A 119,092-nucleotide genomic window follows, 5' to 3' on the forward strand; every position below is an offset into this window, starting at 1 on the left:
AAGTTGTTGGCAATCCGCCAAAAAACCGAGAGAAGAAGAAGAAGAAGAAGACGAAACCGACTCCGAGCTGTCCGACTTCGGCCCAATCCCAAACCGCCCCCGGGTCCGCCACATTAAGTGCTGTTCCAAACCAACGAGTGTGGAGGGGGAGTGGGCTATCAAGCCCTCAACAGCGAGTCTGCAGCGGTGCTGACTATGAAAAATACGCAACTAGAAAGACTACAAATCCCAGAATCCCGGTCCCGCATGCTGGCTCTTACGGAACCGACTAACTCCCCTTTTGTGTATGTACAGCTCTCAACATGCCCAGACTTAGTGATTTTCAACTCTTTTAATTCTTTTCGCCTCATTCTGAAAGAAAGAAGTGAAATGTGCCAACGTGACGGCCGTCTTGGTGTGTGGTGCGAGACGGGAGATGTAGGTCATTGAGCGGTTCACAAAAAAAAAAAGGGCATAGGTATAAAAGTCACTGCTCGCCACTGTTGAAACCAGATGCAATACGCATGAATAATATGATTTATTTTTGTGGGAATACAAATGTTTTAGAGTGGGCTGAAGTAGTGCTGGGCGGGATACCGGTTCATACCGAATACCGGGAACTTTATACTGTATGATATACATTTTTCATATAGGCCTACCGCAAAACCGTTGAAAAAGTGGCGAAGGGCGCTCGAGTGGTGCAGCAGTGAAAGGAATCATCCCCTTCGCAGTAGCATAAAATGTGAAGCTGAATTTAAAAATGGACACTGAAGAAAATGAGACTGCAGATGGAGATATAGGACACACAAGAATAACTTGTGTCGAGGAAAGGAGCTGTGTCTGTTGTTTTTTGGATTTGCAAAATCTGACGTGGACCACACAAACATTTATTGCAAATGTTGTCAAACAAAACATTTTGCCAGAGGAGTAAACACAAGTCATTTACTCCACCACCTCAACAGAAAGCACCTATTGGAGTACAAAGAATGAATGAAAATACGATCTGCTTCAACAAGCAACGCTGGTGAAATGTCTAAAGTAAAGTCGAGTGTCGCTTGAAAACGCATTTGTTCCAGGGACTGCCTATGATAGGAAAAAAATATTAATGTAAATACATGTTCAATGATAAATAAATAAAAAATAAATAAATACCGTGATACCGTTATAGTTTGGAAAATACCGTGATATGAGTTTTTTGTCATACCAGCCAGCCCTAGGTTGAAGGCTGAAACACAGTATAGCTCACGACACACAGGACAGACACATTCTTTATTACATATTTCTATTCAGGAAGCCATCACATGACAATCCATTCATTTGCAACCAAAACAAAATGTTAAACAAATGCCACATTCCTTCACACAGCTCTACATAGCCGCTTGTGCAGTCTACATCATTTAACTCACTAATGGGGTGAACTCACTGCTCCCTGGGTGATACAGATGATACATTTGCTTCATCAGTGCAGTTTAGACATTCAAACCATGTTAATGATGGAATGGTGTCAGGGACATGTGCTGTGTGAGTGAGGCAGAGGCCGATCAGTCGAGGAACACAGAGTTGTTATCAGTCCCAGGCCTTTTCCCACAACTCTGTGTTAGGGACGTCCACCTGAGGGCGCTGTAACAGAGGACAATTGAACACAGCACACAGTTAAAGCTTGTGAGTTTAGCCGGGAACACAGTCACACTTCTATGCAGGGATAGATTATCTGCATGCAAAGAATGAGTGAAGGCAAAAAAAAACACTGCAACATCAAGAACGTGTTAGAATTACAACTGTTACGTTTTCAAATTGGTTTTCAACTGTTCAAGATAAGAGAGTTGTTGGCAGAAAACACACAAGATTATGATTACATCTCACAACCCATTTTACAGATTACAATTGTGTATTTTCAGATGTCTGCTTTAAACCAGTTTAAAAAGCAGGATTATGGTCAGGTCTGTTCAGATTTCCAAAGTCCTATGATGGTGGTGGCTGACTTGTCTCTCACTCAGTCAGGAGACAGAGTATTTAAATCCTCTTCACCTGCATAGTCTGTTTCTTTTTGACGAACAAATGCACACTGTCCATGATCTTTAAAACCATTATTAAACTGGGATTGATTTAGACATTTTATTATGTAGTCCATGAGTTATTAAGGGACTCATTATCTAATAATTGAATAAAGGCATGCATACTGGCTTTGGAGCAACTGTTCTTAGGGAACTTTTTATACCATTTTCTACCAGTTTATCATCTTCTACGGAAGCCCTTAGAGCAGGGGTGTCAAACTCAAGGCCCGGGGGCCAAATCCGGCCCATGACTTTATTTTCTGTGGCCCCACAAGAGTTGCAAAGAATATAATATGTTTATTATACGGTTACATGCCGATTTACAGAAGCACGTTGCCCATGAACTACATGTCCCACAATGCATCTCAAATTATCTTTTTTTCCAGAATTTGGCTTTTCTTTTCAAACCATTTTGTGAAGAGACTTGCAATTATTTGCCCTAGACTTCTTCTTTCAAACGTAGTTAATTATGTAGTTATTACCCTATCCCATAATAATCCAATGCAGAGGCAAACATTTAATATAATACATTATTTTATATATATATTAAATATTTATATATGTATTTTTATATAGTCTTAAAGTTACAACCGGCCCTTTGAGTGCAGCCATAATGCTAATGTGGCCCGCGATGACATTTAGTTTGACCCCCCTGCCTTAGAGGAAAGTAAGGAAAACTATTCTGGTGTTCCATTTTTCAAGTCTGATGTAATACGTTTGCTCTCCTGCGTTTATAACATGTAGGAAAAAGGTTTGGCCAGGATATTCTTTCAAATTCTTTCCACATGAACGTTTTTATTTTTCAGTACCAACATTAGCTGTTGTAATACTCGTTTTAGCCACAAGAGGCTGCAGTGCACCACTTCCTAATGATTTTTTAAAGTTGTTTTCTAACATTTTTACACCTGGAAGAAAACATGAATGGTTTTAGTCCTATTTAGAACATGGGGTAGTGGTGTACATTAGCCTCTTGTGGCCGAAGTCAGGACCGGCCCTGACCAATTTGCTGCCCTAGGCAAGATTTTAGCTGTGTTGTTATGAAACTTTTTTTTTTTTTTTTTTTCTCCCCAATTTTCAGCGCCCCCGATGGGTTGATGCGCCTATACTGCCTATGCCAAGGGCCGGCCCTGGCCGAAGTGAGCATAACATCAACAAATGATGGATAAAACTCACTTGCCAAAAGCTTATTTTCACTTTTTCCCTATGTTACAGATTAAAAAAGAAAAAATAGGGAGATCATCCTAGCTATACATTTCCTATACATAATTGGAAACACAGGAAGGAAAAAAATATGGCCATTTAGATCAGACTTATTTCTTTATCAGGCTTATTCTCATTTCCCTCAATGGCATCTCAGGGCTTCCGTACATGACAATATATAAGACAACCTGATTGCAACAGAATGTCGTTTATCACTATATCACAGTATTCATCACTCTAGGGTTTGAGTTTCCCCCGGCTCCCAAGTTGCAGCCTTAAGTCTTCTCTTAACTAGAAGAACACATCATGCAAGGTACAAAACCAAACACAGCTCCTGAAGCCTCCCACCTCCTCACTGGTAGAACTTGATCTCTGTGTCCACAGAGTCGAAAAACAAGTCCCCCAGTTCTTCTCCTGGGATCTCTCCGTTCAGCATGGCAGAGATATCGGTCAGACACTGCGACTCCAGGTCCCTCAGAATCTCATAGACAGCTAAACCCTCGTCCTGACACGGAGAGAAGAAGACAGAGTGGTGTCACAACACCAGTAACACCAGAATTTGCATATGCTTGAACCCGGAGTAATTGTACTTAATCCTAAACTATGGCAAAGCCCCTGTTTGTAACATCACATGTATAATGCAGATCTCACTCTTGGATTTTCCAAAGCAACCAGGCATCTGAGACACAGATTTAATGATAGCATTTATAGCTCTCCAGTTATCACACACCTTCATTTCCTCTAAAGGCTAATCTGCATATCTACATTCTTAAATTGCTCTCCTAACAACAGGCAATAGTTGTGTTTCCATTCCATACTACGTGAACAAATGAATTCCCGGAGTATACTGTTATGACAGTTAGTTTAAAAAAATCTCTGTACAAACAGGGAACGATTAAGTACTACAAATGTTGAAAAGCCACAGCCAATCAATCTTAATTTAAAGAGAGCAAATAATTACTTTTACATTTATTTTTGGAATTCTTGGAATAAAAGTGTATCTTGATTTGCGATTGTTTTCTTAGACTACTGTTTCCAAGGTAAATAACCAACATTTATTTGAACTTTGAAGTACAGAGATACTGTACCAAGTTCCAATAAGTGCTTTGGAGGTAATCAGTACAGCTACTAAGTTTGCATGTCAATAAATCCTAACCAAAGAAAGTAGAAAGAAAGAAACGCTGATGAATACTGTGTGATTAAATGTACAATCCCCAATAAAAGCTAGAAAATCGACTTTAAATTGGGAAACTGCTTTTGTTTACGGTCAACAACCGCATTTATATGTAAGATCACTTGATAATTAAAAATAATTAACATAGGAAATCTTGAGAAAAGGCCAAAACTTTTTGTTAAGTCGCAGTTAGGATAAGTCGTTCGGCTTATTCGAACTAATGAACACATGCTATCAAATCCTGATAATAATCTTTTTCTACAAGCTCAGCACAGGAAAGATGGGCCCCAGTATGAAGCTCTGTAGCAACACCTTTCTCCACTCGCCTTTAATTTATCAGCAACGACTGACCAAATGTATCCCCCAATACATGCTTTTGAACTAAAATAATAATAATGTGATCTTCCAGCTGTGCCCTGATCTGCACAGGACTATCATTGACCTAGGTCGTCCATCAGTGCCCACCGGGTTGGTCTCCATGGTGCTGAGCGCCACCTGGTGGGCCTTGTACAGCTCGTGTCTGCGGTCCACCTGGCTCTGAAAGCGGGGCTGCTTCCTGACAGGGTCGTCTGGGCCAAACTGCGGGGAGACCACCCCCAGCACTGAGGTGGAACAGTCCGAGAAGACAAAAGGCTTGAATATAGACCTACCAGGGTTAGGGTTGGGGTGGGGGGGGATTCATAGAGAGAAAGACAGGAAAGAAAGAAAGGCAGACTCAGAAACTCCCATCAGCCCAAAGTGGAGACAGAATGGAAGAAGGGCAAAGATGAGGAGAGAAAGAGCCATTCTGTCCCAACACCTTCATCTGTCAGCTTTTTTTTTTAATTCAAATGACATTCCAATGACATCAAATGAAATTTGAATACTTTTTGCTACAACAGGTTAATCATTTTAATTAAAGGTGGGGTAGGTAAGTTTGAGAAACCGGCTCGAGATACACTTTTTGTTATATTCCATGGAATGCTCTTAACATGACCGATAGCAATGAATATCTTGATGAAGTGAATGAAGTGCTTGACAAAAAATCCATAAAAAAATGTCATCTGTGGAAGCCGTAATACTGTAAAAAGTACGACCAATCATTTTAGCCGGCCCGGCTAAAATAACTGGATGACCTGCCTGCCTGTCAGCCTTCCATCGGGGCACAAACTTATCTCGTGCCCTCATTGGTCATGTGCGCGTTCGTGTGTGTTGGAGGAGGGGCTCTGTAAGGAAGTGGCAGATTTTTTCCGGTTGTGTATTTTCAAATTCTAGCGCACTCGAGCTGGTTTCTCCGAAATTAACTACCCCACCTTTAAGGTCAACCTTTTTTTCTTGACCTTTCACTCTCTTTTTAATTTGACTTGTTCTAATACTATTTCATTTCATTGCATTTTTGTTCAATTTTTGTGGAAACAAGCCAAGTCACAACTCTTTTTAATTTCCTTGAAAAAACTGAACCTGATTAAGTGCTAATTACATTGATTTTGATATTTAAGTTTGTTTCAATGATTGTGTTGAGTTTTTCCTATTAATCTTAGTATTTCTCTAAAAGAACTGCCCCCATTTGAATCCAAAAAGTATTAATTCAATATTTATTTATTATTAGAAATTCTCTTCTTCAATTATGTTGAATTGCATGTTTTTCTGAAGACAGTTCTTCACCTTTTTTCATGTTCATCCGACCAAAAGTAACAGAGCTTGAGTAGTTACTCTGACTGCCAGAGGGAGGAGACAAAAGTTCCATACCTCAGATTGAAGGATAGAAAGATCCATGGAAATTAATATTAATTCACGGACTCATAAAATAATGCATTTATTTAAAACTTTTGTATTAATGATTACTTAGTATTTCTAAGGTGACCGCACACAATAGCAGAAATACAGATTAAAATCAGTGCTAACAATTGCAACAGGAACAGCTTGTTTGTTTACAGCCTCATTTTAAATGTTTACTTCTGGAAATTACATTTAAGATACAAAAATGGAGATTATCCTGCTGAACAAAACGTGTTAGCATCATAAACATGTGTTTTCTATAGATCTATTTTCTGCATTATTTAGAAATCCGATGCAGAAATCCGATTGCTTTTAGTCGAGGCAACCCCTGCAATGTTAACAATCATCTCGTAAAAATACATCATCATTGCACCTCCCCTTTTATAGTTCTAAGAAATGTCTAATCTAGAGGAATTCTTAGTTAAACTAGTGACATACCTTGAGGGGTCTGGGGTGGCAGTGAAGAAGTGGATGCAGGGCAGGCTGCTGTCTCTGGGCAGGACAGACACCATGCTGCCTGTGGTGCAGAAACCCCCAGAGTCCATGCAGATCCCACTGGGCTTGTCCCTCAGAATGGACATCATCACCTCAGCCGTCACTGAGCCTGCAGAGAGTGGATGAATGTTACAGTAGATTGACATTTAAAAAAAGACAAGACTCATGTTCTAAGGGGGACGTCCACAGGCATTCTGGAAAAAGAAGAACTTGAGCCCTCTCACCGTCATGTTGCTGGAGTAGCTCTGTGCCGCCCCTGTAGCGCTGTTTGGCCAGCTCCATCCTGGCAGGTGGGTTCTCGGGACTAAACACCTGAGAGAAATTGAACTCTCCCTCTCCGTCCCACCAGCCCTGGGCCTGGGCCACGCTGCGCAGCTCTGGGTGCTCTGCGGACCCCTCAGCACCGATGGTCAGCTGGTTGGAGATGTTCTTCACACCCTCTTGAGAAAAGGAAGGGGATGTTATCTTGTAGAGATGCTTGATTTCTTTAATCTTAGCTGTTGCCTCACCTGTATTCCCCTCGCAGAGCGCAGGCATTCGACCTTGAGGTGATACTCTCTTTAATAGTGGCTTTGTCTCCATATTATTGACTGTAATGAGTCAGGCATAAGTTGATACAGGATGTTTTCCTGGCTTTAGGGACATCTGGTAGTCCATCTGATTGGGTACGTGTCTCCCCTTAGGCAAATATATTCTTAGCAAAGGGACAGGAGTTAAAGTGCTTTGCTTGTTATGTCTTGTCATACAGAATGTTGATTATTCTCTCAGAACAAGTTAGAACTCTGCTGCTAGGGTCCACACCCGCACCAAGCCCTGGCAGCATATCACCCCTACCCTCCGTTACCTCCACTGGCTCCAGGTCTCGCATCACCTATAAACTCCTCCTCATCACCTACTTGTCCCTCCATGCCCTTTCCCCTAATATGCCTTCTGTCTCCCGTTTGTTTTCTTTGTAGTTCCAGTGTTTTCATTCCCACAGAGTGTGTTTTGTGTTTGTCCCTCGAGACCTTGGTTTATGAAAGGCGCTATGTAAATGTAAGTTATTATTATGAAATACTTTGGACTGGGCTAGAGAGCTTCAGAATTGGTTGAGCAGGAGCTTTTTCACTTCGTTGCTGCAGCAAATGTCTATGTCAATTCTCCGGCTGAACTTCTAAAAAATTATCAGTGTCTGACATCAGTTCAAGCTCTCCAGTGTTCTCCCAGTCTTCCGAGTCCTTGCTCCAAATGCTATGCTCCAATGCTAATCTCCTTTTTAAGAGGGCAACATATTCAAAATGTGTTCAGCAAGAATCATGCTGTTTATGTACACTAATGCATCTTTGTGCTGTATTTGCATACACTTGCAGGTTAATCTCCACTTGACAGAGTGATTCAACCCTGATGCATGAAGGTCTGACTCTTCACCAAAGTCATAGGATCCCCTGAATTATTTGACTTTTTTCTATAAGCTTTGGTCTCACGTTAAAGAATAAAGAATAAACAAAGAGATTTGTTGAAGTACAGAAATATTTCGTATAGATTTGATGTGGTTTAGTGTTGATATGCTTTTTAAGGCTGATTAAACTCACTCATAACTTAAGTCTTTTTTAGTCCCATAAATCCTTTTAGCCTTGCTAGTGGTATCGCTTTATGGATCCCTGACTCCACCGGGTCACATTTTAATGCGTCTTTGGTTCATGTTAAAAGGCCATTATGTCTAAATGACTATTATTGGCCCTTTAGTGAGTCTACATTGTTGCACTGGGGTGCAAAAGTCCTTACATTTTAAAGTCAGGAAAAAAGAGCAAAAGATGTCTATGCAAATGTGAGATTTGGTGATTTTTCAATTAACTTTACAGAAAGAATTTATGCTGCATAAACAGTGCAAATATCAAGCCACACAGCCTACAAAAATACTGTATTTGGCCCCTTACTTAAAATATATCCTATTTTGGATCATGTTATCTTCATGGTGAATTAGAAAATGGTAGGTGTTCCACCAGGCACCCTATCTGGCCCACTGACTGAATGTTCATTTTCACTCACTACTCATGCACCTCCCACTCAGCACCCCTTAACTTTTAACCCTTTACCTGTAACCTTCTGCGCCACCCAAAGCCTGCCTGCTGTTTCCAGGACCCAGGCCTCGTTGCGGTCCACCAGCAGGAAGGTGTTGTGGTAGCTGAACGGCTCAGGGTCCTCCCTGCACGGCCCCCCCTGGCCATGCTGCTCCAGGAGGCTGGTGATGACCGTCAGCGCCCCCCAGGCACTGTCCCCTCGCTCCAAGCCCAGTCTGATGAGAACATGCTGGATTACTTTCTTTTTACAAGACATCAGTAATGTAGTTAACAGTTAATACATTTCAGTGGTGTAAAGCAACTAAGGATATCTACTTAGTGTTTCAATGTTATGCTACTTTGTACTTCTACTCCACTACAATTCAGAGGTAAATGGTGTACTTTTACTCCACTACATGTATTTAATCCCTTTAGTTACTTTACAGATGTGGATGAATGATGTGAAATATAATCAAGTCTTAAATCAGACTTTAGTTCCACCTGGAGTAAATTCACAAGCTACCCTGCAGTATACAAAGTCATTCAAACTAGCTGCACCTTTACCAGCTTTGAGAACACTTTCATGATCAATCATTATAAAACATATCATATATATTATTCTGAAATGGACCAATCTGCACAATGACTACTTTTACTTTTGGTACTTGAAGTTTATTTTGATGCTAATACTTTTCTACTTTTACTTGAATAACATTTTGAATGCAGGACTTTTACTTGGAACAGAGTATTCGTACACTGGTACTTTGTTTTACTTAAGTACACGATCTGAGTACTTCTCCCACCTCTGATAAGTTCTAAATAAATGGTAACAATTCTTTCATTTTATCTAATTGTACTTTTTTATGTATTCAGTCTTTTTAACTAACCATGAGGACCGGTTGAGCTTGTTTCTGCTGTTCAGACGATCCTCTGCATATTTTTTCGAGGAAACGGTATCTGAGAATCACTTGGCAACATTCCCTATTGGTTAACTATTTTTATACACAGAGATGAATAGATTAGAACTCCTTCATGTCCTTACCACACCTGTCATAACAGGCTCCTGACAATCTACACACGCTTCTGATCAAAGCGTCAGAGGATCAAGTTAAAAGGTCTAATGAATGTCCAATATTTAAACTGTATATAATTAGAACACAGTTAATAGTTGCTTTAATCAGCTTTGAAAATGTATATTTCTTTATTGCCTTCATGAAGTCTTCAAAGTATTTCCTTCAATACAATAATTCATTTAGTTTCGAAACCAGTATACGGTGAAGAAAAGAAAAGCATGCTCAGTATTTTGGCCCCACAAAAAACCCATTAAGGTTGTATTTTAGTTTATGTAATTGCAATATTCAATCCATCCAGCCCTACAGCATCAAACGGGTTCTCACCTGACGAGGTCCATGCCCAGTAGAGCCTCTCCGGGGCTGACGGCCTCTCGGGTCCAGACAGCCTCGTTCCCGATACACACTCCCTGGTCATTGGCTCCCATCTCTGCACCCCACATCCAGGCAGGTTTACTGAGGACGACAGCGTGGGTCTGCTCCACCTGAGGGATCTGGATGTATGTGCACTGAGGAAAAAAAGAGTGAGTGAATGAATTGAAAACCAGAAAAAATAATGGTGTTGTATAAATCAAGGTATGTAGGTATACATTGCACAAACAATTACACCAACACTAATTAAATCAAACTTTATTTTTATAGCACTTTCGACACACAAAGTTAGCTCTAAGTGCTTCACAAAACAAACACATAGACCAGTGTTTCCCCTACCATTGTCTTGGCGGGGCGCTGCGCCCTGCCAACGGAGCCCCGCCTGAAATTCAAGGTGTTTTTTTTATTTTATTTTTTTTATTTAAATTATTTTTTTTTATTAAAAAAAAATATATAGCACCAAATTGCAACTGAAGTAATCTATCTACGGTCACTTTTCACATTGAACATGTGCTCTTTTATTAAATAAACTAAACGCCTATGTTATTTATCCAATGTATGTGCATGTTTCAGTGTCCACTGCTTTGCGTATTCACATTCTCCCTCTGCTCTGTTTCTGAAGGGCGGGGCCACACACACACACACACACACACACACACACACACACACACACACACACACACACACACACACACACACACACACACACACACACACACACACACACACACACACACACACACACACACACACACACACACACACACACACACACACACACACACACACACACACACACACACACACACACACACACACACACACACACACACACACACACACACACACACACACACACACACACACACACACTATTTGCTCTTTTCCAGCCCTGTTTTTGCAAGGGCTGATTCTGTGGCAAATGAGCTGCAGCTGACCACGTCCCCCTGCAAAGGAGGGGGGTGAGGCACGAGCGTCATGTTACCATGCTGTTACCATGCTGTTACCATGCTGTTACCATGCTGTTACCATGCTGTTACCATGCCACGGCAACCTCTCATTCCCCTGATAGGTGGAGAGTTGCCCATAGCTCCTTGTTTCTGACGTCAGAGATATTTCAAATCTGTAGCCCCGTTTTTAGAGATTTGGGTATGGAGGAAAAGAGAGAGGGTTGTGTTTTCTGACACTTGGTGAGTTCCCTGACACAACGGGGACACATATTCATGTATAAAAGACGTACACAAGTGCATTTTGCATGATAGGTCCCCTTTAAGGTTAACTTCGACCTCCGAGTGGCCTTACTATGGAGGAGTGGATTGAGCAGTGCCTATCTCCAGAAAAAGAAAAAAAACTAAACGACGACATGCAGAGCTACGTGAAGAGCAGGTAGACCAACTGGAAAAGTACCACCATTCAAAAGCTTTCTGATGCGGGTCTTGAAACAAAGCAGAGAAATGATGACCGTTGGTGGCCACAAGTGCGAAAGCTCTCTCCAGAGCTACTGGAAGCCGAATCTCGGGGACCGGAGAAAGTGGAGCAATATTCTCGCCACGCCAAGCAACAGCCTAGTACAACCTCAACCTATACAAGTGACCACGTAAGCCATGCTACTGATGCTGGACAGTTTTTCAGTGACTGCACAATAAACGGCAACATACAAATTAATGTAAATAAATAGCCAAATAATCGATCAACGCTCTCTGTCTAATATGTTCGCTAGCTGTTAAGGCCCGGACACACCAGTCCGATTTTGGGAGTCAGAGGCCGTCAGAGGCAGTCAGAGGCAGTCGGGCATTCGCGGCGCCCTACTCAGGTTTGTGTGTCCCGCACCGTCGTCTCTTTACGGCACCTTTTCACACCTCCGGACGCCTCCCACGGCCGATTCAACATGTTGAATCGGCCACGGGAGGCGTCGGGAAAGTCATGTAAATTTTGCAAGAAGTGGCCATTATTCAGATAGTGTTTCTGTCTGCCCCTCTATTCTTTCTCCCATTATCCTCCACAATCTGCCGAGAAGTATTTTAACGTTGTAGCTGTTCAAGATGGTCATTTTAAAATGTGTTAAAAATATACTGTTAGTAGTTAAACCAATAATAATGTGCGGCTGCTACTGGCAGTTATGTCGGCACATTTTTTATGTTTTATTATCGCTGTGTGATTAAAAGAATAAACACAAATAGCAGGATAGGCAATACAAAACTTTATTTCGTACCTTGATACTACAGCCATCGATAACACAGCATTAGACATATTTGGCAAACTCTTTTTTTTTATTGTATTACACACTATCTTTATCGTATTGTAGTCAATTGTTGACATTGTACAGTTCTTTAGACATATTTGCTATATCTTATCCCACTGAAAAGGCACTGCACCGACACCGTTAAAATATTGGATTAGTTCATCCCTGTGCTGCTTGGCTCGAGCTGGATTATTGGCGGCGTAGCGGGCGGCGTAGCGGGCGGCGTAGCGGGCGGCGTAGCCGACGCAGCCGACGCAGGCGACGAAGCTGACGTAAAAGTCGGGACGCCTTCGGTACGCGTTCTTTGGTCTCAGGTGGGTGTGTAGCGGCCTTTAGTGTTGTTGCATAGCAACCACCTCGCACTATGATTTGTGCAGAAGGCAACGGAGGGACTATTTTATTTTGAACATCATTATTTACTAATAAAAACTATTTAAATTAGAGTGTGTATTTTTCTTTCATATTGCCACACTTGGTAACCGTTTCATAAAAGCAATAGCTCACTTCAATTATTCTTATTCTTAAAATCAATGTGGTGTACGTCTTTGATGTGCCTTTAAAAACGGTGGCGGTCTTCAGGTGCTCCTCCAGTGTGCAGGGAGGAAACAAAATCCACCAATCCCCTGAAAATGCCAGGGTTGACTGAAGAGTCAGTCTCGTCATGCCCACACAAAACCAACTCAAAAGCCGCACAAAACGTCATTATTTTGGATAAAATATGCCTGTTTTTATCCACCTCCTCATTGTGTTTCCTCACCGCAATCCTGTGGGCGTCGTCCAGCTGCGTAGCAGTTGCTTACTTGGGGCGATAAAACAATCGCCCCTCTGGTATTAGTTTTGAGGATGCTGATTGGCTCAGGCTACATTTTATGACATACGTTCATATCTTTAATCAGCAATTGGCTAACCTGCTACAGATACCCGCCTCCGTGGGGCGATTTCTCCATCGCCCCAGCACTGAACTTCAGTCATACAGTGTACTAGGAAAAGCGTATATATTGCGCAAATTATTTTTAAATCATGTTTTACACATATTTCTGGGTGCATTTCATATTTTAAACACAAAAATATTGACAATTTATATAATTAATTAGTATTAATAATAATGTTTTTGTGTGTGGTTTAGGGAGGGCGGCGCCCTATCGCCCCCTATGGGCCAGCCGCCACTGTGTGATTCACACGCTTGGGAAGTAACGGATTACATGTAATGGGGTTACAGTATGTAATCAGGATAGTTGACTATATTCCCTTACAGTTACATTAAATAAAGAATAATAACGTTACAGATTTAAAAAATTGGGTTTACTAGCAGGATTACAGTGTTACAACATATTTTAAAATAAAGAACGAAATATTATAGGTAGACCGTAGACGTAACTATAAACTGCCTGAATTTTCTTTATGGTTTAAATCTAGGCTATTTTCATTCTTCTTTATTTAAATGCAGTAGGAAAACACTTGATTTATTAAAGTGGACCTATCATGCTATATTTGAATAATATAGTGTAGGACCATACCTATATAAGGCATATTTATACTTTTTCTTTTTCAAAATACCAAACAGATCATGCATTTTAGCCATGCCTCATTTCGCTCAATTAGCACTTTTTTACCCCTGTTTTTGCAAGGGCTGATTCTGTGAGAACAGCACCACCTACAGGCCTGGCATATGTACTAAAGCGTCTCCAGCGCTTTCGAACGGCAATGGCCGTGGCTGTCTCCTCCTGATTGGTGGAGTTGGCCCAATAGCCGTAGCACCACTGTCCTGATGTCAGTACAGTGTTCAAATCTGGATCAGTTTTTATCAGATCCGTTGCAGCCCCTTTTTTAGAGATTTGGGTATGGAGGAAAATAGAGAGGGTTGTGTTTTCTGACACTTGGTGAGTTCCCTGGAACACCGGGGACACATATTATATATAGCCACGGCCATTGCCGTTCGAAAGCGCTGGAGACGCTGTAGTACATATGCCAGGCCTGTAGATGGTGCTGTTCTGCCCTTATCTGCCCTTACAAACACAGAGCTAAAAAATGTCAAATTGAGCAAAATGAGGCATGGCTAAAATGCATGATCTGTTTGGTATTTTGAAAAAAAAAAAGTATAAATATGCCTTATATAGGTATGGTCCTACACTATATTATTCAAATATAGCATGATAGGTCCACTTTAATTAACACATTTTAAAAGTAACCCTCCCAACCCATGGTGATTCCCCTGGTGATATAGGAAACATAAAGGGTTGGTTTACCAAAACAAGAAGTACACTTTTTTTCTTCTCACTTACCCCTGGTGGTTTTTGATTATCTTTCATTTGGGTTCGTAAGTACAACACATCTTTTATTCTTGGCAACAGGCTTAGCAATAAACCATTAAGTTTAACCAACATAACATCCTTTAACTACCTAGGCGGAGACAGTAATCCCTGAGAAAGATAGGTCAATACTTGGACAAAGAAAACCAAAACTTCAAGACTAGATAGCAATAAAGATATGATTAATGCCACTGCCTCTCTTGCATCAATATCAGTACCAAGTCTGTATTTCTTCCACTAACACTGTAACACACACATTTGGTAAAAGTGAGAAAGGAATAAATTAGTTGGTTAAAGTGTTCGGTTCCTTTCCCTTAAACATTCACAGAGGAAAATGTTTCTCTTCAAGTCTCCTGTAAATATTTGAACAGCCTTTGACAGTGTATTTGTGAATAGTAATGCATTTATAGAAAATATATGATTCAAATCTATGATTTTTCATTCATATTTATTTTCTGCTATACAACAGACCATGGATGATGCAGTTTATAAACCAAGGTGTGTCATTTCCAAGTGAAAAACAGCAAAACAAAACAGTGTAGAAATACTCAGTTACAAGTTAAGGCTGTGCAATCAAAATTGGACTGAAGTAAAAAAGTATTAGTATTCAAAAATACTAAAAGGACCAAAAGTACTCGTTATATAAAATAGTAATGTTTAGTAAAATATTTTGTAATTATTGTGTAAAAAAACATTTTTGCAATTATGTGTATACATCACAGTTGCAGCTTTACAAATTATAGCAGTAGTGTGTGTGTGTGTGTGTGTGTGTGTGTGTGTGTGTGTGTGTGTGTGTGTGTGTGTGTGTGTGTGTGTGTGTGTGTGTGTGTGTGTGTGTGTGTGTGTGTGTGTGTGTGTGTGTGTGTGTGTGTGCTTGCAGGAGACTGTACCTCCAGCATGGAGCCTGGAGGGTGGGGGGCTGCAGGGTGGTAGCCCACCTCCTGCACCTCATCCCGGGGACGGTCTGAGTTCTTCCCAAAAATAACATGGTCATCGCGAGAGCCAGGAGGCAAGGAGACAAAACAATCACATGACCTGGGTGGTTCTGCCATCCTGTGATGAAAAGAGAAAGAACAACATAATGACATACAAATAATGTGTGCTGAACTACCTCATGTAAACAACATGACTTCCTTATCACAAGGCTCTGAAAACGCATCCACACAACAGTAAAGGAAGAGACCCCCTACACCCCCACCCAGCTTTTTGCAGAAAGTCAGATCCAGCCGGTGCACTGCCCATCCCTTTCACACAGGGATTAGGAGCAGCACTTTATTGACTGTAATCTTCACAAATCCCTCCGCCACATTGCTCTATTATCGCTCTTGTCTCGCATTTGCGACCATGAATCGCTTAACAAACCGGAAATACTGTCGCCGAAAAGTGCGATGCTCGCAGATGTAGCTGTGTTTGTTGTGAACAGTGTTTAATGCAGATTAGGCCTAACTGTCCACACTGTCACTGTCCGTGTCACTCCGCGGAGAGCAGCCTGACGCTTCGTGTCATTCCGCCTGTCTCTGGGGGTCGGGTAAACAGGGTGGACTTTAATGTATCTGTGAGATAGAGCTAGTGTATGAATGCTGCTGTTGTAAATGTTTACCTTTTCAATGGTGCGAGCGGCCGGCCGGCTGAGAGAAGGCAGGCTGGAGATAGTGGTCACGTGACCAAGAAATCCAAAGGTGTGTACTTAAAGGTCTCGTCTCGTCTGGCCACAAGTAGACTGTTCATCTGACACTATGCAGATCACTGTCTGCCTCTCACAGAGCTGGAGGAGTACTCATATCTTGTACTTTAGTAAAAGTAGAAGTACCAGAGGGTAGGAATACTCTGTTACATGTAAAAATCCTGCATTCAAAATGTTACTCGATTAAAAGCACAAAAGTATTAGCATCAAAATATACTTAAAGTACCAAAAGTAAAATCAGTGGTGTACAGGAACTAAGTATATTTATTAAAGTACTGTACTTAAGTACAATGTTGGGGTACTTGTACTTTACTTGATTATTATTATATTATTATTGTGTTTAAATTGTTTGCTACTTTGTACTTCTACCCCACTATATAATTCAGAGGTAAATGGTGTACTTTTACTCCACTACATTTATTTAATACCTTTAGTTACTGTGAAGATTTGAATTAATGATGTGAAATATAATCAATATTTAAATAAGACACTCTGGTACTTCTACTTTTACTTATGTACAAGTTCTGAGTACTTCTCCCACCTCTGAGTAAAAGTAGGCCTACTCGTTGTGCAGATTGGTCCATTTCAGAATAATATATATGATATGTTTTATAATGATTGATCATTAAAGTGTTATCAAAGCTGGTAAAGGTGCAGCTAGTTTGAATGACTTTGTATACTGCAGGGTAGCTTGTGAATTTACTCCAGGTGGAACTAAAGTCTGATTTAAGACTTGATTATATTTCACATCATTCATCCAAATCTGTGAAGTAACTAAAGGTATTAAATAAATGTAGTGGAGTAGAAGTACACCATTTACATCTGAATTGTAGTGGGTAGAAGTACAAAGTAGTAAGAAATTGAAATAATAATATAATAATAATCAAATAAAGTACAATTTCCTCAAAATTCTACTTAAGTACAGTACTTGAGTAAATCTACTTAGTTACTTTTCACCACTGCTTACAGGAGTTCAGTCACAGCCTGCGACACGGTGCAGCTGTTCTTCAGGAGTCTGCCCCCCCCCAGAGCTCACACTGCTTATAATGCTTAAAAAAAAACGGTTTAACATGTACATATTTGACTTCTTCCTGACTTTTAGTAGCCCATATTGTATGCTGCACCGTTGGAGGAGATTTTCATTGTCAACAATTTAGCTGTAGCTATTGTGCATATGACAACAAAACCTTTGAATAACGTTGCACTTGCAATCTATTCCAGTTGGGATACAGTTGGCTGAAGAAGTAGATTTTGCTCAGTTTCTGCTCTTACACCACACCACCACCACATGAATGACATAAATAAGATTAACGAGAACTCAAATATGAAACTATAACTATATAATCTGTTTCATGAGGTGGATATGATTTTTCATATTCTGGGGCCACTGTCCCGATCACAGTCTCCCTCTTACAGGAGTTCAGTCACAGCCTGCGACGTGGTGCAGCTATTCCTCAGGAATCTGCTAATTCATAGCCTATACTGCTCTTAATGCTTATCATCTATTTAAAATGTCCATAGTGTATTTATTCCTGCATTTTATTTGCACCATTGTGCACTATTGTATGTCTTTAGTACGTTCCACTGTTGTAGGAGATTATTTTTGCCAACAATAATGTTGTAGCTATTGTGCATATGGCAATAAAACTATATATCTTTGAATAATGTTGCAATCCACTGAAGTTCATGGGAAACAGTTGGCTAAAGAAGTTTATTGGGATTAGCTTCTGCTCTTAAATCATGCACTCCACCACCACATTTAATATATAAAATAAGATTTAAAAAAAGAGAAGTAAAATATATAATAAGTGTCAGAAGGAGGATAAATACCAACCAAAGGGATTGTTTATAACCTAGCATCTTATTAACGGCTTTTAAGTGATCAATTAAAGGCATTACTAAAATGTGTTTGTCATTAATAAAGCTATTGTTTAAACCTTTGAACTTAAAGGTAGGGTAGGTAATTCACTTCAGAAACACTTTTTGTTATATTCCATGGAATGCTCTTAACATCCCGATAGCAATGAATACATTAAATGCTTTGACAATAAATATATACAAATATTTCATCTGTGGAAGCCGTGGCGCTGTAAAAAGCACGACCAATTATCTGAGCCGGCCCGCGGCAGATAATTGTATGGCTTACCTGCCTGTCAGCCTTCCATCTCGTGCACAAACTTATCTCGTGCCCTCATTGCGTTCGTGTGTGTTGGAGGAGGGGCTCTGTAAGGAAGTCTGAAGGAAGGGGCAGATTTTTTTCGGTTGTGTACTTTCAAATTCTAGCGCACTCGAGCTGGTTTCTCCATTCTTACCTATCTACCTTTAACATGGTTCCTATATGAGTATTGGATTCTATCATTTTCGTTTTTTTAAGGATTTTCATCAACTATGCTATAATATAATCTATATATGATATAATTAGTTTTACAGGGGCCTTAGCAACATCTTTCCAGGGACTTAACATAAAAATAGCCTCTTGGCTTACTCTGGTGCATTTAAATAAATAAATAATGCTGCATTTTAGGAATATAAGATTTCATCAAATATAAATAATCAATGAATTACCACAACATGTGTTATTCAGTATAGTAACTTAGTAAATGTATTTACTATACATCTACTGATCATGGGTCTTTAAAACAACTCTTTAACATATAATGACACAGACTGAAAACGGTCAAAGAAACATGGATCTGCAGATATAACTTGATCATTTTGTTGAATTAACCTTGTAAAATTCTGCAGAATGGCTAGACATTTACTGCAAATGACCCTATTCAATAAATCGAATTGTGTTACTTTTGAGGTATTAATGAAACTTTCAACTAGCTATTTAGTAGGACTACTTGTTTGCAGCAATTTGCAAAATGAAGATGATGTGTCTTTTTTTTTCCTTTTTAAGAAGTCACAGTTTTTGTACTATGAAACTACACCAGGATCACATGTTGGCTAATCAGTGTAATTAAAGTTGGGCGAATTCCTGTTTGTCAGTGGGTTTATGGAGTGGGTGTGTCCTATCGCCGGTGTTTCATTGAATTACTGTATGTTGTTGACACTTCCTGTCTGTGGGCTCAGTCTTTCCAGACACTTCCCAAAACGGTTCACCTGCTCTTTGCATTGATCAAATCTAAACTCCACTTAATCCTGCAGAGCTTTGAAAAGGTCAAACCACCCAAACTACGATCAGACACTTTTTCTACTTTAGATCTGGTGGTTTCTGGAAATGCATTATATTTTCTCAAATCAAATCCAGTGAAGGCGAATACGTTTTCTTCAAGCTGCTAACATTATTGAACATGTTCTCATGTCTTCCATGACCGGAGTCCCTGCTTCTTTCGATGGTCATATTTGTCTTAGAATGTAATGTATCTTCAGTATAAAGAAAGTCCAGTCAAAACGGTGCGTGTGGACACAGTTTCTGTATTGACACATTAAATCATTTTAATGCCATTTAGTGTTTTTTGAACTTTTTCAACCAACTTTCTTTCAAATTCATTTTCAGCTACAGTATACAAAGCCCATTGTTTCTAAACAGGCTGAAAAAACAACTAATCTAATCAAAGCTTCAAAGTCAATCACCAAAAGTTAGCTACTAGCTAGTAGTCATTGTAAAGCATTTAGCTGCTAAAGAGCTAGCATTTCAGTCAGGAGTTGGTGGAGACCACAGAACAGCTTCGGAGAATTTCCACGTTATGAATGTATTCCTTTGGCAAGAAGTCAAGTTGCACTTTGAACCCATGTCTGTCCAACATGTCATCACTTCATCCTCGTTGTTTAGAATTGCCGAACATAGCTTATACATTCATGAGGTGTGGCCAGAAACGTGTTACGATGTCAGAGTGACCTTGACATTGGGCCACCAAATTCTAGCAGTTCAAGTCCAAGTAGCTGTTTGAAGCTAAGGTGCTCCCGAGATATTGCGTTCACAAGAACAGGACGGAGGTGAGGTCAAAGTGACCTTGACCTTTGACCCCACAATTTAATCAGACCATCCAAGTACACATTTCCAATTTTAATACATTTCTGGCCACTGCTAATTCCAGCATAGATTTTTGAAAGTTTGCGAAAAATCTTGTGACACTTACTGCCTCACAAGATGACTGCCGACGACTCATCTCAAACACAACTACAAAATGCCTTTCCCTAAATATCTTGCAAGAGTTTTGCAAATTGGGGGTTACCATTTAGACATCTGTGGTTTAGGTGTGCATAACAACAAAGAGAGGCAACTGTGCGACCACAAAACATTGTTGGCTCATTAGGAGGTTAGCGTAGATGGTGTAGCATCATTTATATCAGAACTGGAGAGTATTATTTCCCTGAAAGAAGAGAAAAGAACGGCATTCATGGCTGTTCTAGATAGAAAATATGTTTTTAATCTTCCCCCGACCGGCTTCATCCTGTTTATCTAATTGGTTGATGTGAGCCTGTTATTGACAGGTTGGTTCGTTGGTTTCGTCCAATCACCTGCCAAATATTGTTTCGTTTCCAATGACGGCTTCTCAAATGCTTTTATGTAACACATAACAATCTAGTGTTTCAGGTTAGGTAAATAGACAACATAGTCAAACTAATGACTTCCCCCGCGTTAACAAGAGGAGACAACCAGGAATGTCAAGGATTCGGTACCTGTAACTACTTCTAGTAATAGAAACCCGCCCAACTGCATTTCAGAGACCGACAACATTCTTAGTAAGTCTGCGACCAAACCAGACTGCTGTCGTGTCCGTAACTATTGCTCATCAATATGCATGTCGTAGGCACCATTCTTAAAACTGACTCATGTTGTTTCTTTTGGTGATGCAATCAGTTTTATGGCAGTAGTGTAATAACAGCTCACACGCACACTTGAGCGTAAAGGGAACAAGAGGCGCCAACTGAGACGCTCCAAAGGTTTGACTAGTGTTTGTGTTTCGAGAGTGAGCACCTGGACCCTATTGGCTTTCAGTTATGGCCAGATTTGTGGGAGGTGTTGAGATATATTCTGAAGCAGCTTGGTGGTGAGTGCTGCTCACTGGTGGCTCACTAGGAATGCTGAAGGCAACAGGACAGAATTCTTGAGAGATTTCTGAGAAGACAACCTGTTACCTGAACAGCACTCGGCTACTTCCACACCCTCTCCGGCCTTTCATCTCCTGGAGCATGCTGACAAGCACTGCACATCCTGTCTGCCCTTGCACACAAACAGTAAAAACACCATGAGAAGTAAACACCCACCTGAGCCAAAGGCAGACACACCCAAACGAGACCTCGCACACATTTACAGTATGCACACACACACACACACACACTCGGGCACTGAAACAAGCACAGACAGAGTGAAATTAAACAGACAAAACTTGTAAATACACCAATACATCATATCACGTTGACAACCAACAGTTGTGTTGAATAATTAATTGATGAAAAATGATTATGGCCATGGGTTTATTGTCCTTTGCTTATCTTGTTAAAACACCATCATCTAAAAGCCTTAACAGATAAAGTAATATAAGATAAAGTTGGTCCATCCTTCTTCAAGCGGCCGCTTACTTTTGTGTGGACAAGATCCGGCATTCAGCTGGCTGAGTGAACTCACATATCGACACACACACAAACACACACACACACAAACCTACAAAGTGTTAAGCCAAAAATCACTCCTAGAGACACGCAGGCAAAGTGGCCCAGTTTGTAAGCCCATGTGAAGCAGAGGGCCGGCCGGGGGAAGATGAGGGGTGTTATGGGACGGAAACAGCTGGTGAGAAGCCCAGAGGATATTAATCTGAGGGGGAGACAGGATGGCAGAAGAGGCCGTCTAATAAAGCATGGTATTACTGCTGCAAAGGTGTGTGTGTGTTTGTGTGTGAGTGTGTAAGTGTATGTCTGTCTGTTTGTCTTCCTGAAGGATTACTAAAGTACTGAGGTGAGTTAGAAAAACCTTTGCAGTCTGTGTGTCCATCTGGCTACGACTAACTATATGTTCTAAATTTAAAAAATAAGTTCTCACTTCTTATTACAAATCTGGGGACATTTTGGATTCAGTGTTAACTGTTACGAAATCTGTGATCATCATCCGATAAATCCAGCAAGGCACATTAAAGTTTTACAACCCTTCAAAAACAAAAAAGGGTTTTTGAAAATTAGATAAAATAAAGCAATCCAAATTTTCACTGAGCAATTAAAGTTCTGGTTGAAAGGAGTTGGAAGATGGGAGGGGAAGATGGGAGGGGAAGCTGGGCGGCATCAGTCGCACAGACACAGTAATGACGGCGCCACTGCTGTTTAACAATCAAAGATGGGAGGCGGGGGCTCGCAAGGAAGTCTCTCCTCGAAAAATACAGGTGTTTGGTACAATCAAAGCGCAGCTTGCAGAAATGACTGGGTTTGAAGTTGAAAGGGGAGGCAGGAGAAGGGGGGGCTTTGTGGTGAGTGAGTGCTTGTATGAGAAAAAAAAAAGTGACTCAGAAGACAACTGTGGGCCGGTCTCTCCCCCGGGATTTTGAATAATTAACAAGGATAAGGAAGTTGACTACTAGGTGCTTACTGTTTACTTTGTTTGGATTTTTTTTGCCTCTGGAGGGGAAGTAGGGCTTAAGCTGGCCTAGCTCTCTGGAGGCTGGCGTGTTGGCAGGAGGATTTGTCTGGGACAGCAGCGTGGTTCCCGTGGGACTAGAGACGAGTCAAACCAGCCACAAGCCAGTGAATCAGAATCAGAACCAATTTTTTAGGGTGGGAATATTGTATACAAAGCACATGTCCTTTAAGGGAACACATTGTACTCAGAGAAATACAATCACACACAAACGGAAAGCTTAAGAATTACGAATGATGTGTCACGTAAACTATTTTAACCTTCAGGGGAACCAAGCAAAGGCTCCAAAAACGTGTTCCTGACTAATTACTGCAATTACAAATACAATACATACTTACAAGCAATAATAGAGTGTGTCTAGGGTGTGTAATCCATTGGAGAATAGTTCCAGTAATAAAACAATTATTTGAATGGCTGGTTCTTTATAGCCATTACATTAATTGTTTGATTTGTATAGAAAGACTCTTATGTGCTTTATTCCTAAAGATTGATAGCACTCTTATGGCGCGTTTCCACTACAGCCCGCAGCCCGGTTTAAGAGGGCTGTGACGTCAGCGGCCCGTCTTTGGTTGCGTTTCCACTTGGCCTAGTACCGGCCGGCGGGTCCTAATTCACAGTTTTTCTGGCCTCATAAAATCGTGGGTCCAGGGCCAGAGACAACGAGGCTGAGTCGGGCTGAGTATGCTAAACTAGAGAGAGCGTCGCTGGCAAGGGGGCAACAACTACAACAAGATGGACATATTTGACCGTGATTTAATTGTAATACACGTTTCAAAATGATGCCGAAGTAACAACATACTGATACCGGTTAGTAAAAACCATGAATTAATGCTTTGTCAAGTCTGCAGACAGACGGCAGGCGAAAAACCTTTTAAAATGCTTGTTTTCTAAATGGAGATTGGCTAAGCTAACGCAGTATATGCTCCAACCGTCCACACTCACAACAACGGCCTATACAGACATAAATAAAGCAGCGACTGTATTCACCATGACACAGGCAGTCTGTGGTTTGTACTTGTTTAACTTTTGTCTAGTTTCTGAACATATATGAGGAGCTGTGAGCTCTGAGTGCTGACAGCTAACGGCTGTGTTGTTTTTCTGGGGTCCTCTGAAGATCACGTCACGGCTCCGCCTACACTGCGTTACTATAGATACTGCCCCAGTTCCTAAACTGTAATGGAAATGCGCCATAAAGTGAGCCAGTCCTAACGAGGCCCAGCCATACCGAGCGGGGCCGAGCGAGGCCGTGTAGTGGAAACGCGACAATATGTCTGTAAATTAAAGCTACCACCAGGAGACAGGCACATGCATGGGGAAACAGCTAGCTTGGTTTTCAACTTACTTCAGAAGATACCAAAGCCTCTTCTTTAGGACAAAAGTATAATTTAGCTAGCTAGCACAGCTACTTCGCAACTCAAGGAAGAAGTCGTGAAGTGGAGACAGCATAAGATAAGCGCTTGGATTGGGCAGCAGCAGCTCACAGAGGCCCAAAAAGAAAGTAGCAATCTGGATTTTCCAAACTGCATCTATAGCCACACGCCCTGTTACTCTTAGTTCCAAAACATATTTAAGTCAAACATTGACTTTGTGTTTGCTTTCTTGTATGATTGGCGAGATGTAACATGTGTAGGTGGAAGGGTTTGTCATAAGAAAGCAGCACATGGAGGTCAGCAGTGCTGCAGTCATATAAATAGATGCTACTTTACCACATTGACATTCAAAGGGAGTTTTGCTGGATTGATGACAAGAGTAAATGCCAGTACTTCAGGAAAAGCCTCCTTGCAAGCAAGTTTAAAGAACCACAAACATTTTCATGTACACAGCATAAACTCTTATACAGAAAAAGATGTGAGCAGTGACAGACATACAAAAAAACGAGCTATCTAAACACATCTAAATCATTAGGAGAATTTGTAAGCCCCTACACGGATTTGCACTGTAATTAAATGTTATTAAGTCTCTTTCTGATTGTGCTACATTGTATTCACGAGGAAATATGCTTGACTATTTAAAGATGTGTGTAAACACCATTTAGTCGTGGTGTGTGGTCTTCAATTCAGTGGCCTGATCTTCCTACAAGTGAAATATGCTGAAAGATATGAGACATTATTATACCAATGTCAGTCTGACAAGCACCAGCGACATATTTAAAATTAAAACTTTCCAGTGGTGGAAAAAGTATTTTTGATCTTTTAATAAGGTAAACATCGTAACACAAGTTATGTATGTTTTACTCACCTTATCATTCTTAAGTATAAATCTAAAAAGAAATTGCACTTCAAATATCAAAAACAAATACTCAATATGCAAAATGGTTCATTTTACAATAATATATGTTTAATTACTGTGTTAGTATTACTGATGCATAAATATCTACAGTACTTTGAGAAAAAAGCTTATTATAATTACTATACATATGCTGGGTAGCTAAATCTATAATATTACATCATCATTTATTTTGAAATGTTATATTAATAAACTGAATACTGAAGCAACTAAAGTTTTTAGATAAATGTACTAGAAAATTGCAATATTCTTTTAAGATGTAGCAGAGTATAAGTTTAAAGTAACAGAACATGGAAATACTTAAGTAAAGTTCCTCAAAATTGTACCTATACATACAGTGCTTGAGCTTTTAGTTAGTGTCCACCATGGTGTTTGTAAAGTGCTGTTCCAGAGACGGAGGAGCAGAGAGGAAGTGACTCCCGCCGGCCTGTCTGTGGTCTGTGTTTGTCAGTTGATTTGAAGCTGCACCCCCAACATGCTGTGACAGGAAAGGAATTAACTCAGTGAGGAGACAAAATAAAATAAAAAGCCCTCAAAGGAAGATGATGTTAAAAACTATTAAATGCGTGATGCACATTGAAAGCCACAGCAGTCACTTGAACTCTGACATATACCGAGGATTACAAGCTGGGAACTATATTTATTTGGCACTTGTACTAGAAGCCATTTGTAGCAGTTCAATTGTCACGTAAAACACTTTTTTTTTTCTAATGTGAGATGCTGTTCCTCTGAATGGTTCAGGTCGCTCAATAACTGGTACCCTGTTTTCTGCAGAGTAAGAACTCCAGATTTGTGTGTTTTGGCCCGAGCCAAACCACCTCAGGAGTGTCCTCAATCAAAGGATTTCCAGGTCTTAACTCCCTGATCCACAGACTGCACTTCACTGGGCAGGTTACTGCACCGATGCTACAGTAAAGAAAAGTTGATTTGCAACATCACTGCTGTAGCTAACAGTGTCTCATGAGAATAAGATGTATCACATCTTTAGAGTTTGTGTTTATTTAAGGTATTAGCTATAGCTTTAATAATAAAGTCAATCATTTTATTTTATTTTGCATTTTTATTTAAGTGATAGTGTTGAAAGGGGAGAAAGAGGGGAAGACATGCGGCAAAAGGTCCCAGGCTGGATTCGAACCTGGGTCCACCATATGGAGACCTAACACCAATGGGCGTCCAGCTCTACTAACTGAACTACTGCAGCCCAATGACAACTATTGTAATAAATGAAATGAAATAAAACGTAGAAACATTTTCTTAAATATATGTCTATATGTATGTAACGTATGCATTATGCTCTCTACCTCTGAGATTATATATAATATGCTATTATATATATCACATTTTACAAGAGAGACCAGGCCAAGGTCCATACAAAATCACAATACAATAAAACACACAAACAACCACATGCCTTTATTGCAACATTTTATATGATGACATTAAATCCATCAATGGACATCAATGTTTGTTAATTTTAATTTTAGTATTAATTATTCCATACCCTTGATGCAAAGAAGGAAAATGCAGTCTTCCCAAAGTCTTGGATATATTAAACAAATAAAAGAGTGGAATGAAACTTGTGTGAAAGAATAATAATCATGTCGCTGTTAAAACAGAAAACCACAATTTTTCAACAAAATGTCATGGTTTTAGCAGATTGAGCTAGCTCAGTTGTGTGGAGCTACTTACAAAATGCAAAAAGGTGTACTATTGTTTATTGACAAAAATGATTGCCCACAGTATACTAAAGCCAAAACTATTTTGTACGGCACTTACAACAAAAAAGTGTTTATGTTGCTCACAAAACCCTAAATATAAAGTAAAAATTGATAATTGTCAAAACATGTACACTAGAATGTAAGACTTTTTAAAATTGCATATAACCACACGCCTAGGCTACTCTTAGTTCAGACAAGCATTTTCAATAAAAGACCAAAATTAAACTTATATCAATTTAAAAAATGTCACTTGCATTAAAACAGAAAACAAATATTAAGCTATCTTTTTATAGGATTAGACGTAATGGAAGAAGTACTTGTGCAGTGTAAAAGTACTCAATTACTTTATTTTGTATAAGTAAGTAAAAGTACTGCATTCAAAATTGTACTTATGTAAAAGTAAAAAAGTAGTGTAAAAAAATACTTTGAGTACAAAAAGTAAAAGTACACGTTATACAAAAGGGCCCTTTTAAACACCAGATATATTAAGTATTTTAATTACTCTATTAAAATTATAAGTGCATTAATAATGTGTGTTGATTTACATTTTGTATAAATAACCTAAATATTCAAGTAACTTAATATGTCAATGTGTGAAGTAAAAAGAACAATATGTGTTAAAAAAACAGACTGTAGTAAAAGTATAAAGTAGCACAAAATAAAAATAAAATAAAGTACAAGTATGTTTTACTCAAGTACAGTATACTTGAGTAAATGTGCTTAGTTACATTACACCACTGGACTTTACTTCACTATAAGTATATTTTCTGAAGGTCTGAAGACCGTCTCATTGATCCCGGGTTTTAAAGCGAGCCGTGTCCTCACCTCCAGCCGGGGAGGGCGCATCTCCAGGGGGGAGCGGGCCGAGCGGGGGGCGGGGCCTGGAGGCACTGAAGACGCGCAGCCTATCATGAAGTTTCTCACTACTCACCATACTGCTTACCTGTGCGCCAAAACGATCATACTGCCTCACTTCGACCGTCAGCGATGGAGATAATCAGATGAAATATGATGAGGATATTATTCTGTGCACGTTTGTCGACGACGGGAAGAAGAAGAAGCAGAGCTGAGACCACGAGCTGCATTTATTCAGAATAACTCAGCAGCTCCAGCACTAACAGGTAACCTCTCTCTCCCTGCGAGATAAGCGTCTGTTACTGCACTATAAATGAATATATCTCAACATTACATTGCTTTATTAACCATGCTTTGGTTTGACTTGGAGATATAATTAACATATATTTTCCACGAAACCTGCAGTTAAATAAACAGTGGTTTAATGTATTGAAGTACATTTACTCAAGTATTGTACTTAAGTACGATATGAGGTATAGTGCTTTACTTGAGTATTTGTAGTTTATGCTTCTTTATACACCAATGGGCACTACAGTTTGGAAGCCAATATTGTACTTTTTACTCTATGACAAAATGAGTTACAAATTACTTTACAGATTCTGATTTTAAGCTAAAACAAAATATAAATACACTATGATATATCATAACAGTTAAAGATATCCAGCAATAATATATAAAGTCATTGAAAGAAGAAGAAAAAAACTTTTACTTGTAACAAAGTATTTTAACACTGTAGTATTTCTACTTTTACATAAGTAAAATATCTGATTTATCTTACCCCACTGTAAATATATGAAATAACAATATATTGTCAATTGTTTTTTACAACTGAAGTTTAAGATTGCTGGCTGTGGGGTTTGAAGAATGAAGTCAAAGCATTTATTTTGATACAAAAGTTGAAAACATTCATTTGTGTAGATTATAGTAATATAAAGTCGAGGTTTAATATTATAGTTAATATTATATTGACTTGACCTGTAGGTGTGGAGGGTTAGCTCAATGGGATGTAGCCTGGTGTGCCATTTACTCACGTACAAATTATTATGCGGTCTTAAAATCTTAAAAAATATTTCACTTTAAAGCAAATACCACATTATAGGACTCACATTCATATTTATTTTGAAAGAAAGGAAGGAAATCTGTCCATGGTGCTGTTTTTAGAAATTTGCCGTGACTTGTTGATGCTGTTTATTTTAAATTCTGGTTGAATGTAATTGTTTCTCCCATTTGTCACTGTAAAGTATACGGCCATATCATGTGTATATGTTCCCTGTAGGAATAACCCCAAGGGACCCAGTGAAGATTTTGAATTCAAATTATTATTTAAAGTGCACAGGATACGATTTATGGGATTTATTGTTAATAATCAATAGTTTGAATTATTTATCTTTGTATAGAAAAAGGTTTTATTGAAAACGATTCCATGGCGTGACAGTGACGATTGACCAAGTGCAAGACTTAATAAGACATGTGTATATATAGTGGTGGAAGAGTTCAAATAATTTACTGTAGGGAAAGTAGCAATACCACAAAGTCAAATACAAGTCATATTTTAAAAGTTTGACTGAGTTCAATCATAGAACTAACTATATGGGATGAGAGGACAACACATTCAAGTACAGATATGTAGAATGGGATGTCGGTGTTATATTGTCATAGTATTGGATTATTATTATTGATAATTCAATCTGTAAATGGATTCTAAAGGTTGTCATTTGTCAAGGTAAAGCACATTTTGACTAATGTTGGGTAGTTTAACCTAAAACAGTTCACGTTTTTATCAACCGATTGGATGTTTGTATGTGAAATGTTATTCTACAATGAAAAGTATTATAATACACATAATGTTTAAAATAGAATACAGATTAAAATGGACATTTTTAAACTAAAGGTAAGTACATATACATTAAAACTGCACAGAAAAAGTAATATTCTTAGTAACCATTGTATATACTGTACATATCACATTATGTCACATTTTGTACATCTTATTCAACATAACATTCTGTCTTTGTGTTTGTTTTTTAATCTTTGTCTCCATTTAAACATAAATACTTAAACAAGCACATCAAATAGTATTGTGAAAAAATCCTGTTGAAACACGACAGTGTGTGTTTGTACGCTTTTGAATTTTTAAGTGGAAATTAGGTGCAAACTTGATCAAAAATACACTTGTACTTGATTTATGTTGGTTTACAAATGAAGGCTCTGAAAATGTCAGTTCTCTCTTGCAGTTTGTTTACTCAGAAAAGAGACAAGGAAACAAAGAGGCTCCTTAAAGATGTCCCAACAACTGCAGTACATATTTCAGTGAGATGCAGTAAAATGCATTCTACGCAATTATGTTCAGTGATTTATAGTGTCACACAGACACTCTAAATCACTGAACATGTCAAACTGTCATCCATATCTAAGCTATCTTGGAACCAATTAGACCAGATCAGCCTTCCACTTCCAGCTCTGTGTCTCACTAACCTTACCTCCACCCAGGTGTGCAGATTACCTTTTCAAATCAAGCATAGCGTTCTAATAGAAACTCTGTTTAAAGGCCCCTAACTATTGCACTCACCAGGTTTTGAATAACTGTTGTGCAAGCTGACTTTGATCTTTACACAAGTTCTTCAAGTTTAACATTTTGTTGTGATGTCAAGCATTTCCAGGCTCAACATTTTTTTTTCCATCGTGGTACACTCTGACAACTGACCTGACCCCGGTCGAATTGATCTGCTCCACTCCCTTTATCTGTTTCTTCTAGCAGGTTCAAACAAACTACTTGTAAAAGCCACTTGACCCTAAATGCTTTGTTTGGAACGTCCCGAGACAGTCAGTGATACTTTTGTAACTGTTAGTCTACGTCTGGGATGATAAAGGATGGCATTTTTTGAATGGCAGAATAAATTAAAAAAAGTAATCCCGAAACTATTCTGGAAATAAGGCCTCAAAATTCAAACGAGCAGATTATCAGTCTTGAAAATCCCAATTATTAGCTTTCAAATCAGAAGAAAAAAGTCTGGAAGTTTATTAAAACTCAGGAAAAGATAGATAGATCGATAGGTACTTTATTTATCCCAAGTTGAGAAATTGTTATGTCACAGCATTGACAATCTACAAGAATTACAAAAAGACTTAAAGGTGGGGTAGGTAATTTTGGAGAAACCAGCTCGAGTGCGCTAGAATTTGAAAATACACAGCCGGAAAAAATCTGCCACTTCCTTACAGAGCCCCTCCTCCAACACACACGAACGCGCACATGACCAATGAGGGCACGAGATAAGTCTGTGCACAGATGGAAGGCTGACAGGCAGGTAGGCCATCCAGTTATTTTAGCCGGGCCGGCTAAAATGATTGGTCGTGCTTTTTACAGTACCACGGCTTCCACAGATGACATTTCTTTATGGATTTTTTGTCAAAGCACTTAATATATTCATTGCTATCGGGATGTTAAGAGCATTCCATGGAATATAACAAAAAGTGTATCTCAAGCCGGTTTCTCAAACTTACCTACCCCACCTTTAAGAATAGAATAAAATACAAATAAAACATTCAGAGTCGTATCCAAACACTATCTTATATACCAATCTATTTAACATAGAAAGTGTACAGTGGCTTGAAATTCAAAGTAAAATATATCCTGTGAGGTAGTGTTAGGCTGCGATGTGTATGTGCCTCACTTGTTGAAGTGTTTTAAGAAATCTAGAGAAGAGTTTGTTCCCTGTCTGCGCCTCTTCCCTATGGCAGACCTATAAAGCGGGGCCGTGCTGGGTCTTGGTCGGGCAGGTTTTATGACCAGAGCTCTGTCATTGCTCTGTACCATCCTCCTCCTCAAGGGCTGCCCTCCCCCTGGGGCCCCCTCTATGCCAGCTGTTTCCCTCAGGAGCTCCTGGCGCTCCCAGCACTTTGGCGAGCGGAGGCGGATGCTGGTGTCTTGGTTTGTTTACGGTTGTGTCAGTAAGAGTGGAGTTGTGGGGACCATTCCGCTGTGCATCCCAGTCACATTCCCAAAAGATTACAGAGCAGCGACTCTGGCTCCAGGCCGGCATGAAATAAATCAGCTTGACCTTTAACACCAGACCTTTCATTAGGGAATTCCAAACTAATTGCTTTACGATTTCATTGCGACCAGAAAGCATCTCTGAGTTGCTTTGACTGAACCTTTGAGAAGGCCGTGTAATGGTCTTGGTTTGGCTGTATTGACTCAACAAATTGGGATTTACTGAGGGGTTCCTTCACTGTCAGTCAGAGTTACACCGCCTGTGTCTACGCTCCACCTGATCAACATATCAGAGAGGATGCATGTCTTCCAATGGAGTTGACCTATTGTCTTTTGGCAACCTTTTGCAGCTTGCTCCATCAGATATGGTTTCACAGCAAGTGATCAAGATTAAGACAGCATAGCTTCAGCCTTCTTTACTGTTTCCTGCTGTAAAGATAATTGTAGATGTTGGAGGATGGGGGTGTGGTGGAAGTCAACAAGATTGTTTGGGGGAGGGACATGTTTGAAACCGAGCACAGGTCTTGTAGGCCGGTAGCTTCTTGTCATGAATTTCCACAGACTTGTCCAACATTACCAAGTTTTATGTCACCTTTGAAATCAGAGCCCCTCCTCATTCTGACTGACGCTGCAGTGGCGTGTACAAACGAACATACCTGGAGCGTGTCGGGGACAGGATGCTGTTTTAGAGCGTGTGCCCATAATTACGTAAATAAAGTATTGTTCTCATGTCATTGTTTCCCTCCCATTCTCAGGCTCCTGAATGCCGTCAGTCTGCAACTGTTGATGCTTTCTGCCGCCAGTGTGTTCGAGGCAGGCCGTTTTACGGGGCTCCTATTGTATCTTGCCTGGAGGCCTGTTGTAAATCATGTGTGATTCATAAAAAACAGGTTCTCCTGTCTGCCAGGTTTCATCTCCACAAACCTCAGAGACGTACAAATAGACTTTGGCCCGCAGCCATACCTCCCTGGAACTTCTTCCTTTACCAAACTGTTCTCCTGTCAACACTCCCCTTCACTCTTGTCCCTGCCCCCCCCCCCCCTCACTGCCTTTGCCTTGCACTGGGCCAATGATGTTGTTTTCTTTGCGCTTGTCTTTGACTGTCCTCCATGGGAAGTACCTGGCAGCGGATGCATGTGGCAGGCTTCTGCCTGGACACGTCTGTCTCCCCCTCTCTCCTGCCTCCTCGGCCACGCAGCGTGAGAACGGCAGTATCCTTGGCAATGAAGGAGGTGTGCTTAGGGTTTAAATGTTGTAGACAGAAGGATTTAGGCCTGAATGTCTGCACTTCTGAAGTTCAGAAACGTTAGATCAGCAAAGGCTGAGTATTTCAAAGTATTTCAGAGTGGGGGAAAATGACCTCAAGGCTTTGAAGTCATTGCATGTAGTTCAGTGAAGCCATTGAGAAAATGCAACACAGTGAGAAGTTGATACCAGATTTGAAGATATAACAGTTTGTCTGTTCTTTCTTTCTGCAGGTTTTTGGACACACCGCCATCTCAACATGTGCTAATCTTCTAAGCATTATCCAAAATATAGTGAACAAGATTTTGAGCCGCCAACCCCATCAACAGTCTAGCACCTTGCCCAGCTTCCCTCATGGCCCACCCTTACGAGCCTTGGTTGCGGACAGCACCCCCAAGTGGCAGCTCAGAAGACATGAACATCCCCTCCTGGTGGGAACTCCACAGGGACGTCCAAACAGGGAGCTGGATTGACCTGCAGACGGGGCAGAATGTCGGCTTGCCTTCAGTAAATCCTGGGAGCTCCATGGGGTTGCAGCACTCTTTAGGGCCCTACGGATCCGACCCACAGCTGTGCAACCTGCCTCCATCTCAACTCGCTCCAGCCTCGCACTCATCCCACCTCTTCTCTCAGGATGGCTTCAAGATGGAGCCAATGGCCCCTGAAATGCTGCAACAAGAAGCGTACTCCCTGGAGGAACCGCAGGAGAACGCTGTCTCCGCCCGGCCCAAGCCTCAGCGCCGCTCCTCCTCCAGAGGCGGGGGCCAGACTGCGTGTCGCTGCCCTAACTGCGTGCATGCTGAACAGCTGGGCCAGAGCACGGATGACAGCAGGAGGAAGCACATGCACAACTGCCACATCCCCGGCTGCGGCAAAGCCTACGCCAAGACCTCGCATCTGAAGGCTCACCTGCGATGGCACAGTGGGGACCGGCCCTTCGTCTGCAACTGGCTCTTCTGCGGCAAGAGATTCACACGCTCTGATGAACTGCAGCGCCACCTTCAGACGCACACCGGTGCTAAGAAGTTCAGCTGCGCATTATGCCCCAGAGTGTTCATGCGCAATGACCACCTGGCCAAACACATGCGCACACACGAGTCCCCGCCAGGACACGGGGAGGAGAGGGTGAATGGAGACGGGAGGATGGATAAAGGCTTCGATACACCCACCCCTCCTCAGTCTTCCTCAAACGTGTCCGACAACACAGAGCCACCACTGAAGCTGAAATGTGAGACGGACCCCTCAGTCTCCAGCGTGACAGGGCAGTCTGGGTAATTTCATCACTTTCTGAGGCATTTTTTGCAGTTAAGGGTTAACATTTTTTTCCCTCTTTATCATAGAGTTGTCTTGGTTTTACAATAGAATAGAAAGTAGAAAAAAGGTTTGGACAAACTTTCACTGATGGAAGTCTGATGGGAGAGAAAGTGTTTCTTGTGTATCTATCAACTAGGCAAACTCTGATAGTATAAATGTTTTAGCACACAGAAAAACTGTAATTTATTCATAGTATAATTGACTGATTCTGTGGATTCAAGTGAAAGGTGGCTAAGGAGGCGATCAAGCTGAAGCTGCAGCTTGTTGCTGGACTTCTGTTGCTGCTAGAGCTTCTGCTACCAGTAGACCAAAGATTAACTGAAGGTAGCAACTTGTTTACAATGAAATTAATCAAATGTATTGCTGGAGGTGTTGGAGAAATGTTTGTCTCCAACACAGTTTAATACACTAATGTCAAAGGTAGCATGCTTTTGAACGGAGAAAAGAGACAGTTTTTTGTTTAAGTGGTGTGTATCCTTCTGCGCAAGTTGTGATAAGCCACTGGAACATAATACAGCATGTCGTTTTTAAACGGTCAGTTGCCATTTGGATGGTGAAAGTTCATGCGACAGAACTGTGTGTGTGGATGTTGGTATGTAAGTGATTAAATGGTACTTTTACTAAAGTACAACAGACAATAATGCTGTACTATGGCAGCATGCTATAATGTTGGTGAATATATAATATAATATAAAAATGGGAATTGAATGCACTACAAAGGCGTATTTACCAAAAATGTGTGTTTCTGTTGCCACTTCTGGCATAACACTTAATGATGAGAATGTGAACACTGGTCCAGGTTACCAGATGAGAACAACAAGATGTGACAATGATATCAAAAAAGAAAAAAATGTTAAGGAGTCAGACCCACTCAAAGAGCTTAGCGTCATGATCACAAAAAATGGACGTGGAGAGAAATCGATCATATTTGGCATCAACTGGACTCCACAGGGCGGTATGCCAACAGTGCTGTTGCTGAGTTACACTAAGCAGGGTAGTTTACCACACAGTGCCCTGTGCAGGCACAAGATTTAAAGCTGCACCAAACAATGTTTTTATATAACCAATAGATTCAATTACTTGCCCATAGAAAAACATTGTTCCCATTCAACTAAATTACATTGTCATTTTTCTTTTGTGTCCCTGATCACATTTGTTTTAAACGGGCAAATCCAAAGAAACACAGGTCTTTCACCGAGGTATTGTTCGGTTTTCCATCTCCAAACTATACTGTATTCTCACAGCTCTCATCCACGTCAACGTCTTTAAACGGTAAAAATATGTCAATTTTGCATCTACGGTTTTTTCTGCTGCCCCCAAGTGGCCAAAAAAAGATACTGCTTCACAGGTCACAAAGGGTGTAACAGAAAATCCCAAAAGAACTTACCGTGAATTCATGCCTCAAGAGGTTCAGACGTCGTGGAAGGTGGCAGAAGGATTTCCTACTGATCCAGGTGTACCTCATTATGTGGGTTGATACATTTCTTCAAAATACCATCAGCTCGATACCTATTTGCATGTGGGATCAAGCTATAGTCGCAATTATCGACAAACAGTCTGTAAAGGGCTTATCTCTCAACACATTAGATTAAGATCTCTTCATGTGTCTGCAGTTTTTCCATGTTCCACAACTCATTTAACAATCCATTTTTGTAACACGACACCCATTGGATTCTGGATAAGCATGCAGAAAAAGGTTGCTAGCAATCTAGCTAATGAAACAAAATGCAAGAAAACAACAGGCAGAATAATTTGTTAAGGTTAACTTTCATAATCTATATGAATTGATCACTAGTTCTGTAGCGGGCAGTGTGAGCAGCACTATTAGGATGTATGTAACCCATCACAGACATTAGGCTGAGATTTCTTTATATTAGGGGCTTGCATTATTGGAGGCTCAATATTGCTGTATTTATGTATAGAATATACTAAATGGAAGACCATGTTAAACATTAGTCAATTGCTGTGTTTTGACTATTAATAATATGATATTTTGTTGATGTTATTGATAGTCTTTTCTATGTTGGTCAGTAGAGCAAGATGGACACATTTTTTAATTGGTTGCTATAGTAAATGTTTTAGTTGGCTGCAATAAAATAGATTTTAAAACGTTTAATAAGTTAAGTATCATGGTGTAATAACTTGTATTTAATCTATTGTTGTCTTTTAAATAAAAAAAATTATATTCTGTGTCCATGTTGAACTTTTATTTATGGAAGATGTGCTAACTGTCAGTTATTATTTGCTGTTAAATGTTTTATTAATTATGACAACATACAAAACTATTATATTATTATTAGTAGAATTATTAAGAGTAAAGATGAAAGTAGTTTTAGTCAAAGTACTTATAGTCTGGGCTGGATCTACCATATGGGCAACCTGGGCAGGTGCAAAAGGGGCCCTCAGTGACAGTGATTTTGTATTAATCTTTTCTCGATAAGATAATATGGGCTTACAGTTACAGTAAGTCCTATATTAAAAGTGTGATGCTCTCGAAATGTAATAAATTCTTATGACGGAAAACATCTTCTTGCTTTACTACCATATAGTTGATTTTCTTCTTTTGTACTTTTATAGAGTAACCTATGTCCATGTGTGTCTGTTTGGGTGGTAGATTGGTCTATTACAGAGAGTTTTCATTCATTATTTACATTTCATATTGTGTATTCTTGTATACTCTATTGATATACATATATATTTTCGAAAGTACAATTGTCAAACTTGGCTAAGCCCCCAATGTTGCTAGATCCAAGCAACACCCCTGGTTCAGCTGGAGGGAATTAATGAAGTGATCAGTGAAGAAGTATTGATACTGTAAAGCTGTGTGCAGCATTTACTGTAAGAATCACACACAATTATTCTTGGGGACCCATGAGCTGTAAGTATTTATAAAAAGGTTTTTACGTTTCAAACTCATGATTCAGTTGAATCATGTCAACGGTTATCAAGAGAAATGGGAGACCTTTACATTTGAAAAGTTATACAATCCTGTTTCCTCTTTATTATTGTTGTGTATTAAGTGTCAATTGATGGCTGCAACAAAATACGGAGGTAAGAAAGGGAAGAGGTCTGAATACTCTCTGAATTCACTATATTCTTCTGGGACCCGAGGAAAAAAAGTGTCTTCCAATTTCCTTTTTTTTTTGTGATTTCCTATTTAGGGTTAAAAAAATCTTACAATTTAGACTTTTTTAATTTAATTTAATTTTGAATGTCCACTGTAGAGGACATTGGGACCATTTTAGTTTGAAAAGTCGGCCAAAATTAACAGATAGACTATGTAACGTATTATGGTTATAGAGTGATATTAATACAAGAATAATACACCTTTATTTAAAACATAAATAAGTAATTGATCTGAACATTGCTGTTTATTTGGTCACTAAAAAACTAGTTTGGTTTTTGGTGAATCTTTCCAGATCTTCAAAGACTTTGTAGTCAATGTAGTGGGAAAAGTACCTTATTGACTCCAGTCGACTCGGCACGGGTTGTAGGGTCATCTTGACTAGTTTTATGGATGTGGTCTCCATTTGACCATGCTCATAGAAACAAACTTGGCCTTCCTGAGGCAATTCTCATTTTTCATGGCTCCACTTAAAATAAAAAAAACAATAAGACATACGTGCTACTCTTGGCCCACAGAGGGCCATGTCTTTCCAGCTCGTCCCTATCTGTCTCTATGTCTGTATCTGTGCGCTCATGGAGCCTCCTGCATCTTTCCCACCCTTCTTCTTGACCCTATTCTATCCCAGGTGTGAAATCCTCATCTCTCTCATCATCCGAGAGCTCCAAATCTGAATCTCCCTTAACTATCTGGTACAGAAAATGTCTGCTTCAGTTCCGTCTCCTGCAACAATATTGAGTCATTAAGTCCATGAAGACGGTCCTGACGTCCACTAGAATGGACATTTATAAAAGAGCTGTTATTTCAAAACTTGAATTATTTAATTGCTTTCAGAACTAATTATATAGTTCCTCACATGTTAATAAACAAGAACATATATGATTTTCATGGTAAAAATTACAATTATTCAACAATATTTGACTTCTCCTCCTGCTTCTATAAAATGTTGTTTTTGGTATGCCAGCCATTTTGGATGAAAAGAAAGAGGAACTTCCCAGCATGCAATTTTAACCAATGACATATCACTGGAAAGACCAGGATGTCCTCTGTACAGTACATCAGAGATTGATAGAGTAGCTCAAAAGAGTAAAAGGAGATGCATGTAAACAAAATGTCCACTACAGTGGACATTTTCAATGGGCTGGGTCCCAGGAGGATATATCAAAGCATTTATCTTACTTGTTTATTACTGAATGTATTTCACAAGTGGGGCATTGTGTTGGGGGAAAGGCAATAGCTTTTTTTTTATGATATACGTTTTTTTTATTGAAATATTGAATATGTTCACATATTTCATACATCCCACAAAAATTAACTAGAAGGTTAGGTAAGAATTACTCCTTTTAAGCAATTTTCATTCTGAGTTGCGTAACTTGTGTTCATCGTCGAGATGCCGGCTTGAGGTGCTGTTAGAAATTAAAAGTTGCACTAAAACATAAGGATGATGCATACTGAAACCATCTGTTCAATACATTCATGGTAAAAATGATAGGTTTAATACCACAATGTAACAGCTTGTGGTAGTAACAGCTGCTAAATCATCTACACACGTTATATTAACGGAGGTTAAAACTACTTCAAGGGAACGTTATGTCATGGCGTCAATAGTTTATTCAAGACGCCAGAGCTGTAATGCCCGGAGTTTATGCCGGGTACGTAAAAGCACCGCTTGCTGTAACCGGAAAGAGAATGATCCACAACAGGAAATGTACAAAACACATCACACACAAGCCGTGGTGGCTCCATTTTCTAGCTAGCGTTGAACTTGTTTTCTCCAGTTTTGTGGGACAGAATTGTCTATTTCATTTTACTGTTGGATTGAAACGAAGCATTTTTCAAGATGGGGGGAGGCGATTTGGTAAGTATGAGCTATCTAAGCCGCTTTTCTGTTATTAGACCATTAGTACACAATTCCATTGACAATATGGTCATTAAAAGACGGTATACATATTTTACAACATGAGCTAATGTCTACTGGGAATGGGAAAGCGCTTCCTCAGTTCGGCACACTTTCGTTTTAGACAATTCCTGTATTTTAATAGTTTGAAAGTAACGGCTTGTTTTCGTTAGCTTAAGGTCAACTAGCTGGCCGTTAGCTAGATGTAGAGCTGGGAGAAGTACTCAGGTCTTGTACTTGAGTAAAAGTTGAAGTACCAGAGTGTGGAAATACCCTGTAACATGTAAAAGTCCTGCATTCAAAATGTTACTGAAGTAAAAGTACAAAAGTATTAACATCTAAATATACTTAAAGTAGCAAAAGTAAAAGTAGTCATTGTGCAGATTGGTCTATTTCAGAATAATATATATGATATGTTTTATAATGATTGATCATTAAAGTGTTCTCAAAGCTGGTAAAGGTGCAGCTAGTTTGAATGACTTTGTATACTGCAGGGTAGCTTGTGAATTTACTCCAGGTGGAACTAAAGTCTGATTTTAAGACGATCACATCATTCATCCAGATCTGCAAAGTAACTACATTTATTAAATAAATGTAGAGGAGTAAAAGAACACAATGTACCTCTGAACTGTAGTGGGGTAGAAGTACAAAGTAACATACAATTTAAATACTCAAATAAAGTATAAGTCTCTCAAAATTGTACATCATTACAGTACTTGAGTAAATGTAATCAGTTACTTGACACCACTGGCTAGATGTGAGTGTCAACTGTTAAAGTTGAGATTTTCGTTGAAATATTCTGGCACACATTAAATTGATGTGCATACACCCGAAACTGTTATTTTGTAGATTGTATGTTAGCCGTCAGATTTGTATACACATACTGGGTATGTGGAAAGTTTTGGTTAAAAGAGTAAAGTTAAAAATGTTATTAACAAAATCAAGTTTACGCTAAAGCTGGTACATGATCGTTTTTAAAGTAAGAGCTACTAAATGTTGTCCATCTTGTCTTCTGCCAGAACTTGAAAAAGAGCTGGCATCCCCAGACTATGAAAAACATTGAACGTGTTTGGAAAGCTGAACAGAAACATGAGGCCGAGTGCAAGAAGATTGAGGAACTCCAGAAGGAACTGAAAGATGAACGAGCCCGAGAAGAAATAACAAGATTTGCAGAGACAGCCGGATCCATCAAGTGAGTTCTCTGATATTGTAATGAAAGTTATTTTGTGGTTCTCAGAAAATGAGTTTCTGATTAATATATTATTCATTTTCTGATGACAGGAAGAAGGATGATCGGCTGGACTGGATGTACCAGGGCCCCGCCGGCCAGGTGTCCAGAGACGAGTACCTGATGGGACGTGCCATCGACAAGCAGATCACCGACCAATACGAGGAGCCCGAGAGCGGCCCGTCAGCTGAGACCGGCCTCCTGCCCGGCTCCATCTTCAACCCCTCCACTCCCGCCTCTAACCTCGACCTGGCTGCTAAGATCAGGGAAGACCCCCTGTTTGAAATCAGGTAAGTGGGGCCCTTATCTCTGGTCATTTGTTCTGAAAACATGCTACCAGGTGCAAATGTTTCATATAATCATGTTTTGTTGGTTTTCTAAAGGAAACGTGAAGAAGAAAAGAAGAGAGAAGTCTTGAGTAATCCAGTGAAGATGAAGAGAATTAAGGAAATGGTAAAAAAAAAAAGAAAATTGTAATGTATACATATTTTAAGATCTCTTACTGTGATATTTTGACATTTTTCTAACATGCTAACTTTGACAAAATGTTAATAAATAAAAAACTCACTCATATCTGACAAGTTGTTCCTTCCTCTGCAACTTCCAGTAATGATTCTACTAACTTCATTAACAGAAGACAACTTCAGTTTGTATTTTTATATTTTGTAAATGATTGGTTGGTTCTCTCACAGCTGCGCCAGAATCTCGACAAGAAAGACAAGAAGAAGAAGAGGAAGAAGGACAAAAAGGAGAAGAAAGACAAAGAGAGAAAAAAAGAGAAGAAGCATAAGAGAAGGAGTTCTAGTTCAAGCTCAGAGGAGGAGGAGAAAAAACACAGGTATGTGAGGCAGAGGTTGCACTAGACTTTTTCGCTGCCCGTCATTTTGACGGACAGGATCGTAAAATCTCCGTAAAAATCCAGTATTACCCGTCGGTGAACTGTTAGCGCCGTGTTATGCATGCCCACTGCACCTCGCGGGATCGCGCACAGCGTAAAGCAAAAACTCGCAGACATTTCAATGATTTGTACGGCAAAGTTAGGTTTGGAAACGGTATCATTTCCTTTTTGGCGGGCATGCATAACACGGCATAACACCGGAGCCTCGCTGCGGGGAAGCTTTGGCGCTGTTCTGAGTTTGTTCTAATCTGTCAAAGTGACGGACTGCTTTCAGATTTTTCCGTCATTGTTATAAAAAAAAATCGTCATAGACGGAAAATATTCGGTTAACGCGACCTCTGATGTGAGAGGACTGTTGAAAGCTGAAATGAGGGACTTTCACTTTTTTATCAATCAATTAGTGCATAGTGCTTTATTATTTATTATAGTCTTTGATCTGTTTTCAGGTCACATTCCAGAGATGAATCTTCAACAGACACCAAGTCTCGTTCCCATCATGTCCCGGGCTACGGCCTGCAGGTCAGTTAGCAGCAAAGCACTATTTCATATACTACTTTTTACCATGCATTTACAACTCCAGTCATTAATCTGGCTCTTCCCTCTCAGTTGCCGGCTGGCAGACATCACCAGTCCTCCGCTCCCTCCCATCACTCCGGGCGCCGTGAGAGGAGCCGCTCCCGGTCGCCTCACAGGAACAGACAGGAGGGCCACGTCCACTCCTCTTCCTCACACAGAGGCGACAGGAAGGACGAGCCCAAAGCCTCCAGCCAACAGAGAGACCGTTACCAGAGACCGAGGCACCCTGTGGCCAAGTAAGACTTCACAGAGGCTATAGTCCAAATACTGACATCAGAATCAGAATCGGTTTTATTAAGTTTTATTAAGTATTACACGAGAGGAATTTCCTTTGGTAAAAATGGTGCATACAAAGACCTAGAAAGAAGAATACTTCGCAAAAAACAGTACTATTATAAAAACTATTGTAATAAACTAAATATGTGAGAAACTGAGTACAGTAAAATATGACGAATACTGTATTCAAAGTGGAGAGCTGTGCAGATTTAAAACGATGCTCACTATTCTCAGATGAAAGTTTTGAATTGATAATGATAAGGATCAACATCTAATACTGGAGTTTCCGTCCATTATTAGATCTCAAATCTTCTGTCTTTTTACTGCCATGGTATATATCAGCATCTCTATCTTTTTAGATAATATGCAGAATAACTGCTTTGAGTCATTATTCTCAAGTATATTATAAAAATCAGAATATTAGCAATCAGTCTGCACAGCTTTTTGTTTGGTTTTGCAAAGCTACACTACAATATTATAAGTATTAGTATTTGCTCACTTACATTCCAGTGGTGCCTGCGCAAGAATGTTTGTCCCAAAAGAAATCCAAAAGTTAAAATGTATTTAAAGAAATTAATAGATATAATTAAAATGTCACAAAAATATGTATCCAAGCAATTATTCTGCTTCAATCCATATTTGTTGGCATTAAGTGTTTAAATTAACAGTTTTACTTCCAGGTTGCTGCGAACAAAGAGAGTTTATTCTTTAAAAAAAGTAAATCTGATGAAAAAACACTAACTGATTAATCTTTTCCTTTTTTAAATCAGCTGATGCGTCAGACATTCCAATATTTATTTGAAAGCGTCCTTTTATAATGCTAATTCTGACTATGGGTTAGTCAGAGTAACTTTAATAAGGTCTTCAGAAAACATATTTAAATGATCACCTGTTTACAGAGCATTGCCTTATCCCCACCCACACTGAATGCACTCCAGTAATTCCCCCATGTTTCGTTGTGTCTGACGTAGGAAGCTCTCTGCAGAAGAGCTGGAGCACAAGAGGCAGGAGATGATGGACCAGGCCAAGCAGAGGGATGAGGACAGGGAGAATAATGTGAGGAGATACAAGAAGCAAGACGAGCAGGAAAAGCAGCGGGAAAAAAATGTCAAGCGTGACCGGCACGCTGGCTTCATTCAGTAAGTTTCTGAGCAACATTGACACGGAAAATAATCATAGGCTGTGGAAACCTTATCATCTGTCTGTCTTAATCCACATATAATGTCCTGCAGGTGTCTCTTCATTATTTTGCATGCTTGTTTTTTAACTCCAGTAACACTCACCTTTCCTTCTTGCAGTGATATGAAGCTGGAGAGTGCAGCCAGCTCCTCCTTAGAGGACAGAGTGAGGAGGAATATCCACTCCATTCAGAGGACAGCAGCCTCCCTGGACAACTTCATGAGGAGATGAAAACACAATTATTATATGAACTGATTTTTAAGGCTTGGAATATGCCACCCACTCCTTTATCTGTCTCTTCAATGTATTGAACAGGTTTGCTTGTTTTAATGCATTCAGGATTGTGTGATGGGAGTCTGTCAGATACGGGACCATATGGCTCCAGGCTTACTTGGGGCTTTTATTTTGAAAAGTTGTTTCCACAATGGTAACATCATTTATATTTCAGGCTATCATGGCTGATCTGTTCTAGATAGTTTTGTAAAAGCCATTTAGTTAATGTGATCACAACTTTGTGCAGGATATGGTTTTAGATTTTACAGTTTCACAGACCCTGCTTTTATTTTTGAAATATATGGTCATTACTTGGTGTACACCTGTAATAGGCAATTGGAATAAAACATTTCGAAATCTAAATGTTTTTGTTTTTTTTAAGGTAAATTTGCTAAATGAAACATGCCAGGTTCAAATATAAACCTGGCATGCATATTTAAATCAACACCCACTTTATTAATGCACCAGCTCCATATCACAAAACCAAAAATGCCCCTTTTTGGTCGGTGCAAATACAAGATGAGATACAATCTTATTGGGGCCCGAGCACGAGAGCGCGAGGACCCAACGGCGTCCTAGCACGAAGTGCGGGGGGGAACCTATTGTTAGTATTCTGCGCTTTAGACCTGTTTTTGAGGGCTTTAGGACGCTTCAAAAGTTGTGGTTCTCAAAAGAAAATCTTCCTGGGGGAGTATGGACCCCCTAGAGGAGGTGAGGACCCCCCTAGAGGAGGTTAGGTCCGCCCCCCACTTGTAAAAAATAGCACTTTACCCCTGCTTACACCTATATGCCGTGAGCTGATTATCGAGCCTTCATTGTAACGCAGGTGTACTGTGTATGTGCGTGTGGGGAGTGTTGCAGTAGAAATTTCCACTGTAGCGCCCGGTACCTTAATGTACCTTAAAGGGGACCTATCATGCAAAATGCACTTTTGGACGTCTTTTATACATGAATATGTGTCCCCGGTGTTCCAGGGAACTCACCAAGTGTCAGAAAACACAACCCTCTCTATTTTCCTCCATACCCAAATCTCTAAAAACGGGGCTGCAACGGATCTGATAAAAACTGATCCAGATTTGAACACTGTCCTGACGTCAGGACGGTGGCGCTACGGCTATTGGGCCAACTCTCCACCTATCAGGGGAATGTGGGGTTGGGCCACGGCCGGCCATTGCCGCTCGAAAGTGCTGGAGACGCTGTAGTACATATGCCAGGCCTGTAAGTGGCGCTGTAGTGTGCCACAAAAGCAGCGAAGAAGACTTCCCGCCCATAGTTACCATGGTTACCCTTCTGTTTATTCTCCGCTGTGGCTTTTTTTCTCCCTCCCCGAGGCAAGCGTTTGCTCCCGCTGCTTTAATTCAATGCAATCCCTCCCCGTCGAGGCAAGCACTGTAATTCTCTCCGGTTAGTCCACCAGCAGATGACACACACCCACCTCTCCGCCTCTTCCAAGGAACGAGGGGACCGTGCGGCAGAGTTTCAGTTTCAGTTTCTTTCGCCGGTCAAGATGTCCGTTAAAGTTTAAATCTTCCGGACAAAATTAGAAAAGTGCCGGTCAAAGGTCTTCTTTGTTATTTATTGAGCTTTAAAACAAATGAATAACGACTCTATATAATAAAACACGGAGATCTCTTTTTCTCCCCCTCTTTTGACAGCCCAGCAGCTGATCAGAGCACGTCTCCCCTCTCCTGCAGGGGGGCGTGGTCAGCAGAATCAGACCCGTAGACAGCACATAGAGCGAAATGAGGCATGGCTAAAATGCATGATCTGTTAATAATATACCTTATATAGGTATGGCCCTACAATATACCATTTAAATATAGCATGATAGGTCCACTTTAATGAACTGTGGGCTAAGCCCCGAATGATTCCAGGTCCAGGAAACGCCCCTGGGCGGGACTAAGACACGAGGATAGGAGTCGAGGAGGGGAATTAGTGAAATGAGAAAGGGCCCGGGACGACCGGCAGCCCTCCCCAACAGGCGCACAGACGCGAGGGCCCGCTCATCACTGCACGCACGTTTGTGACCGCAGTTTTAATTTAGTGGGAATGCTGACACAGCATTCCAACTATCTGTTATGCTACGCACGAAATTCTTTATTATTCCGCCGGGTTATTTTGCACCACTTCTCCTCCCGCATTGAACATCGCAGAAACTCTGTTCAAACATCAAAACGTTCAGCTCGGTCGGGAATCGATGGCTATTACTTTTATCATTCATAACTTTCATAATTCCAGAGATACATCCCATAATACATCACATTTTTAACATGGAAGTCAATGGAGAAATCTTCAGACTTCAACAATCTTCATGCAACTTCAACTGCTAACTGCTCCTTCAACTGCTAACTGCTCCTTCATACTTTCACTCAGAAACCTCATTCCAACTTTAAAATGTTACACATCTTTCTGACATTATTCGTGTAACACAACTTTTAAATCTGATTCTTACTTTTAGAGATATTAAACATTGTTCAGACCTTGGTAAAGAGGCCTTCTTCAGATTTTAGAGTGTGTGATGTCACAGCTAGAGTGGAGGACAGATTTAATTTTGCCTTCATACTTTCTTTTAAACCTGCCATAATTCCCAAACCCTACATTCCTGAGACAAAATCTTTCATGACAAACGTAGGAAAACATCTCGTAGCTTGAAAGATTAAAAAAAATTAAGCAAAAAAATGCCTCTTGAGGGCATGAAGTGACAAAAACTTTCAACATGTCTCCATTAAACTCCATTGTAAGTTCAGCCTCACCTTTCCCCACCACAGCAGCCGCACACCTTTTGTTAATCTGCCAAAAAGGCCACATTATTAACCCGAAAGTATACAAAAAGTACACTTCAGATGCTCAAGTTCCTTGACATGCTTCACACTTTGAAATGTCACCGATATCTGTTACGGTTCTTCAACAAAACATTCACATGTAACAGGTTTATCTCTCATTCAGAACAATGAAAATGCTCTCCTCTCACTGATCACCATGGAAACCTTTGATCTCTGGACACGTCGTTAGCTCAAATATAAACACCTGTGTCATGGAACACGATGATGTCATAACTCCAATTGACATAATTAGAGCAGCAGACTAATGACGTGGTCATTGGAGTTTAACAGACTGTCTCAGCCTATTATTTTCCGTCTGATGGAGACTTCATACTGACTTCAACATGTTCCACATATTTTAGACATAATTGGTGACGCATGCTTTTAGTTCTAAAGTTTTCTGTTAAAATATTCTGCTGCTTTTTCATGCATTTAGACTTTTATTTTCTTGTTCTTATTTCACATTCAAGTCCCCTCTATTCATGAACCCTTTGAAGTACTCAGCCACACCACTTATGGCGCATTTCCACTACACGGTCGGCCTCGGCCACACTCGGTACGGCTCGGTACGGCTTGGCCGCGTTGGGCCTTAACAGGGCCGACTCACTTCATGCTGCGCTTCCATTACAGTTTAGGAACTGGGGTAGTTACTATAGTAACGCAGTGTAGGCGGAGCCGTGACGTCATCTTCAATGAGAAATCCAGAAACACAACACAGCCGTTAGCTGTGAGCACTCAGAGCTCACAGCTCCTTATATATGTTCAGAAACTCGACAAAAGTTAAACAAGTACACACCACAGACTGCCTGTGTCATGGTGAATACAGTCGCTGCTTTATTTATGTCTGTATAGGCCGTTGTTGTGAGTGTGGACGGTCGGGGCATATACTGCGTTAGCTTAGCCAATCTCCATCTAGAAAAACACGAATTTTAAAAGGTTTTTCGCCTGCCGTCTGTCTGCAGACTTGACAAAGCATTAATTCATGGTTTTTACTAACCGGTATCAGTATGTTGTTACTTCGGCATCATTTTGAAACGTGTATTACAATTAAATCACGGTCAAATATGTCCATCTTGTTGTAGTTCTAGCCCTCTTGCCAGCGCTCCTCTCTCTAGTTTAGCATACTCAGCCCGACTCAGCCCTGTTTGTTGGCCCCGATAGAACCACAATTTTCTAGGGCCAGAAAAGAGGGGAAAAAGTGGCCCCGCGCCGTGCCGCGCCGGAACGAGGCCTAGTGGAAGCACAACCAAAAAAGGGGACGGCACGACACGGCACGCTTAAAGCGAGCTACGCGCTGCAATGGAAATGCGCCATATATACCAGGTGCGACTGTTGCTATGTGAGTTAATCTTTCAAATACAAGGTTGCTTGTTTGATTCAAGCTCTTGTAGTCAATATGTCAAGGTATTTATCCCTAACATTTTATCAGCTAACTAATGACACACACTCAGAGGATCTTTATAAACGTTTTAAGTATTGCACATCTTTAAACATGACTCTTATAAATCACTTTTAAAACCAGCAATGCACTACAATGTCAGCTTTTCTAAAATAGAAACTTCAATGTTCACATCTTTCTAAATGATTCTACTTTTCAATGACCTACAAATAATCCTAATAATAATCCCATTTTCTTCCATCTTCCAACTGTTCATATTTTTTGGTCAATTAACAAACCTGTTACAAATGTGTTGTTCAACAAATTTGAGCCTTTGCCACATTTATTTGATCACCATGGAAACCTTTGATCTCTGGACACGTCGTTAGCTCAAATATAAACACCTGTGTCATGGAACACGATGATGTCATAACTCCAACTGACATGTTCAGAGCAGCAGACTTCAGATAATGGTTAATGGTCCTGCCCTCAACAGCTCTACGTCAAGTATGGGGTGTCATCATATGCAGTGTCGTAACAAGGTTGTGATTGGCCCCGGTGCAAATATTGTTTTGGGCCCCCCCCCCCATCGCCCCAAACATAAGCGCACACTGATGCGCTCACACACGCACGGACATACACAACCACTCAGAAGCGCCACATGTTTTTTTTGCATGGGCCCCTGGCCGGCTCTAGTTACGCCACTGATCATATGCCGTTTCCATGGAAATGCATCCCTCGCCATAAAACACGATGTCGCTGTAACTCCAATGGACACGGTCCGATCGTCCCCCAAACTTCGCTTGTATATCACCGGTCCATGCCTCAACAGCTTTACGTCAAATCTGAGATCTCACCATAGGCTGTTGCCATGGAAACGCATCCCTCGCCATAAAACACGATGTCGCTGTAGCTCCAATGGACACGGTCCGGTCGTCCCACAATCTTCACCTGTATATCACCTCTCCATGCCTCAACAGCATACGTCAAATCTGACATTTCACAATATGCCGTTTCCATGGAAACGCATCCCTCACCATAAAAGACGATGTCGCTATAACTCCTATGAAAATGTTCAAAAAGTGCTCAAACTTCACATGTGTGCTAACAGTCCAGCCGTGAAGACATCTACGGGACAGTTTTGAGATTTCTTCAAATGCCGTTGCCATGGCAACACAATGCTCGCCATGAAACACGGTTTTCTCATAACTTCAGTGAAAATGCTCCAAATGGCCCAAAACTTCACAGGTTTGGTAACGATGCAGCCATCAACGCATCTAAGCGTATTATGGGATGTCATCAAATGCCGTTGGCATGGCGACAGATCATTCACCATCAAGTTAGTTCAAAGGTTTGCAGTTCAAATATTCTGCTGCTTTTCCAAGCCTTTTTACTTTCTTTTCTTCTCTCATCACACATTCAAGCCCCCAGTGTTCATGTATGATTTCAATCTAAATTCTTCACTTTCTTCTTACACATTACATTTCAGCATAGCAGTTTAGCGTCAGCTTTTCAGCATAAAGCATTCCCACTAGCAATTTCTTCAGGAATTGCATTCTCTAGTTTACTTTTATTGTTTTAAAAGTCCTGAGAAGTAGTATTTGTATTACTCAAAACATTAAACAGTGGTTCATTGGCAATGTATTCATCAATTAAAATGTTGTGTTGAAATGTTGTTCTAATTCCTTGTTTCACCAGTGGCTGCCCCTTTAATCTTACATTTGGTACAAAGCCTGGCCTTTTTAAACTTGTCCTCAAGGTGATTCATCAACATTCAGTTAATGTTAGGAGAAAGAAATAATAGTTTGTTGCATACTTAATCCGGTGACGGTTACACTAAATTCAGTTTTTAAATGCATCTAAAAAAAACTGACAGAAACCTCCCGGTTTTAATTTCACTTTAACACGCCTCAAACAAACTATACAAGCACATTTCGCCCAGTGCCCATATCCTCCAATGATAGCAGCGTTTAGCACAGAGTGACGTTCAACCAGCCAATGATCGTTGCGCAAGTGATGGCGTATTAGAATCATGTAAGGCTGATCCCTCTGTTTCTAAATCGTGTAGTCACTGTGGGAAACTGAAGAGCAGTAATTCACAATAGCCAAGAAAAAGTGGAGTTTGCAAGTTCTAGCTACTAGGAATAAACCACAACACACTCACAATGGTAAGAGTACCAAACATGTCAATGTGTTTTTAGGTAAATGGTCAAATGTAACTAGTATTTAAGGGTAACAGTTACAAGAGATGGCTAAGCTAATGTTGGTAGCCAGCTAGCTTATAGACTTCTACATCCTTCTTAAAGTTAGCAAATATTCTATGAAAACATATTTTAAGTTTGTGATTGCAAGTAACTTCAATCTCACAACTCTAAACGTTTCAATATATTCAATGTTGTTGTTAATTATACAAAACATTTCATTGTGATGGTAGCCGGGGCATATCTGCAATGCTAAATACTTAGCTTACCTAGCTGCACACGAGCTAACGTTGTGTCTTGTAGGCTAACTTAACTGTTACAATCATTCCCCGAATTCACTTTAATGGCATTATGATTCAATAACTCCGGTTAACTTAAAGGGCTGATGTTGCGTTTGGGTCAACATCAGCTAACGTTTGGTTAATTAGACATTGCTAGTTTGGTTAGCTAAAGCTTCAACCTACTAAGCTAGTCAGCAATTTGTTAATGTGAGTCCACTGACAGCAGAAAACTGCAACAACTTCAACAACCCAGCAACGAGGTTTCACTATACATCATTACATTTAAACATGTATAACGCGGGATAATAAAGACTTTGGTTCAATAATAATGTTCTACAACTACACTTTTTATTTTATCTTACTTTTATTTCTTTTGATCGTTGAAATTATTTTAGATTAACGTTATGCTCCATGTTTACACATTTGGGTGGTTGGAAATAACCCCGAGTCATGTTTTTGGTCCTTAAATGAAATACATAGATTTCAGTCATTTATTTTGAGGCCAACATTATTCAGTATCTTATTTGCATGTTGAAAATAATACATATTCTTAGGATATTCTTTACATATTATGCTGTATAAAAGGGCCTCAACTTAAACTTAATTTTAATTTCAATGAATGTGCTTAAAAATTAGCTTTATGTTTAAATAGTTTGATTTGTCTCTTTAATCAGTTGTTTGATCTATCAATGGTTTAAGCTCTGACTAACTTAACTCTTCTTACGTTTCTCCTTCTTCATCCAGTCTATTATGTCCTATAACGGAGGGGCCGTCATGGCCATGCGAGGGAAGAACTGTGTGGCGATAGCAGCGGACCGGAGGTTTGGCATCCAGGCTCAGATGGTCACCACAGACTTCCAGAAGATCTTCCCCATGGGAGATAAGCTGTACATCGGGCTGGCAGGACTGGCCACTGATGTTCAGACAGTGTGAGTGTGTAGACCTCCACCTTGTTCTCTCAAAGTGGCTAAACAGTTGTGAACACCAGGGTACTATGATGACAGGATTGATTTCAAACTCTATAAAGCTACAACTCTCAGATCTAGACTAAGTGTCAAGTACAATACTACACCTATAATGTTTATACCAATAACAAAAGTGTTGTAGTTGAATAGTATTACTATTCATTCTAATAAATAGGGGAGAACATTTTATTAGAAATTCTGCTATCCATAGCTTTGAAATAAGTTCAGTGTTTCCCCTAGGATGGAGTTATAGCAGCGGTGCAAAGGCACGTGGGCCAAGCATAATGTGAGCGCGGAGCGCGTGGAATTTTTTAGTGTGTGCACGTGCGAAGTGCGCCCCGCCAATTTGTTTCTATGTGTCTGCCAGCACAAGAAAGGCTCTTGAGGCCTAGTACCAGGGCCGGTTCTAGCCAATTTGCTGCCCTAGGCGAGATTTTATATATAAAGAATAAATGAAAAATCTCTACAAAAGACAAATACACTACAAAAACAGAAACTTATTGACATAGGTAATAGACGTCAAAATGGCTTCAAATGTATTCAGTATTGTATGAACATGTTTGAATTGGGGGGTGGACGTCACATCCTCTAGGGCAGTGGTTCCCAACCTGGGGGGCGTCAGGCCTCAGATGATTTGAGGCCAAATTTCATATTTACACTTTTTCTTTTACATATAATTGTAACGCAATACATGATTGTCACTAAAAGCCTTGTCTCTACATTACAATAAAATATAAAAAATAATTGATTAATTAATTTGAATAAAAATTCAAGTTAGTAGCTATTACAGACATAAAAAGACAGAAATGTATAATTCTTTCTTTAATAGAAATGTTTCTTCTGCCCGTAAAGTGTCCAAACCAGGCTTTTCTGGATAAGCGCATTTTTAAAACATAGTCATTGTCCATGCCGGTTTCAGATTATTTGTCACAGTTGCTCCGATCAGATCGGTCTCCTCCATTTTGTAGATTATTTACGACTTTTGAATCCACATAAACACATCGGCAAAATCCGGCTTCCTTTGAGCATGTGTTTTAAACAGTTTAATCCCTTTGTGAATTGTTTCCACTTGCGCCGTCCTTTAATTTCTTCATACAGCGGGAATCCAAATGAATTAATCCTGAGTCCAATAACCATCAAAGTCACTCCAATAGTGCTCCTTAATTACGCTTTCATCCTCCTTTAACAACATACTTCACATTCATCCAGTTTGTGACAGTAGTTGTAGCATTTTTGAGACTTTTAAACTTTAAAAGTTTAAAAGTCTCTCCCCCCCCCCCCCCCCCCTTGTGTGTGTATGTGGGGGGCGCAACTTCCAACAGGAGTCATTTGGGGGGGCTCTTGGTTGAAAAAAGCTTGGGAACCCCTGCTCTAGGGGGGTCCGGGGGTATGCCCCCCCCGGGAAGTTTTTTTTTCACATAAAGTAAAATGCTTCAATCTGGTGCACTTTGAGCACACAATTACTAGAGACCTGATCTAGGGGGTACAACTCTAAAACACCCATATGAAAAAGATCGGTTTACATTTTAATAATCAAATAAGTATATGAACATAACCAATAGCCTACCATAGCCAATAACAAATAAATGTAACTATTTTATTTTTGTTGTTCATTCATATCTTATTTTACCTAGTTAACATTTATTTATGCATATTTTTGTATCTCTCCAACTTTAAACGATATGTTTGGTTTACTGTCCTATAGTATACATTGGAATGATTTCAAACCTGTTTTTATTTATCCTAATAATTATAAAGGAGTGCCTTGGAAATATGTGTATACATAATTTGTGGTCAAAACGTTTGAGACCCACTGAGATAACTTAGACTAAAATGAACTATCTAAACACTCAGAGAGTCCTTTACGTCACTGAGCCTCTCAGTCTGAGAGGAGAGCTCTCCTCCACCCTGGTTGTAGAAACATCTACTTCTTATATCCGTTAGCGCAGCTAGCACCAGATTCTAATAACAACAGCGCCGGTACCGGTGCGCTCTCTCCCTCTCTCGCTCCCACGCTCGCACTTTGACTGTGAGCTGCGGGTGCCTGATTAGCCAATATCCCCCACTTTCATCACTTACAGCGCCCATCGTACAGGGCAAATGAAAAGTGTAACCGGGGTGAAAAGGGTGTTACATTTACTTAATTATGAATGTTGTTACATCAAGGCCGAAAATTAGGATGAGCGCCAACGGTCAAAAATGTTTTTTCCCCTCCCAGGGCTACCAGCGCAGCGCCCCCCAGATCTGGCGCCCCCCAGATCTGGCGCCCTAGGCGACAGCCAGATCTGGCGCCCCCCAGATCTGGCGCCCTAGGCGACCGCCTATGTCGCCTATGCCAAAAATCGGCCCTGCCTAGTACATACAGTGCCAATGTCTCAAGATTGAGCAAAAATACACCTTTATTGAACATACAGTAACACAAATACTACAAATCCACATAACAAACAATCAAAAATGGAAAAGGGTCGCCTATTATTATTTTTAATAAAAAAATAAAAAGTAAAAATAAATTATTTTTATTTTTTTTGGGTACCTGGCTGGCGCCCCCTAGCAGCGGCACGCATATTTCAGCAGCGACGCTGCACCGCCACTATTTGTATATAGGGGAAACACTGAAGTTAGATTTGTGATTACTGAATTCAATGTAAATATCTGAGGATTGATGGACGTCGTTGCCTTGTGTGTAGATCCCAGAGGCTTAAATTCAGACTGAACCTGTACGAGCTGAAGGAGGGTCGCCAGATCAAGCCCAAGACCTTCATGAGCATGGTGTCCAACCTGTTGTACGAGAAGAGGTGAGTGCACTGAACTTAATATAGACCCATGTCCACATTTAAGCTGCATACAGTAGGCACAAATACCTGCATAAATGGTAAATATGTCATGCTCTCATCAGGTTTGGGCCATACTACATCGAGCCTGTGATCGCCGGAATAGATCCAAAAACCTCCGAACCATTCATCTGCTCCTTGGATCTGATTGGCTGCCCCATGGTGACAGAAGACTTTGTTGTGAGCGGCACCTGCTCCGAGCAGATGTACGGCATGTGTGAATCTTTGTGGGAGCCAGACATGGTGAGTAGTGTGTGAAGTCACCTTAAGTGTAGGTTCAGGGTGCGTACGGGTGCTGGAAATCCTTGAAAATGCTTGAAATTGTACAAGGTGTTTTCAAGGTTTGAAAAGTGCTTGAAATGGAATTTGGGATAAAGTGCTTGAAATTGTAAATGCTTTACTTCGCTTTTTAGATTAAAAGAAAATAAAGAAGTCGGAGCGCGCTTAATTGCTTCGCTTTTACATAAAACAGCTCCGCTCCGGCCTTCCCGCGCAATGCGCGTGACCGGCAAGTGTTTTTGTTACGTGTGTGACCTGGGCATTCTGATGAGAGTGATAGATGACAGTATGCCAGGAGGTTGCCGTTTCAACGAGCGTTGGCTAGCAGAAGACAAATACAAGCCATGGCTAAGACGAGGGTCAAGCGAAGCCCAAGAGTAGCCTCCTATAACGATGCGAGAGTCTGCGCTGACGAGCCACACACCACACGAAAGGTACGCTGTCGTAGAACATTTTAGATTAGGCTATCGTTGCATGTAAAATACATGACACTTTTCTCTGTGCGCGGCAAAACAAGCTCGCCAAAATGGCTTCACTAGTCTGGCAGTATTTTAAGTGTCCGAAAATGACAATAAAATAGCGGTATGCAACGTGTGTGTGAAGCAGAAATCCTGCAGCTCCACCCGCTGTGACGGACCGGTGAGCGGAGCAGAACACACATTAAGAGTTAGACCTAACACACTTAGCTATTTGATCTACCTCTGGAACAAGCTAAACTAGTTATAAATATATTTATTCTTCACTGTCGGGTCGCTCATTACTGGATCAGTGAGCTGCAGGAGATACTGACGGGCTGTCAGGAGAGAGAGAGAGGGGGAGAGAGGAAAAGAGAGCGGTATCGGCTGATACTGATTCCGGCGATCGGCCCCAAAATTGGCGATCGGAGCATCCCTAATAATTGTATATATGTTTTATAATGATTGATCATGAAAGTGTTATCAAAGCTGGTAAAGGTGCAGCTAGTTTGAATGACTTTGTATACTACAGAGTAGCTTGTGAATTTACTCCAGGTGGAACTAAAGTCTGATTTAACACTTGATTATATTTCACATCATTCATCCACATCTGTAAAGTAACTAAAGGGATTAAATACATGTAGTAGAGTCAAAGTACACCATTTACCTCTGACTTGTGTTTACTGCCAACCTAAAAGTACCTCAAAAATAGTAATCAATAATATATTGAAAAGTTATTTGGCTGATTGTTTTATATTGGCTCAGCCAGGTTATATGGGATGCCCAGTCTACGTACAGATGGGTCTCATTTTGAAATATTAAACTTAGTTTTCTTTTCTAACATTTTTAATTTTTCATCCTCATGTAGAATGCTATTATGAAACACACATTTGGTTGTTTATAGCATAAAGAACATCTGATTTAATGTGAGGTAGGGAAATAATCATTTGAGTATAAGTATGTGTATATAAATATGTAATTTACAACAGCTGTAAGATGCTTGAAAAGCTTGAAAATGCACCTTGAAAATGCTTGAAAAGTGCTTGAATTTGACTTTGGAAAAGGTGTAAGAACCCTGTAGGTTACTTGGAAGTCATTTATGTTTCCTTCATGATCAATGTATATATTGTAGAGAAGTACAATGTACACATATTACTGTAACTGCCTATGGTTATGTTAATATTCTTATTTTATTGGACATTTTACTCTTAACATCATTTTTACATAAATATCTTAATTTTATTGCATATTGATTATTATTTTTTACTTTAACTTGTGTTTATATTACTATAAAATATAATAACTTTATAAACATTACATTAAATTATTATATATAATTCAATTTCTATTGTTTCTATTATTTACCTTTATTTGTTTCCTTCTGATTATGGTAATTAGGAACTTTAGCGTGGGCATTTTTATGCATTCAAATGTTTCCATTACCTTCCACATGTGGTATGAGTGGAGCAGAGATTAAAATATCACAGAAATATATTGCACATTTGACAGCTGACGGACTCAATACAGTGTTCAACTTTTGAGAAATATTCATTTACCACTTTTGTTAACTGGGATATAAATCTATTTTCTGTTCATGCCATTTGTAACATAGTAATTTGAAGAGCCTTCCTATTGTTCAGGACTCGGTCTGCCTGGTGTTCAATCCTTGCCACACATTTGTTTTGAATTTAAATATCTTGAGTAGGGATGGGTACCGAGCCCCGGTATTAAACGGGCCCCTGGGCTGAATTATTAAAGACCGTGGTACCGTTAAGGTCCGACGTTATCTGTCTTTTTATCGGTAGGCCTACTGGAGACATGTAAAAAATATGTCATATCTTATGCTACACAAACATTATATTGCAGTTTTAGTGTCGCCAACTCCGTTTCTAATATGCAAAAAGACTGCAAAATGCGTCTATGATTATTTTTAGTATTTTCGATCTTTCCAATCCAGACGAGAGATCTCTCTCCCCCGCCTGTGTGCGAGGGGACGGGGCAGTTTACACACACGCAGCTGCTACATGCAGCAACACACACACGGAGGAGATGGCGGAGAGAACGCGCTCCGAGGTGTGGTTAAACTTTACCCGTCTCCATGTGGACAATGCTCGTTACCAAAAGTGCAATAAGAGTTTAGCATGTAAGGGCGCTAACACGAGCAATTTGTCGAAACATTTAGCAAAAGTGCTCCACATTCAGACGGAGAAATGCACCGGGTTCGAATGTCTTTCTAGTAGCTCTGTAGCCCCATCCACGAGTAACTTTTCCACGTCAGGTTTTATGTATGCTAGCAGCAACACACGGAGTTAACTCAATGATACAAACATGGGTTAATGATTAGAGGGAACTGAGTTAGTTATTTTGTTAAAGTTTCAGCTATTCTGTTTACAGTTCTGTCATCAGATTATTTAATACCATTTGTTAAAACATTGTTGTTTCTTTTGATGTGAAATATTAAGCAATGTTAATTTTGTTCACAATTAGTTTACCTTGTTTTTTTCTCCAAAAGAACCGATAAGAGTACCGTTAAAAGACCGGACCGATAAGCGGTATCGATAAAAGTAGTAGTACCGTTAAAACCTTAACGATACCCATCCCTAATCTTGAGTGCTTTATTTGAGAAATGAGTTGTGTGTGCAGGAACCAGAGGATCTGTTTGAGACCATCTCCCAGGCCATGCTGAACGCGGTGGACAGAGATGCCGTGTCTGGAATGGGAGTGGTCGTCCATGTCATGTAAGTACAGAGACGGTTCAGAGATGGTTTGATGTTGATTGACAGGTTTGCAGTGATTGACAGCCTTTTCTTTTCTCTGGCAGTGAGAAGGACAAGATCACCACACGAACCCTGAAAGCCAGGATGGACTAGAGTTTCTGTTTCTCCCCACACTTCACCAACACACACGTTTTGTATAAAAATAATAAACAATGCTTGTTCTGTCTTTTTCTTTTCTTCAAAAAATAAACATGTTTAAACTACTGACATGACTGAAGTTATTGGTGGAAGAACTTTCACTACGTCGGCAATACTTAATTTTTGTTGCATTTTTGTATAACCAGGATTAACAAGTTCACATTAAAGACACAGGCAGGGTTGACCATGGAAAATATAGTTATAACCTTTCGTTATTGTCTATACGGCTGCTTTTTTCCAGCATGTCTCAAACCGGCCAAGACTGATGACACTTAAGAAACATTACCGTGTAGAAAAAATGTAATACACTATGATCTGCCATTTTATTTGTTGTCCAAATTTGTATTCTGAACACCCACCAACCATGCAGAGGCTTAAAATGATTTGGTTTTTCAAAAATAAGCTACCAAGTTGCCAGTGGTGTAATTTAATGAACTACATTTACTTCAGTAATGTACTTATGTATAATTTAGGGGGTACTTGTAGTTAAGTATTTCCGGTCCCTGCTACTTTATGCTTCTACTCCACTACATTTCAGACAGAAAAAGTGTACTTTTATTCCACTATTTCTTGGACACTTTTTATACTTTTGACATGTTTATAATATTTACTGTGTTTTCCAAAAATTGCTCCACATTGACAAATTTCAACATTAAAAAACACAAGAACCATGCTCTTGCTTATGTTAAAAATTGAGCAGTTTGTTTATATGTATGCATTTGTGTATAGATGTTGCCTCTATAGATTTAGCAATAATGTATGGTCATGCTAATAAAGCTATTTAATTGAAAAAAAATGTTTCTAATGAAAAAAACAGACATTATGGAATACAACACATGAGGCATTCTGCACAATTGATACTTAACTGGGGAGGCGTGTGGTGCAGTGGGTTGTGCCTTGGTGTTCGGTCACAGGTTCAAACCCCACTGCAGTCAGCATGTCGTGGTGTCCCTGGGCAAGACACTTCACCCCAAATTGCTCCTGTGGGGATTGCCCACAGTATTGAGTATGTAAGTCGCTTTGGATAAAAGCGACTAACAAGTGTCATGTAATGTATCTTTAGTAACATTTTGAACTCAGGACTTTGACTTGTGATGGAGTATGTCTTCACTCTTGTATTAGTACTTTTTGTGGTATTCGTTATGTTGAGGATCTGAGTACTTTTCCACCACTACATGTTGCGGTGTGTGAAGTGTAGGAATACGGATTTTTTTTGTTTGACCCCCATGCCTGGATAAAAGTCAGCATTTTTTTTTGGTCTCTGCTGGTTCGGTTATTTAAAAACAAAAAATGTTTGCGAAGTCTCAGTGCAATATATAATTTAGGTGATTCTCACCTGCCACAATTACCCTATTCTCCGTTTAGTGGAATATTATTGATTCATGACATGATAGCACTGTTATTTGACAAAATCAAGTACTAGCTTTGTCTGAAGTTTTCCTCAGCATCCTTAATCTTCCTTTGTAGATGTAATATGGTGGTTGCCATGGAGATAGTAAGCACTGTGGGAAAGTCTCTGAAGAAGAAAAAAGAATAGCCCAACAACACAAACAAGATAAAACTCCCTTTAATATGCAATGATCATTTTCAAGTAACTTTTTTTTCAAATGTCTGTTGGTAACAAAACAATACTGTATACAAACACAAAATTGCTACATTAATGTAAACAAGATATAAAAATGATCCTTATGGTAATAAAACAAGTATGTGCTGCAGAACTCCCCTTTTTATGTGAGATTTTTTTCTTAGACCAACCTCCACCAAGCTCACGGTTCAAATTTCAAAATATTCAAAAACAATATGGCAACGTAACATTCAAACACCAATGTTTTTTTTTCAGGTTTTTTGTTATTTTCGTCATAACACTCAGATGCTAAGTTCAGTGGTTTGATGTTTCAACTTACTGGTGGAGACTCATGTACACATCAGCCATGCATTTTTGATATTGCATTAATTTACTTAATACACCATTATATATTAATGTGTTTATCTCCTGTTGTCAGCAGTCATTTCAGTTACTTTGTTGTTACTGAGAGAGAAGCCTCATGGCGACTGTCAAAAGAGTCATGCAATCTGACCATTCAGCTCTGTGCAAGTTCTTTACATCTGTGTGTGTTTGTGTGTCTAAAAGAAATCATAAGAACAACAACAACAACAACAACATGAAATCAAAGAGACTGTACTAACGGACTGTGTTACTGAACTGCTGAAGCTGACACACTCGTTCAAGGCATTAGTGAGACAGTTTCCGTGCTGGCGTGAGGAGTAACGAGGAGCAGACATTTTTTTAAAAGAACAGGGAGATTATCGGGAAGTTGTTTCCGAATTCAGCGAGCGGTTTCACGAGTTTTCCTTGCAGAGGACGAGGGAGGTGTGTGTGAAAATGTAACAGGCTCAGTGCATCCTTTCCTTCCAGACTGCTGCTGGCTGTGGGAGGATGCTGGTAGTTTTTTTCTCTGTTATGGGGCGTAGAGAGGCAGAGGGGAGAAGGATCCTACACTGAGGTGAAGGAGAAGGGAAATAGTGCGTGGCTTTTGACAGATCTATGACAGGAAGTGACTGGCTGGACTGGGAGATGAGTCTATGATAAGATGTTGGACATGAACTCGTAGAATCGTTTGGAGTACTGCTCCGGGTTCACCGTCGAGATCTCTGCCCCCGCCTGACAGACAGACATAGATAAATAAGGCAGAAAATCAGATAGATGGAGCAATACTAAATAAAAAAATAATAGTATGGACGTTGGGTGGGGGTTCTATGAGGTTATATATTTATGCTCTTTTCCATACCAAACTCCATTGACAAAAATAGTCATTCTAACTCGAAGAAGGCAGGAGTTGCTCTTCTTCAGCTGCGGTTTGAGTTATTGTGGGGCCGATAACACATACTTTCTGCAACGATAGACTAAACAACTCTCTTTTGCGTTGAAGTAAAAATGTGTGTTTTTGGCAATGTGGTCTGGTGGCATTACAGAGAGCATAGACTTTAGTTCCACGTTAGAAAGAAATGTCTGACAGCAAAGTGAAGTGATGAAAATATTCTGAACACAACATTCACTAAAATGTATTTTTTACAGGTGGATAGAATATGTGTGTTGCTTCACATGTCCACAGTGGTAATTAGCTTCTGTGCTAGGTGTATGCCATCTACTGTATTCACTGCTAGGATAAGCTCATACAGCCCCACTAACCCAACATCCAAACTATCCCTTTAATACATTTCATTCGTTTTTGTGGCATGGAGAACATTTCCATGGGCCTTGTGACATGATAATACAAATATTAAATAATACAACTTGATTATTTTTTATTAAATTTAGATTATTTTTTAATGTAATTTTTGCCTCACATTTCAGTCAATCACATGCTCCCCGTCTATTTGAGCAAGCTCAGTAAAGCATCAATTATATTAAGGTTATTCTAAATTAACCAACTAGCTCCTGCTGCTGTAAATAACTACAATTAGGTACAATACATTAGGTAGCTTCCTCTTTTAATAAGCTTAACAATGATAACCTCACTCCCAAGCTAACTAGCTAGCTAGCTAGCTAGCTAGCTAGGATGTGAGCTGGGATGTATTACTCAGCATTAAAGTGAGTAGCCAGTGTTAGCATTAGCGACTAGCTGAAGTTAAGGCTTACTTCTGTAGCATTATGCTTTTAAAGATGTCCTTTAGAGAAACTAACCACTGGGTTAATTGTCTCTGTTTGGTTGCTGTAGCTACCTGTATGTAGCTCACATGCTAACTGGGAGCACATGTGATTGGCTAAAAGTTCATTAAAAGTGAATTAATGAAATAAAAAAACATACTTATGAAAACATATATATAAATACTCCAATTAAACACTTTTGTTATGTAATAAAATAGAAAAGAATGATGAAAACATTTTAAAATATTTCAAATTGAGTTATAATAATGATTTAAAAGAGTTATTCTAATTGATACTTCATTTAAATGTTATGTTCAAACAAATAATAAAGTAATCATAATGTCCTATTGATTTGTTTGAATTGTATAACAACATTTTGGGGAGCAACTGAAGTCGCATGTGAATGGCTACAAGTTGTTGTAGCAGTCAGGTGAAAATGTATAATGTAATTAAAAGTGAGAAAAAAAACAGACTATACATAAAACAGAATTATGGTAATACTGTATTATTGAATTGAGTGATAATAATGATTAAATAAAGATAAAATTACTCAAAACTTAATTTCCATACTGCTGGATGGTGATGGAGTCTCTGTACTCACCCCGTGTTTCACAGTTTTGGCAGCATGTGCAGCTTTTTTCTTAGCGTCATAGTGCGTGAGGATGTCGATGATAGCCATGAAGTATACTTCCTTCTTCACAGCACCTACAACAACACATCACAGGGTTTTACTCTCACCTGAGAATAACAAAAGCCCAGGCTTTATTTCACACATTTTCTAACACTATTGTATGAGGACCGCAGCTTCATCTGTTAATCTGCTCGATAGACATAGACTGGAGTTATTCTTCCTACTTCTATCATTGTTTCTTCCTTCTTAACGAGATAAATGTCAAACATGATCCTCACAGTCGTGGCTCTTGATTGCGTAAACGTCCACAGAGGGGTCGAACTCCCCGGGGCCGAAGAACCCCCCGCAGTTCAGAGGGTTCCCGGGGCTGTCGGGGGGCGTGCCGAAGGAGCCGGTGAGCACGCCTCCGCCCATCCCGTCGTTCTCGTACTCCTCCTCCTCCCCCACGCCCTCCACGTCCATCTCCTCCTGCTCGGCCCGGTCCACGTCATGGATCCCCACCAGGAGACTGTAGTCCATGATCTTTAGGGTGGCCAGGAACTGAGACACACATACACAGAAAACACTCCATGTAATGCCTCGTTTACACATCTGCCCTCCGTGGTCATACAGGTCTGAATTATTTTTTGGGGACATATTATGCTTATTTTTAGGTTCATATTTGTATTTTTTGCCTCTACTGTGACATGTCTCCATGCTTTAATGTTCAAAAAGCTCTTTATTTCTCTCATACTGCCTGTGCTGCAGCACCTCTTTTCACCCTCTGTCTGAAACCAGAGCCCAGTCTGCTCTGATTGGTTAGCTGGCTGGCTCTGTTGTGATTGGTCAACCGCTTACAAATGTGTTGGAAATGTCTCGCCCCTTAACCGTGCAAAAGCTCCCTCTGGAGGGAACTCTGGGATTTAGCCTTTGCAGACCATTTACATGCACAGAAACCTATAGAACACACTACAGGAAAGGGAAACCCCCAAATAGCAGAATAAATTAGGGCTGAACCGAATAGTTTGAAGCTCAATTCAAAAATTGACTTTCAAATGCAGCATGTTTTTTTCTTTCTTGCACGTCTATTCAATTTGTTTAAAGCCTGTAAAAACTTTGGCTACACTTATTGTAGGAGCCACATGTAAGTTCTCTGTATTTTCTCTGTTTAATATGACATCTTTTTTCACTCTTTTTCACTGGAGCTCAGGCGGTGATGTTAGTGGTTTTACCTGTTCACTTTTTCTTGGCATTGGGGAGAGATATTTCCCATGACGGCACTCACACTCAAAAGCAATCATTTATAATAGGTTACTGCTACAATTGTATTTTTGCATGTATGTATATTATTCTTGAGCGTCACAGTGTTTCTTTTTTTGGACTGCCTACAGCTGCTTTAATCATATGAATTCTATCATACTATTTTGCAGATGACAGCGGTGGCTGCTTAGGATTTTTTCCTACAATTTTGATACTAACATTTCCAAAAACTCCAGAGTAGGGCGATGAAGTCCAAATGTCAACATTTATTGAAAAAAAGAGAGATGTAATAATTTCCAAACTCACAACATTTTTTTATTTAACCAAATATTTTGGTTAGCTGGATGTGTAAACCAGCAACTGCTTGCCAACAGTTAGCCACGCAAACTTATAAAAAGGTGATAATATATCAATGTTGTGTTTGTAGCTTTTTTAGCCCTAAGTGCTTAAATATATAATTCATCGGGCTTTAAAGTGTGAAACCTCATAGGTCTGCACAATTCATTTAAATGTGATCAAAACCACAATATGGGTTAATGCATTATTTAAACAGTAGGAGGTGCAATTTTTCCTAAAGGCAAAATATGTTTTATATTGTTATTATTCTGAATGTAATGCTGCATAGATGCCCTGGCCTACGAATATTTTCCTATGGATTTAATAATATATCTTTGTTTGGTACAGAAAATCACACAATGATCATTTTCAATTTATCCTCAATGATAAAGGGAATAATAATGCAACATGATCAATCCCTTCAATATTGTATCGGGCAAATAATCACAAGTAGTTATTTCTTCCAAATGGTCAAACCCCAATATAGTCAGATTTTTTAAACAGAGCTTTTAAAAATGTATAACAGAACTATGTATAACTGCAGTATGATTTCACTGAAATAAAAATAATCACACTGTCAATCAGATTCTGAGTTGCTGTGAAGCGGATCAGTTCTACAGCAGACTAGATAAAACACTTTTGTGATGTTTCTTACCTCCACGTCCCGTTTTAGCTTCTCCAAAAAGTACTTCTTGTTGTCGTCGTCTCCTATCTGCAGCTTCTGGCCTTCATTCAGGAAGTCGTTGTCTTTAAAAGTGGGGAGTTCTTTAGCCTGGAGAGAGGGGAGGTGTTTGGGTATTAAACAGTAGCAGTACAGAGGATGATTAGAGGTCCCACTTTTCCTTAATATAGTGCAGCCATAATTGGTATGTTAGCAGAACTTTCACATTGATGTGAAAGCAGGGCTCTGTGTATTTAAATGTGAAAGTGCAATACAAATATTTTGTCACCTATAGCCATGAAACATTTTCATTACACGCTCAATATTCATCAAAAATAATGATGATTTTCATCTTGGTTTTAATCGTGCATTTATTGAGTTTATTTGTAATTTTACTGCAGCTAGATTGGAAGCAAATTATAATGGAAAATGGCACTTCTAAAAGTGATGGACATTTTTTTTGTGTGTGTATATAGAAATATTGTAAGATGTTAATAAATTAAGTTTTTATGTTTTATAAAATAAAATGGATCAGTTTTACCAGTGGTGCAATGTAACAGTACATTTACTCAAGTATTTACTGAAGTACTTTGTTGACACACTTGTACTATACTCAAGTATTTCAATTGCATGCTAAATATACATTGAGTCGACTACACTTTGGAGTTAAATGTACTTTTTTCTCCTCTACATATACAGTGCATCTGGAATATTTTTTTTCCACATTTTGTTATGTTACAGCCATATTTCAAAATTGATTAAATGTATTTGTTTTCTCAACATTCTAGACACAATACCCCATAATGACAAAGTGAAAAAAGTTTAAAAATAATTTTTGCAAATGAATTAAAAATAAAACACTCAAATATCACATGTACATAAGTATTCATACCCTTTACTCAATACTTTGTTGAAGCACCTTTGGCAGCAATTACAGCCTCAAGTCTTCTTGAGTATGATGCTACAAGCTTGGCACACCTATATTTGGGCAGTTTCTCCCATCATTCTTTGCAGATCGTCTCAAGCTCCATCAGGTTGGATGGGGAGCGTCGGGTGCACAGCCATTTTCAGATCTCTCCAGAGATGTTCAATCGGGATCAAGTCTGGGCTCTGGCTGGGCCAATCAAGGACATTGTACAACTGTACGGAGGCTCAGTCATTGGTACACGTTTATTTATAAAGCTTTGTTGGGTAAACTCCCGTATTATATCTGCTCTCTGATAACACAGAGAGTTGCAAGCAGCTATTGTCTGAGATCGCATGATGTAGTATTGTTAGATGTGCCAAGAGCAAGGACTGTCTTAGGTAAGACAGCTTTTATGTGCGCAGCTCCACTTGCTTGGAACAATCTTCAGCAAGAATTGAAACTGAGCAATCTCATTCCTCTGCATGTTTTTAAAGCTAGGCTAAATGAAATGCTCGTTGATACTATGGGTACTTGTAAATGTCTATAACTATGTAAATGTATCCTGTAAATATAATGTATGATGTCCTTTATTGTTTTATGTTTCATGTGGAACCTATATGCTGCAGGTCTCCCTTGAAAAAGAGATCTATGATCTCAATGGGACCAATCTGGTTAAATAAAGGTTTGAAATGAAATGAAATGAAATTCACAGACTTGTCCCAAAGCCACTCCTTTGTTATCGTGGCTGTGTGCTTAGGGTCGTTGTCCTGTTGAAAGGTGAACCTTTGCCCCAGTCTGAGGTCCAGAGCGCTCTGGAGCAGGTTTTCATCAAGGATCTCTCTGTACATTGCTGCATTGATCTTTCCCTTGATCCTGACTGGTCTCCCAGTTCCTGCCGCTGAAAAACATCCCCACAGCATGAAGCTACCACCACCATGCTTCATTGTAGGGATGGTATTGGCCAGGTGATGAGCGGTGCCTGGTTTCCTCCAGACATGATGCTTGGCATTAAGGCCAAAAGAGATCCATTTTGGTTTCATCAGACCAGACAATTTGTTTTTCTCATGGTCTGAGAGTCCTCTAGGTGCTCCATGGGGGCTTTCATGTGCCTTTTGCTGAAGAGTGGCTTCCTTCTGGCCATTCTACCATAAGGTGCGTTCACACCGGAGTACTTTGGTGTACTTTTCCCACAATAGTTCATCAGAACTACGATATATTTGCGTTCACACCAAAAAGCCCCAGGAACTAAAGTAGTTCAAATTAGTTCATCTGACCCGCTTTTCAGTCCCTGCTAGAGAGCAGGGACTGTCGTGGGAGAAAATAGTTTGTACGTCTGATTGGCTGTGCGGAATGCAAACCACACCCGTTTGACTCTGAATTTTTTTTTGTAAGCGGCCATTGTATTTGCTCGCTTCGGCCAGCGCACCCGAAGAGATTACTTTTGTGAAAGCAGTTATTATAGCAACACTAAATAAATCATCGGAGCGGTGGAGTGATGAGGATGTGTCGGCCGCATTCAGAAGCTTCTACTGAATGCAGTTTCCGTGGCTCAGCAAAGTTAGCAGACCTGGCAAAGTGAGCAGACCTTGCAAAGTCATGTCGGGACGACTACGAAGGTAAAATAAAATACATGCACTGCACTGTTTTAATCTGCACAATACTGGTCTTAGATGTACTTTTATTTGCTCAGTATATCGAGCTAGCCATGCTAGAACTTGCTATCATAGGTCCAAGCTGGCTAACAACATCTAGCTAGCTAGCTATTCTCAGCCGTGCCCGCTATGAACACGTTTTGACTTGTGAATAAGTGTGCAATGTTCTGTAATTTGCTTCACTAACTCATGGCACTAATCGTGTGTTTCAGGCGAGGTGTTTCTCTCTGGATTAGAAACTAGTTTTCCCCTCCGGGATAAAACGATAATATAACGTTAGCAATTAGCATGCTAGCTGGACATAATGCTACCTCTAACAATACATTGTAGTTGCTATAATTTCAAGTCATTTGCAACATTCATTCTACATGTTAATAGTAAAAGCTTAAATAGTTGATTACCTGCATGCCACAAAGACTGATGTTCTAATATTTTTGCACATTTAAGTAGAAATGTAATTGAAATTCTATTTATTTTTCCTTTTTTTTTATTGATTGTTATAATTGTACTCAGCCATGTTATGTTAGATGTCAATCCACTTACACTGTAACTACTAAAACAAAGTTCAAGCATACATTAAGCACAAAACAATAAATAAGGGCACTTTGATATTTATTTTTTATTTGATATTATTTGATCCTATCTTATCTTCTACTTTACACCTGCATGTTGTACACTGTCCCTGCCTGCACCATGTCCAATGTTGAACAATGTTGCCTCGTTGTTGCGATTAAACTGATCTTGTATCTTGCTTATTGCACCTTAGGAAAGCGGGCACGCGATGACAGCTTCCTTGACACCATCATGGCGATGGACTGCCGTGCCATGGTGTTCTTTGAAATTGAAAAGGATATCGCATTGTGTTTGTTACTTTCGTTGCAGTTGTATATGTCTTAAGTGTAATTTGGCTTGGCTTCCTATTTATGGACATGCTTTTATTTTGAAGGAGAGTTAGCGCAGTTGACAGGAAGTTGTTGTTGCTTTGGAAACAACGTGACGGAGATAGAGTGACGAAGTCCCTCCCCTTCCGGTGGACCTCCATGGGACCTTATTTCGGAAAAATTATGTATTGAAGTCAATGGAGAGAGAAAGATTATCTTTCGATCCCGTTTGAATTGTGCCACGAATTACACATATGATGTTTGTCAATTTAAAAGATAATTTTGCAAGTTAAAAAAAAAAAAAAGTGTCGTAAAACTGTGAAGTAACACATTTGTTTGTGTGAAACGCTCAATGAACTACATCTCTGGTCTCGCAGACTCGCACAACAACACACGTCACCAAGATGGCCGTCACTACTGTCTTGTCAACAAAACGATTGACTATCCTCACTATCACCACAATGAAACACGTCCTGAAGAATGTCATGCAAAGCTGCCTGCCTGCCTTCCTTTGATTCTCTCTGAACTGCCTGGTCTTTTTCATTTCAACCATTTGTGCAGATAGCATGAAGTGCAAAAGATCGCAGATGCTAGCGTTAGCATTTCTCCCCCGGTCTTAAAGTGTATATTATAGAATGATCACACCGGTGACAGTACTCTTCAAAGGGTTCACGAAATATGACTACTACTCTTACTGTTTAACATTTTGGGTTACTTAATGTTACTTCATGTTAAGGCTAATAAAAATGACAAGGCTGTAATGCTAACTAACGTGCTAGCTACTAGCTAGGTAGCTAACTTGATCAAGACACTCCTGGTCCTTTCATCAGACGGGAAGCGAAAGAACGAGCAAGACCCATTGCTGGTGTGATAACAACCTGGTACTAAGCACACAGGCATCTTGTTAAAGTTATCTTATCTTAGCCAGCGCCATATAGATAGATTCTATCTATATGGCGCTGATCTTAGCTATCTCTTAGTGGAGGAAAACAATTGTGACATCACTTACGCGACTCTGGGATTTGTAGTCTTTCTAGTTACGTATTTTTCATAGTCTTATATTTCAACAGTTTTACGACAAACTGTGACTTTTTTGACATGGAAATGATTTTTTAAGATTGACAAACATCATATGTGTAATTCATGGCACAATTCAAACGGGATCGAAAGATACGTTTTCTCTCTCCATTGACTTCAATACATTATTTTTCCTAAATAAGGTCCCATGGGGCGGAAGTAGATGGGCGTGACTTCGCCACTCTATTAACGGAGAAAAGTAATATCTACATATAAAGACGGAGAAAGTAAACTATAACGTTTATGGTTAAGTGTTAACACCCCCCGAAGAGGCACAAGCTCTTACGTTGATATTGGAGATTTCAATAAATTCAATTTGAAAGAAAAACGGGGAAAAAACGAATATCCGAATAACGAAATTGAAACCCGAATAGAACACCAACGAACGAATATTCGGATATTCGGGTACAGCCCTAGTGTGAACACTTATGTACATGTGATATTTCATTTTATTATTTTTAACACGTTTGCAAAAGATTCTTTAAAAACGTTTTCACTTTGTCATTATGGGGTATCATGTGTGGAATATTCAGAAACAAAATGAATTTAATCCATTTAGAAATAAGGCTGTAACATAACAAAATGTGAAAAAAGTTAAGGGGTATGAATACTTTCCGGATGCACTGTATTTAACACTCATAGTAACTATAGCTACTTTTTCATGTATGAAAACATGTGATGTGGTGCAGGAGTGTAATCTTTAATGAACACAAAAAAGGTAACTAAAATTGGCTCCACATTTACAAACTCCAGCATAAAAAATATGACATGTATAATTTAGTGATGATTACAAAATATTCATATTCAATAACACTTTAAAAAATAGCCATTGTGCATACGGAGTACTTTTGACAGAAAATACTTCTGTACGTGACACTTTCAACTCAGGACTTTTACTTGTAAGTGAGTATTTTAATACCATATTAATTCTACTTCTACTTCTACTTCTACTTCTACTTAAGTAAAGGATCTAAGTACTTCTTCCTCCACTGAGTAGTACACACTGATCATATGAGGCCAGTGCAAAAGCTGCTACTAGAATCCATCTGCATACTTAAACATGCTTAATTTAGCCGTCATTTGGCAGGTTTGCCTCTGGGGTAAGCTAAGGGCGTTTATTTTTGTCCCATCAGCTGCTGTCACTGCACAGAAATAAAACGTACCTTCTCCTTGTCGCTCGCTTCCCTTGAGACCGTAGAACCCTGAAAAATGAGGGAAAATAAGAATGAAAATAGAATAAATTCAAAGCAGCTAAAGATAGATCAAAGGCATAGTTAGCATATTACACACAGCGGCTCTCTCACTGTCAATATTTAAAAGGTAAGGTGGTTTTCTCCAGAGGATACAGGAGAGGAGGCTTAGGCTTTGAAGGAGCTTTTTAACCAGTTAAGCCCCAAGCCTGTTTTTAAGGTCTCGGGCTCGAAAATGACATTCCCAGAACAAATGACTATTTCTTCACTTCTAAAAGGGGTAAATTAATAATCTTTTTTCTCAAATTAATGATAAACCTGTGAGTTGGATGTAGAAAAGTCAGAATCAATATAGATTTTTTTAATTTTAAAGTAAATTCAGATTGAACATAGTAAAAACATTTTAAATTATAGTGTCCGTCCAAAAAAAACATTACTTATAGTGAAAACCACCCTTGAATGATGGGATAGTAGACTAAAAGCTTTAGGAATCCAAACTATAACATATAATAAGTACCCTGTATCAGGATTGATGCAAAACAAGTGACATTTGACCTTTATAGAGAGATTTAGAAAAAAGAAACCACTTCTGGGGTCATTTGGGTGGATTTTCCATATCTCTGGCCCCCCTCGGTCGATTTTGATGATTGACACCTCTCTTTAACCGTTAGAGCCAATAGAATCGAGGGGAAGTTCCTAAAATCCATCTAAACATTACCCATTGGTGAATAGAGTGATGCGAAGCCAGAATGCCCAAAACCGGAAGCTGTCATACACTCTCGTAGCTATCATAGCAGCTATATATGAAAACTCAGTTTTTTTCAGTAATCATTTCAAAGTGACACAGACACATTGGATTAACCTTCAGCAGCGTTTTATGCGTTTTAATGCCATTGAACACAACTTTTGATCAGAAAACAGCAACGGTAAGACTTATTTTCCGTTTTGGTCCCGTAAAGCTACGTTGTGTGTTGTGTGGGTTTGCTTCCCCTGCCACGAGTTTTGATCGCTCAGTGATGATACTAATACTTCTAGAATCTGTGTAAACTGATATCTTGTTTGTGCAGATCCGTAAGTAAGTAATAAAGTATTTCTACCGTGAGTTCTGTTGCTTAGTGCGTTAGCATCTTTTCGCTCAGGGCTAATTCAGAGGCTTGTTATTACCCTTGTGTTTCGTTTAGCTAAAAATGGTTAATATTGTCTGATAGTTGAGTTTCTTCCCGTTAAGTGGGTATGACACATACATAGTTTGTTAAATGTTAAGAAGCCCTCAGACGCTGTTTCTTCCAAGATGTTGCGTTTTGCCCCCGGTACCGGGGGCATGGGGCTTAACTGGTTGTACTGGTGAGGAACTGAGAGGTAACAAACACCGAATTAATGAGCTGGATTTACATTCTTTTGCAAACTTTTGAATTAAGGATGCGACTGGCAATAAATCTGGTCAATTGAAAAAAATTAATCTGAAAAGAGCGTATATCAGGCCGTTCAGAGCAAGTTTAGATTTGTATTGTGATAGGATTCGATCTGTAGCTGGAAACCGCTTTACTGAAACACCTGTCAGTCATGTTGGAGTGACAGCAGGTGTTCTGATATATATTTAAGTTTTAATTAAATAAAAGACAGAAAAAGTTGTGATGGAAACTTCTGAAGCAATGGACACAGGACTCAGAGAGACACGGGGAGAGCTGGAACTTTGATGGCAAACACTGACGGTTTATTTGGAGCTTCGGCCGGAGAATTCACAAGACGCGTCGTGTGCCAGGAGGTGACACAGCGGATGCCAAACCAATTCAAGAACTCTTCTGTAGTTCGAGGTTTTACCTAGTTCGGAGTGTTTTAATCAACATTCCTCATCAGCGAGACTAAACGAATATGGACCCTGAATCTAACTGGAGCTTTCGTCCATAGAAAAGAATGTACGCCAGGGAACCTACGTTCCTGAACAATAATAAATATAAAAATATGTGATAGAGCTCTGTGCTAATAGTGTTCAGTAGCTGTAGTGTGTGTGTGTGTGTGTGTGTGTGTGTGTGTGTGTGTGTGTGTGTGTGTGTGTGTGTGTGTGTGTGTGTGTGTGTGTGTGAGACCTACCTTAAGGTCGTATTTGCGGTGTACGGTGAGGCGGTGGCTGAAAACATTCCGGGTCACCACCATGTAGTTCTCCACCCCGTCCACCGTCAGCCGGTACATGCCCAGGAACTGAGGGAGCAGCGTGTTGCCATGACACTCCACGATAAACTGCACACAATCAGGGGAGGGGGGCAGAGAGTGGAGAGGAAAGTGTGGGAGTGAGGAATATGAAAACTGATTCAAACTGGACACTGCTCTACAGTCACATTCAACACTTTTGCATCATTTACATGGATTCGTGACTTTCAAATGAATAATGAGGAATACTTTTCACAGTCTGATGCTCTTAGATCTCTTTCCTGTGTTCCTGCAATAAGAATACATATATTCAACCACATCACAGATACTTTGTGGTGAGAGGGGCTGCTACCTGGTGATATTTCTTTAGGATGTTGTGCATCTCGGCGATGTCCTCACTGGACACGGTCTTGATGACAAAGCGGTGGTCGTAGCTGGACAGGAAGCGGTTGCCGAAGCGACCCTGGGAGTCGCTGTTGAGCGGGGCGCTCCTCGTCAAAGAGTTCTGCCAAAAAAAAGACATCTAGTTATATATAATTCTTTTTTACACTTTTTTATTTAAATAGAACAGGTGAGGACTGGGACAATAAAGCATACAAATAACAAATAAAAATGCAATTACATTTTACAATGCATAAAAGAGAGCTCAACAAAAAGAGACATTGTTAAGATCCAAAACATTTATAACAATCAGATTTTCCCTCAATATGAATCTACATTTTCCTTTTTAATTCAGAGACTATAAGTTATTTTTCTCCACTCAGCGTTGATTACAAGCGTTTATTACGCCAGAATTTTGTCATAGTTTCTATACTTTCCATAATTATCCTCAAAAAGAATCTATTGCTTTTAATGGAGACCTTTAGGGATATTTCCAGGGTACAAAAATGTAACAGATCAATCAGATTTCAGGTTTAGGATCTCTGAGATGAAATGATCCATCAGAGTTGGTCCGTGAGAGACTTGCCTGGTAGTCCTGGTCGTCGATGCAGAACCTCTCCCTCAGGTTCCTGAACACCATGGGACAGTACTCTTTGAACTTAAAGCGACTAGGCAGGTTTTCTCTGAAGGGGAAGAGACACACAGTCAGAACAACAAACAGGGGCTCAGGGATTCATTACTGGAACTGAGGAGGAGTGATGATTGACAAATATTTGCTTGCCGAGTGTTGGATTTATTTCTCCTATTCTGTGAATCCTGCATAGACAGTAATACCAATCAGACATTTATAGCTTTAAGAGATGCTGCTGGTGTGCAGGATGCAAACACTTAAAGTGCATCAAATATCAAAACACCTCTTTTTAATTCAGTATAGCAAACAAAACATGTTTCCTGTGTGAGCACAGGCATCCTGTATTCCTATTGGCAGTCATCATATAGAGTGTATTTGTTCAGGTAGTGCAATAGAAAGAGACATGTGATTGCAAACTAGTGAACAACATCCCAGACCAAAAACATATATCACTACAAACTGTGACAAAATGTAATACACAGATACATTTGAATTGCAGCAAAACATTTCAAATTAAATGTGCATTGTTAGACGTCTAATACTAACATGAGAAACCTTCCCAGATATCCCCAAATAAGACCCCATTCTCTTAAATTGTTTATTTATTTACTTTACTTATGTAAATGTATGTTCTTATATTTTGTGTTGCACTGCTGTAATCTGACACTGTCAACCACATCCTTTTAGTCATTTCTGTCAATCTGTGTTTGAAATATTAGCAATAAAAAACAAATGTTGCATTGTAATTGTTGCGTGGTTTGTGTCTGGCTAGTAGCACTAAGATGTGGAAGTTCTCAAAGCAACACAATACTTTTTGGCTCAGAGGGGCAGTGGTTCAACCCCCCTGCAGCTGTCAGCTTATAATGTAAATATAATGTATGATGTCCTTTATTGTTTTATGTTTCATGTGGAACCTATATGCTGCAGGTCTCCCTTGAAAAAGAGATCTATGATCTCAATGGGACCAATCTGGTTAAATAAAGGTTTGAAATTAAATGAAATTAGCTTCTTTGGGCATACTGAACCCTATATCGCTCCTGTAGGCATGTCTATGGTATAAGAGTGTATGTCTATGGTATAAGAGTGTATGTCTATGGTATAAGAGTATATGTCTATGGTATAAGAGTATATGTCTATGGTATAAGAGTATATGTCTATGGTATAAGAGTATATGTCTATGGTATGGTATAAGAGTGTATGTCTATGGTATAAGAGTGTATGTCTATGGTATAAGAGTGTATGTCTATGGTATAAGAGTGTATGTCTATGGTATAAGAGTGTATGTCTATGGTATAAGAGTATATGTCTATGGTATAAGAGTATATGTCTATGGTATAAGAGTATATGTCTATGGTATAAGAGTATATGTCTATGGTATGGTATAAGAGTGTATGTCTATGGTATAAGAGTGTATGTCTATGGTATAAGAGTGTATGTCTATGGTATAAGAGTATATGTCTATGGTATAAGAGTATATGTCTATGGTATAAGAGTATATGTCTATGGTATGGTATAAGAGTGTATGTCTATGGCATAAGAGTGTATGTCTATGGTATAAGAGTGTATGTCTATGGTATAAGAGTGTATGTCTATGGTATAAGAGTGTATGTCTATGGTATAAGAGTGTATGTCTATGGTATAAGAGTGTATGTCTATGGTATAAGAGTGTATGTCTATGGTATAAGAGTGTATGTCTATGGTATAAGAGTGTATGTCTATGGTATAAGAGTGTATGTCTATGGTATAAGAGTGTATGTCTATGGTATAAGAGTGTATGTCTATGTCATAAGAGTGTATGTCTATGGTATAAGAGTGTATGTCTATGTCATAAGAGTGTATGTCTATAGTATAAGAGTGTATGTTAACCGCTTTGGATTAAAGCATCAGCTAGATGACATGTTATGCAAGATAGTGTAAAAAGACCAAACCACATGAGGCTAAACTGTAGGTGAATCACTCAAACTGGCTACAAGATTATCAGATTCTCATGAGCTTGCACTAGTTTTATAGTTTTTTTGTTTTGTTTTGTCTTGTATATATTTATATTGCATTGTTTAGGAACCTGTAAACCAAGTTTTTCATTACACAACTATACTGTAGATGTAAGTGAGCATTTCTACTTCACCAAGTTGTCTTTGTGTCATATCACATTGCTTATTTAGCAGCATGCTTATTACACAGGTGTGTCTTGGGCAGGTCACGGCTCTGAAATGATCTCATGCTATTCTCAGCCTGACAGGCTTATGGAAAACACCACCCTGCTCCAGTCCTGCACTGACACTAGCCATGAGGATTATCAGTAGTGCAAAGATGGTTGTGTCACAATCTGCAGGGTGACATTTATTCTGAATCGAGCGTATATCAGGCCGTTCAGAGCTAGCCTAGATTTGTATTGTGATAGGATTCAATCTGTAGTTGGAAACTGCTTTATTGAAACATCTGTCAGTCATGTTGGAGTGACAGCAGGTGTTCTGAACTCTGGTGGGGGGGGTTGACCCTTTCTGTTTTCAGGTGGATTACAGATTGTGCCTCTACCGAATAGTGCTAACAGTTCATAAACTGTGATGTACCTACTTGTTAAATAGGTGGTTGTCCACTTTGATCTTACTGTAGGCTTTAAAGTCATCTGGCATCAGCATTACTGGTACAGGCACGTTACTTAACTCGTTAATCTGAGGGAGAGAAGAGAAAAACAGAGAGAGATCAGACAGGAGCGTGAAGCTGACACACACAGCACAGGCTCTATAAGTATTTGCAGAATATATGAAAACAATCAAATATGACAATTTAAATAAAGGCACAGTTTAAAACAAGACTGCACAAATTATTTTGACTGATATGCAATTGCGATATGATTCACGATAACGGAGAGGTGGATGTTTTTAGCATCATAATTGTCATTATCAGAAAAAATGTATTAAAGGTAGGGTAGGTAAATTTGAGAAACCGGCTCGAGATCGCTAGAATTTGAAAATACACAACCGGAAAAAATCTGCCACTTCCTTATAGAGCCCCTCCTCCAACACACACGAACGCGCACATGACCAATGAGGGCACGAGATAAGTTTGTGCACAGATGGAAGGCTGACAGGCAGGTAGGCCATCCAGTTATTTTAGCCGGGCCGGCTAAAATGATTGGTCGTGCTTTTTACAGTACTACGGCTTCCACAGATGACATTTTTTAATGGATTTTTTGTCAAAGCACTTAAGATATTCATTGCTATCGGGATGTTAAGAGCATTCCATGGAATACAACAAAAAGTGTATCTCGAGCCGGTTTCTCAAACTTACCTACCCTACCTTTAAATGATTTTGGTGTAATTTTGAAGAGACCTGTACCAATCAAATATGTTTTGTTGGCCAATATACTTCTTTCAAAATCGTATTATAACACACATTTAGCCTTTAGCAAATATAATGTTTCTTCACTGAATATGGCACTAGTGCATATTCAGTTTTGATACATTTGTGCAGCCCTTATTCAAAACTATGCTTAAAACAACCTCCTACACAAAGTACTCTTCCGTTGTGCATTTCCAGTCCAAAAAAATAATCATGATTAAGAGCTTTAAAAATCATTTCATAAAAATAAAATGTGAAAAGTGTCCAATCTGCCCATGCTCATCAGTATCCAGAGATATGTTTGAGTGCCAGATACGTGGGAGTATTTACCAGCACCAAACATTAACTCTGGGACCAAAGAGCAGGCTACTGCTGCTGACCCCCCCTCCCCCCACCCCCCACTCTGATCTTATCTGCTGAAACACATGCCGAGTTAAAGCTCAGGCTGATACACTTTAGAAAAAAACTCCTTGTAGGTTATGGAGTAAACAACCATACAGGGGACATTCGAAAGATTGAAGAGATACCACTCCCCCAGCGAGGAAAAGTGAAAGAGCCTGTTAGCAACTACACACAGTTCAGTGCAAACATTTCATACGGATCACATCTGTGAGGGTCAAATGTTTCACTATACGCATGTTTCACTGATATTATCATTTTTTATTTAAATTTGTATTACTTGTCATGCAGATCAGTATCTGTTTGACCTTTGTTTATTTATAACATGAATACAAAGTATTGAAAGGGACTGTTTCAAATACTTTTCAATTGATTATACACTACAAATGTATTTACTGTACTGTGTATAATTAAAACACTAAAATAGTGTACATTACTGTAGAAGAAAACATACCAAAGCAAATACTTTACTGTATTTCAAAGTAGAATTAGGCTATATCCTCAAACAGTATTATGCTGTTCAAAAACAGTAACATTAGTAATGCGAATAGTTACTAAGCCTTATCTTGGTTATGGTTTCAGTGTATTTCGACTTGAAAATAAACTGTAGCAGTCAATGCGTTGTATACAAAATGTAATGTTTTTTTTTTTAAGCTGACTACTGGATAACTGAAAGCAAATTATTGAAACACCATTTGTTCAGGAATGATTCTGCCCTAAGCTTTTTGATAGCTTTAAGAAACAAATCACTGTAACCATAGTTACTATGAGCATTTTATTACGCTTGTAATAACGAATAGACTCCTGGCGGTGCTGTTTGTTCATTTAATATTCATTCTACTAGTTCTTCAAACTCAAACTCCTGATGGTAATGTGATGAAAATATGCAGCAGTTATATAACTTTGAGTGAGACAAATGACTTCATAGCAGCAAAAAATATCTTCTGATACCACTCTTTTACTTTCCCATTCATAATATAAATAACAACAAATTAATGTTATTTCAATCCATGGTAGGAAAACATATATATATTATGTATATTTAAATCCAAACTGTAGTGGTTTGGACAGTTACGAGTTTAATATTGGAATGAAGTCAGGTAGTTTTTTGTGAAGGCTTGTTAATAACATGAACTCAGATGTGTGCAGTAACAGTAAACTCAACAGAAAGTGAGGTATTGCTTATAACTTGTGGAAACTTGAAGATTTTTAACAAAATGTTTCTATATGCAACACGACACTGTGTCATTACTGCAGATCAGGCAGAAGCAGTGCAGTCAATCACAAACACTTCTTTAACTTAAACTCAGATAAACAGGATTGGAAATGACTTTCTGACATGACAGAAAAAGATTCTGAGCGATTTCCAGCATCAAACAGGTGGTGTAGTTGCTGCATCATCTGCACACTAACTGACGCTTTGTGGAGGAGAAGTCTCAAGCTTCACAACTGAGGCTCTATTAAAAATGTATACAACTGCTGACTGGAAGGAGGGGACTTTGATGAGAAGTCTGTTTGATGTCTTGAATCGGCTTCCCGCCCACACCTCAAACTATCTCCAGGCCGTGCTGCACCCACACGCCCACTGCCAAAGTTCAGTCTCTGAATAAAAGATGCTGCAGGGATGACCATATCATTATCTGCCTCCTTAATTCCCCCATTGCATGCATTATATTGTCTTTTCATTCAAAAGGAAAGGGTGGTTCTTATCTTATGTCTTGCAGTAATCAGACAAAAGAAGAAGTCACAGGGGCAAATCTGCTGTGTTGACATTTCATCCCAATAGTGCAAATCGGGCAATAATGTAGTGACTTTGAGACCCTTGAGTTATTTATTGCTTTTCATGCATCAAACAAACTGTGCCTGAGTGGGTGTCTGACAAAACAGTTATTAGGTGTATTGCACATTAAGCAAGAGCAAACTAGTGCTGCAAACACACTCCATCTATCTCTGGTGTTGATGTTGCACCTCACTGTGCTTTTCATAGCCATAGGCACTGTCGGCCAGAAGTGAATGTGATATATTTTCTATTCTATTTATAGGAAATGAATGTGCAGGAGTTAAGTGCAGCAGTCGGCTGCATGCACCGAGCATTGGATCTGCAACTGCACGCTAAGAGCAGGTTTATTGAACAAAAGGCAGGCTGCTGTGTGCAGCTGTGGGGCTGAGAGAGTGTAACCTGCTGCTCCGGTCACACCCCTCCCGCTCCATGCTCCTGCACTACAGCCGCAGCTCACGACTTGGCTCCCAAACACATCAGCATCCATGATTTATGAAGGCAGATTGGTAACGCTATGCTTTGAGTAAAAATGCACAACCTGCCTATTTTCTGATACTCATTCCACAGCTGCAGAGTTTAACACACACACTTCAAAGATCCCTGCAAAACGCACGCTTCAGGCTCAGCACACCGAGGCTAGCTTCAGAGGCAGTTAGCTACACACTGTCTGACAATGACCAGCTTAGCACAGAGTCAACCAGCAGGTGTTTATCCAAGCACACTACTCAATACCTGGCGAAAACATGACAAAGACAAATAACGAGATAAAGCTTCAAAGCTGGCATGACAGATGAGGGCAGCTGGCTAACAAGCTAGCATGCTAGCTAAATCAAAACAGCAGCATAAACAAACCGCTTACTAGCGACAGAGAGGCATTTAGGATGGACTCACCGTATGGTTGACACCCCACATTAAAACGCTGAGAATGGGCTCACTTGCACGGAATAATTTCACTTTCTGTCCTATAAAATGCTTCTTTTTCGTCTTCGTTTTGCTAGCGCTGACAGGCGCTGCGCTGGTGCAGTTGGATGACATGTCTCAGGCTGGGAATTCAGGGTACGCAAGACGACACTCACTGTCGCCCCGACACACAACAAAACAATGCGGAAAGTTAAGAGCGTTTTAAAAAATCTATAAGTGCATCGTGCTCGTCGTCCAACTCGCAGCGAGTCTCTGGGTAGGATAACTGTCTTGTTGGGAGTCAGCGGTATAGCATTTTGCGCCGTCACCACCCTTCCTCCTCCCGAGCAGGCCGCGGCGGAGTCCAGAGAGCAGCTAGCCGGCCATCGGGCTGCAGCCAGCCCCTCTCTGCAGGAAAACTACCGGGAGAGGGGAGCACGCGCCGGGCAGCTCTGCTCCTTCACTTCAGCGCGTGCAACGCAGAGCAGGTGTGATGCTGTTTTACTTGTTAGTGAGTAATCCCATCATGATGCGCTTGAGATTGTTGTCAGTCATAAACCAGTGCTGCGTTTGGGGTCTCCTCAAGATGGCGTCTGTACTGCACTTTACAGTCAACAGCTCCCCCAGCAGGCCGCCGGTGGTCACTGCAGGGGTTCCCACACCCTGGATACCCAAAGGAGAGGAGGGGAGATGGGTTGGAGGCTGGAGCCATACAGTCAGTGTTGGATAGTAACTAAGTACATTTCTCAAGTATTTTACCAACAGTTTTTTTTCAATGCTTACACACGTTTTTGAAAACATGGCTAATTTTCTCAAAAAACTTAACACAATTAACAAAACCACACACCCAAAGTGCAAAACACCCCATATATCCTGCAGAATAAAAAACTGCACTCATAACTATATAAACACATATCAAAAGCAAACTTTTGCCCAAAATGGCACACGCTTCATTCATATTACCAGACTTTTTGTCCACCGAATTCAATCAAGAGCACACTCCTCTTTTATGGGTCCTTTCTGTGTGCAGAGACTTCTGCACTACACAAATATGTGCAGAAACTTTCACATTTTTCTAAACGGCTAATCAGCGCAACATGCATGCCCAGCACATACAGTGACAGTTGGGTGAACATAAAATGTGCTCAATATCAAATACAGTAAATGGATATTTTTCTTGAACTGACTTCAATGTGTCCTCCCTCTCACTCTTATCCTCCCTCTACCCCTCCCCCTGCTGCTATGTTGGCTTTTGTGTTGTAAAAAGCTTGTACGTGTTTTTTTCAAGTGCTTTAAGTACATCCTAATTGATAAGTCAACATAAAAGCAGTTAGGTGTTTGGCAAGTTGGCCTGTGTACTTGTTAATGGATTCATGTGTAACACTTTTTATATTTCTAGTGAGAAAATACTATATAGAGTTTATAATCTGTAAAAAAAATCCAGATGTCGATTTCTTTATTATTAGTTTGTGGAGTGTGAAGTACCCCCAGGTGGCTAATGCAAAAAAAATCCTGAAAAAATCCACCACCAGCGGACATGACCTCAGTGTCCCCGTGTTTATGGCCCTGAACTTAAATCTGTCACCTGTCAGATTCTGTGTCACTATAAAAATGTCAGGTAGCTCTTTAAAAACAATATACTACTGAGCTCATGTTTGCACCTGTAGTGTTTAGATAGGATCAAACATTTGAGCTGTAGATATTACCACCACTATGTTTGATAAAAGATCTAAATCCATGATTAGATCAAATTCAACTTTATCGAGTACAACTACCCGGACAACAAAATGCAGTAAGCATCTCACCAAATGTGCAAGAGAAGCAGTAAAGTGCAGTGTAATGTATATGTATAATATACGATTATAAATATGACAGATATGAAAAGTTAAAGTATATGAACAGTATTAGCAGTACTATAAATATGAATACAATATGGGGGTAGTATAAATATAGACAGTATCATAAAGACACTATAAACAGTAGTACAATTAGAATATAGATGAGTATAGACACTTTGTATGAATACATTTCAGATGACTAATGGGCAGCTGCAGCCCTACCTGCCTCAGGGGACCAGTGTTAGGGAACTTTCTCACATGAATCTTCATAAAGGAAGAATAAAAAGTCGTCTGATGAGTCTTCTGCCTCTTCACAGGACATTAAGTTAAAATAATACTTTAAAAGGGCCCTCCAACCATTTTATTGCTATAAAGCTAACTTTTCTGTATGTATAGCAGGGTAAGTCTTTACGAACAGAGTTGCATTGTGCGAAGTGTATTCATGTTTTTGGGGCTTTACCTTTTTAAGGGTCTATAAGTCAGGATATCTTGGCTTCTTCAATTAAATTACTGGAGTAAGCCCTTTTACACATTAATACATGTACAAATACACAACAAGATTCACTCATTTGTAATAATCTATTTGTAAATATTTGTATTACTTCTTATTTGTTCACGTTGTTTGTCCATACGTCTACAGTTAAAAATACATAAAGTATAATTAAAACAAGACAAAAAACATGCCTTATCATATGCCTTAAGTCACAAACCTTTTATTTTAAGTGAAGAACAAAGAAAGGAAAACAAAAAAATTGGGTCAGGATATGTCCTCATAATGTCATCCTTTGTAACAGTTTGAAGTTGTTTTCTTTCATGAGACCTGATGGTTATCATACACTGTCCAAAATGTTTTGTTTCAGAGAAAACTCTCATTACAGGCTACATTATGTTACCATTCCTAACACATATGAAATCTAGTATAGTTTGCATTAAACGTATAACTGGGTAATTGATCTGACACCATGAATGTCCTAAAGTAAGAGATAACAGATTCTGAAGATCTCTCTTAAAGACAAATCTTTTAACACTGAGATTGATGTATATTCATATAGTAGGCTATAGATATACAATGCTCTTCTTAATCATATTTTTTGTCGTGGTTCACAATTGTTCTTTAGGTTACTGCTGTTTGTCTGTCTGTCTTTTCTTGTTAGTTTCTATGCCTGTGTAACACTGTTGTATTATGTGATTGTATTTATTAGTAGCCTAACCATGGAACAGGTTTTCAGATTAACTACAACTAATAAACTTAGACTGTTTCACTCTTTTAAATGCAACAATGCCTTAGATAATCTCCCTGTCAAATACATGAATACAATAAATAGAATGTCTGCATGTTACCTAAGGGAACTGCTGACTTATTGTCAGTTTTACCCTTTTATATTGTAGTTCTATTATTTTTTGCTGACTTTCTATCTGTAAATGTGTGCTGATTTCTTAGGTTACCCTAGAGTCCTAGACATTATCCAATCTCTGGTTTGAAGGGAAAAGCTTATTTTGATTAAAATGAAACTCATTTTAAACTGTGCTTCACTGGATTGGTGGCATGCTAAGGCCTATTCAGTATGTATTTGATCAGACACATTTTCCCACTGGTAGGCCTTACCAATTATTACCCTATTTAAAATATATTTTTGTCCATGTAAATAATTTGTATTTCATTTGTACGAAAGAGGATTATTTCATAATATTATTATATGATATAAATATATTCCTTATTAAAATAATTCAAATGGAGCGAGACCTGCAAATTGCCAATTAAATTCTACACTCTTTTGGGACAGCCCACCGCTCGGGCCCGGGAGGCCTGCAACAAGGCTGCGGGGCCTCACGCAAATTCACATTATGCGTGACTGAGACAAACACACCCCTCTCCTGTGCAACATATTGAAATACAAAATAAAAAAATAGATATAACGTTACAGAATGTAAGTGCGGGCCCACGCAGAGTAAATGGATGCATGAAGTGAGCCGGGCCTGCAGAGGATCCCTGTCTGCCCCGTGAACGAGGCGACAAAATAATATCACGTGATCCAAAATGGGCAGTCCTCTGACGGTGCTGAAAAAAGCCATTTTCTGGCGCTGCTGCAAATTCTGCCCAAGTCCAAATAATTTACCTGGATCCTGGCTGGGAGGAGAGGCTAACTTTGATGTGTGATCAGGTAGGAACCAAGCGTCGGTGCCCGCTCTTTATCGGGCCCGTCGCGCGCGGTTTGATGAGCCGCACACTGAGTGCACGGTGTCACATTTTGAGCCTCTCTTGTTCGCCTCCTGATACAGCCCTGTCAGTGAATTTAAGATGGCTGCTTTGTGTACCAGTGTGATTTTCTGCGGCTCTGCAACCCCCATCAGTGTGTGTGCTCGCTCGGGATGTGTCGGGTGGCTGTGCCCGGGCGGGCGGCGCGAGCTCCGGGGCATGAAACGCTCTTTGTTGCTCGCGGAGCTGATGCACGAGATGAGGCCACACAGGGGCGATTCAATAGTCTGCTGGCTGTGAGCAGCAGCAGCACACAGGCTGCATTTAGCTGCACGGCTCCTGCTCTCCTCACGTTATTTCTCGCTACTACATGTCAGTATACTTGTGTTTTTTGGCCCTCAGCTCTCTTTGTTGTGGTTTCACAAGCGGCTGTCCCAAGGACGAACTGCATACATTGTCTAGGCAGCCACTCTCTTGGGATAATAATAATAAGGGGCTCAGGCTGTAGGGACTTGGCTCTGGAGCCGAAGGGTCGGCGGTTCACGTCCCGATAAAACCAACATACGGAATGTGGACTGGCAGCTGGAGAGGTGCCAGTTCACTCTCTGGGCACAGCCGAGGTGCCCTTGAGCAAGGCACCGAGTCCCAACTCCCGGGCGACGGACGACTGGCAGCCCCTTCACTCTGCTACTCTGCATGTGGTTCTGTTTGTGCATGTGTTCATGTGTATACCAACTAATGTAAACAAAAAATAACACCAGAGTGAAACCCTTAATTTCCCCCTTGGGGATTAATTAAGTAAGTCTTCTTCTTTCTTCTTCTTTATAATAGTGTTAACAAGCACATTTACATCGTCTCCTTTGCCCTACTTTGTAACTAGAACCTGTGTGTTGTTGTTTGATTCCTCCTCAGATCTGTCCAGATGGATAAAATGCAGCCCAACCGGATTAAAATCACAGATCTGAACTCACACCTCACATGCCCACTGTGTGCTGGCTACTTAATTGATGCCACAACCATCGTAGAGTGCCTGCACTCCTGTAAGTTCCTCACATGAAAACATCCCCTCGCATGCATGGACAGTGTTTTCATTTACCCCAATAAGAAGATCCCATTTATTGTATGTTAGCAGAGCTCATGTTGTGGTTGTATGGAGGCAAACATGAGTCATTTACTGACGATGTTCTTTTTAAAATCAGGTCTGTTGGAAGAGGGATCAATTATGTTTATTGCATGTGACACATTTACATTTCGTTTGACAGAGTTTATATTATATCGCTTTAACTCAAATCAAAAGTAGTATTGTATTCTAAATCCGCTCCATGAAGTCTACATTGAAGGGATAGCTTTGGTGTTTTGGAGTGTGATGAGGTACTTATTTATGAGTGTACTACCTATGCCTAGATGTCAGTTTGCAGAAACAAACAGAAGTACTAGCAGGGAAGCTAAGCATTGTACCACTGTGGACAGGGACAGCAGGAAAACATACTTAAGCCACCTAAACAAACTAATAGTTTAAGTGTATGCTGAATTTAGAACATTTTAACCGCCTTACCTTGCTTTCAGTTAGCCCATTCTGATGGGGAACTGAATATAATAATAATAATAATAAATCTATTGATCATAAATCTATCGATTAGATTTATGACTCGAAAAGTAGGGTAGACATGTGGAGATTATCCGACTGAACAAAACGTGATCCGTCTCTTAAATGCGTGTCAACCACAGACTATTTTTCAAAATCCTATGGAGAAATTGCATTGCTTTTTTGTCGAAGGAACCCATGCGCAGCTTACTTCCGGGTTTTAGGACGTGTCACTGTGGCACTCTATAGACTCCATTGGAAGAAAAAAAACAGTAATTTATAACTTGCAGAAAATGGTAGTCTACTGTTGCCTCAACTAGTTGTTTGTTTGTGTGTTCGTACTAACCATTTGAATACACCAAAGTCACACAAAAAACGAATTAACTTACTAACTAATTAACTATTAGAGTAAGGCAGCAGTAGACTAGCAACTCCTGTGTTATGCCAGAGAAAATACTGTTTTAGTCAATGGAGTGTGGTGGCTTTGAAGAGAGCATTGATAGCTTTTCTTTAAAGGTCCCATGTCATGGCCATTTCTACTGATCATATTTCCATTGTTGAGGTCTACTAGAATAGATTTAAATTGTGCAATTTTCCAAAATCACATTGGTTTCTCATACAGCATCTCTGTATAGTATGTGAATTCACTCTCTGTCCTAAACGCCTTGTTGGAGCTCCTGCACCCCCCCCCCCTCCCTGTGAGCCCAGTGTGCTCTGATTGGTCGGGACGTTGCGAGCCTCGCAACGAGTTTCCGGGTCGGCGATACAGAGAGACACAGCGAAACTCATCCTGAGCACACACAGACACTCACAGCCGAAGTAAAAACAATAAGTGTGGCTTGATATTGAGAAAGAAAAAGGTTTATAACGCTGTGAGAATGGGTCTGCGGAGAGCATTTCTCCGCGATCCCAATTCGTCTATTACCAACCAGGGAGCTCTATGCAAGTCAATGGGGACTCCCTGTTAGTTAGCCAAGGGATCCTGGTGTGTGAGGTGCTCCGCAGATTGGTCCATTTGGGCCAATCCGGTCATTTGTTGTTGATTTGGGTATTCACACGTCACAGAACCCAGGAAGCAAACAATGGAAAATGAGAAATCTCCAACGAGGCCTTCTGGGGCAGCATAGACAGGTCTTTTCTGTGTTAGAGTTTTACTCGCTACAGGGTGTACTTTGAGGGTTTTAGACTCTGCAGACCGTTTACATGCAGAAAAACCTTCATAACACACAAGGGGACGGGTAATAACCGGAAAAGCATGACATGGGACCTTTAAAGTGTCAAAAACTGAGTAAAACATATTTGACTGCTCGGGATGGGGCCTTTTCTGCCTGTACTCCTGTCTGTTTGTCCAATCTACTGTATGTAGTCCCCTGTCTATGGATAAGTAGCAACCCCACTTAAAGCAATCCTAAATTCCTCTTGAACACTGTTTGTAATACAGAGCAGTGATTTAGCATCTGTCCTCTTTCTCTCCATGCAGTTTGTAAAACTTGCATCGTTGCCTTCCTGGAGACAAATAAGTTCTGCCCTCGATGTGACGTTCAGGTCCACAAGACATGTCCTCAGCTCAGCATCCGGTAAGTTACCATGATCTGTGTCAGGTATTATGTCATCTGAATGCAATGAGCATCATGCTTATCAACTCTGTTTTCTATCTTTTCCAGAGCTGACAAAACTCTACAAGATATTGTTTATAAGCTTGTTCCGGGATTATTCAAAGGTAAGACCACGTTTATGAGCCTGCAGAGGAACAGACAGCTTTTCATGATGATGCATTTGTTTACCGATGGACACTTTTTATTTCTGAACCCAGATGAGATGAAACGGAGGCGGGACTTCTACGCAGAGAACCGTGTGCTGGAACCAGGGGAAGTGGTGGAGACGTTTAACATAGCAGAGGATGAAATCATCAGTCTGTCCATACAGTTCTACGAGAGGAACAAGTGAGTCAATCATTTCTCAGTTTTACAAATAAACAGCTGTGGAAAATCTTAGACAGGTTTGAAAACAATGACAAATAATTACCTGATCATGCATAAAGCAAACAATGGAGTAGTTTTACTTAAATAAATAGCTAAGGCCCATTTAAAACCTAGGATAAATAGGAAATGAAATGAATTAATGTGTGAAGAATTCAAAAGGTTCCATTGTCATTTGGGCTGTGTTTCATTGAATTGTTATTTCCAATTTTAGCAGGATAATCTTAATAAAGCGAACATTATTCCACGTTCCGTTGCAGTAATTATCCTGCCATTTTCCAACCTACGTTTACCTTCCAGCAGTTTGCTTTGCTGGAGGTCCTGACTGGAATATGTTAAACGTAAACATTTAAAAAAATACATTGATTCAGGAGTCTTCTGTATGTTGTGGTAGTGCGCTACGACCATAGGCTACGACATAGTTGGTCATATTTGTTTTGGTCCAAATTATTAAATATTTTCTATATTGAATATTTATTTTAAGTAGTGTTCAGTAGGTTGTGGAAGAGCCCTTTCTTTAATATATAGTTAATGTTATCAAGTTGTATTTAATATGTCTATTTGGTTTAAATCTATATAGAATTATATTAGGGCTGCAACTAACAACTCATTTGATAATCGATTAATCTGTCGATTATTTCTACGATTAATCGATGAATCGGATAAAAAACACGCCAAAAAAATGTTTTTCCATTATTATATTCAGAAAACTGCATTTCCAAATTGACAACATCAACACACAAAAACAACCCAAATGTAGGCTATAAAACATATGCAAAAGCTATATAACAGCTTGTTTTGAACAAAAAATATGTCTCTTTTTAAGTTGCTCGAACAAAAACAATGTTCTTTCAAATGATCAACAATTTGAAAGAACATTGCTGTAGGGCAGGCAATACAACATGGAAATAAAGATGTAAAGATGTTTTTTTTAAATGCTTGAATGGACCTACTTTCTGCAAATTTGCAAACACTTTGAAATAGCTGTTTCGATAAATTGGCCTGGTTTAAATAAGTAAAAAATAAGTCAAGTTAGTCGTTAGTTTGTTTAGTATTTGGCCGTGTAATAAGCTGGATAATGTGCAGCGAGCCGGTCATTATTGGAAAAAACCCACCGACAGTATGATCACAGAGACTGACGCGAACCGGAGAGATCTTGATCGGGTGTTTTCTTTTTTTCAATGACCGCTTCACTGCACATTATCCCTTACTTGTCATGCAATATTGAGCAAACATCATAATGTTGATCATAATTCTGATCAACATTTTTACCAAATAATAATATAATATTAATAATATAATAATGATCAATATATTTACTGTTTTATTTTATTAGTATTCAGTATATTGTGGAAAAGCACTACAGCGTACCTCTTTTTTATTACACTTAAATGCATATAGGATACTATATTATTTTAATTGTTTTATTGCTTTTTATTTGACAGGTTGAATAAATCCTCTGTTAAATAGAATGCACTATTTTTTAAAGTCAAGGAGTAGTTATGTTGAATTATTCTGATTTCAATATTTTCCAAAATAATTGTGATAATTATGTATTTTATTGTTATTGCTTAACGCCTTTTCTTTGTTTTGAATATTTCCTTGCAGAAATAATGAGAGGCAGCATTCAGAGCTGGAAGGTGATAAGGTAAAGTCAGATTTGTTTATTTATTTATTTTGAAAGAAATCAGTGTATGGTGACGCAGCAGTTGAAGCCTACACACACGTGTCATGTTTGATGAGGTCTTCTGGTGTTCAGTGTGGATTTACGGTCTCCTCTCTGCTCTTTTCTCGGTGCCAGGCCAACGGTAAACGCTTCCTGCAGTGCCCAGCAGCCATGTCCGTCATGCACTTAGCAAAGTTCCTCCGAAGCAAGATGGATATCCCTAACAACTACCGGGTAATGAGACACTTTGTACCCACACACAGCAACCCATGCTGTATTGATTTAAACAAACTATCAGGGTTTCCACACAATAATATCAAGGGACTCTAAATTACACAGTTGTAAAATCTGATACAAAGGCAGGTCATACATGCATCAGTGCAACATATTAACTAACAGAGCTTTAAAGAAACAAATGTAATGTTTCCAAAGTGAAGCGCTTTTCTGCAAAAAGCTAATGGCAGTGATTTAGGACCAGAACTGAACTGTTTTGGTTCACTCATGCTACTCATTTCTGGTTTGCTGTCAGGTGTAGCGTACAGCTGTTTCAAGTGAAAACAGTCAGATAAACAAACTTAATCTGAGCATTTTACGGAAGACAAATGCCACATTTCTACTCAACTGGATGCTCAATATTTAGTTTTGTTTGCACAAGTTATGGATGATAGCACCTACTACTTTTTTTGCGACCACAATGTTGAGGTTCCAAGCAAGCAAAGCTGAAACCAGAAGGTTGAGTTAAATCACTGCAGACCTGTGATTGGTCAGAGAAAAAAAGTGTGACACGTGGCATTCTGCACAAACTTGACATTTTTAAATAGCCACTCTATTATCAAAATAACCTTAAACTAGGTTGTAAGTGCACTGAAGATATCAGCAAGATGTTGCTACAGCTACTAGCTGAGAATCCTGCCTTCATCGAGTGGTACTATGCACTGTGGAAGACAAAATATAGCTAGCTGATGAACTTTGTGAAAAAAGAAGCAGCAAAAGAGCAAGATATTTTTCTCAGGAGTTGATGGGGTCAAACAATAGAGTTAAAGGATCATTTTATTTTATACATGAAGTCGACAAATAAACACAGCAACATTTTTTTACAAAAACAACTAATGTTGTTAGCAAGAAGACAACTGTTTACAACCATAACAACTTTGTAAGCCGATCCAATGTCATTGTCATGTTTACAACTGGTTCCACCACCATTTGTCTCCAAAAGGACAGTTATTATTTTAACTATGTCACGGTAAAGAGAGAACAGAGTGAGACAGCTTTCACAATAACACGTCTCTGGATCTCAGTCGCTGTCACTGTTACACCTGTGCTTTTTTTGTTATGAAAAGTCATAATGTAATAAATAACAGACTTACCTTTTACTGATTAGTTTGCATTTCAAAACTGAAGCTCACACAAAGTCTTTTGAGACATTTGCTAACACAGTATCTCTCACTGTACTGCTGCGTTCATTAAGAGTGGGATGTATTGGAATCGTGATCGAAACATACAACAAAAGTAAAAATGAACAGACTGTATACATCTGTTGCTGTGGGTGTAGAGGAATTATATTTTATATTTCACAATTGCATTAATGATAAGAATATAGAGTATAGGGCTGCATGATTTTGGAAAAAAAATCATTGTGATTATTCTGACTTGCGAGGTGATTCACGATATTGGAGGGATTGATCATTTTTGCGTCTTTGTTCTCACTATCATTAAAAGATCTATTCAGAATTATCATGGTGAGATACCAAACACAGATATTTGATTAAGTCTGTGCAATAGGATTTGTAGGCCGGAAAGTCTATGCAGCACCACAATCCTTAAAGGAAACCTATCATGCTATATTGAAATGATATATTGTAGGGCCATACATATATAAGGTATATTTATACGTTTCTGTTTTCAAAATACCAAACAGATCATGCATTTTAGCCATGCCTCATTCGCTCTATGTGCTGTTTGCTGTCTACGGGTCTGATTCTGCTGACCACGCCCCCCTGCAGGAGAGGGGAGACGTGCTCTGATCAGCTGCTGGGCTGTCAGAAGAGGGGGAGAAAAAGAGATCTCCGTCCTCCGTGTTTTATTATATAGAGTCGTTATTCATTTGTTTTAAAGCTCAATAAATAACAAAGAAGACCTTTGACCGGCACTTTTCTAATTTTGTCCGGAAGATTTAAACTTTAACGGACATCTTGACCGGCGAAACAAACTGAAACTGAAACTCTGCCGCACGGTCCCCTCGTTCCTTGGAAGAGGCGGAGAGGTGGGTGTTTGTCATCTGCTGGTGGACTAACCGGAGAGAATTACAGTGCTTGCCTCGACGGGGAGGGATTGCATTGAATTAAAGCAGCGGGAGCAAACGCTTGCCTCGGGGAGGGAGAAAAAAAGCCACAGCGGAGAATAAACAGAAGGGTAACCATGGTAACTATGGGCAGGAAGTCTTCTTCGCTGCTTTTGTGGCAGACTACAGCGCCACTTACAGGCCTGGCATATGTACTACAGCGTCTCCAGCGCTTTCGAGCGGCAATGGCCGTGGCTGTCTCCTCCTGATTGGTGGAGAGTTGGCCCAATAGCCGTAGCGCCACCGTCCTGACGTCAGTAACGTGATCAGTTTTTATCAGATCCGTTGCAGCCCCTTTTTTAGAGATTTGGGTATGGAGGAAAATAGAGAGGGTTGTGTTTTCTGACACTTGGTGAGTTCCCTGGAACACCGGGGACACATATTCATGTATAAAAGACGTACAAAAGTGCATTTTGCATGATAGGTCCCCTTGAATTAAAAATATGTATAATTTTGCCCCTATAATTATTGCACATACTGCAATTTTGAATACTACACTAACCCATATTGCTATATTGATTAAATGTAGATTAATTCTGCCGCCATAGAAGAGGGGAGAATAATATCTGCAAGAGTGTTGGAATTCTTGGTTTAGGGACCTTGAAAGTGTTTATATTTTTATTTTAAAAAGATCTGAAAATTCTGCAGCTAATGTTCGAAATAATGAATTAAAGGTCATATTTATTTGTGCGCCTGTCCACCTGGATGCTAACAAATTGGCTTCAGCCCTACTTTTAGACTTTCCTCACCTAATGCTTCTTCATCAAAACCTCCCTCTTTTTTGGACGCTATCAAATAAAGGCTCATCTTTGTACAAATGATCGGCCACAACAGTGCCATTCTTTTACGAGGTAGAAACACAACAAGAAAACTTTAAACTTTCATGCGTAAGTAAATAAAGAAAAGGATCGAACATGAGCAGCAGGTTTTACTGGGTCGATATTCAAATGTAACTCTCCATATTGATGATTACAATTTAAATCAAAAAACCTCTTTGTCTCACAGCGGGGATATTTCCATTGTTACAGAAAAGGAAACAAAACAGGAAAAGACCAAATAAAAGAGAAGACTAACGTATTAAATAAAGAGGCAACAACACGTTAAAAAAAGAAAGATCCCAAAACCTCCTTAAATATATATTGCATATTATGTGTTACTGTACAACGGAGGCTTTATGTTATATGGAGTTTTTACTTCAAAATATCACAAACTATAGTAAAGATGATCTTAACTTCTGTAGGTAGAAATACCTCATCTTAAAGAGGATCTTTAAGGATCTTCCGCGTCTGTTGATGCGGGTCACAGTGTGTTCTGTGTGTTCAGCGTTTGCTGTGTGTTCAGCGTTTGCTGTGTGTTCAGTGTTTGCTGTGTGTTCAGTGTTTGCTGTGTGTTCAGTGTGTTTGCTGTGTGTTCAGTGTTTGCTGTGTGTTCAGTGTTTGCTGTGTGTTCAGTGTGTTTGCTGTGTGTTCAGTGTTTGCTGTGTGTTCAGTGTTTGCTGTGTGTTCAGTGTGTTTGCTGTGTGTTCAGTGTTTGCTGTGTGTTCAGTGTGTTTGCTGTGTGTTCAGTGTTTGCTGTGTGTTCAGTGTGTTCAGTGTTTGCTGTGTGTTCAGTGTGTTGAGTGTTTGCTGTGTGTTGCAGGTGGAGGTGTTGTATGGAGACGAGCCCCTGAAGGATTACTACACACTAATGGACATCGCCTACTTCTACGAGTGGAGACGAGTGAGTGGCAGCTTTCACCCCTCACATGTTTACCCTCCCTGAACCGTTACTATCACTCTTGTGTCTTCATGGTTTCATTTCCCCCTTTTTGCAGCGTTTTGCAGCACTTTCACACACTTAAAACTAACAATTTCTTGTGCATGTCCTCAAATTCAAAACATGGGCTGATGGATGGAAGTCTGTCCTTGGTTTGAGCGGGAGGTACTTTTTAATTTGTATCAATGGGTTAAATGGTCCGTCATCATGCTGACATTGTGGAAAACATGTAAACATGATCCCAAAACCATTTTAGTTTATTCTTTTCATTTATGCTATTGTTTATTTCTCTTTTTAGTTCAGTTTATAGCTTGTGTTGCCGTGGCACGATCTTCTAACAGAAATCAATTCTTCCATCTGATTGAGTTTGTCACTCTGGAAATGAATGAACTCTCATGTTGGCTTTCTTGTAGCTACATTGGAATATTCTGGATGGCCTCTTTAACCTGTTAAACCCGGTGCCAGCAAGAAACAGCATCTGAGAGCTTCTTAACATTTAACAAACTATGAATGTGTCATACCCACTTAATGGGAAGAAACTCAGCTACCTGACGATATGAACAATTTTTACCGAAACAAAACACAAGTCTAACGCCGAGCCTCTGAATTAGCACTAAGCGAAAGAGTGCTAACGCACTTAGCACATAACTCACGTTAAAAATATGTTATACTTCATCGGATCTGCACAGACAAGATATCACCTGAAAGCTGAGATTCCACAGATTCCAATGGTATAAGTATCATCACTGTGCGACCAAAACTCCTGGCAGCGAAAGCCAGCAAAGACAACACACAACTTCACTTTATGTAGCCAAAACGGCAAATACGTCTTACCGTTGCTGTTTTCTGATCAGAAGTTGTGTTCAAGGGCATTAAAACGCATATAAACGCTGCTGAAGGTTAATCCAATGTCTCTGTGTCCCTTTGAAATGATTACTGATAATCCATCGTCATATTTATGGCAATAAGCCTAGTTTTCCGTTTTCAGTTTTCAGAGCGTAACATAGCTTTCGGTTTGGGCAAGCTGCGTGCGCATCTCTCTCACTCCTCAATGGTAACATGTAGGTGGATTTAGGAACTCCCTCTCGATTCTATTGGCTCTAACGGTTCAAAAGAGGTGTCAATCATCAAAATCGACCGATGGGCTCCAGAGATATGGAAAATGCACCCAAATGACCCCAGAGGTGGGTTTTATTTTCTAAATCTCTCTAAAAAGGTAAAATGTCACTTGTTTTGCATCAATCTTGATACAGGGTACTTATTATATGTTATAGTTTGGATTCCTAAAGCTTTTAGTCTACTATCCCATCATTCAAGGGTGGTTTTCACTATGAGTAATGTTTATTTTTTGGATGGAAACTATAATTTAAATTGTTTTACTATGTTCAATCTGAATTTACTTTAAAATAAAAAACATCTATATTGATTCTGACGTTTCTACATCCAACTCACAGGTGTATCATTGCTTTGAGAAAAAAGATTGTTAATTTACCCCTTTTAGAAGTGAAGATATAGTCATTTGTTCTGGGCATGTCACTTTCGAGCCTGAGACCTGAACAACAGGCTCAGGGCTTAACAGGATAAGATGGTTTAACTGAGATTTATGTCATAAAATGAAACCCGCTTGTATCCAACTCTTTGTCAATTCGATTTTTTAATCTGATTTAACAGAAACAACTGTGATATTTTGACATTAAGATTGATGCTGGTGATATTTAATTAATTTTTATATCGCCAACAAATGGCATTAAAAGACAAATCCTCTCCACCCTACCCTCTCTGTGGATTTCAGCCCAGGCCTGTTATTATTGACTGTTCACAATATTTCTCATTTATTTTGCTTCCTTTAAGAAAAAGTACATGTAGTTTCCTCCAGATGTATGTGGGATGGAGTCAAAGTAAACTACATTGTCCATATTTAAGGGATGGTTTGGATTTTCTAAAGTCTAAAAGTATCTAAAGTGTTGCCCTTAGATACCTACAGCAGATTGCAGTTTGGTAAAGCAGACTGGAGTGATAGCACAGAAACTAAGCGTTGTACTGCTGTGGATTTTAGCCACCTTAAAGAAAAGCCCACCTATATTTAGATTATCTTCGCTGCTTTACCTTGCTGTCCGTCAGCGCATTCAAACAGAGAACTGAAGCTGTTTTTTTATGTTCTCTTCAAAGCCCCAGACTCCATTCACAAAACCAGTCATTTTGACTTGCAGTAATATCATTTGCCGGTCTACTGCTGCCTCTACTGGTTGTTGTGTTCCTATGTGTCTTTGCTGTATCCTCACTAACTCTTTTAATACACCAAAGTCTCACAATAACACTAAATAATAACTAACTGATCCAGGCAGAGATAGACCTGAAACTCCTGAGGTCAATTCCAGAGGTGGGAGTAAGTCCTACATGTGCAAGTCATGAGCAAGTCTCAAGTCTTGACCTACAAGTATCAAGCAAGTCCCAAGTCACTGTGGTGAGAGTCAAGCAAGTCAAGTCAAGTCATTGCTCAGGTCAAGCAAGTCAAGTCAAGTCATACGAAATTCTGATGAATAAGCCCAGTTTCCGCATTTAAATCAGTTAAAAGACAGTAGTTATGAAAATGGATTTAACCCACACTATGATCTTCATTACATACACAGTTAATCATTTGAAATCTAATTTAGACCGATGACAATCATATTAGATCAATATTAACCCTAGAACTGCAGACAATATAGCTAGGACTCAGTCAAAAAGTCTGTTCAAAAAGGCAGGCATCTCTTTTCCTCTCTCTCTCTCCCTCTCCTGACAGCCCGTCAGTATCAGGGTTAGTCAAAATGAATCCCTTGGCGGTTCTAGTGTTCATTTACCGTTTTGTCTTCTCTTTGCAATGCTTAATCGATTTGAAACCAAGTCTAACGTAGCTTAAACTTAACGTTAGCTTCCTAGCTAACACAACACATTCACGTACCTTTCTCTATGGGTTTTTTTGTAGTGACGAATGAAGTTGGATGTTTTGGTGGTCGTGTCACTGATCTTTATGCTGCAGACCCTGCATACCGCTGTTCTCTTCTTATTATCGACAACATAATCCTTGAATCCAAACTTCACTATTTTTGGAGTAACGCTAGCCGCTGCCATGTTAACTGACGCTCCTGCCGTCTAGTGGGTTGCCAGGTTTGCGCGCATGGCGCTATAATCACCCAATCACGTTTTTCGAAAAAACTAAACGTAATATCTCAATACAAAAACAAACGCAAATATTTAATTTTAAACGGTCAAGTCCTTTCAAGTCATCTGTCTCAAGCTTAAGTCAAGTCTCAAGTCATGAATACCAAGTCAAAGTCAAGTCTTTTATCAATGTTAGTCAAGCAAGTCTCAAGTCCAAAAATATGCGACTCGAGTCTGACTCGAGTCAAGTCATGTGACTCGAGTCCCCACCTCTGCAATTTACTGTTTGTGTCAATGGAGTCTGGTGGCTTTAAAGAGAGCATGGATTTGGCTGTACACTTAAACTGATATTTCTTATTAAAATGTAATGTCTAAAATATATTTGTATACTGCTGTCATACACAGCAGAACATTGCTTATAGTCCAGCAGATATGTGAATGAATTGTGCTTTTGATGATAAAAACATGAAATTTGGCACACTGTTAGAGCATGCCCTAAGGAAGATTTTTGGCTACAGGGCCATCGCATATTTGTCCAATGGCGCCAAAATGGCTGCCATTGGACAAATACATATTATATACATGTTACATAATATATATGTAATATTACAGGTTAGTTCTGAAAACACAGTCCACCACAGTGGCAAAGGGCAGTGCACTGAATTGCTACCTTGACACATTTGCATTGTCCACTGCACCCCTTTTTGCATCCACAGCGGAGGAGTTCACGACAGGCCTGGGTCGCTTCTGGTAATGTGGTCCAGTAAACTTCCCATCCACCTGTGGCCTTCCTCTTCCACCCCCAGTCACCAGGGCCCAGGAGTTCAAAACTTTGAATCCCTATCTGATCAAATCAGATTTGGATTTTGGGTAGTTCAAAACCAAAAAACAGGATTAGGATCACTTTGATATCCGATCAGATCAGGAAATCCAATCCAAGCTTTAATCTGGATCAAATCTTCAAAACGGGTAGTTCAACCTGACAACACAGGATTGGGATCAGTTTGATCCCAAAAAACTGGATTATCCTGATCCCACCAGAGGGGTGGATTTCCAGTGGATTACCAGAGCAAAATGTACTGTACAATTTATTTAAAAATGTGTTTCAATATAAATAAGATGGCAAAATTTGTTAACTGAAATAATACACAATTTTTAGCCTTCATGGGAAATACATTTTATTTTTCCAATTTTGGTCACGTTTGTGGTGGCCTATTTTGTTTTCAACCAAATGTTGATGACATAAATGTTTATGCTCATAAAAATATCACAACAAAGATTGTCAATCACAAATGTAATTTAGATTAAAGAAAAAATATCTTCAACAAAAAAACAGTCCATCATCTGTCATCACCTTTCAAAAGTAAGTGCGGACAATAGATGTCTCTGCAATGTGGTCTCTTGTCTTCCTTGTATTCTTTTTCATATCCACTAGATGGCGATCGGTAGGATTAAAGCACTGATATTCAGGATCTAGTAATCTTGAAAAATCGTAATCTGGATCAGGGTGATCCTATCCTGAATTGCTTTGAACTACAGGGACAAAATCTGGCCGATTTGTCTGATCCTGGATCACAAAAAATGGGATTTCAAAATCTGATCTGATCAGATAGGGATTACAAGTTTTGAACTCCTGGGCCCTGGGGATGGGAGTTCAGGGGCTGCAAACATCATCTGTCCCCAGCAGTGACCAGCTTGGAAGGCAGCTCTCTTTGTGTGCTGAATCAATGCTGCTTGTGTTGGGGGGAGTCCTTCAATTGTTCTACCTTTCAGGGTGAAGAGCTACTTGCGTGCCTGATCGACTGACTCCTGGCTGCTAGTGCGGTCATACGGCAATACCACAAATCGCTCCAGAGGCTCCATCCAGTTGTGTACGGAGTCTGGGGTGGCAGCCAAGGCACAGAAGGCTCTAGTGACATCATCAAACGTCATCCATGTATCCCACGCCGTCTTCTTGCCCCTGCCACCAAAAGATGACACTGTGTCACATCGAGTAAATGCATGGAACATTGGTAAGGCTATGCATCGATCTGGACCTAGTGACCTCGCCATCTCATGAGCTGCTAAATGCCCAAAACTCTTCCCAGCTCCAAAGGCAACCCACAGCAGTGATGTTGAGGGATTGGGCTGCTGTGATTGCCAGTACTACCACATCCGTGTCAACTGTGCGTATTGACACCTTGCTATACCCTTCCTTCACAGCATCTCCTAGGTGCAGTAGGATGCAGGTATCAGCCTCCTCATGTGTGCATGTTGCAAGTACTGATTATTTGTTTGCCAGTGTTGAGGGCTGTCACACTGGTTGCCAAGAAGAAGAACAGTTCAGCCTTCTTGTCTTCAATGCGCAGAAACTCTGGCCAGTTTCCAGGAATGACACTGGATGGCTCAACACGTCTGAACTCCCTTCCCTCTCTTGCTGCGTGTTTCAGCCTTCAGACTTTCGGGGAAATATTCATCCCACACGACATCGACTCTGCTGACATGCTCCAGCTGAGACAGGATGTATGGTGAGAACGCTTTCTGCGCATAATAAAAAAACGTCTTAGCAGCACCAGGTCGTAGCATGTTCACAAGAGTAGCCCCAGCAAGGATGAGGCCTTAACTGTGGGGTGGGATGCATTCTCTTGTAAAGAAATCAGGTCCTCCAAACAGCCCACCAAGTCTGACTTGGTACCAGTTCTGAGCTTGCCCATTTGTGACAATGATGATGGACATGCCTGGTTTTCAAGTTTATTATATTTCACATAATTAATCCCAAAAAACTCATCCAGTCTTCCATCACGTATCTCAGATACAATGTACAGCCGAGAGAACAGAGAACAGTCATTCTTCAGAGATGAGAGCTGTTGTGGGACCTGGACTTCTCTCGGACTGGAGGCTGGCTGAATAGAGGGAGGTTTTTCCTTTTAATGGGATCTTTGATGGGCTTTGTCTGTGTTTGACCAGGCGCTCACTGACACACAGTGGAGGAAATAAGTATTTGATCCCTTGCAGATGTTGTAAGTTTGCCCACTTACAAATAAATTAACAGTCTATAATTGTAATGGTAGGTTTAATTTATCAGTGAGAGTAAGAATATCAAAAAGAAAATTCAGAAATTGACAATATATAAAAGATACAATTTGATATGCATTAAACTGTGGGAAATAAGTATTTGATCCCCTTGCAGAACATGCACAGCTCCTGTGTTGCCTTGGCCGTATGTTCAGGGTCATTGTCCTGCTGGAAGACCCCTCCATGACCCTTTTTCAGAGTCCTGGCTGAGGGAAGGAGGCTATCGGCCAAGATGTTACAGTACATGGCCCCGTCCATCCTCTCCTCGATGCAGGGAAGTGGTCCTGTCCCTGTCCCCTTAGCAGAGAAACACCCCAAAGCATAATGTCTCCACCTCCATGCCTGACGGTGGGGATGGTGTTCTGGGGGTTATAGTCAGCATCTCTCTTCCTCCAAACACGGCGTGTCGAGTTGATGCCAAAGATCTCGATGTTGGTCTCATGTGACCACATCACCTTCTCCCAAGCCTTCTGAATCATTCAGATGTTCATTGTTAAATTTCAGACGGGCCTTTCATGTTCTTCTTGAGCAGGGGACTTTGCGGGCGCTGCAGGGTTTGATCCATTATGGTGTAGTGTGTTACCAATAATTTTCTTGGGTCTGTGGTCCCAGCTGCCTTGAGATCATTAACAAGTTCCTCCCGTGTAGTTCTTGGCTGATACCTCACCTTTTTCATGATCATCAATACCCCAAGGGGCGAGATCTTGTGTGGATTCCCAGACCGAGGGTGATTGATTGTTGATTGATGTCCATTTTTTTTCCTTCCATTTCCGAATAATAGCACCAACAGATGTCACCTTCTCCCCAAGCTGCTTGCCGATGGTTTTGTAGCCAATCCCAGCCTTGTGCAGGTCTACAATCTTGTCCCTGAGGTCCTTAGACAGCTCTTTAGTCTTGCCCATGGTAGAGAGGTTGGAATCTGATTGATTGATTCTGTGGACAGGTGTCTTTTATACAGGTAACAAGTTGATATGAGGGGTACTTTCCTAAAGGAAATGGACTTATGTAACCGGTCTGTGGGAACCAGAATCCTTGTTTTTTGCAAGGGGATCAAATACTTATTTCCCACAGTTAAATGCAAATAATTGTTTATCTTTTATATAATGTAATTTTTTGGATTTTCTTTTTGATATTCTTACTCTCACTGTTAAAATAAACCTACCATTACAATTATAGACTGTTCATTTATTTGTAAGTGGGTGAATTTACAAAATCGGCAAGGGATCAATCTGGTTCAGAGTGACTGCTGCATCTGCAAGGTCTCTAGTATCCAGCACAATGCTCTTTTCACAGCATGGATTGCCCATGTCTTCTATAGCACCAATTAGTGCTTTAACATCTCGTGCAAATGCCATTTGTGCATGTTTGGTCTGCTCATGGTGCCGGGTGTCAGTCTTCTTTCTCTTCTCAGTGGAGGCCTCAAACTCCCCAACCACATGTGCCATCTCGGGGCCAGACACCATCCAGCGTCGCAGAACTGCAGGGTTCTCTGTCAGGCCTACAGCACCACCATCACCTTTCACAGAGGCATTGTTCTGCTCGTGGGCCTGGTCAATGACAATAGCAGAGAAGCTGCGTGTCGTCTTCTTCACAGCAAATTTCCTTTCAGAAACTGCCCATGGACATCAGGATGGTTATCTTTTAGCACAATCATGTCACGTAAGTGGACTGGTATCCATCCGGCATAGTGGGTGTGTCCCAGAGAAAGGAACCAAGGCACAATCTTGGTCAAGGCATTTATGTAGAGTAGGAAGTCGGCCTCTCTTATTGATCGCACATAGATCATCAACTCTATTTCCAGCTGCAGGATGATAGACCAGAAGTGGAACTGGGAACATGACACTGCTCTTGTCCACCCGCTACCCCTCCAGGAGGTCGCCATGTACCTTGAGTGCTGCCATCTCAATGTGAAACCCAACAAACATCACAATAAAATGATCTTCACTTTGTTGTTGCTGGCCAGCTCCACTGGATTTGTTTAGCCACAGCATATAGAGGTTGATCCAGAGTGATCTGACCAGGATTCAGAATCTCCACATCGATGGAATGACAAATCATGGCTACAGATTTGGCCTGGTCGTAGAAGAGGGGAAGTAGAGAAGTGAGTGTGACACTGCTCTCTGGTATTGTATGACCGCACTAGCAGCCAGGAGTCAGTCGATCAGGCACGCAAGCAGCTCTTCACCCAGAAAGGTAGAACAATTGAAGGACTCCCCCCAACACAAGCAGCATTGATTCAGCACACAAAGAGAGCTGCCTTCCAAGCTGGTCACTGCTGGGGACAGATGATGTTTGTAGCCCCTGAACTCCCATCCCCAGGTGACTGGGGGTGGAAGAGGAAGGCGGTGGATGGGAAGTTTACTGGACCACATTACCAGAAGCGACCCAGGCCTGTCGTGAACTCCTCCGCTGTGGATGCAAAAAGGGGTGCAGTGGACAATGCAAATGTGTCAAGGTAGCAATTCAGTGCACTGCCCTTTGCCACTGTGGCGGACTGTGTTTTCAGAACTAACTCTGCATTTAGTTGAAAACCTGTAATATTACATATATATTATGTAACATGTATTACTTCACCATAATAAATATGTTAATGGTTTTACTGTGTATTTTGTTCCCTGAATACCAGATACATGTAGTTAGCTACATTCTAGCATGTTGTAAATAGTACCACTGCATTCCCCATCCTTGAAAATGTAGGATTAGCCACCAGAATCAAGATCCTAGGTGGTCTAGATCCTAAACTACTGGTAAAATAACAACCATTTTCAAAATGGCCGCTATTGGCGCCATTGGACAAATATGCGATGGCCCTATAGTAGGGCTGTGCAATTAATCGTATTTTAATCGCAATTACGATTTAGGCCTGCCACAATTACGAAAACAACATAATTGGAAAAAACGATTATTTTGCTTTGCTAGGTTGTGACCGTGCACTGCAACATATTGGATCTAATTTATTTTAGTCTAATTTATTTGTATTTATCATATTTACATATGTTTAGTAGCTTGTTGAAGTGCGCTCCAAAATATTTGTTGATCTTGTTTATTGGTATTTATTATTTTTGATATTATTTATTTAAATGTAAATATATATGTCTCTTATTTTATTTATTTTTGTATTGGTTTTTCAGTTGAATTATACGTTCAGGGTAATCAACAGTTAAAAAGATACTGTTCAAATTATTATTTGTATTTGTTTTAAAGTTCAATAAATGGATGTTTTCAAAGCCAATGAATAATCGTATTTAATAATCGTGATATCAATTATTGACCAAAATAATCGTGATTATGATTTTTGCCATAATCGCACAGCCCTACCCTGTAGCCAAAAATCTTCCTTAGGGCATGCTCTAACAGTGTGCCAAATGTCATGTTTTAATCATCAAAAGCACAATTCATTCAGATATTTCACATATCAGTATCATACATTAGCTTCCATGATGGAACTCATTTCTGTTTCGACATACTGCCTAAAACAGTGACTATTGGTATGGTACTCATACATGCCAACTTAAAAACACCCCATAATGATAACAAAGGCACATGTCAGTACATTTATGTATTTTTAGAATCCAATGATGGGATATTGTATAAAAACAGGTTAACTTAATATTACAAAATAAATAAATGTTCATACTGGTTATACCTTCTATAGTGTACTCATAATTATTCATTTATTTATACAAAGCGTCTAAAGTGTAGTAATATCTATAGTGTCAATATTATACTGTCTATATTTCTACTACCTATATTCAATATTTCTACTTCTGTTCATACTTGATATACTAGCTTTTCATATCCATCATATTTATATACATACATAATACATGTACATTTGACTGCACTCTTCCTGAGATGCAAACTGCATTTCGTTGTCCTATTACTCTGTGAAATGACAAAGTTCAATCTAATCCAATCATCCAGCCTTAGATCTGTCTGTAAATGTTCCCCATCAAAAATAAAAGCTGTAGTTTTAACGGTGTGTGTGTGTGTGTGTGTCTCTGTGCAGACTGGCCCCATCCCCCTGCAGTATCTGGTGAAGCCCACCAGGAAGCGCAGGAGGGCGTCCCAGGCGGCGCAGGGCCACTCTGACGGGGTCAACACCAGCCCCACGTCAGAGAGCGACTCCCACAGCGACAAGGTGCACAGCCCTCCCGCCGCGGCCCAGCCCCCCCGAGCATCCTCCCAGTCCAGCCCTGCGTCCCACAACCTGCCCCCCGCCCTCCAGAGCTCCAACGGGACCACCGTGCCCAACAACACTCAGCGACACAGCCACGCCTCCAAACAGGGCGCCAACGCTCGGAAGGTGACTGTCAACGGCACGGGCTCCGGGGCCAAAGAGGAGGCGAGGGGGGGGGACAAAAGCGGTTTGCCTCCGACGACCTAACGAGTTTACAGACCCCCGGGAGGACAGTGTTGGAATTGCTCCCGTCTTTCTTTCTACAGAGCGAACAGACACGCCTTCTGGAGAAACAGAAGGTCAATGCTTCAGCAGGAGGGACTGAAAAGTGCAGCCAAATAGACACTTGTATGTATGTATGTTTGTATGTATGTATGTTCGTGTGTGTGTATGTGTGTGTGTGTGCGTGTGTGTGTGTCTTTATGTGTTTTAGACTAGAACGGTGCACACATACAAACTGTACAGTATGTATCAAACGTGAGCATGTGTGCATACATATGTATAAACTTATCTTTTATACAAGATATTGTAATCGTTTTGTATTGTATATGCAGTGGGTCTGTTTCATTTTCATACTGTAGTTCCATCGCTGATTGACTCTGTGAAACGCTGAGTCACTACAGACGTGTGATGTAAAGAAGTAAAAAAAAAAAGAAGCTAATCCTCTCCTTTTTGAACAGTCGTGTTAATAACTGCTGTATAACGTGTCCACAGTAAGCAGCTGCTCATCAGGTAACACAGGTACATTACATTAAAACTGCCCATGCACTTTGTTAACGTCACATCACAAAACCTGAAGTATTTTCCAGCAGGAGAAGCTTTTCTTTTAAGTCCAAGCACTACCAGGCTCCAGGCAGGCGTCTGTCACAGCCCAAGTTCTCATGGCAGTCGAACAACTCAAAAGGGATTTGAATATTTGGCCATGTATGTTGTAGTTCCATTAATTTCAACATTCCTTTTGTTTCTTTTCAACAAACGATGATTTTTTTATCAGCCATATGTGCATGTTTTAGGTCAATAAAATGTTTACTTACTAGGTGTTTCTGAGCTGACTGTGCTGTTTATGGAGTGAGCGTAAAGTGCTAATGCATGTTATTAGCAGTGGTCTAAAGTATATTTCTCAATAACTGTACTTAGGTACACATTTGGGGTACTTGTACTTAACCCGAGTGTTTTTGTTTTATACTTCTACTCAACTACATTTTGGAAGCAAATGTTGTACTCCACTATTTTTTATTTTACAGATGTATTTACTAGTAACTTTATAAATTCAGATTTTGACACCAGTACTTAGGAAAAACTTAATAAATATGATAATTTGATTTAAATTAAACCATCTCACATTATATTTAAGTAACTAAAGCCATGAATGGGTTAAAAGAAAAATAAATTTGATTTAAGATTTCATTTTAGTTCCAGCTTCTTAAATGTGAAGATGTTTTGCTTTTGCATATATATGTTTTAAAATGAGTACTATTACTCCTATTACTCTAAGTACATTTTCCTAATCGTACTTAAATACTTTTACTTCAGTAACATTTTTACAGTGTGGTATTAATACTTTTACTCTTGAAGTAAAGAATCTGAATACTTTTCCCCCACTTATTATTCACAATGAACTGAGAACAGGTGATGTATACATGTGTTCATCCTTTTAAATGTGTACATTTCAAAAATAAAACCTCCAACATAGAGCCAACAAGTAATGACAAAGTAAATATCATTGGGATTCATATTGCCAGATGTGGAAGCAGTACAGCAAGTATTTACTTAAATAAAAGTTGCAGCATTGAAGTATAAAAACTCATGAGCAATTTCTAATTGTGTTCTTTATAGATAAAGCTTATATATATATATATATATATAGGACTTCATTAGAGGCTGAGAAATGTAACAATTCTGTGCAAAAGAACGTCTTTTTTATTGTTAATGTTAGATTATGATACACACCTTCATAGGGCTCAACTGCCATGTATATATTGTTATCAGCAAAAGGATTTCCTGTGTCTGAGTCATGCATTCAGCAGGTCTCATCTTTAAGGAAAATAGAACTACAATATGAGATAACTGCCAGACCGCGTCACTATCAGGTTCACATTATAACATAACACTGGTTTGTGAATATTACAGAGCAACACCAGTCAACACACTTACATTTGTTTTTTCCTTTATTTGATTATCACATTATAATCACCAATTGGCTCAAGTTTAGTGCAACACTTTTTTATTTCTTAATCTAAATGAACAAAAAAATATAAATAGGCATCCCAAAAGGGAGGACAATAAGTCATTTGATATAAGCTTACATCTTGGCCCAGACTGACAGATTGATACTTTAAGGTGTGTGTGTTCTGAACTATGGGATGGAACATTGCTTTCTGAACAAACATCACAGTTTCTATCAGTTTTCTCCTGTAAAACACTTTCAGCCATAATAATACTAGTTCATCCCATTCAAGAGCTTTTAGCAGCCTCTGTGTGAAGCAGCAGGGTCAGACCTCGCTCCATCCCAGTACACAAACCTTTGTTATGTCACAGGTCTGATCAAAGAGCACAGCTGTTGATGCAACATTGTGTCTCCCATGTAAAAAAAAAAGGAAGGACACGTGGAGTTGAGGGCTGAGGCGGTAACTTTCATCTTCTCGCTAAGTTAAACTGACACAAGGTTCAAGTACTTGTCATGATGGATCACTTTATGTGTGCTGCTTTCACAGAATGCACTTATTCACAAAAATGCTCAGTTCATCCCTTCCATTAAGTTCAGGGGTCTGTGTGTTCATGAAGCGGGGCAGAAACGATGAAGTCCTGCTTGTGTGTGCCGTCACAGTACGGCGGGTTGTTGGTGTACTTGCAACCACACAACCAAACTGTGCTGTCTTTCTCCGGGAAAAAGCGCAGCGGGGACAGGCCTTGGGCTTTGAATTTGTGGGCTCCATCGCAGAAAGGCTGAAAGATAAAGAAGTGGTGAGGAAACATGTGGGAGGTGTGCTTCAAACAGGGATCACTGAAGATGAAGGCAAAGGAGGAACAAACCTGCTTCTTGCTGTGTCCACAGGTGCACCATGAGTAACGCTTTCCACCCAGCAGCTCCACTCTGAGAGGCTTCTTAGAGGGGATGACGGGCTCTGGAGGGAGGGTGGACAGCTGTGGAGAGAAGAGAAGCACAGTTAGAGATAAGTGGGACAACTGTAAGGTTCACATGCTGAAGATGAGGGGTCCTGATTGTCTAATTTTAGATTACAATTGTGATATGTCGATATACTGACTAAATGTGAATTTAACCAATAATACATTATATATTATTTTACATCGTTTATTTACAAGTTTTTGTTTGTATTTCATGGTAAAGCCAATGTGCATAATTAAAAAGTACACACGTAGGTATAAACATTTAGTAAAACAAATTAGTACTCTGGAAATGGTTTGAGTAATTCATTTTTAAATACATCTTTTCAGGGCTCTGTGGTCTGAACTGGCTGGGTTTAACTGACATCTCCCTAACTCAGTTTTTGTTTTACACCGGATAAAAGTGGAATACTAAAACGTTAATAATATGTTTGGTTCATGGACAACTTATAAACTGTAGGTGGAAACACCTGTGGGTGTGCAGACTCTTTCTTTAGGAAGTATTTTAACAAAGTCCTGGTGGACACTCGGGCGTATTCATCAATTGTTGTCTTGTAATACTTTTCGCCTCATTCTGAAAGAAAGAAGTGAAATGTGCCAAGGTGACAGCCTTCTTGGTGTGTGGTGCGAGACCAGAGATGTAGTTCATTGAGCAGTTTCACACTAACAAATGTGTTACTTCAGTTTTACGACACATTTTTATTTTTTTGACTTGCAAAATTATCTTTTAAATTGACAAACATCAATGTGTAATTCGTGGCACAATTCAAACGGGATCGAAAGATAATCTTTCTCTCCCCATTGACTTCAATACATACTTTTTCCGAAATAAGGTCCCATGGAGCTCCCCCGGAAAGGGAGGGACTTCGGCTCTGATTACAAACAGCTGTGCAGAGGCTCTCATGTAATACAGTGGGTGGCTCCAATAACTATAGGCTACTCTGTTATGACTGTTGGTAAGGTCAAAGAGACTATCAGAAAAACGTGCAGTGTTCCTATCTGAAATGTGCGTTGTTCGAATTAAGTTTAAGGTATGCCTTTTAGTTAAATATCTCAACATTGTTCTAAAGTGCTCGAATAGTAATTCGTGGGTCGAAAGCGATCCAAAAAAACAAACTACTTCAGAATAAATAAAGACTCAGACCAAAACCATAATTTGTACAAAAGATAGGGACTAACATTAGCACCTATTTACCTTTGAAGCCGTTATCCATGGATTCCTCAAGGTTAAACTAATCCATTTGTAGTCTATTTTGGTCACCAACGTGTTCATGTTTCCAATGACAACTGCGGAACTTCAAAGCACCTCAGCTAGCACCTGCTAAAGTCACGCGAGGTTACAACAGCCGTGATAAGCGACTTTTACGGCACAGCGGCGGGAAATAGAAAAGGTAACTCAAACAGATACATACAAATAAAACCTCAAATAATGCCAGATATTACAGCTCTGCTCTCCTCGCCTAGCAGCCGCCCCATGGATGTATAGAGCTGACCATGGTGATTGGAGAAATCACTTCCTGTAGAGTCACGTGTTGTTAGTTTGACCAATCAAGAGTCGGATATAAATCTGGCGCAGATTGAACTGATTTAGAAGTCCAAAAAACAAACAATAGCCTACTGTATATATTTATCCATAAAACCATGAAAAACAACACAAGTCTCTAAGAGAACACAGATTTATTGAGTATTTGTACTAGTATTTCTGGGAATTTTTAGAGCAGTTTACATGTTAAAGTTACACCAGATAGATAAACTACCTTTTCAGTAGCAGTGTCACATTGTAGATAATTTCCGATCATGTATAACAACTGGGTCATACAGCTATACAAAATATGACTTTTTATTACAATTTGCGACTTTTATTTTACGATATTCACATCAGTCACAAAACAGATGACATACAGTTGAATACATTCTATATAAAACTGACTTAAACTCCCCATCAAAACCCACCATGGAAACAATATCTATATGTAAGAATGACTTTTCCACCATGCGTTCCAGATAAATGATTGTCTATTAACATTTAGGTTTGGATTTAGCCAAATACAAGAGACTTTATCTAGCCTATGTTAGAATCAAAATCTGAGTCATTGCCCTTAATATGCCCTGGATATGATAAATAATTGGATAAGCACGTTTACATGAAAAGGACAAAATGACATCACATTTTTACAGCGACTTGTTTTTTGGTTGAGACAAGATTTAGATACTGCTGATTGATTATTATCCGTTTGATTCTGGTATAGTTACTGCTCCTTGACATCCATGCAGACATGTTGAATGCTGCTCATTTAAAGACTCCTTTCACTTTCTTTACTATATCCTGGAAGATGACCCTGAAGTGAGATCCATCGCAGTACGGAGAGTTTTTAGTTTGCTTGCAGGCACACAGCATCACCGTCCGGTCCTTGTCGGGGGTGAAGCGCAGGGGAAGGATGGTCGGAGCTTTTTTAACGTGAGAGCCATCACAGAAAGGCTGGCAGAAAGAGAAAAAGGATGGAGGAAACAGAATGTGTAATCATTTTCATATCAATAAGTGTGCAAGTTACTCATGGTTCATGAAAATGTCCAATAAACTTAAATTGATTTTGTGGGACAGGTACAAATAACATTGCAAAACTTTTTGTTGGTATAGCTAAATAATAAATGAGCGTTTGGGATAATATAACTACAAAAGTGAAGTTACTCATGTACGGAAGTCACGTGACAAATAAGTCAACATTTGTGTTAAAATAACTACCTAAGTTAATGAACTTAAGTACGGGAGTAACCTTAATATTAGTAAACTTTGTGTTAAAATAACTAAGGAAATGACTAAACTTTAATTCGGCAATTCACGTGACAAATTAGTCTATGTTGAAATAATAAGTGGCGTGCGTCGCTTAGGTATCCAAGTTACATGACAAATAAGTCAACATTTGTGTTGTGTTGCATTTTCACAAACGTGAAATAAACTGAAAATGGATTTAGCTACAAATAAGTCTGGGTTAAAATAAATATGAAAGTGCCTAACTTATATACGAAAGTCAGGTGGCAAATGTCAGCATTTGTGTACATTATTAACCTAAAAGCTATTCAACATTGTGTTAAAAGAATATGGAAGTTTCTGAATGTTAAGTATTGAATTCACATGGCAATAATACAATAAATCACGAGTGCAAAACTTTTATGTTCGTATAACTACAAATAAGAAAACATTTAGGATAAAAAAAACTACGAACGAGTCCACACTTATGTACAGAAGTCACAGGACAAATGTGAGCTCGGTCACAGTCCGGCTGGCAGTGTGAGGACAAAGACCGGCTGGCAGTGTGAGGACACAGACCGGCCAATCATCTGGACCTCAGCAATTGTATTTATTATATCCAATGCAAGGTTGGTGTTTAGTATTGCAAAGTCAGTTTAGCATATTATCTTATTACTTTTTGATTATTCTAATGTGATTTTATATTCTCAAGCACACAATAACAAATGTATTGTACTGGCTTAGGCACCATATTTATGTTACGTTTTTTGCTATACTTTATTAAAAAAAAATCCACCCAGATAAACTTTGTTGTTTACAGAACGTCACTTCATGATTTATGGGTAATGAAGTCAAATGGTCACTCATATCCAATCTGTTGCAGTCAATAATTCATATTTGCCTAATTTAATACATTTATTTTCATTTCATTTTTCATATTCTAGTAAATGTTATGTTATATTGCTTTATTGTTATACTATACTACTATTATATTACAGTAATCAGAAGAATACTCCTGAAACCAATAATTGATCTTGTTGTTGTGTTAAATATCACTAAACATAATAATGCTTGAGTTAAAGTTGAAAAATGTGAGTAAACAACTCTAAAACACTTTCATCTAAATAAATAAATCCATGAGGAATGCATTCAATCAACAGACTTAACCGTAAAAAAAAAAATGTCATGTTTGTTCCAAAAAGGCCAAGGTCACCCTTTCCCAATTTTTTTGAAAATTTGCTCTGGCTCTCCTATAAAACCTGATAAAACACACCTATGCTTCTTTGGCTCCAAGCCCTGAGGCCTGTACTACGAAGCCGGATTTTCGCTTAGCGGGCTAACTTCAGGGAAAAATCGGGGTTTCCGGTCCTACAACGCTGGTTCTCTTCTTACCGGGCTAGATCTCCATGGTAACTTATGCTGAGCGGCTAGCCAGGGGCCTATACTATGAAGCAGGATTTTCGTTATCAAGCTAACTTTCTTAGAAGGTTCACTTCTTAGCGGGCTAGATAACTTATGCTGAACGGTTAGCCTGCTCCGGAGCAGGATAGGTTCCAGGATAAGAGATCAACTGTGCGGAGTTCTTCTTCTTCGCTTCCACTTGGAGCATATATCGCCACCTACTGTTGATCTATTTAATGTCCATGTTAAATCCTTGTCCTCAGACCGTTTCAATAAGGATAAATCTACTACAGGTTGAGGTAGCAACCATGGTGGAACAGCTGATCACAACAGTGTGCAGAGTTTAAAGCAATCAAGTCATAGAAAGGAAATACAGTCGGCCAAAATCACCGACTGTGTGAACTTGAAAATGAATAGAATATCACCTCCCATCTTCAGAGCAATCTGACTATTATAACATTAGCGTTAAGAAAGCTTACTTAAATATCTGCCACAACATAAGTAACCGGATCAAAGTAACATTACGTAGCCTACAGTCCGCGGCACTGTGAGTGCAGACGTCGATGTGTCCCATTATCATTCATATCATATCACATCATAATGTATCATATATTTCCTTATCTGAGTCAGCTTCTTGAGCCGTATCTGGCGTGCAACACTCTATCTTTATCCAGGATAAAAGCCACATAGCTGCACCTGCAAGGTGAATACAGCTGGTAAAAGAAAAAGTGTTTGAATGCGTACATCAACAGGTTTATGATATCACTAACACGAGTGGATCTGACTTTAATTACATTTGACTCAAGTGTTTCGTCAACTTAATGTGTTGCTTAAAATAATACTTCTGCATACAGTATGTGACACTGTGAGTGTTGCACGCCAGATACGGCTCAAGAAGCTGACTCAGATAAGGAAATATATGATACATTATGATGTGATGTGATATGAATGATAATGGGACACATCGACGTCTGCACTCACAGTGCCACCTGTTGCTACCTCAACCTGTAATAGATTTATCCTTATTGAAACGGTCTGAGGACAAGGATTTAACATGGACATTAAATAAATCAACAGTAGGTGGCGATATATGCTCCAAGTGGAAGCGATTCGCCATTAAAGCAAAGAAGAAGAAGAAGAACTCCGCACAGTTGATCTCTTATCCTGGAACCTATCCTGCTCCGGAGCAGGCTAGCCGTTCAGCATAAGTTATCTAGCCCACTAAGAAGTGAACCAGCGTCGTAGGACCGGAAATCCCTGAAGTTAGTTTGCTAAACGAAAATCCTGATTCGTAGTATAGGCCCCTGGTTAGCCGCTCAGCATAAGTTACCATGGAGATCTAGCCCGCTAAAAAGAGAACCAGCGTCGTAGGACCGGAAACCCCGAGTTTTCCCTGAAGTTAGCCCGCTAAGCGAAACCCTGCTTCGTAGTACAGGCCTCAGGTGTGTCGAAAGTTGAAAGCAAAACATGCTCACCTGTTTCTTACTGTGTCCACACGCACACCAGGCGTAGCGCTTCCCAGCAGACACCTTGACCCTGCAGGGCAGCCGGGCTGCAGGGATGGGCTGCTGGGTGGACAGCAGGCAGCTCTGGACCTGCACAACAACCATCACATCAATGCTACAGAGGGACATTAATTTTGTTAGCACACATTTTTCTGTTTGTTTATTAAATATCACTACCTTGTGGTTTTACACCTCTGCCAACCAGTCAAAGTGCAGTTCACATCCATGTCTGTCCTAAAGTTATTACTTCATCCTTTAATTTCTTTTGTCATTTGTGTGAGATTAGCATAATTAGCATACAAAAACTTGAGTTATGGCCTATAATGTGTTTAGGGAGATCATAGTGGCCTTTAAACCAGAATCCAATCCGTTTTTTCTTGACTCCAATTACACTTTATTGCCAAATTTGAAGGAATTCCCTGAAGATATCGCCTCACCAGAACGAGACAGATGTGAGGTCCCAGTCACTGTGACCTTTCAATCCAAAATCGAATCAGTTCATCCTTTGTTCCAAATGGTTTTAGAAACCCAAAAACATAAAGCAACCTTGGCTACTTCCAGCGCGGATGCATAAACAAGTTTAACTAGTAGGCTACTGATAAAAACATAATTTTGACAATTAATATTGATAATTAATAATTAATTAATACAAAAACATTTGATTATATTACATTATAACATTACAATAATTAATTAGTATCTCAAAAATAATAACAACGTGCCTTACAATACAGACTTTGTATCTCAACATATTGAAAAGCTTATTTTGAAATGCTAAGTTATTATTTAGAAGTTTCTGATTTACAGTACGTTATTTTCCCCATCACATAGGCGGAAATGGGCTTCCATACACATGCTATCTCGGTAACTCGCTGATAACCTTGGTGACAAGCCTTGCCGCGCTCCTCTATTGTACCTGCAGGCGTTTCTGTGCTAAAGGTCAGCGAATGAGGGTGCGTCAAGTTTTTGGTAACATAGAACAACATTCAAATTAAAATACCGGTACAATGTAGGTTTCTCTAAAGTGACGCAGCACTTTTAAATACTCCGCATAATGCGAGTACGGCAGCAAAGATAAAAGGGAAATGAGCCTCTCACATATAGAAAAATAATAAAAATACTTTAGTTGTGTAGACAGTGATGAAGGCTCACCATGGGAAAAGGTCGTCTTAAGGTCCGCGTGCATCCTCTCCGCATTGCGGTGACTAGAAAGCTGCTCACGCTCATTTCAAGTTTGAGTGTTGAAGTCGTAAATCTTCTGCTTTTTACACAGGAGGAGGAATCCCAGACTTTACAGACAGCTGCCTCTCTGAAAGCTGGAAGGACTTCAGTAAAAGTTACAACATGGCTGCTGCTGGGTCGCTTCAGGTGATCAGCTCGCGAGCTCAAACCACTCCTTCCGCTTCCTCATTTGAATTTAAGGAATTTATCCGCTGTGCACAAATGTAAAATAAGCAAGAAAAACGTACAAGGCATAGTAGATACATTCAAAAATGATGGATGTATTAATGGTTTATAAATCATTCATTTGTAGATCAGTTAGAAGCAGGCACGTGCACACATAGACATCAAAGTGGGCTTGAGCCCCTGCCCCTTTTCTTCCTCCAGAGAAACTTTCTCTGAGAAAGTGCCCTTTTTCCCCCCTTTTAATTTTTTATTATAAATGAATATATATCTACTGCTGTTTGCGCACAGTTTCCCTTTCCAAAAATATATTGATTGAATACAAAATATCAGGTCGAGAGATTAGACTGTGAAGTTCCGTAGCTCTCCCTCCCTCCCTCCACGTCTCCCGCACAGCGGTGCGGACATCGGCAGTCACTTCAGACAGACAGGTAGCAGCACCTCCCACTTTACAGTCCCATGTTATGCCGGCTTTTCTTGGTTTATTTTGAAGGTGACTGGTGATGAACACATTACTAAACTGCCAGTGCCTCGAGTTTACAGCTAATTAGCTAAAAGACAATAACAAATATAGTTAAAGGTAGGGTAGGTAAGTTTGAGAAACCGGCTCGAGATACACTTTTTGTTATATTCCATGGAATGCTCTTAACATCCCGATAGCAATGAATATCTTAAAGGTGGGGTAGGTAAGTTTGAGAAACCTGCTCGAGATCGCCAGAATTTGAAAATACACAACCGGAGAAAATCTGCCACTTCCTCCAACACACACGAACGCGCACATGACCAATGAGGGCACAAAATAAGTTTGTGCACAGATGGAAGGCTGACAGGCAGGTAGGCCATCCAGTTATTTTAGCCGGGCTGGCTAAAATGATCGGTCATGCTTTTTACAGTACTACGGCTTCCACAGACATTTTTTTATGGATTTTTGTCAAAGCACTTAAAGGGCCCATGTCATGGCCATTTCCACTGATCATAATTACATTGTTGAGGTATACTAAAATAGATTTATACTGTGCAATTTTCCAAACTCACATTGGTTTCGCATACAGCATCTCTGTCAAGTATGTGTATTCAGCAGTATTCACTCTCTCCACTAAACGACTCGTTGGAGCTCTTGCCCCCCCCTCTCTGTGAGCCTAGTGTGCTCCGATTGGTCAGCTCGGCCACTCTGTTCTGATTAGTCAACCACCAGAGAGGCTCCGCCCGCTTTTTTCGGCTCGCTCTCAGCCGAACATCAGTCTTATAATGGCGTCGGTACAGCCGTATATTTTATACGCTAACTAACCGAACTGTACCTACAACTGTTGTTATAGAAGAGTGTGACGGCCCCAGGGCCTTTGTGCAGGTGTGTTGCAGGTCTTGGGGTGGAGCTGAAGAGGCTAATCAGCGCGATCACGGACACCTCCGGAGCCGAGGTGCTATTAAGCCCAGCTGCCCGGAGTCACACGGCGGCCCGTCTCTCTCCAAAGCGGCTCGGCGATCCTCTCAACCACCTAGCTCTGCATTTACCACAATAAATGTGCCGTGGTTTTGTAAACTCGTGTATGTCTCCTTGTCTTTCCGTTGTGGCCTACGAGCCGGTCATAACAAAGAGTAAGTTATTTTTACCTGTAATAAACTACTACTGTTTGATGAGAAATCAAATCATGGTTTGCTATATATGAATGATATGTTATAGGAGCAAATAATTCAGGGAAGAAAGGATAGGCCTACTAAGTATTTCCATTAAACTTTATTTTTAGAAATGTACAAAATGAACATAAATATACATATATATACACACGGTATATCATCCATTCCTCCCCGCATCTTGCCTGGGCGCAGCCGGTGCTTTTTAGGACGAGGCCTCAGTGTGGGAGTCCGGTCCCCGTCATGTATTGTCCGCCAGGATCTGGCTGGACGAAATCAAATGCAAATCACAAAATATTAGAGAAACTTAGTTGTTTTAGATTCGTTAGTAGTAGTAGTTGTGGTAGGAGTGTGGATCTATCTAATCCATCTAATGAACAGCTTGCCAGCTAATATGCTAACCTAGCTTTCTTGTTTACTTTGGTAGCTAACTCGGAGGAACGGCAACTATAATGTAGTGTAATAAAACTACTATGAACAAAAGCTAGTGGTTCATATTAGGCTAGCAATAACGTGTGCACAAACTTATCTCGTGCCCTCATTGGTCATGTGCGCGTTGGTGTGTGTTGGAGGAGGGGCTCTATAAGGAAGTGGCAGATTTTCTTCGGTTGTGTATTTTCAAATTCTAGCGATCTCGAGCCGGTTTCTCAAACTTACCTACCCTACCTTTAACTATGGTAGGCTACTAGCTAATGGATACATTAGCTCAAGGTTTAGCTAAGGCAATTTATCATGGGCATACAGGCTAATGTACTGTACTTAAGGGGAGACACTTAGGCGCCGTTTACACGAGGAGAAAACTGCTTGTATCTGCATAGTTTCGCGTGCGTATAGCCCTATTATTTACACGAGGCCGATAGAAACTGACCCCACAAACAATAACGGGTCCCAAGGTGGATAGATTTGCAAACGAAACGCTCTGGGGGGTCAACCGAGTCCGTGTAATCACCTCTATAGAGTGGCGAAGTCCCTCCCCTTCCGGTGGACCTCCATGGGACCTTATTTCGGAAAAATTATGTATTGAAGTCAATGGAGAGAGAAAGATTATCTTTCGATCCCGTTTGAATTGTGCCATGAATTACACATATGATGTTTGTCAATTTAAAAGATAATTTTGCAAGTCAAAAAAAAAAAAATGTGTCGTAAAACTGTGAAGTAACACATTTGTTTGTGTGAAACGCTCAAAGAACTACATCTGATCTCTGGTCAACAACACACGTCACCAAGATGGCCGTCACTACTGTCTTGTCAACACAAGAGACTACCCTCACTATCACTACAATGAAACACGTCCTGAAGAATGTCATGCAAAGCTGCCTGCCTGCCTTCCTTTGATTCTCTCTGAACTGCCTGGTCGTTTTAATGTTTAATGTCAACCATTTGTGCAGATAGCATGAAGTAGAGAAGATCGCTAGCGTTAGCGTTAGCATTTCTCCCCCGGGCTTAAATTGTGTATTATAGAATGATCACACCGGTGACAGTACTATTCAAAGGGTTCACGAAATATGACTACTACTCTTACTGTTTAACATTTTGGGTTACTTAATGTTACTTCATGTTAAGGCTAATAAAAATGACAAGGCTGTAATGCTAACTAACGTGCTAGCTACTAGCTAGGTAGCTAACTTGATCCACACACTCCTCTTTCATCAGACGGGAAGCGAAAGAACGAGCAAGACCCATTGCTGGTATAATAACAACCTGGTACTAAGCACACAGGCATCTTGTGAAAGTTATCTTATCTTAGCCAGCGCCATATAGATAGATTCTATCTATATGGCGCTGATCGTATATATACGGTATTATACGTGTATCGTAGTGTCTCAATTGTGACATCACTTACGCGACTCTGGGATTTGTAGTCTTTCTAGTTTCGTATTTTTCAAAGTCTTATATTTCAACAGTTTTAAGACAAACTGTGACTTTTTTGACATGGAAATGATTTTTTAAGATTGACAAACATCATATGTGTAATTCATGGCACAATTCAAACGGGATCGAAAGATAAGTTTTCTCTCCCCATTGACTTCAATGCATAATTTTTCCGAAATAAGGTCCCATACCCCGGAAGTAAGTGGGAGGGACTTCGCCACTCTATACGAATATTTCCTGAAAAAATAGCGATAGCCCCGCCTCTCCTGCTCACTGCTGTAGCAACTATCAAAAATAGCTGTGTTAATTAAACGCACAAGGGGTTCTTGAATGAAATAATATTATAAAAGGCAAACCAGAATTGTTAACGCCCAATATACTCCTTAAACAAAATAAACAGAGTCAGATTTCATGCATTGATCCATTATATTGACAAAGGAGGATCTCACCCGGTGTTTGTAGAGAATATCTCTCTCTTTCTGAGCCGTCCTCTCCACGGAGACGTGCTTCTTGGTCGGGATGCAATATCCACAGATTCGGTTTCTTTCAGTTTCTGTTTCAGTTTCGGGGCTTAAACAGAAGGGTAGCCATGGCAACATTGCAGCAGGGCTGCTCGGGTTGCTCTTCTTCGCGGCTTTTGGTGTATTTTGGCGGAAGTTACAGCGCCACTTACAGTCCCAGCATATGTACTACAGCGTTTCCAGCGGCCTCGTTTGAACAGACACGTTAAATGAAACAAATGCATGTGAACGGAAGACTTTTTTGAATACGCATACTGTGCATAAACGCAAACGGTCCCGTGTGAGCGGGGCCTTAAAGTGAATACAGTAAAATGTGTATCTAAACGTCATCACAATCGCCACATTGATATGCAAATTAGGCGTTAACTAGGCCTAATTCAGGCTAATTTGCATGCAGGTGAAAAGGATAAAACAAAAAAACATATCACCTCACAACTTCCCTAGTTACTTACGTCAAGTCAGTATTTTCCCCGGAAATGTTTTGTTAAATGCAGATTAGCTTTAAATCTATAGATGAATTCAGACATGGTAGTAAAACGAACACCATTTGTGTTTCTTGGAAGTTTTATTTCCATTAGAGTGAAAGAAAACATGGAAGCAAAATAGACCAAAAATAACAAGTACATGAAAAAACTATCTTTTTGCCTGTAATGTCCTTAAACAGTAACTTCATAATTTTGATTGTTGGCTGCTCATTTAATAACTATTAATTGTACTAGTTTGTTGTCTGCTCTTGTGCTTAGTGAATAGCCTACTAAAGAAGACCATTGTCTCTGTGTTAGCTGATTATTTTGTAGAATTCTGCTGAGTATTAAACAATTACGTGAGTGAGGGTATTACAATAAATTGGTCAGTAAGTCAGAGATGTGCAACTATATTTAACTTTTTGTTTTAAAACATTTGTTTATAAATGATTATGGGAAGTGCCCTTTTTCTCACTTGAGCACCCGCCCCCCAAAATGTCTGTGCATGTCCCTGGTTGGAAGCCATTAATAAGAAATACTCTCGGGTTGCCAGGTTATTTTGGTTTCTGTTTGCTAATATGCAGTTATAAATACTTGTAATATCATATTTGTGAACATATTACTATCTTTCTATGAGTCACAAGTCATTAGTGAATGTTCACAAGTCCCAACGTGTTTAAAACGTAACTTATTTAAAAGTTGTAGGCTACTAAAAGGGTTAACACCAGCTAAAAGGACTTTCATTGAACTGGCAACCCAAGTGTTGTCCTTAGTGACCCTCACTGATATACTGGATATGACATCAATAAAGTGCTTTAGAATGATCAATAAAGCTTTTAGTTATTAGCTCTTTATTAGGGGCTGTTACCTGTTCTCCACCCTATTTACACCACAGAACTGATCTGAAATCTGTGTAAACTAAGTAACAAGCTAGAATTGAC

At 39.8% G+C, this 119,092-nt stretch overlaps 8 protein-coding genes across 11 annotated transcripts; 4 read left to right on the forward strand and 4 right to left on the reverse strand.

The window, feature by feature from the left end:
- Positions 1 to 845: 845 nt before the first annotated feature.
- scrn2 (secernin 2) lies at positions 846 to 16,396 on the reverse strand. 3 transcript variants are annotated; one of them, XR_004555954.1, is made up of 9 exons: positions 15,891 to 15,949; positions 15,583 to 15,745; positions 10,097 to 10,278; positions 8,736 to 8,935; positions 6,885 to 7,100; positions 6,604 to 6,769; positions 4,873 to 5,009; positions 3,582 to 3,738; positions 846 to 1,599 (listed from the first exon to the last, which is right to left on the reverse strand). XR_004555954.1 is itself a non-coding variant. In XM_034131274.1 (9 exons), the coding sequence occupies exons 1-8, from the start codon at positions 15,932 to 15,934 to the stop codon at positions 3,586 to 3,588; spliced, it is 1,305 nt and encodes a 434-aa protein (XP_033987165.1). In that variant the 3' UTR covers positions 846 to 1,599; positions 3,582 to 3,585. The 3 variants fall into 3 exon arrangements, 2 of the variants coding, with proteins under 2 accessions (XP_033987165.1, XP_033987174.1); XM_034131274.1 differs by having other exon boundaries at positions 4,873 to 5,053; positions 15,891 to 15,934; XM_034131283.1 differs by lacking the exons at positions 846 to 1,599; positions 15,891 to 15,949 and adding an exon at positions 16,293 to 16,396 and having other exon boundaries at positions 3,586 to 3,738; positions 4,873 to 5,053.
- An 11,500-nt stretch (positions 16,397 to 27,896) lies between these two features.
- LOC117483250 (transcription factor Sp6-like) lies at positions 27,897 to 36,549 on the forward strand. Its single transcript, XM_034131500.1, has 2 exons — positions 27,897 to 28,075; positions 33,279 to 36,549. The coding sequence occupies exon 2, from the start codon at positions 33,400 to 33,402 to the stop codon at positions 34,318 to 34,320; it is 921 nt and encodes a 306-aa protein (XP_033987391.1). The 5' UTR covers positions 27,897 to 28,075; positions 33,279 to 33,399; the 3' UTR covers positions 34,321 to 36,549.
- Positions 36,550 to 39,183: 2,634 nt separating this feature from the next.
- Positions 39,184 to 44,173, forward strand: cwc25 (CWC25 spliceosome associated protein homolog). Its single transcript, XM_034130658.1, has 9 exons — positions 39,184 to 39,341; positions 40,400 to 40,572; positions 40,662 to 40,898; positions 40,992 to 41,061; positions 41,301 to 41,446; positions 41,953 to 42,025; positions 42,113 to 42,318; positions 43,330 to 43,497; positions 43,657 to 44,173. Exons 1-9 carry the CDS (start codon positions 39,324 to 39,326, stop codon positions 43,766 to 43,768), a joined length of 1,203 nt encoding a protein of 400 aa, XP_033986549.1. The 5' UTR covers positions 39,184 to 39,323; the 3' UTR covers positions 43,769 to 44,173.
- A 5,862-nt stretch (positions 44,174 to 50,035) lies between these two features.
- psmb3 (proteasome 20S subunit beta 3) lies at positions 50,036 to 58,004 on the forward strand. The gene is made up of 6 exons (XM_034130669.1): positions 50,036 to 50,178; positions 51,237 to 51,421; positions 54,145 to 54,252; positions 54,354 to 54,531; positions 57,666 to 57,760; positions 57,844 to 58,004. Exons 1-6 carry the CDS (start codon positions 50,176 to 50,178, stop codon positions 57,890 to 57,892), a joined length of 618 nt encoding a protein of 205 aa, XP_033986560.1. The 5' UTR covers positions 50,036 to 50,175; the 3' UTR covers positions 57,893 to 58,004.
- Positions 58,005 to 59,487: 1,483 nt separating this feature from the next.
- Positions 59,488 to 80,333, reverse strand: LOC117482794 (phosphatidylinositol 5-phosphate 4-kinase type-2 beta). Its single transcript, XM_034130979.1, has 10 exons — positions 79,733 to 80,333; positions 75,895 to 75,992; positions 73,276 to 73,372; positions 72,661 to 72,813; positions 72,252 to 72,398; positions 70,134 to 70,172; positions 64,448 to 64,564; positions 62,496 to 62,757; positions 62,188 to 62,291; positions 59,488 to 60,599 (listed from the first exon to the last, which is right to left on the reverse strand). The coding sequence occupies exons 1-10, from the start codon at positions 79,874 to 79,876 to the stop codon at positions 60,519 to 60,521; spliced, it is 1,242 nt and encodes a 413-aa protein (XP_033986870.1). The 5' UTR covers positions 79,877 to 80,333; the 3' UTR covers positions 59,488 to 60,518.
- Positions 80,334 to 83,586: 3,253 nt separating this feature from the next.
- On the forward strand, positions 83,587 to 104,517 carry LOC117482787 (polycomb group RING finger protein 2-like). The gene is made up of 9 exons (XM_034130973.1): positions 83,587 to 83,741; positions 84,689 to 84,816; positions 86,842 to 86,938; positions 87,026 to 87,081; positions 87,175 to 87,304; positions 88,949 to 88,988; positions 89,142 to 89,240; positions 92,986 to 93,066; positions 103,307 to 104,517. Exons 2-9 carry the CDS (start codon positions 84,699 to 84,701, stop codon positions 103,682 to 103,684), a joined length of 999 nt encoding a protein of 332 aa, XP_033986864.1. The 5' UTR covers positions 83,587 to 83,741; positions 84,689 to 84,698; the 3' UTR covers positions 103,685 to 104,517.
- A 1,110-nt stretch (positions 104,518 to 105,627) lies between these two features.
- On the reverse strand, positions 105,628 to 108,096 carry LOC117482889 (CDGSH iron-sulfur domain-containing protein 3, mitochondrial-like). Its single transcript, XM_034131130.1, has 3 exons — positions 107,799 to 108,096; positions 106,511 to 106,621; positions 105,628 to 106,423 (listed from the first exon to the last, which is right to left on the reverse strand). Exons 1-3 carry the CDS (start codon positions 107,874 to 107,876, stop codon positions 106,238 to 106,240), a joined length of 375 nt encoding a protein of 124 aa, XP_033987021.1. The 5' UTR covers positions 107,877 to 108,096; the 3' UTR covers positions 105,628 to 106,237.
- A 167-nt stretch (positions 108,097 to 108,263) lies between these two features.
- Positions 108,264 to 113,652, reverse strand: LOC117482874 (CDGSH iron-sulfur domain-containing protein 3, mitochondrial-like). Of its 2 annotated transcripts, none has more exons than XM_034131109.1 (3): positions 113,411 to 113,652; positions 112,229 to 112,348; positions 108,264 to 109,082 (listed from the first exon to the last, which is right to left on the reverse strand). In XM_034131109.1, exons 1-3 carry the CDS (start codon positions 113,483 to 113,485, stop codon positions 108,894 to 108,896), a joined length of 384 nt encoding a protein of 127 aa, XP_033987000.1. In that variant the 5' UTR covers positions 113,486 to 113,652; the 3' UTR covers positions 108,264 to 108,893. The 2 variants fall into 2 exon arrangements, with proteins under 2 accessions (XP_033987000.1, XP_033987008.1); XM_034131117.1 differs by having other exon boundaries at positions 112,229 to 112,373; positions 113,411 to 113,650.
- Positions 113,653 to 119,092: the final 5,440 nt, after the last annotated feature.

The sequence above is a fragment of the Trematomus bernacchii genome, unplaced genomic scaffold, assembly GCF_902827165.1.
Source record: "Trematomus bernacchii unplaced genomic scaffold, fTreBer1.1, whole genome shotgun sequence".
Lineage (NCBI taxonomy): Eukaryota > Metazoa > Chordata > Actinopteri > Perciformes > Nototheniidae > Trematomus > Trematomus bernacchii.

Bases quoted from the DNA above. Each gene is read 5' to 3' on its own strand.
- LOC117482874 (XM_034131109.1), bottom strand. From the start codon at position 113,485: ATGAGCGTGAGCAGCTTTCTAGTCACCGCAATGCGGAGAGGATGCACG. The intron at 112,349-113,410 runs GTGAGCCTTCAT...GTTGTTGTGCAG, and splicing joins TAAGACGACCTTTTCCCATG to GTCCAGAGCTGCCTGCTGTC. The intron at 109,083-112,228 runs GTGAGCATGTTT...TCTTTCTGCCAG, and splicing joins GTGGACACAGTAAGAAACAG to CCTTTCTGTGATGGCTCTCA.
- LOC117483250 (XM_034131500.1), top strand. From the start codon at position 33,400: ATGGCCCACCCTTACGAGCCTTGGTTGCGGACAGCACCCCCAAGTGGC.
- psmb3 (XM_034130669.1), top strand. The intron at 51,422-54,144 runs GTGAGTGTGTAG...CCTTGTGTGTAG, and splicing joins GCCACTGATGTTCAGACAGT to ATCCCAGAGGCTTAAATTCA. The intron at 54,253-54,353 runs GTGAGTGCACTG...TGCTCTCATCAG, and splicing joins AACCTGTTGTACGAGAAGAG to GTTTGGGCCATACTACATCG.
- LOC117482794 (XM_034130979.1), bottom strand. From the start codon at position 79,876: ATGTCATCCAACTGCACCAGCGCAGCGCCTGTCAGCGCTAGCAAAACG. The intron at 73,373-75,894 runs GTAGGTACATCA...CTTCCCCTTCAG, and splicing joins GACAACCACCTATTTAACAA to AGAAAACCTGCCTAGTCGCT. The intron at 60,600-62,187 runs GTGAGTACAGAG...TCTGTCTGTCAG, and splicing joins CCAAAACTGTGAAACACGGG to GCGGGGGCAGAGATCTCGAC.
- scrn2 (XM_034131274.1), bottom strand. From the start codon at position 15,934: ATGGGCAGTGCACCGGCTGGATCTGACTTTCTGCAAAAAGCTGG. The intron at 10,279-15,582 runs GTACAGTCTCCT...TTTTTTCCTCAG, and splicing joins CTCCAGGCTCCATGCTGGAG to TGCACATACATCCAGATCCC. The intron at 6,770-6,884 runs GTGAGAGGGCTC...CACTCTCTGCAG, and splicing joins GCTACTCCAGCAACATGACG to GCTCAGTGACGGCTGAGGTG.
- LOC117482889 (XM_034131130.1), bottom strand. From the start codon at position 107,876: ATGAACACGTTGGTGACCAAAATAGACTACAAATGGATTAGTTTAACC. The intron at 106,622-107,798 runs GTAAATAGGTGC...TTCTCTCCACAG, and splicing joins CATGGATAACGGCTTCAAAG to CTGTCCACCCTCCCTCCAGA. The intron at 106,424-106,510 runs GTTTGTTCCTCC...TTTATCTTTCAG, and splicing joins GTGGACACAGCAAGAAGCAG to CCTTTCTGCGATGGAGCCCA.
- cwc25 (XM_034130658.1), top strand. The intron at 41,062-41,300 runs GTAAAAAAAAAA...GTTCTCTCACAG, and splicing joins TGAAGAGAATTAAGGAAATG to CTGCGCCAGAATCTCGACAA. The intron at 42,026-42,112 runs GTCAGTTAGCAG...CTTCCCTCTCAG, and splicing joins TCCCGGGCTACGGCCTGCAG to TTGCCGGCTGGCAGACATCA.
- LOC117482787 (XM_034130973.1), top strand. From the start codon at position 84,699: ATGGATAAAATGCAGCCCAACCGGATTAAAATCACAGATCTGAACTCA. The intron at 86,939-87,025 runs GTAAGTTACCAT...TATCTTTTCCAG, and splicing joins TGTCCTCAGCTCAGCATCCG to AGCTGACAAAACTCTACAAG. The intron at 87,082-87,174 runs GTAAGACCACGT...TTCTGAACCCAG, and splicing joins TGTTCCGGGATTATTCAAAG to ATGAGATGAAACGGAGGCGG.